The sequence below is a fragment of the Mastigoproctus giganteus genome, chromosome 5, assembly GCF_048544385.1.
Source record: "Mastigoproctus giganteus isolate SK-2022 chromosome 5, ASM4854438v1, whole genome shotgun sequence".
Classification (NCBI taxonomy): Eukaryota; Metazoa; Arthropoda; class Arachnida; order Uropygi; family Thelyphonidae; genus Mastigoproctus; species Mastigoproctus giganteus.
In genome coordinates, this window is record NC_143579.1 from 134,747,055 (window position 1) to 134,891,233 (window position 144,179).

At 39.1% G+C, this 144,179-nt stretch overlaps 1 protein-coding gene across 1 annotated transcript; it reads right to left on the minus strand.

Annotated features, from left to right (window-relative positions):
* Positions 1-29,048: 29,048 nt before the first annotated feature.
* Positions 29,049-107,176, minus strand: LOC150085717 (uncharacterized). Its single transcript, XM_090373463.1, has 5 exons — positions 107,043-107,176; positions 60,002-60,128; positions 46,066-46,211; positions 29,539-29,674; positions 29,049-29,400 (listed from the first exon to the last, which is right to left on the minus strand). Exons 1-5 carry the CDS (start codon positions 107,080-107,082, stop codon positions 29,154-29,156), a joined length of 696 nt encoding a protein of 231 aa, XP_090229589.1. The 5' UTR covers positions 107,083-107,176; the 3' UTR covers positions 29,049-29,153.
* Between the last annotated feature and the right edge of the window lie 37,003 nt (positions 107,177-144,179).

Below are 144,179 nucleotides of genomic sequence, written 5' to 3' on the forward strand. Positions count from 1 at the left end.
TGGAATCCAGGAAGTGTAAAGTGTAAAGTGTGTTTAGGGTCAAACGGCACCAGGGGTTTCTCCCATTCCGCGTAGTTTACATTGTGCGTGAACCAGTTGACTGGAAATGCCAGAGATTTGAAAGTGTATGGACTTTGTATATGTGTAATGCCTTGTACCGTTGTTCATCTGGTCATTTAGCTGCTGGGCCCCTACTGAGGCCCAACGTTGCCCCACTTACGCCCCGTGGAGGCAGACCAGGAACTCAGTTTCACTCTTTTCACTCTGACAGGTCCTGCCGCTTAATTTCCTGAGATTTCGGCGGCTAGGACCTTTAAAAAAAAAAAAAAAAAAGAGAAAGAAGAAAGAAACGCTTCGACGTAGGGGTAGAATCACTTAGTTTTGCTACGCCAAGTTATGGGCTTAAGGTAATTTAGACATGCTAAGTTTTTGGTGTGTAGGGCTTTCGCTAGAGTATAGGTAGAGACGGGGGTAGGCAGAAGGCTGGAGGGAGAAAGACAGAAATATGGGGCCAATAGAGCAATAGAGTAGGTAGTCCCAGTTTTCAGTGGGGGCATGCCCCTGCCCCACCAGAGTAGAAGCTATAGGGTGGAGAGGAGGGGAGTACGAAAACGTCCTCTCCCCCCCCAAGGAAGTAGGTATAAAGGTGAAGGGGGCTAGAGTGCCCTCTTCAGATCGCCATATGGCTATTGGCAGCTACTGTTGCATTTCTGTTTTCAAGTTTCTTCACTCATGAGGCAAGCTCCGTCCTTGTGATTTAGTTTCAGCCCTTACATTGTCCTGGCTAGTGTCTAAATAGTGGTACTTGATGTCAGTCATTGTAGATGGTGATTAATGTCCTTCGCCTGACAAAGAGGTCTTGAGCGAACTGGGATAATGCTCTATATTCATCTGGACAGTACTCTGTCAAGACCAGAGATTTAAAAGTGTGTGGATCATGTGTTGTGTAGTATGTTGTGCCCATTGTTCTTCTGGCCTATTGGCAGTCGAGCCCCTGATGGGACCCGACGTTGTCCGTACAATGCCAGCGAGGAGGCTGGCCAGGTGTACCTTGAAATTTATTATACTCTGGCAGGTCCCGCCGCCTAATTTCCTGGGATTTCAGCTGCTGAGTCCTATAAAAAAAAAAAAAAAAAAAAAAAAAAAAAAGATAATCGCGGTGGTATAATTGCAAAATCGCTATTACGAGATAGTATGTGGGGTTGTACGCTAAATTGACAAGTTCTAGAGGCCTAATGGGGCGGGCAATAATTTTGGTGCTAATTTAAATTTGAATGCGTGAGGCTTTCGCGGTGTATAGTCAAAGAGAAGGGTAGGGAGACTGAAGGCTGGGGGGAAGAAAGAGAAGTAAGGGGCCGATAGGGTAGATGGCCCCTGCAGTCAGTGGGGCATGCCCATGCCCCACCAGAGGGAAAGGGGGATGGCAGGAGGAGCAGAAGACAGCGAGCATCTCCCCCCCCCCCCGCCAAGGAATAGGAGTGAAAGCAGGCTGGTCAGGGTTACCAGCCCAGATCACCATGTGGCTAGGTGGCAGCAATGTGCTGCAGTCATTTCTCTGAGACCTTGCATGGTAGTCTTGTTGTCTTGATCAGGTTGTCAAATGCCTGTGCTGGATGAGGTTGTCTAATCGGGTTGTCACTGTGATTTCTTTTTTATTATTTTTATTTATTTATTTTATTTATTTATTTTTTTTAGTTGGTCACTTCCAGGTCAGGTCAGGTCCAGTTACCTTATTCATGTCATGTTCATGTATTGAATGAGATTGTCACGTCAGGTGGATACATCTGTCGGTAGTCATAGAGATTGTGACTTCAGGTAGACTCAGTTGTGAGGTTTAATTCCTTGGTTGTCTCACCCTGGTGTCAGTTCATCATCTGGGAAGGTTTCCGTGGTTGTGTAGACATTCTGCTGGTCTGCACGGCATGGTTGTTTACTGCAATGGTTGAGGCTGTGGGAGCGTCCTTCTCCTTGTGAAGAGGTCCTGGGCCAGCTGCGCGAATGCCTTGTATGTGTCAACTTCAGTTATGGCGAGGTCTTCTTGATTACGGAGGTTAAGCTGTGTTCTAGTAATGAACCTGCAATAGAGGTCCTCATATAGTGGGCAATTGTACATTAGGTGCTCCCACATTTCACGTTCACCACAGAGCCAAAACGGTGTATCACTCAGTCCAAATCCTTGTAGTTTGTCTCTAATATCCCCGTGTCCCGTCAGCAGGTAGGAGGTCTAGAGTCCTGGTGAGAGCCACGGTGGATAATTCGGGTATACCAGCCGTATGTTGGCTAGAAATTTTCTAGTTATTGCACCTTTGCTGGAGGTCTTCCAGAGGGCCTGCCAAGTTTGTTGGAGGTAAGCGGAGAGACGGTTCCTTTCTACTTTGGGATCATTTGACAGATCTATGGTGTAGTCGAGGCACGTTGCCGTTCTGCCTTTGGTCAGTTGATAGAGTAGCCCATGCTTAACAATCTCCAGGTCCAGAGAGAGAGAGAGAGAGGGATCCCGTTAGGGCCTGGAGTGCGTGGGTACTTACAGTGTTACATGATCTCGTAGCTACGCATGTATCGCTGCGTAGTCTCCAATTTTTTCCGGTTCACTGCAGTGGTAGCCTTGCGATACCATATTCCAGCAGCATATGTAATTGCTAGCAGGAAAATAGCTTTATAGTAGAGGCTGAGGGTTTTCTTCCTCAAACCCTATTCCTTGCGTGTGATTCGCTCAAAAAGTGTGGAGTATCCTCTAATTTTCGTACTCGAACAACTAACTCCCATTTTCTTTCGCACGAACACATTTCGTCTCCCTATGAATTTGGACCCTACTGGTGCTAGGCAGCGCCAGAATTTTTTTTTTTTTTTTTTTTTTTGTGGGATTCCATCTGAAATTTCTATACTCTTTGACTATACAGTACTCAAATTACCTTCCATTGGAAGGTAATTGACTTGATTTTTTTTAAATATCAGGAGAAATAAACGTGTTTTTAATAAGTTGGAGAAAATATAAAGTTCCTGACTATGCAAGTCTGAAAATATTAATTTATTTTTCTAAATTCGCAATATTCTGATATTCTGTAAACTTGAATTCTAAGAAGAAAATAAAATTTTAGTTTCCTAATTGTGAAAATTTGAAAATATTAATTTTCTTTTCGCTTCCCCATATTTTATAAATATTCATTCTTTTAACTTCTTAACTTTTTAACTTCTTTTAACTTTTGAACATGCTTTCTCTCTGCAATGGATAAATTATAATAATTGAAGTTTAATTTTCAAAATTATTACATTTCAATTTTCTAAAATGGTAATGGTAATTATAATTATCTAAAATTTCAATTTTCTAAAATTTTCTAAAATTAATGTAGGTGAGAAAAATCGCCAACAATATTTTTTTTTTTTTTTTTTTACCAAAGGCACATAATTTAACGAAAAGTCTTTTATTGAATATTCTTTACAAAGGAGACATTATAAATAAAAACAGCAAAATTCTCAATTCCGATAACATACTATTACGACTCACTCAATCACGCATACACACGTACACACTATTGTTTGTACTGTACTGTATTTGTGCTGATTCTACTGTATTTGTTAATTCTGGAAGTTTTCTGTAATCGGATCCACTAGTACCGAGCTCAATTTGAAATTTAACAAAACTATTACGTTCAATTGCTTACAACTAAAGTTAACACTTTCCTTTAATTTCAGAGACAATAAGAAATAAACAGTAATAAATAACACTAAATAGGATGCAAATCTTGAATACTAAAGAGACATTATCAATCATAATCATAATAATAATAATAAACTGAGTACACTCATAGACACGACCAGGTAGCCAGGATCAGAAGATCATCAGACGCTAGCAAAGAAATACCAGTTGGTCAAAGAAAGTGTACCATACTACAAGTACGAACCCCAGGCAGTACTAGAGACTCCAACCCACAAGCTGCACTGGGACCGCGCCATATTAAGGACAAGACAATCCCGCACAACAGATCGGACATAACCCTTGTGGACAAGAAGGAAAAGGCTACCTATCTGATTGACACAGCGGTACTCAACACTGGCAACCTGCAGAAAACCCATGGGGAAAAAATCAGGAAGTACACGAACCCTAAGCCAGGAGATCAAAGAGATGTGGCATATGCAACAAGTAACGATCATCGTGTCAACCACTGGTATGGTGCCAAAGACCCTACATAACAGCCTGGCAGCAATAGGTCAGCCAGCGAACACCTACAAGGAACTCCGGAAAGTAGCAATCCTGAACACCTGTAGGATAGTCAGAGAGTTCCTCGACCAACAGTAACACCTGACATAACAACAAAACTACCCTGTGTATTGGTAGCAATACCCGTCACGAGGTGGAACCCCTAGTCAGGAAGAAATAATATAAGATCAATAATAATAATAACACTGATAACCATACCATTAACAACCCTCGCTCCTTGTTAACAGTTTTTCACCGATTGTCGTTGTTATTTCTGGAAGTTGTTCCTGTAATCGGATCCACGAGTATTGGACCCCATTTGAAATTTCCCCAGATTAGTACTTATTTGTCCATAAGAATTAATTTTCTTCAAGAATTAATTTTCTTGAAATGGAAAAGTCAAAGGCTCTCCGAAGATTGGAAATTGATGTTTAAATGTTACTCAGGCCGGGAAGTCTAAAACGGCACTGTACTTTATAAAATGAATAGCACCGAAGAAATTGCGGTTTTTCATGTTTTCTCATAATATTTGCACGTTAGCTTTTCAGAGTCTCAGAAATCATCTACAAATCGAACTTTTTTTAAGCAAAGTTTCAATTTCTCTGGCTGGTCTTTTTGCGTCGCGTGTAAGTTGCATTTTTCAGATGTGAATGAAAATGCAAGCTTAATTTTGTGAAATGTCAGAGATGCTAAGTTTACTTGTGATGATGAGTTTAAAGAAAGCAGCCTTTCAAATGTATGGCATTGACTAGTATTTCTTGGTGAAGAGGTGTAAGAACGTTTTCTCCCTCTGCTGAAACTGCAGACTACTCGCCTATCTACCACTGATACTTCGAAAAAATAATACATATGATTACCATCTTTATTTTGGCATTGGTAATGGTGGCTTAGGATAGATTTGATTCTAATATTATTATTGGATATGCACGCTGTCGCAGTTCTTTTGTGATTACATTGTTTGAAAATTATATAGTGATCGTTGATTTATGTGGCGCTCGAGCTCTCAGATTTAGTTAAAAATAAAATCGAAAAGATTTTATTTTGTCACATTTATTACAATTACTCTTATTTTATTCTAGCAAAATCATAAAAATATAGTTTTTGCTGCTCTATTTAAAAATACACTTAGATAATCAAAAAGAGGTATTACTGTTTGTGAAAATGTGAACATTGCTTTGTGAGAATGTGAATGATCGGGGTTCAAGCCCGCGACTGATAAATACGGTGGTGTTTCTTGTATTCTCTCTACCTTGTAAATTCCTCTGATATTGTAGTCGTCCCGGAGTATAAACAGAAAATTTAAATTTTAAAAGTGATTATTTTTATTGGAATAAATCTGTATATCTTCTTTCTGTTTGTCGCCATAAAAGAACATTCATATTACTGCAAGGGAGATGGGATAAAAGTCATCGGATATAAGGATTTCAACTCGGTTTTTCACATTCCAAAGAAATATTGGATCAATAAGGAAAAGTGAATACCAGTTCGGCTGCTACTGATACAGTTACTGTGATCGAAATTAACACCAAAAGCAGTTTAATATTTCATTGGGAGATTAACATATTGTGGAACCGGAAACAGTCAGGGATACATAGGTATGGGAATGTATTCGTTGCTTAAAAATATCTGTTACCTTATCTTAAAATATCTTAAAAATATCTGTTAAAAATATATGGTAATGGAATCATGTGCTCCTTTGCTGGAGAAGCGCTGGTGATGATTTTCAGAATTTTGGAATTAAAACGACCCGTTCGGGCTTTGTTTCAGATAAAGGGTTTGGAGTGTTTCGTAAGGGTTTTTTTTTTTTTTACACAGTTTTTACGTTGCTTGCAGTAGCAGTAGACTTCCAGTTAGTGAAGGGCCTTGGACGTAATCTCCTAGTGAAGGAGAAAAGTGTATGTTCCGTGGAGAAGAGACCGAAAGTTCCTTTATACTATAAATCTTCTACGGTATAAGGAGGAGACACTTTCCTCAGAACGAGAGCCAGGAATGTTTTCCCTAGAAAACTAGTACATGGGTAATCTTACAAGTCCGGTACGCTCGTTTAGCCTGAAGTGCACGACTCTTCCAAATGCAGTGTGATAAGTAATAGTGTTGTTTTTACAAAGGGCCTGGAGAAACGTAACTTCCTGTTGGCCATCTATAAAGTCTGTATACAACCTGAAAGATCTAGAATGTAGGAAAAACACAGAGTTATCACTTCTATGAATTGATACTTCAATGAACACACGAACACAGAGGATTACAATGTAGCTACTTCAATCCCTATAGTATGCTCGCTGGCTGTGGACAGAATTGACTTTTTCCAGACGTAAATTTTGTAATTGAGACTTTTTTTTTATTATTATTATGTCGCTTTTTTTATAGATGCTGAAAAGTGAACAATGAGCTTTTCCATTTAGCTATCGTTTTCTCTGACTGTGTGAATTTTGCATTCTCCCTGTGTTTTTTTGAGAAAAAAAGCGGTTCAGTAAGAATTCGGACGATCAATGCATTGCGAGTTCTTTTGAATATTCTGTTAATAATAATTTTAAATGTATGAATCGGGAACTTAAAGATTTCCCGATTTTATTTAAGACCATCTAACAGCTGAAAAGTGATGAACAATACAAGTTTTACAACGTATTACTCTCAGAAATTGTAGCAATGCGTACTCATTACGACCGGAAAACTTGAATTTTCCAGCATAGCTCCTTTCTGAACAGTTTTATTTCTCCATATTGTCACATCCAAAAGATACACAGCACACCCCACATGATTACGGTTGAGTAAATTTGGATATCAAGCCATGCATTACTCTTAGCAACAACACCCAGACTGTAATGTTTCTCGTCTGCCTTCCATCCGAATGCGTCTTCCGATTAGGAGTGTTGATTCAAAATTTTGGAAATTGAAATTTACCTATCTGTCAATTCAAAACCATCCGACCTCTGAAAACTGATGTGTAATAAATAAATAAATAAATATCTTTATTGCAGGCAGTGATTGGTTACATGATTGCCTGATGCAATAAAACCCACAACAGCGACAATGCTAGGGATTTAACATGAAATAACTAATACAAGAAAAATTACATAAAATATATATTAGGGCATAAAACGTATAATTACATATTTTACATATAAAATTCATATAATCATAAAATACATATAATCATTCTTCAACGCCTTATTTTTATATGATATCACGAGAATGTGCACCAATTACGATCTGAAAACTTGAAAATTTTCTGTATTTTACTAAAAGAATATCTACAACTACCGAAAACCTGTTTATAAACTAAAACCTCGATCACAACATTAAACTTTAACCCCAAAGAGTAGAAAAATTTGGTTGCTGTGATTTTCGGACGAGCGCCACCCGGAGGTGGGGGTTCGTCGGCGGAGATTGGCATCAATTTTTTGCTTCGGTATGTTTTCGGCCGTGCAAAGTCATTCTTACTTTACATCAGAACGAGAGCCATGAATGTTTTTCCTAGAAAAACAGAACATGGGTAATCGTACAACTACGGTCGTCTCCTGTATTCTGAAGTTCACGACTCTTTCAAGCACAACTGATAAGTGACAGTGTTGTTTTCGCAAAAGGCCTGGAAAATAGTAAATTCCTGTCGAACCAAGGATGTAGGAAAAGCACAGAATTGCCAGTCGCCCCAATTCGGTGTACATAAGAACACATAGGAACTACAATGTATCTACATTCAATTCCTATAGTATGCTCGCTGGCTGTGGAGAGAAGTAATAAGGAATTTACTTTTTCCGGACGTACATTTTGTGATTGCGGATTTTTTTTTTTTAAATTATCTTGCTTTTTTATAGATGCTGAAAGTGAAGAGTGAATTAACTCCTTCATATGTCATTTTTCTGTGACTGTGTGAATTTTGTATGCTCCCTGTGTTTTTTGAAAAATAAAGCGTGTCGAGAAATGCTTTGGTGAGTTGTTTTGAATATTCTGTTAATAATAATTTTAAGTGTATGGGTTTAAGTCGTTAGGCTTGAATTCCTATCCAAATACAAAATCTCAAGTTTTAAACCAATCAACCTAAGTGCACAAGTAAGAAAACCTATTCAGCTTTTTTCAGGGCTACATGTTAAGAAAATTAAAAAAAAAAAAAAAAAAAAGACAAGATTCATTTAGTATTTAAGTCATTGACCTCAGTTTTTTTCAGTTATGATAGACTTTAAAGACTTCGCCTTCGAATTCATCATAGCTGCAAGATAAGTATTAGTTTTTCAAAATGTGAAAAAAATATTTTTTCGACACTTCAAATTCTGATCATCAGCAATTACATCGAAAACGGTGTTCTCCGAAGGGGTAACGAAACAATTGGCTTTCATAATTACTGCACTATTAATGATTAAGAAATTTCAGAAGGAAGCTGTAGTTAATGATACGACTGCTTTACAGAAAACGTTCACGGTCATTTTCCATAATAATAGAAAATTCCGGGGGAAAGGGGAAAGACGATTTCATGAAGCCAACCTCCTTCGATATGATAAAAATAATTCCAAGGATATCTGCTTACTTCCTGAGCTGAATGGCCTCAGTATCTTGTAAAGATTTCTTGAAAGCAATCTGATTTCATTGGGTAAACACCACCAGCAAAAAAAAAAAAAACAACTGCCGTCTACATCCTTAGTTATGCTTGGCTAGCAAACATGCGAAACCTGCAATTTATCTTCATAGAAACCATTAAAGTCCCATTGTACGAACGGTAAATTGTCACTGTGCAAACTCGTGGCTTTCTCTCTGTCCTTGCCCTTATTCACTAATATTACCACATCTTTCATCTCCCCCTCCAAAATACGCAGGCGTCTTACTTATTACAGTATTATTTGCGTTTCATGCATTGTCCCTCTTTATAACTATGGTATTTCAGAGCTAAAGGACACATCCCTTATTCCTTTGTCATTAAGAGATGCAAGCTATGCATGGAAAGAACGCTGTTATCCGGAAAATGACTTCGTCATCTAGACAGAAATAAGAGAAATAACATAATAAATAAATAAATAAATTTTCTGTTTATACTCCGGGACGACCAAATGATCAGAGGAGTTCACAAGATAGACAGAATACAAGAAACAGCACCGTATTCAAGTTGTTGCGGTAATCATTCCCATTGCGCACACCCTTGTACAGATGCAATGAATTATATGACAATTAAACGATCTAAGTGAATTAAAATCCAAAAGAACAAGTATGTATACCATAACCTGAATAGCCAAATCGGATGGAAACACTACTCTGCATTAAAAAAAAAAAAAAAAAAATCACTGACGTTTTCTCAGAAGAGAGGTGTTTCTGGATCATTTTCTAATGCTGATTTCAAAAATGACTTCCGTTCCTTTTAATCAAGTCAGGTTTCTTCAAAAATCACGAAAGAAAATTAAATATTTCATAATATTTTTATTAATTTTGGCAAATAACAAAATGCTACTTTTACCAGATTTTTCTATTTAAATACATGTTGAAAACACTATTGAAAATTGCAGTGTGGTAACCGTCTGCACTGCTCAGAGAACTTCATATCTGCCTGCACAATTACCCTCAGGTCCACGATGGGTAAAATTTTCGTTTCCTTGATTTTTTTGCAGATCTTTTTACGTTGCAGTATGTCTTCAGCATTCAGCAATAGTCAACCATTATGTTGACATTTCATCACCTCAGTACCTCTTCGCCATGTCTTTAATGTCCTGATGAAACTAATCATCCTTCACCCTGTTCTTCACTAATACTTCCTATATTTTTCGGGAGGTAGTCTGTAGGAAGGGGCGGGGGTTTCTCTCTGTTTTACTATTTATTATATTTATTTCCCCCTGTACTATTGTAGTATTGCAGTCAGTGGCAATTGTTATTATTTTAGTACAACAGCACTAAGCCGTTGTACTTACTCAAGCACTGAGGTCCACAAGCAACCTGACTGCGTTAAAATATCAGAATTTCCAGGAGCTGAGGGATTTCCCATATAATATATGTGTTAGCATGTCAGTTTCTCATGAGCAAGAACACAAATATTATAAAGCAAAGTCATTTATTATACAAAACTACTTATAAGTATGTACATAACTGGTAAGCATTTACAATTAATCTGATAATATCAACTCTACAGCTACAAACACTATGTGGAGGTCTTTTTGTTTTTTACTATTGATTTGTTTACTCAAATCAGTAATAAAGAGAACTAATTAGTAATAAAGAGAAGTGCCCTCAAACCTTTGATATCCACTTACGCTACCTGACTGCTAAGTATCTAAATCAAAATTTTCTCTGTCCAGATGGCGTTGTGAATTTCCCCGGTCCTGATAGAACCTAATTATGTCGGCAAGCCAGTGTTTAAGTCTATGAATAATTACAAACAATTATATCTTTGAAACAACTTTAATACATGTCATAACTATACAAGTACACTATAATACATGTTATAAATTTCATCTATAATTTCTTCTTCTCAAATTAAAAACAGTTTCAAACACTATACCAGCAGATTCTAATCTGGTCATAACATTGGGTTTACCTTCTCTTGGTCAACAACATAGACATCTTTAACAATTCCACTATTTATTATTGCCCTATAACAGGTCAGGGATACCTTACCTAATATACATATAATTTATTCTAACATTATGGGCATCTTTTACTCTTGAAGCCATTCTAATTCAGTTTAATACAAAAACCACTTAGCCTATTTCTAAACACCCTTAAGATATTGGCTAGATGTATATTACAAGTTTCTTTCCTTCTCGTCATCTACTTTAATTTCTACCTTCTGTACGGAAATACATTCTATAAGTGTATGGTTTCCTAATTTACATAAAATTTCCCTCCTACAAACATTAACTGTTGTAAGATGTAGGTCTTACAAATTAAAATATAAATATTTTCTTTGCTAAATAAATCCAGGTAGGGCAATGGAAAGTGAGAATTAGCATTAATGCCCGAGTATTAATTTAAAGATAGTAAATATTAAGATTGGATATTTAGTTTAAATGCAAATAAGGTTAAAGTTTGAAGAACACTGGATTTAGTAAAGGACAGTTTTAGGCGGGGGGGAATTAAAATAGTGGCTAACAAGTAATTTAAATAATACAGGAAGAACAAACAGACACTGCTCAATGACCAGAGAGAAGGGATGCCATTTGAGAACAGCCGTGAAAGGGTTGCTGAGGAGAAAGAACAATAGGACGTGAAACGGGATTTACGAAGCGTCTCTTTTGATCTAAGCCACTGTTAGAAACTAAACAGGAAATGAGTGGACGTCCAGTGTCCGCGTCAAAAGAAAACGGCGTCAGGCTGACTGATATTTAGGTGTTCGGATATATTTAGAGCGAAAAGTAAGAAAACGAAAATGAGTGTTTTTGGAGGTTACTCGCAAACATGAAAAGATCATACTGCCTTGTGAAAAAAATAAGAAATTTCTAGAGAAGGGTTGGTTTGTGCGCTAGGGAGACAGCTGGGGAGAATTTTTTTGGCAAATAGAAAGGAATGGAAAATTAAACAGAGTATGGGGATTGGTTGGAGTCCTTGGGGGAGGCGTTCCAAACTTGAGGGAAAGAGTCAAGTTCAGGGGGGAAAAATTGAGAAAATGTCCATTTTTCTGTATCTGATTTCGGTGTGGTGTGGTGTGGTCTAAGGGGAGAAGATTGTGAGTTGCAGGTTGAAGTAGAGGTAAGCGAGTTGGGTAATGTAGGACTTGTAGAAAAAGTCTGAAGAGTAGCTCGCGAAGGAACCGCTCATGGGTTCCAGCTCCCACCCGTAGAGAATGAGCCAAGAGTGTACACATGTGCCTATATAGCCTATCTGAGATGGTGCGTCCTGTCCACCACTAAGGAAAGCAGAGTGCCCAAGAAAAGGGAGAAACCCAGAGAGTCACATAACTGAAGTAAGCCTATCCGCCACTAAGAAAAGCAGAGTGCCCAAGAAATGGGAGAAACCCAGAGTGCCACATAACTGAAGTAAGCCTGTCAGCCAGAACGCAAGGAATGTGGGATCAGTGGCCATATCGAAACATAAGTCTGTTCTTTGTTTTTATTGAACCCCGAACTTTTGGACTCATAATCTGAACTCCTGTGAGAAATTGATTGACAGTTCTTTCTAATGAAGTTAAATTTGAAATAGGCAAGTTAGTACTAAGTTTGAGATAGTTTGTTATGAATGTAGATGATTATGAATTAACGTAAGGATGGTAAAGAGGATGACTAAGCTGATAACTAAAGCGTAATTAAGGTAGAATGAGGGATTAATAGTGATTATTACTGATGTAAGAGGATACCAGTTGTAAAATCATTTCATATGTTAAAGGTTAGAAACAAATATTCTAAAAGAGTAATAAGAGCTGAAGTAAATATTACTGATGAAAGAGATAAAAAAAAAATTGGTAATGTAAGAGAATGATTGAGTAATCATCGAGGATTCAAATTAAGTAAAATACAACTGATACAAACTGATGTTAATAATAGTAAATTGAGAATAGTTGATGAGAGAGAGATAGTGTAGTGTACTGTACTATGGTTTACATATGTATAGGGAAATTGGTAAGCTTGTATGTAATTATTTGTTTCTTTTATGTAGATTGTATTTATGTAAATGTTGTCTTTAATGCTCATTAGAGGTTTGTAAATTTTTGTAAATAAATGTGTCTTTAATGTTCTGCTAACACACAGCTTTACATACCCTAGAATTGGGAATTTTTTGTAAATTGCAAATTGCAGAACTTTTCACTACATAGCGGGACTCTCCCATAACTGAACCCTGAATTACAACAGCAAATTCTCTGAACTGCAACAACAACCACCACTTAACTTTTGGCGCGAAAATCTTATTTATTTTATTCTCACTTCGTCAATGTAATGACCCAATCATGGTGCTATTTTGTACACTCACTATTCTCAAAAGTCAGTAACACACAGTTTTTTTCACACAACGGAACTCTTTCATCTTTTACCTCTATATCACCTGCTGACTATACCTTTGGCGATCACCTGAAAAACCTGCCCAGTGTCCGTCTACACAACGGGGATGTAGGCCGCAACTACGCATGTACCATGGCCAACCTCAACCTCAACGCACTAAATGTGTTGAAAGAGAGTTTGGAGCCATTCAAAAGAACCCCGTGCCAGCAAGCCGGCAACAGCACACACACACACACACACACACACACACACACACACACACACACACACACACACACACACACACACACACACACACACACACACACAGTCATTCCCAAGAGACAGACAGCAGAAAACGAAGAAATAAAGAAGGAACAGCATAAAGTAAAAAAATAAAAAATAAAATAATAAAATTAATTTAAATTAAATGAGAAATAAAATAAAATAAAAAATATAAATAAATAAATAAAATCTTTGTCTATGTCTTTGCCCACGTCTTTATGCAGTGCTGTCCAAAGTAGGCCAAAAGGTATACTGTCAAACAGTAGTAATATAATTCAAACAAGATCAGCAGGAACAAGTTCTAGATATAATTCTGTTAATCTGGAGTAGTATCAGGTGTTACTGGTATCACTGTGTAGAGGAAGGATATAGTTGAGGAGAGCCTTGATAAAATGAATAACCAGAAAGAATGAATGAATGACGTCATCATGAAGACAAACGGGGCAACAGGTTGCATTTTCATTTCAGTTTGATTATTGCTTGCATTAACATTGAGGTTGAAAGTCTTCCTACGATTAAAAGCAGCATTGCAGAAGGTTTCAAGGGCCAGGAAATTATTGACAGATATGAGTGTCTTCTCACATCCGGGAGACAAGTTTGGTACTGTTGCCTTAAGAGCCAAACTTAGGTCCTCGTAAATGGAGCATTCAAAAAGTACGTGAGAAGTGTTCTTTGATTTGGAGCTAAATTTAAATCGGAAAGTGATCTCTTGTGAGATTTTTTCAAGCGTGAAATTAAATTTTTTCAGGTTTTTGAAGTAGAAATCATCGAGTATTTCCTCTTTGGTTAAATCATTATCAATATTGTATACCAATAGGGTTGGATTCAATTTCTTAGGTATCTCAGGAGTGATCCAACATCAGACAGGATTTTTGAGGCCGAGATGGTATCCAAATCTTTACTGGAATTAGTTTCTAAAATTACGCCTTTGGTTTTAATGAGACGGAGAGCTTTAACTCTGACTTCTTTCAAGTGTTGCTTTAAGGTTTTGACTACACGTTCTTTAACATTAGTGCTCGTAGTAAGAGTAGAACTCTCAGATGCCCTTAGGAGTAATAAATGTGGTTCCCTGGTTGAAGTAGTTTTAACATTAGCGAATTGCAGGCTGTCTGTTTTGTTAATTAATAGAAATTTTTGCAAGGGATTGTGCGGTAGCCTCAGATACATTTACAGGAGAAACTACGTTCAAAGAAGCATCAATTAATTCTCTAGAAGTTGAAGATTTTGCCACAGAAGCATATGAGAGAGAAAGCGTGGACATAGTTTTTGGGTCATCACTTCTTATCTGCCGCATCTTAATTTTCATCTTAAGAGCTTCGTTTTCTGTAAATAAGCCATTCACAACTAGTTCAAGGCCGCTCCAAGAATGAAGAATAGCTTTGATGGCAGTTTTTGTGACCTTACTATTGTCGTTTAATAGGTAAGTTTCAATTTCTTCTCGCAGGAAAGTAAGTGCATCGACAGACAGGGGAAAGATCTGCAAGTAAGACAGTCCCGACATTTGGTATTTTTATTTTCCTGGCAATTGAAGTAGCAAATGAAGAATGATTACATATCATTCTGGCAATTGAAGAATGATTACATATCATTCTGGCAACTGAAGAATGATTACACGTCATCAGAGGTCGGATGGTTTTGAACTGAGAGATAGGTAAATTTCAATTTCCAAAATTTTGAATGGACACTCCTAATCGGAAGACGCATTCGGATGGAAGGCAGACGAGAAACATTACAGTCTGGGTGTTGTTGCTAAGAGTAATGCATGGCTTGTTATCCAAATTTACTCAACCGTAATCATGTGGGGTGTGCTGTGCATCTTTTGAATGTGACAATATGGAGAAATAAAACTGTTCAGAAAGGAGCTATGCTGGAAAATTCAAGTTTTCCGGTCGTAATGAGTACGCATTGCTACAATTTCTGAGAGTAATACGTTGTAAAACTTGTATTGTTCATCACTTTTCAGCTGTTATATGGTCTTAAAGTACTGAAAGAAAATTAAATTTAAACTTCTGGCAATACAAAATTAAGTAAATTTCGGTAAGATTTCAAGCCTTTTCCTTTTAAAATCGGGAAATCTGTAAGTTCCCGATTCATACACTTAAAATTATTATTAACAGAATATTCAAAAGAACTCGCCAATGCATTGATCGTCCGAATTCTTACTGAACCGCTTTATTTCTCAAAAAAACACAGGGAAAATACAAAATTCACACAGTCAGAGAAAAACGATAGCTGAATGGAAAAGCTCATTGTTCACTTTTCAGGATCTATAAAAAAAGCGACATAATAATAATAAAAAAAAGTCTCAATTACAAAATTTACGTCTGGAAAAAGTCAATTCTGTCCACAGCCAGCGAGCATACTGTAGGGATTGATGTAGCTACATTGCAATCCTCTGTGTTCGTGTGTTCATTGAAGTATCAATTCATAGAAGTGATAACTCTGTGTTTTTCCTACATTCTAGATCTTTCAGGTTGTATACAGACTTTATAGATGGCCAACAGGAAGTTACGTTTCTCCAGGCCCTTTGTGAAAACAACACTATTACTTACCAGACTGCGTTTGGAAGAGTCATGCACTTCAGGGTAAACGAGCGTACTGGACTTGTACGATTACACATGTACTGGTTTTCTAGGGAAATCATTCCTGGCTCTCGTTCTGAGGAAAGTGTCTCCTCCTTATACCGTAGAAGATTTATAGTATAAAGGAACTTTTGGTCTCTTCTCCACGGAACACACACTTTTCTCCTTCACTAGGAGATTACGTCCAAGACCCTTCACTAACTGGAAGTCTAACTGCTACTGCAAGCAACATAAAAACTGCGTAAAAAAAAAACCGTACGAAACACTCCAAACCCTTTATCTGAAACAAAGCCCGAACGGGTCGTTTTAATTCAAAAATTCTGTCAGGACTAAAAGGTTTTACTTGGGAAGAATCAGTAACGACATTTGTCGTCGTAGAAATTGGTACCTTTCTTGATAATTCAAGGTGTTTTACTTTAGCCCTAGGAGCGGTTACACTTCTAGTTTCCCTTATCGTACTTTGTTCCTGTGAAGAAACCAAAGGTGGAAACTCATCGGTGTTTACCGACAAATTAGTGGCGCTTGTATTTTCTTCCACGTTGGGGATCTGTTCTTGGGAGGAATCCAGTATGGAGAAGTTTCCTTTATCACGGGACAAGTTAACAATTTCACTAATAGCCTCTGTCATCCTGAAACTTTACAATTTTTAGCGACAAAAGGCAATTCTGTGGAATCAAGGGTTTTTACCCTTGAGGTTATTTAAGTCAAATGGTTAAATAAGCATAAGGCAAGGAGCAACAGGGAGGAAGCAATAAAATTATCGCTCCAATATGTGTGCTAACTTGACCATGGGGCAGCTTAATTGGCCTTTCTTGTACGAGCTGAACTACTTGTGTCGGAAAATCTTTTGTCAGTAAGGTTGCTTATGCAGATCTAAAACTAATAAAATAACTTTACCTGATAAATTCTTTCAGAAGCGGTTACACTTATTTTGGAGACTAAATTTTCCTCTTCCCATGATACCAAATACCACTGTTATTAACTGTTCAGGCAATTAAAATAAGACCAAAATAGTAGAGCACTTTTTCACTCAACTGACGTGCTGCGTGAACCAGTCCGTACCATGACACTCGTGTCAAGTTAGCTTGTTGAAGTTTGTGAACGCCATAGCTGAGTAGTCATGTGCCAGGGTGTACAGTATTAATGTATGTGCTTTTAGTAACCGCGGTTCAAGCCAGTGGCTGCTGCATACATTGTTTTCTTTCTATCTTAAGAACTCTTCTGACCTTGTGGCCATCCCGAAGTGTAAACAGATTTTTTCCCCTATTTTCAACTACTGTATATTCGTGTAGTCCTTGTTGGATTGGATTGTGTGTGGGGGTGGGGAAAATGAATGATTTCTATATATATTATTTATTTATATTATATATCTTTGTATCCTTTAGTTTATATACCTTTATCTATCCCCTTCGATTAGTTCCCCTTTAGAATACAACTCCCCTTTAGAATACAACTCCCCTTTAAAATAACTCCCCACTTGCGCATCTGACTATTGACGTCACAGAAAATTCTAAGTTCAAGGGGAAAATCCCTTCGGTGTATTTAATTCCCTTGGATAGGCTTGTGCTCAGAACAACAAAAAACATACACAAATGTTGTATAAAAAATCAGTTTATTATACATATTTACATGAGTATATTAAAACCAAAATAATTATATCATACATAAGACAACATGATTTAGTCTCACCTACATGTGTGTATATATATCATAATCATACATTAGTTAAAATCAATACTAGCTGATATCAATTCTTTCCTTTCTAGATATATTTAATCCTGCATCATTTAATTACCATTAATAAGACACATCAATTCCATTCTATTCCTTTCTACATATATTAAAACCAAAATAATTAAATCATACATAAGACAACATGATTTAGTCTCACCTACATGTGTATATATATATATATATATATATATATATATCATAATCATACATCAGTTAAAATCAATACTAGCTGATATCAATCCTTTCCTTTCTAGATATATTTAATCCTGCATCATTTAAATACCATTAATAAGAAACATCAATTCCATTCTATTCTCTCCTACATACTACATATATTTAATACTGCATCATTTAAATACCATTAATAAAAAAAAAAAGTAAAAGGAAAGTGCAGCCATTATCAACCCACTGCAGGATGGAAGCCTCCTCCACAATTCATGTTGAGGGAAATGGACCATAAATCTGCCACCCTGGTCCAGTGGGGGTTGGCAAATCGAGCGTATTCAGTAGTCAGGGGCTTGAACCCCGGTCTACTCAAACAGTGTATACTACTGCACTCCCGCTCCTGCCCACTCGGCTAGGAGGCATACCATTAATAAGAAACATCAATTCCATCCTATTCCTTCCTACATATATTTAGTACTGCATCATTTAAATACCATTAGTAAGAAACATCAATTCCATTCTATTCCCTTCTACATATATCTAATACTGCATCATTTAAATTCCCTTAATAAGAAACATCAATTCCATCCTATTCCTTTCTACATATGTTTAATACTGCTTCATTTAAATACATTAATAAGAAATATCAGTTCCATCCTATTCCTTTCTACATATCATATATCCAACATTCCAAATATCTTATATCTAATAAATTTCCCCATTTTTAATGTCTTTTCTTCCTGATTATTCTCTAAACTATCTTTATCATTAGGTATTTCTAAAGTCCTGCTCACTTACTTGTAGAATTCGGCGGGGCGTCATCTTTCGTCTTTCCAGTTAGGTACTGCTTATCTTCACTGTCTAGGTTGGCGTCTTACTATTTTCGAAGAATTTGGCGTAGCAGGGCTGCCAGGTAGGTTTCGGCTTCATTTATTCAGCCCGCTTGATGCACTTCTCCTGTTCCTGAATGGCTACTCTCATGTCGGTCGGGGTTCCAATTCCATCCGATCCAGCACTTTGCTTTCCAAGATTTCAGGAATCTTGGCCTTTAACAGCAGATTTGATTCTACCTTTTTCTTGTGAGAGATTCGTTTTATCTTTCATTCTTTCTTGCCAACTCCTAGACTTTCCAAAGAGCCAACATTGACTATGTTCCCCTTTCTCCTCGTCCACTTACTTGTCACAGGCACTTGCTATCGACACTTCCTTTCCCCTTCATTTTTCTTTTACTGCTCGATTCCCAGCTACAGTACTACACTGTCCTATATTTTTGTACACTTCCTTACATATCTGGGCTGTCCGACTTACTTTCTAAAAAAAATCATCTCTCTTCCTCTCTACCCACTTCTTCACTCAAAGAAAAACTCAGTCTTCTCGACGCCTAACCCATTCTTACTAGCACCGACCAAAAAACTCAACTAAGTGTGTTCCTAAACCATTTTCACTCACACCCACAAAAATCTCAAATTTGTTCCTCTTTCCAATCCTTTCACTGCCTTTTTCCTTCATCTTACTCCCGATTTTGCCACGCCTCTTCCCAGTGATTTCTTCTAATGTTATATGTCCTTTCTGATTTTTTTTCATTCCATTTGTTGGAAAACTCTTATTCCACTGGCCCAGTGGCACGTGATCAATACACCCCTTTTTACAACCTGCTGGATCTGCGGCCATCCAGTGTGTCCTTTGATGTTGCCGATTGTCCAAAAACAACTCTATCCCTCACATATAACGGCTTGTCTCCATAGCATTCTAAAACCACAAAAAATGACATTAGTGACCACAGCTCCTATCTTTGAAAACTTGTGTGCTGCTTAAGACTTCCTGTTGCAGTAAATTTCCCCTACTATTTCGACCCTGCGTAAACATTAACTTGTTTGTCGCTCAAAACCCCATGCTGTTTTGCCCTAGTATTCTCCGTCTATTCCCCGCTTACAACGGGAGTTAATGCTAATGGCTCTGTTTTCATTTCTACTACCCACTAATTTTATAATTCCTACTGAATAATTCTTGTTATTGAAACTGCGGATATTACCATTTTATCCTACTAACGGCAAGAATCCAAAAGGAAACTAACTTTCAAAGTCTTAAAAAAATTTTTATTTTTGTAAGATTTTTTAATCTTACAATTGGTTTCGGTTTTATTGATGCATTAGCAACTAAGGCTATAATGCGCGAAAACCAGGTTATATATAAAAATTAAGCATCCAGTGATCTAATTAGTTAGGCCACCGTGTCAAGATATGTCTGAATGAAAGCACTTTCCCTGTAATCTTTCCCTGCTCTTCTTAAACTAATTCTTAAACCTTCAAACACCACGAGTGGCAAGTCCTTTCGTCCTATTGCAATGTTATAACATTTGGCCAAAACACTAGAAAGATTGATTGCTATAAGACTCGCTTCTCTTTTCACTAACACTCTCTTGTATCAGATGATCAATATAGTTTCCGAACTAGACAAGGAACTGCAGAAGCAGTCGTTCAATTCCTTTCTCGAGTTAACTCTGCAAGCTCTAAATACGTTCTTGCTATTTTTGTTGATTTCTCTGTGGCTGTTTGATCTCTTATGGTGGTCTAGTTTGTTTGCTCGCTTACGTGCTGCCGATTGTCCTCTTCCTCTCTACAACCTTCTAAGAAGTTATTTTGAAAATCGTACAGTTTCTGTTATTTCTGGATCTCCGTCTCCCGCTCTGTAACTATGGGCTGCCCCCAGGGTTCTGTTCTTGGACCACTCGTCTGGAACATCGTTCTTGACGAATGGCTCCTTAAAACTATTCCTTATACAGTACTTCCAAATTGGCTTATGCAGACGATCTCACCCTGCTGATCCAGAGCAATTCCCGTGCCGCTCTTGAAAGTACTGCCAATTTAGTCATGTCAGATCTCTCCCAATGGTCCACCATAAATAAATTATCCATATCCTCCACGAAAACTAAAATGATGCTGGTTAAGGGTTCACTTAACGGCTGTCTGTCCCTCGATCTCTTTCTTCTGTACCGAGACCTGTGCTTCTACATTAGGCTCGCTGTCCCTGTTACCTGCCTTGGTATTACTACCGATGGCACTGTAGATCCTAAAGCAGAGAAAAGACGCTGTTGGAATATTTTGATGCAGAGTTGGCAAGACAGATGGTCCACTACCTGTAAGGGTCTTGTTACTTTAAAACTCATCCCTAACGTCACCTTTGCCACGTTAAAGTCCACTCAGAAATGGTTTCACCCTGGTCTGTACACTCTCTACTTAATGCCAAACTAACAACTTTCAACCTTACTGAATCATCTCTCAGTTTTTGTGGCGCCGCAGAAGACTGGGAAGATATTTCATACCACTGGCATCAATACCTAGATCTTCGACAGAGCCTTCTTTCCTCCACTAATAAATCTGTCCCCGGAAATGAGCCGGACTTTCTGAGCACCAGAGAATATTTCCAGTACCTGCAAGAATTTGTTCGTCATGCTTTTGATCGCCGGAGACGCCTTCTCACACGACTACGGAATATCTCCTAACCTCCCTTGTGGAGACTCCTGCTAACACTGGCCTTTGGCCAGTGCGGGATCAGATATATATATATATATATATATTACCCCAGGGGCTCACATCTGGTGGGTATGGGCTTGGCATAACCAGGGTCCTGAACTGGATATCATCATTCTTCTCTTTCTTGGTGATTCCCTTCTCTCTCTCTCTCAGGGTAACTTGGGAATTTTTTTTGGCTGGTGCAGCATAAGCCTCAGGCTTCCTTGCACCATATGGCTAATAATAATAATAATAATAATAATAATAATAATATATATTTTTTTCTTTTTTATTTTCTCTCTCTTTCCTTACTTTTTCTCTTCCTTTTTTTTTCACTTTTTTTTAAATTTACATTTACTTATTTATTTTTGCTGTTACCCTGGGTTTGGACTGCCTGAGGGACGTGATTTTATTATTTATCTTTTATTATTTACTTACATTTTTTATTTTATTTTGTTCTTTATTTTTATTTTTATTTATTCATTTAATTTTTATTTATATATATATATATTTTTAATATATATTTTTTCTTTTTTCTTTTTATTTATTTATTTATTATTATTTTTTGCTCTGATATTAGGGCAGTAAGAGCTCGTAAACCAGCGGGTTCGGAGGGCGACTGCGAAACATGCGTAGTTGTGGCCTACCTCCCCATGGTGTAGACGGATATTCGGCAGGCTTTCCAAGTGCTCGCCTGCCTTGTGACAAAACAACTAAACAACTGAACAATAGAAACAACACAACAACACACACACACACACACACACACTGTACGAACATAATATTACACACATTTCTGGCCTTCTACAGTGCTCTGTAATCATCACAGTTTACAAAGGCGGAGTTGAATTGACGTTCAGGTGCCATCCTACATAAGATACTATTCATGTCTAAATGTCAAGATATATAATAACATAGGTGGGGCCTTGTTGTTTCCTAAGAAATTCTCAAAAACAACCTGAAGGTAATATATGCCTAATTTTCTCTTTTATTTCGTTCCCTAAAAATCTCGATCCCTCATCATTTTGCGAATTTGGGGTCCAACAAAAGTACCTTGTTTTTGCTTTTCTTGGGTGACCTATGATAATTTAGAACAGAGGTAGTGTAAGGACCTTCCTCAGGTAAAGTTTTCGCAAACTGTTTGATCAAACCCAGTTTTATGTGCAAGGGTGACAAGGGTGAAGGAGGACAGATCTACCAGTGGTTTGTGGACTGTGTTCTTTGATTCAGCCAACAAACTGCCTCTCTTAGCCATACATTGACATCCCAGTGCTTATTCCTTGCCCGACTGTCCCACTCACACAAAAAGCAAGGCATTTTTGTGTTTCACATTTCTGTCCGAGTAACATGCCTGTCACTCTAAAGTCAGCACAGACCAACCAACAATGTTCTTCATACTTAATATTTATCAACAACTTCATGTTCTCATATGTTTCAAATGCACAGATTGAGCTACTCGAAGTGACTCATATTTATTTTCATTTTGGATCAACACACCTTTGGGACTGCTCTTTGATGAATCAACATAAGGTCTCCATTGTGTAGGATTGTAACTAATTCCTAAACAGTTAATTATATTAATTTATAGTATATTACTATAAAAAAAACCATAGAATCGTTCTCAGTAAACTATGGGACTAGTTTTTGTTTTCTGTGCGTGTACCATGAGAAAAACATTTCATGTTCTAGAAGATTTTTTGACTTAAGTCTAGAACCAAGAAGTTTTGCATATTCCTTTGGTAAATTTAAGTCTCTTACCCGATTATTGAGTTCATGCTGTGAAAACAGTTGAGGGCTGGACTCGATGTCTCCAGAAGCTCGACTTGCAGCACTCTCGGCTGCTATATTCTCCTATATAAGTAGGTTGTCTCTATGTGGGACTGGTCTAATGGCAGATGGAATACAATCGGACCTCTCTTTAACGAATTTCCATATAGCAAATTTTTCTATGTAGCGAGCTTTTTTGATTTCTTCTTGGTCATTACATTGAAAATAGTTTCTGAGTAATGAAGAATCCCATGCAATCCCATGCCTTGTAATTTGCAAGACCTAAGCCTTTCTTCGTAAGAGCAACCCTTTGTTCCAATCACTAATCTTGTTGCCGTTCTCTGTACTCGTTCCAGCAGCTCTACATCCTTCTTGAAATGAGGCCTCCAAATCTGTATACAGTACTCAAGGTGTGTACTGACCATTGCCTTATACAAGGGAATAATCACCTCCTTATCCCTGCTACAAAAATTCCTGTATATCATTGACAAAACACTATGAGCTACTCTTGCAGCCCGTCTGCACTGCTCAGAGAACTTCATATCTACCTACACAATTACCCCCAGGTCCTTTTCATTCTCTACCACTGTCAGTGTAGTACCGCAGAGTTGACACGTTGCTCTGGGGTTGCTATTTCCCATATGTAATACTTTACATTTGTGAATGTTAAACTTCATTTGGCACTTCTCAGCCCATCTGCTCAACCTTTCCAGATCCTGTTGCAGCAGTATAGCTTCAGTAGTGTCTTTAACAACCCTGCCAACATTTGTATCGTCTGCAAACTTGGACATTAAGCTTGATATACCATCATCAATATCATTTATAAATACAGAAAACAATAATGGACCCAACACTGAACCCTGAGGGACTCCACTAATAACATTAGTCCATGATGAGCAGTGTCCATTGATCCATAGCAGCAATTTGCTTCCAATGCCACACTGCTCCAATTTGTGCAGCAGTCTTCCATGTGCAACACTATAAAAAGCCTTTCTAAGATCCAAATATATAATATGAAAGTTATTCCCTGCATCCAGTTCTTTTGTGACTGCATCATAGTATCCAATCAAATTGGTCAGGCAAGACTTTCCCTTAACAAAACCATGCTGTGTCCGAGCAATAACTGAAGTCTTGTCTAGATGATCCTGCAGTGCTTCTTTAACCAGTGCCTCCATTAATTTTCCTGGAACAGAAGTTAAACTCACAGGTTTATAATTACTTGTGTCAGCCTTCGTAGCCGAGTGGTCAGAGCGGGAGTGCAGTAGCACACGCTCTTTGAGTAGACCGGGGTTCAAGCCCCTGACTGCTGAATACGGTCGATCTGCCAACCTGCACTGGACCAGCGTGGCAGATTATGGTCAATTTCCCTGAGCATGAATTGATGATGAGGCGTCCATCCTGCAGTGGGTTGATAATGGCTGCACTTTATACTTTTTTTTTTTTACCTTAATCCTCCTTTCTGAATTGGGGTCACATTTGCACAACTCCAGTCTATGGGTACCTCCCATGAGTCCAAAGAAGCTCTCATAATTATGGCTAAGGGTTTGTTTACTTGCTGCCTCCTTTAATATAACTGGATAGATCCCATCCACCCCAGGTGCCTTTTTTATGTTTATCCTCAACAATTTCTCCTCCATTTTCCTCTCAGTTCCCTGTTTACTTCACCTCTGGCATTTCCCTTCCTGAATAACTCCTCATGTGTGTATGTAAATACAAAACACTCGTTTAGTTTGTTAGCCACCTGAGCAGGATCCTCAACTGTTGAACCATCAATATCCAGTAGACCAATCTGATTCATCCATTTCCTTCTAGAGTTTACATAGGTAAAGAACTGATTTCTGTTTTTCTTTGCATCCTTTGCCAAGGATTTCTCATAATCTGTCTTTACCTGTCTAATCTCCTTTGTGACTTGTTTACAGACCAGCTTATATCTATGATAGGCTTCCATGTCACCCATTAATTTATATGTATCCCATGCATTTTTCTTCTCTGCCATATGTCACATTAGTTCATCTGACATCCACTTAAACCTTGAACAATATTTCTTAATTGGTATGTGAAGCCTAGTAGCTTCCAAGATAAATTCTTTGAATGCTTCCCAATTTGAATTTGCTGTTGGTAACATTATCAGTTGGTCCCACTGTATAGAATTTAAATACTATCTCAGACCATCGTAGTCGCCTTTACGAAAGCAAAAACCCTTCCCTTTACCCCTGATGGTACTTACCTCTTTGAGTAAATCCCACTTCAGCACACTGTGATCACTGCCACCTAGTGGTTCCTTTATTTGCAGCTTCTTAATGCATGAAGAATCACTACTGATAATCAGATCAAAAGTATTACTCCCTCTAGTTACCTCCCGAACATGCTGATGTAGAAAACAATCATCCAATAAATCCACAAAAGCCTTGCTAGTGTGTGAGTGACCAATCCACAAATTCCTCTCAATATCTGGGAAATTAAAATCCCCCATTATAAGACTCTCTGATTTACTGGCCCACTCTATTTCCCTGTACGGTTTCTTAATATACTCATCAGAGTCATTAGGCCTATAGCACACTGCTACTCTCAATTTTGATCTCCCAATGCTTATGTGACACCAAACTGACTCGACACTGCACTCTCCAGCGATGTCGACTGGCTTCACTTCCTTGGATTTTATGTGTTTCTTAACTAATAGCATAACCCCTCCTCCCTTCCTATCCTGTCTATCCTTTTTGTACACATTGTACTCCCCAAATTCCAGTTCTGCATTCCTTATATCTGTGTGACACCACGTCTCTGATATCCCAACAATATCTGCCTTTGATGTTTAGAGCAATACCTCAAATTCATCAAATCTATTTACCAAACTCCTAGCATTGGTGTACATGCACCTGTTCCTATTATTAGCTACCCTAACACAACCCATGTGTTTATTTTACCGCAATGACTCCCAGCAGTCTCTGAAATATCCCGCATCTTGTTTTCCAGGCTGCTACTCATTCCAATAGAAGCAGTGCAAGAATCACTTCCACCTCTGCCAGTGGCTACTGTTAATCTAATAGTCCTTGTATCCCCACAAGCTAACAGTTTTCCGACCCACCTAACACTGCATCGATAGCATCAGTAAATATTCTTGCACCCATTTTATTTAAGTGTATCCCCTCCCTGTAGAAGCAGTCTCTCCTGTTAACAAGTACAGACCAGGCTGAAAAAAATTCTACCCCTTGAGCCTTGCACAATCTTTCCAGGGCTGAATTGATCGACAAGGCTCTCGTCATGTACTCCCTCCTATCGTGTCTGGGCAGAATTGCAGACACTAATAATGCCCAAGCCAAGATCTACACAGCCCTGTGCAAGAGTGCAATAACTTTCAAGGAGATTTTTAAAACAGATTATGAGACTTGGATCTTCCCATTATAACCCTTATTCTAAATGGCAGCCTTTGGAATGAGTATATCCGCGGTCTTACCAGTGAAGAAAAAACTTCGAATTGGCAGATCACTGAAAATTACTGCCACGGTGTTTTGAGGGTAAAGAGAATGCCCAATTTTTTTTTTTTTTTTAAAGACAGGTCAGACTATAAATAAGGAACGATTGATGAACCTGATGAGCTTAATAGGACTATATATATATACATATAAAAAAAAGGCTTTAACAGGATACCGAAACAAATCACATCACGCTATGGGTCAGGCCATACACTGAATACACACTCTTCAAAATTCGTCTCCGTAAGTCTCTGAAATTTCTCTCGCATTCTCAGTAGCACTCGTACGAACTCGTCCGAGTGCTACAGAGAACACAACAATGAATAACAAGATGTTGCTCAGTCTTTAGATTTTACATTATGCAGCTCACAAAATGGTTCACCCTAGCAGCCCATAAATTAAGGTCAATTTGGAACTACCAAACAACATATCAGAACTTACGACTGTGTCAGCGTATTCTTGGACATCGACTCTCCTCCTATCCATTGGCAGTTCGCCGAAACAGCAGTGGCTGCATCGTAGCGCTGCCATTCCGCGAATTAAATAATCAGCCTGTGTAGATATGGGTATTTGATATTCGCACGTACTTTGTTATAAATGCTTATTACTACTTTTAGATATAAGCATCTAGGAAGAAAATCCATCAGATGAGGGATTTCCTCCTCATTTATTTACTCTGGTGGCTGGCTGTAGTCGTGTGGCAGCGTACTGGAATTCGCACAATATCACGGAAAAATGCACGGCTAACCGAGCACGAAAGTGTGGTTGTATAAGGGTCGCGCAGTCGTGGGAAACCACCGGTGGCGACTCATCTCCAAATATTATGTTACGCTATGTAGAGGCAAAGTGGTTGAGTCCTGTATAATGACTGGACAAGTGTGTCTGGTTGCTGTAGACCAATAGAAATTGGTCCACTTTTGAAATGGTGTTAATTAATGTAATGGAGTGTTATTTATAGTTTTGGATTTTCTGATTAAGTTCCCAAGGAGTGGTGATCCTACTCACTTAGCTAATAGTAAACATTGTATATAGGTACAGTACTGTTATATTTTTATTTTATTTTATTTTATTACTTTTTTATTTTTATTTATTTGTTTTCATTTTTTTTTTAATTTTTAAATTTTTTTTTCTTACTCTATAAACTATTGTAAACTTTTCTCTTCTATTTCATAGGTCTATCTCTTCCCCTTATCTTCTCCAACCTCCCCATCCCTTCCAATCCCTAAGGCCATAAGAGTTTACAACTTCATTGTAACTGGCAACAGTTTTTTTGCAGTAGATATACCAACATAATATTAATAATGGGCCATGCACCTTTCGTAGCAGTGTACGGTCTCCGTCTCATAAGGTGCCCACACAGGTTTTTCCCAACTACAACAGAATCAATGCATTGTCAAAATGGAGAGGCAGCGCAGGTCACTGAGGAAAGTAGCACGGAATAGAATACTGTGCGAAGGAAAACATCTGGGCCATCCAAGAAGCCACTTTGACAACTCAGCTATAGTACTCGGCATAAAGGCGGCTATGTCAGTTCAATGGATATTGGAATTATTTTTATTCTGCCTTATATAATTTTTATCGCAGGAAATGGTCAGGTTTTTGAAATTTTACAATAGAGATTGAAAGCTTCAGACTAAAGAAGCTGTTACGATAAAATCGGACTCTATCGGTGTTTTACAATGAGAATTAAGTAATTTTCTGGGAAGTTAGATATTTTGATCGAAAAACAGAAACAAACATAGGGAAAGTTTATTTCTTACAGCCCCTACCACAGCAGAAAAAAATGTATAGGATATATTTTGCTGAGAGCTTCAGAATAAAGAAGCTGCTACTATAAAATCTGATGCTTTTTAATATAAATTCATTAGTAAAATTCAATAAAGTTGTAAAAAAAAAAGTACACTATCGCTGACTTTTCACAACTTTATTTCGCAACAGTTTTATTTCCCGTCTTATATCGGGCTTTTTTGCACAAGCACCCCCCCCCCCGACCATGGTAAAAACATAGAAAATGATACAGCCATTACGGAAGAAATCCCTAAGTTACATCATCTCTTCGGTTCGAAATTTTGATTTTGATTGGACCAAGTTTGCTTCCTTTCCTTGTTGTCTAGAATTTTGAGATGGGAGACGCCTACTCCAAAACTCCTTGTTGACAACAGTCGTACAAATGAATCGATTATGAACTCCACTAACGGACATCACACAGACTAGAATGCTCTCACTGATAGGAGATCCAGAACACACATCCCCTAGAAGTTGAACCCCTGTGCTGCAGTTTTTGGTTTAGTTTCAGTGCGAACCCCTGTGCTGCGATTTTTTGCTTTGTTTCAGTGCGAATCCCACATTTTACATCATGACACTAAAAACAAAACAAAACAAAAATGTGCAGTTTATTTCTGAATGTGTGTGAAAAAAATACTCCGTTTATGCATGCAATATATCTTTATATACTAATCTACAATAAAGAATGCAGCTGCTTCAGTTCAGTCGAATGTTTTCAGAAATACATGCACTGCTTATTTAGCATTCATTTTGTCCGCTTTCTCACTTTACGTATTTATGACAGCTGACAATAAACGCGAAAAAGGATTATCGGACTCTGATCCTTTTGGTTCTGTTCCTGGAGGTGGAAGCACTCCTTGACATTCGTCATCTTCAGGGCCATATCCTCTGCACACCACATTGACCATGTTTACTCCACTTAACTTCATCAGAACGTTCCCAAACTCCACGGCATCAGCACTGCACTTCGCTTCTATAAGGTCATGAAAACAACCAACCATCCTCGTGAATCCACTGAAAACAACAAAATAATTTTATAAATTCGTTCACGATATCACTATTGTGTCACAGTAAAAATTGTTCAAAATTCTGACACTGTAATTTTAAAACTGTTATTTTTATATTATTAAAAATATATCTCATATCACCTACCAACATCCAATAGTTATACGGTGATCAGGATCGGCGTCCGATAGACCTTCAATAACAGCTTGCATGTCTTTCAGACACGTTTTAGGTTCGCTACTTTCAGTTACTTCCTTCAGGCAAGAGGCAATGCTGAGGTAGTCTAATGACGAAAAGAAAAAAAAAAAAAAAATGTGACAAGAATCGCCAATTAAAATAACCAACTTATACATACAGAAGGAAATATAGCGCAAAAATGACTTCTGAATAGTTAAATAAATAAATAAATCTGTTGAGGGTCAAATGTATGCACATATGAATTCACGATAAAATTGTTCATCCACTGTACTGGGAGTAAATTGCATTTTCTTATAAATATTCTAAAGTTCATTAGACCATAATTTAGGACTTCTTACTCTCTGCACACTTTGAATAAATCTATAGTTGCATGTTTTTACTAATGATTTACAAAGTTTCTCAAAACTAGCATATCGAGAGGCGGAAACATCGTATTCAAATAAAAGTATATAATTATGCATCGAAATTGTACTCAAATTTAAAAATTAAAAAAATAATAATAAAAAAAATTAAAGACCAATATTTTTTAACCTGCAGACTTTAAGTTTTAAGATTAAAAATATTTTCATGATTAAAATTTACCTTACAATTTTGATAGTTATTTTAATGATTATGTTTTGCAATGTTTGACTTAACACTTACTTTATTTAAATAGGTTTGTAGGCGCCTCCGTAACCAGGTGGGAAGGAGCAGCAGTGCGTAGCACACGCTTCTTGATTAAACCGGGGTACGAGCCCGTCACCACCAAATACGGAGGATGCGGAAAGGTCAGGGAATGACCACCGTATATCCCGGAGCAATATGGCCTTAGTTGCTAATGCTCCTTAAAAAATCAAACAGCAACAACAACAATAGGTTTGTAAACTTGTTTAACTTGTTTACAAACCACTTCAAATAAAGTAAGTAAAGTAAACTTGTTTACAAAGTAGAATAATACGTTTTATCAGGTTTAGATTACAAATGGCTATTTTTTCCTTGCACTTCCGAAGGGAATCGGTCCGATAAGTGCTGTCTGGGGATGCTCGCACAATAGGAAATTGAGCTACAATTTCCTATTCATAATAACTGCACAATCATACACCGACCGTTATTATAAATAGTGTTATGTTATATTAATATAATGATATAGATAAATGAGATAAATAGAATGATATAATTCCACCGGATAAAACTGATAAAAAGGTAACTGTCTGTACAATAAAATATGAAATTTTAAACTGCAAAAGAATTATTTACAATAAAACAACGTAGATAAAACACAAGATGATAAAAGCGCTAAAACAACGTAGCGTTTTCACTGTTGTAGTTTTTCAATTGTAGCTTCTTTTTCAAAAAAGAATCTACAATTTCCTATTTGTGGCTATTGTCCACTGCGACACTGGGGATTACATGGTCTGGCTAATTTTTGTAGAGGTTTGAGTGATCCGGAGAGGAATTAGATCCTTGCGGATGCTGGCTGACCTTGAAGGTATCGTGTTAATTAGGGGTTCAACCAGACCAGATCAAATTACATAAGACTAAAACTTCATCCAGCAGGAAACAAAAATATACTATGGCATATCACGCCAGAACTTTCCTGTGATTCTTGGTACATGATGCAAATGGTGCAGAAAGCCTCATTAATGCACTCATTCCATCAGTTAAATTATAAAATGAATATTATGTCTTTTAAACCATATGTACCACTACGGAAGCAAATACAGTGCTTAACATAAGTGATCTCAGGCACAAATGATTGATTTATTAAAGGTTAATGTATTTTCCCTTTTAATGTCTGGCCTGATTGGACCTGCTTGCAGAAATTGTTTACAAAAATTCATATGTCACCGTTTGTTAAATAACAAAATCCATAGAGATTGAATGAGCTTAAAGACATAGTGACTATTTTTTTATTAAAACCCCAAGTACGAGAGGTATTAGAACTTAGAATACTTAGTTCTAAGTTTTAAGTGCAATGGTTGAGAAGATGAAAGTTGATAAGTGTTGACTTGAATTTCTTTAGATTGTAATTTTCAGGAAATACAAATGAAGGGAGGTTGTTCCAGAAAACAGAAGTTGAATAAATAAACGAGGAAGAAGAAAAGTTGGTTGTTCTGTGAGTTTGAAGTTGGACCGTAAAGGGATGTTGAATGGTTGTGGCACGTGTTCGGACTGCTTTGGAAGAGAGTGCGAGAATTATAAAAGTAATTTAAAGGAACAGTTTCCAAAGAGGGATCAAGAGAAAAGGCATGCAGCAAAAGCAGAACGCCTATGAGAAAGAGTGCAGAGACTCTGTTAGAGATGAGTCATTAATTAACCTAACTGCCCTCTTTTGAATGAAATCTAGAAGCCTAAGAGAGGTTTTGAGGGCACCGCCCCAGATGTGGAAACAATATTCCGTAATAGAGTAGGGTGTATTTGCGATTTGTACAGTGTGAATAGCTGTTTCGAAGAAAAGTAACGCCGAAAGTGAAAGAGAAAAGAGGTTTTTAGATGAAGGAACCAATATTTGTAACATGCTTATGCCAAGCGGGATTAGAAGTCTGGTTAATCCGGAATAGAGATATGTGATCTTGTGTAGAAATCTGAGTGTCATCGAAATACGCACAGGAGCAGAATAATCCTTTTTATGAGATATAAGACTACTTGGAGATCAGCATTTAAGGAAGTGGATATTCAAGACATTGAATCTGTTTGACTAAGGAAAGATTTCCCAAACTGGAAGGTGGAATGCAATATGCTATATTGCATTCCACAATATACAGAGAACAATCACTCGCAGTGAGCGGTCAGAAAGAAAACTGGATACCCAATTATATATATATATATATATATATATATAAAAACAGTTGGCAAACCGAGAGATGGATTCTTGTTTAGACGCATTCATGCCAAACACCAACAAAAGCCTTTAAAAGGTGAAGAGCGGTTGCTTGTGTTTCACCAAGCATTTCCATTGAATATGGTCACTGGTGGCAAACTAACATAAACAAGTATATCACTAGTTAGTTAATATTAGTAATGGCCATATGCGCAAGGAAACATAACGCTTATGCAGCACCAGCCAAAAAAAAAAAATAAATAAATAGAGTAAGATCATAACAATAACAAAAAATTAAATTAGATAAATAATTAATAAATAATAAAAGAAATGAAAATGGACACCTTATGCGTTTCCCTCCTCCCTTATGTAACTATCCAGCTGACCTTTGAATTTCCCCAAGCTGTCAGCCTCTATGACCCATGTAGGTAACTTATTCCAGTAATATAAAACTCACTGGCTAAAATAAAACTTCCTGCAATCCAGCCTAAACGTTTCCTCCCGTAACTTGAATTCATGGTCCCTGATTCTAGAATCATTTATAACCGAAATTTTCGTGGTCGTTCCTTTTACTTTTGTCTCTCGGAGCCTTAAACACTTCAATCATCAAGTCTCCTCTAAGGTTCCTAGTTTCCAAGCTGTGCAGCCCACATATTCGAAGTCTTTCCGCATATGGACGCCCTTTGCCGATTTCACCAGACGAGTTACCGTTTTTGGACCCTCCTTTCTAGCTCGATGTCATTTTTTGTTGCGGTCTCTATACTTGAACAGAGTGTTCGAAGTGTGGTCTAATAATAGCCTTGTGTAATGTGATTATGACATTCTTATCTCTACTAGCGAATTTTCGATAAATCAACGATAGGACATCATGGGCCTTCCTTGAAACCTGTGTACAATGATCGGAAAACTTCATGTCTGACCGTATCATAACTCCCAAGTCCCTTTCTTCCATAAATGACTTTAGTTCAACTCCACCATGTGTATAAGCTATTTTGGGATTACTGTTCCCGAGGCGTAAGACCGTTGTTGGATTAAAGTAAAGCTGCCACTTCTAGAATACTGTATATTAAACAAAAGATAAGATACGCGGCTCTTGTTTCTAGAGTCACTCGCAGGGACTGGGGACTCAGCCGTACTGCCCTGTCTCTCTACTACAAAGCTCTCTTCATCCCTGCCATCACATATGGCTCCCCTGTCTGGTACGTCAGGGTCGGACTAGAAGTGAATAAACGGAACCTGAAAACCATTCAGAGGACCATTCGCCTTACCATGATGAAAGCAACTAGAACAACTAGCATGGCTGCCCTCCAAGTCCTGGCAGGGGTTCTTCCCCTGAACGTCGAGGTTAGCCGCTGTGGTCTGCTCTACCATTTTGCTAGAAACACATCGGCTACAATATATGACCTAGCCACTGACATCAGTAATGACCGAAACTGTGAGAAGAGAAGAATAACCGACCACCTCATCCAGATTTGGCAGAGGAGATGAAGCAACACAGAAAAAGGCGCAGTGACTAGAAGATTCCTCCCTACTGTCACCAAGCTGTACCATAAGGCACCAGCATGGTTTCACCCCGGTCGGAATACAACTTTCCTCCTTACAGGACACAGAACGTTTAAACTAAGCTTTACCAACTTGGCATCACAGATAACGCAGACTGTCCCTGTGGCAACCCGGAGTCCTGGAGACATTTAATGTTTGACTCTAATCTGTATGACGACCTACATCTATGTCTAATAATAGCATAGTCGTAGGGAAATCCAATATATTCCAGACAACCCAATATATACCTACGGCATCCAATTTTTTTTACGGCATTCATTGTATGGTCCTTTTTTTCCTATTTCCCGGGAAGGGGGGAGGTGAGTATTTACTCATCTCCCCTCCTTGAGTATTCACTCATCTCCCCATATTTTCACTCTGGTGGGGCATGGGCATGCCCACTGAAAATGGGGGATCACCTTCCTATTGGACCCCTCTTCTTCCTATTTCACCCCTCCAGTATTCACCCTCCCCTCCCAACACTTTCTCTTGAACAGTGACTGACCCACATGCCCAAATTTCTATTACATCAAATTTTGCCCGACCTTTTAGGCTCTCTAGAAATAGTTCTCTCAGCGTAAAACCCCATGCAGCTTTCTAAATGCAATTTTACCTAAATCAACCGCAATCGCTCCAACCTTTATTTTAGGTCCTAGCCACCGAAATCCCAGAAAGTAAGTGGCAGGGCCTGCCAGATTATAATTAGTCTCTTGGTACACCTGGCCGGCATACTCGTCGCTAGGTATGGTAATGACGTGTCCCACTAGGGGCCGGCGGCAAACAGGCCGAATGAACAATGGGCACAACAAACTACATACCACATGACCCATACATTATTTTAAACCTCTGGCATAGTCAGGGTACTGTCACTCGATACACAAAACATACATGTAGATGGAGAAATCCTCGGAGCCGTCTGACCCTCAACATACCTAAACCTATACCGTCCCTGCCCAGAAGAGGTGGATATCCACTATCTAGAGCTCAATTAAACTTTAAACTTCAAAGGCAAACTTCTATAAATTGTGATTCTTGTTCCAGCCAAATTAAAACTCTAAATATTTAAAATGCATCAATATATTTTGTATTTTATAGCTTTTTACATTTTATTTTATACAACTATAAACTCCAAAATTAATATAAAACTCTAAACAATAAAATTCATAAATATATTTTTGCATTGTGTATTTTATACTTTTTTTCAACATTTCCTTTTTATACAACTATAAACTATAAGATCAATAAATTCCAATTACAACTGAATCTCAATTTCATAAAAATACTATTTACATAAATATATAAATTTTTACAATTGTCTAATGCTGCATACTTTTCTAGTGAACTCAGCAAAAGCTTCATTCCATTCTCTGTTGTTAAACAAGTCATTCCAGGTGTATGAGTTGGATGCCAATCTACCTAATTAACATATTCCTTGGTATATCATATCTTACACACTGCCGTAAAATATGCTCTCTATCCTATACCATCCCACAAACACGCATTGAATTTTCTTCTGCACCAAGCTCTACCGGTGTTTTCTTTAACCCATGGCCAATTATTAACATTATTTGGAACATTCTTAGACCAGACTAAGATGAAATCTCTTTCATAGTTTTCACTCCAGGCAGAAAGGCAAACGTAACACGCCCCTTAGCAGAACCGCTGCATCTTTCCTGCCATATACAATCTATATCTTGCTGAAACCTTTTCGTTTCTACTTTCAAATCGTGTCTTCCATACTCTCTTCCCTCTTCTCTACAAGATTTTATTCCCATAAGTTCTATTCTCTTGTTATTCTTAATTGCATATTCCATTGTCCTTTTAAGTATAATCAGATCCACTGATTCCTTTCCTGTAATAATTTGCAGAGCATCATTTGAAACAGTTCTGCAGGACTGTGTCATCGCTGGAAGGGCAAATCTCTGTGCTGATATAAGACTTCTTTTAACGTGGCTATTAGTCACTCTATGACCCCAAGTTCCACATGTGGGGAGTGAAAGCAAGTCTAAGGACTTGCTTTCACTCCCCGTTCTGCCCTTGTCACTTTCCTAAATTTTAAATAAATCATCCTCATTTTATCTCTTAATTTCTGCACGTGAGGCAAAAAAAAAAGAGATCCTCTCATCCACATAAACTCCTAGGTACTTGACCAAGGGGACATATGCTATCGACGTACCAAACATTTTTGTAGTCGGCTTTCTTCTTTCACTGAGCTTCCCTTTGAGCAGAACCATGTGAGTTTTTTTCATCGATATCTCCATTTTATGGACCTCAGCCCATTTCTCCACTTGTCCCATAGCCTTCTTAATTCTCTCCTCCAATTCTTTTCTAGACTCTCTCACCACCATTTTATTAACAAATCATCAGCATATGCTACCGGTTCATATCCTACCCACTCCTGAACTAGTAGCTCATCCAATACACCAATACAATATCAGAATAAAGTTTGCATGATAGCTTGGTTGCTATAATTTCCTGCTCTTTGTGGGTAATGCATTAATTCTATCCCTATTGGAGTTTGCAATGGTGGTGGAACGGTCCGGTCAAGCCTGTCATGGGTGTGATAAACCCATCTGGTGGTAACAACTACCCGTGCAAATCGTGTGAAGGCTGCATAAGATGTTTCATCGTTTATGAGGATGTGCTCCTGTTGGATTGTATATGAAGCGTCGTAGGGTCTGATCATCATATGAGGGGCACTCGTACATGATGTCGGTCTAGGACTCCTCATCTCCACAATTGTCATTAAGGATTGTTCTCGATACCGAGCGCTGTTAACTTTTGCTAGAATCGGTCGTGCTCAATAAGTAGAAAGGTTGCCTTGCAGCCCAAGTGAATACCAGGGAGGAGACTTGGAATAAGTAAGGGCGATTGTGGGGAAGGAGTTATTAGTTATTTCTCCTTTATTTGTATTGACGGTGGCGTTGGCCTTTCTGCTTTTATCTAACAGGATGTCATTTGCCTAAGTAGCGTGTCTTGAAGTAAATGACAACTTTTACAAATGTGCAGCGCCGTTTTCCCCAGGTAGCGAAAATTTTAACTAATTTTTTTTCTTCTACAAATCGCTTCCCCCATACCCTAAATGACATACCCACCGATTTTCACGGCGCTAACTCTAACCGTTTTGACACTAGGGTCTACTGAATAGGGAAATTTATTTTATAACCACCCAGTATATACACTGTTGTTCAAAGAAAGCGCATCACCTAGGAATTTCACATTTCTAACCCTTTTTCGCGATGGTATGTTACATTAATGACTAGCATCACAAATAGAAATATAAACAAAATATGTTAAGGCTAAGTAACTAGTAACATTTGACAGGTTCTCTCAAAATATTCCTAAGCTTCAGTTTATCATTTTAAATGGAAAACAAAATGAAAGGTTTACCAGGTGCAACTAATATTTAGTTGAACCGACTCTGGCTTTGATGAGAACAGCACATCGTCGAGGCATTGACAAGATCAATTTCTGAAGATAATCAACTGATAGTTCATGGTTCCAAACACGAATTATGGTTTCTTTCTGGCAACTGAAGATTCCACACGATGCCAAAAATTCTCTATAGGATTTAGGTCTGGGCTGTTTCCTGGCCAGCTAACAGTTGTAATGGACCGTTCTTCCAATCATTTTTTCACCTGTAACAAATGCAAACACATTACTGTCGAATCTTTAATACAGAAATGAACTAAACTACAGAAGTGCCTACTTACACTTTCGCCCGATGACCAGGAGCAGAGTCGTCCTGAAAGATGCAGTTACTTGGCAGGTTGAAATTGTCTCTAATGGTTGGCAGAAATTTGCCTTCCAATAAAGCCAGGTATCCATTGGCATTTACGGAACCTTTTAGAAACTGCAGGTGACTTATTCCACGATACGAAATGCACCCCCCCTTATCATTTGCTGGTAGGGAATTTCACTGTAGACAACGTACAGTCTGGATGGTATTCTTCACCACGTCTACGGCGAATCATTTTTCTGCCATCAGAGCCATGCAGGTTGAATTTCTTCTCATCCGAGAAAATAACTGACTTCCACTGCTCGGGGGGTTCCATTTGACATGCTCCTTACACCAAATTAATAGGGCCTTTTTCATTTTTTTGTGTGAGGAGGTGCTTCTTCTTAGGACGACTGGCTACAAGTCCATTTACTGACTGTTACTGCACTTGCTACCACTCCTCTATGTTCTTCCCATTCTCTTTTCAGCTCAGCAGAAGAAGCGTTACAGTTTTTAAGGCATAAGCGCTTCAAAACATGGTCCTGTATGGGCGTAAAGACTTGTTTGCGTTCGGTTCCTTTTTTCGAATCAGCAGAACCAGTATTCTTGAGTTTGAAAAGAAATCTACTCACTGTCAACTGATTACATGCACTCTATAAGCAATATGCCGGGAAGAACATCCTTGCTCACGTGAAGCAACAATAGCACTCTTTCTTCGTGACGTCAACTGCACGTACCTCGCTATCCTGACACAAGCAAGGAATGACTGCAACTCTTGCAGAGCGTGTTTCTATAGCTGAAAGTAACAGCTGATGCAGTATTGCGTCTTCACCTAGACGTGTCAATCTTATGCGCGCGGGTGCCTAGGTACATGTGCCTTGAGTGACCGGGGTTCAAGCCCGTGACTACTGAATACGGTGCTGTTTGTTGTATTCAATCTATCATGCAAACTCCTCTGACCGTTTGGTCGTCCCGGAGTATAAACAGAAAATTTATTTATTTTAAGGCCGCCGTAGCCTAGTGGTCAGGCGCGCGGGTGCATAAGTACACGTGCCTTGAGTGACCAGGGTTCAAGCCCGTGACTGCTGAATATGGTGATGTTTCTTGTATTCAGTCTATCTTGTGAACTCCTCTGACCGTTTGGTCGTCCCGGAGCATAAACAGAAAATTTATTTATTTATTTTATCTGATGCAACCTGTAAGAAATATTGCCATATACTTTATTCGTTACGTTATTCGGACAACAATTACAATTTTAATGGGTGATGCACTTTCTTTGAACACCAGTGTATCTAATATTAAAAAAATGTTTTATGGTTGTTATTACAATAATATAACTATAAACAAAATTACAATTCATAATACAAATTATATATCGGTACATATATAATGATTTAATTTTTTTATATAGAGGTACTAAAGAAATATCAATTATAGATCATCACAAAATGAAAAAGATACCGTACACATTTTTATAATGAAATAAATATATAAATTTAAAAAAAATAAGTTTAAGTAAGTTAAACCCAAATTACATGCCACCCCTGGAATGTTGTTGCAGCACCCCGGTTGAAACTATACCTGGACTTCCAGCAGTTGCTAACGTACTGGGAGAGACATTTGCCAAAATCTCAGCACAAAACACCTACCCCTCAAAATTCCTCCAAATTAAAGAACAGAACGAAAAGAAACATTTAATTTTACTTTAAAAAGATCAGAATCATCAACAATATACCATTCACAAGTGAAGAATTCGTTAACATTTTAACTCTTTCAAATGCGAGCGTGCAGGACCAAGCCAAATTCATTGTGATATGCTGAACGGTCTGCAGAAATCGTCCATAGATAATCTGCTTCTTTTGTATAACAGAATATTCTTAGTAGAAAACTTTCCGAATTTTTGAGAGAAAACAATAATTTTAGCCTTTCCGAAATCAGGCAATGACCCAAATAACTATTGCCCAAGCTGGCTTGTAAAGTCCTATTAAGAATAATTAATTCAAAGTTGATATGGTACTCAGAAGAAAACGATACATTTAGTAATACACAGCGTGGATGTCGGCATAACAGGTCCACACCAGATCATTTACTTTGAACGTAAACCATCATCAGAAACGCATTCATAACGTCAGACTACCTAGTGGTTGTTTTGTGGGGGGGTGGTTATTGGATGGATGTTGATGTTAATACTTTTTTTTTTTTTTTTATTATTATTATTTATTTCTTTAATAATAAATCAGGTTACCTTCCGTACCCACCTCTTTTAACTTTGTATTTCTCAATTAAATTTCCCCCTTAATTTACCTCCCCTCCACGTTAACACCTGACTTGTATACTGCACAGAAGATCACAGATTCTGGGGGAATAATAGTTCGTGTATGTCTCCTCTGGACTGGCTGAGTATTCAGAATGACTCAATACTACACATGATAAACATATACAAATTTGTCTATTTCACAGTATATACATTAAAGAATTGTATCATACAACATCAATTGGTATAATGTTAATAACTGGCATTATATGTGTGTTAAGGTGTAAAATTAATAGCAAATGATATAATATGTCTCTTCGTGTCTTTCTGCTTTTTCTCCTTCTGGTTTAGGTTACATTTCATAACATTACTTTACTTTCTAACAGTTAAACTTCCCAACTGGAATTACAGCAGTGAGCTTAACACCTCTATGGATATTGTCCTAGATTTATAAATCCACGCTATAATCTTTCATTAATTTATCCCTTCCAAAATAATTCAATCTTAATATCTTGTAACGTTTCTAGTACATAGAACACCTTTACATCTTAACTTAGAACATACCAGTCTCAAGTACATGTATCTAAATCTTCCTTGCTTTAACTTATCCTTGAGATGAAGTACATACATCTATGAACCCTTTTCTTCCTTTTATACTAATCAATACCAAATCTACTATCAACTAAATAAACATTTTTCTAAAGTCCTTCTCTTCAAATCTAGCTTAAAATTATTATCTCTTACTTACATATTAACTTAGGGAATCACTCTTTACACTACCTTTTCTCAGTTCAGGGGCGACTCATCATCAACAGCATAGGGCATCATCAGGCTCCAACTGGAATTTTTCATCGGCAAAGTACTGCTGTTCATCTACAGGGATTCTCCTACGTTCAGGAACTCGCTCTTCTTTACATACGGCTATTAAATAAGTTGCTCCGGCCTGCTTTTTGGGCGTCTGATCAGTTCGACGAAACTGGGAAACATAATAGAATTATCGGGACTCTTCTTACTACTTTATTAAGAAGCCTGGCTACGTAGCTCTTCCTTATCTTGCTATACCGAGGCTTTTCGATCCTTTTTTCTCAGCTCCAGCATAGGTGTTTCCATCCTTCAACGGTTATCTCCTTCCTATTCCAACAACTCTTAAACAGCAACTCCCACAACTCATTTCTCTGTCCGCTACTTTCTGGCGATTCTCCCGGCACTTCTCGGGATTTCTTTCCAGCCGCACATCACTCAGGCATCTCCGCGGGAACTCTCTAAACTTCCACACTGCCAAAACTCACAACTCTCCCACAAAAACCTCCTTACTCCTCTTTCCTGTCTTGCATCTCCTTTTTGTTTCAGCCGCTCATTCTAATTTTTATCCAATCGTCGTTCGTTCTTCATCATCTCATTATTCTCATTCGCTCTCTCCCACTTCTTCCGTTTTTCTTGGCCCTTCCCTCTCCTGGGGTAACTTCCTGTTTACGGAATTTCCAGCAACTTCGATGAACTACTGGGCGTCTAGAAATTTCTAGATATTTCCTTGTGATCATTCCCGATTCACTTACCGCTATTAGTCCACTCTGTTTTTTCTCTACCGCTCCTTGAAATTAATAAGTGCTCAAGGAGTCGGTCTGTTTCATCTAGCGGCTAGCCATTACCACATAGTGTATATCGCATCCAGGGTTTCCTTCACCCTCTTAGTTCTTAAAATCTTCCTCTCCACAAGGGGGAGTCGGTTCCCTTGTTCTTTTCTTCCAAAGAGTTGCTCACGTTCTGTTTATGCGATCATGAACTGGCCTTACGGTGCTCCCTTTGTACTAGTGTTCCAGTGCTCCCATTGTCTTGTGTACCGTCCTGCTACCCCCCGTTGTTACGTTAATCCTCCCCTTCTTGACTGTATGGTACAGAGCGATCGCAATCTAAGCTGAAAATCATCCTATGTAAATAATATTATTTAATATATACATATTTTTTCTTGTTATGTTATAATATTTATAACATAACATTCGCTAGGATAAGTGTAAGAATTTTGTTCTTACAGTTTCTTTCGACATAGAAAAGGCATATGCTACTTCATAAAAATGGAACTTTGCAAGATCTCTGCAGTTTAAGACTTGAGACATATTCCACTCTTTATCAAAAATTTGCTATCGAAGAGAAGTTTCTAAATCAGATTATGATCCGTCTTTCAAAGATCATCAGGAAGAAGGAGGGACACAGGGATCGGTCCTTAGTGCTAGGTTGTTTGCCATCAGAATAAATACAACAAACTACTTCGGCTATATCAAATACATAAATTATGTAGATGATTTCAGTATTTTCCATAAGTCTATGAGGACATTTGAATTCAACTAAAAAATGCCACAAATAATGCCAGTTAATGGACTTCAAATAATAGTTTCAGATTGTCCACTCATAAAACAGTGCATATTTATCTTTGCTGGAAAAGTAGTTTGCATCCAGACCCCGATCTAAAACTTAATGGGAAATTATTCCCGTTAAATACCAAATTCTAAGAAATTACGTTACATACTGTTTCATGATGATCTTACCAACAAATTGTCAGATTTTAAGGGAGGTAAAGAGAGAATTATTATTCATGTGGGGACTAACGATAGTTATTAACGAATATATTTTAGGAAATACATACGCGACCTGACCATCTGCTGGAGAAATATATTACTATGCTGAAAAAATTCCGCAAGTTAGGTCTGAATGCGTATGTATTCTGCCCACGACAGGAGGGACTATTGGCTGAAAGCCTTGTGGATTATCTCGAGACTTGAGAGAATCTGCAACTCTCTAGTGTGGAAATTTTTATCAGCGTGACCCGCATTTGTAGGTAGTAGTAATCTATTTTGTAGAGACGATATTCATTTTAACTGAAAGCCTTGTGGATTATTTCGAAACTTGAGGGAATTTGCAACCCTCTAGGGTGGAAATTTTGTTCAGCGTGGCCTGCATTTGTAGATAATAGTAAAAAATGGGGACACAGATATTCATTTGAACAAAGGTGGTGCAAGGATTTATGCCAGTATCATTGAGGATACCCTCAATTGAGGGTATACTTTTGCCAGTATCATTGAGGATACGCTCAATGATACTGGCAAAACTCCTCCCCTATCAGTGTAACTGATAGTTAGGGAAGAAGAAGTGTAATTTGGATCCACGTTTATCTGATTATATGGGTCAAAATAATGTGTGCACTCACCTCATAAATTCTTGTTTGTTTCCTATAGCTTGGGATATAAACCTAAATAACTTCAAGGGGTGTGTCAGGGTAGTAAACTAAAGAAGATTACTTAGTCTCACCTGTGTTTACAGTAATGTCAATAAAATGGATGAATTCGAACTCCTGCTAACATGAATTTGAACTACGGCTAACAGAAACGTGGTGCCACCAGGAAATTGGTGATGATGACGAGTTCCACCACGGTATGTATAATGTATTTTAGGAAGGATAAGAAAGGTCATGCTACTTATCAAAAGCAGCCTAAACGTGAAAAGAGCTTTTGTTGAGTCTGAAGTTATCTGCCGGAATAGAATCTGTGTGGTGTGGTGTAAGTTAGTCAGTAGCAACGGAACTATGGGAGGGAGTAATCTACCGATCAGAAAATTATGAAGAGAATGACGAGAGTCCTTACATGTGCAGATGGAACGGGCAAGAAAGCGTGAATATTTTATTATGAGTGACTTTGGTCTGCCCTAGATTCATTGGAATAAAAGTGAGGGAAACTCACGATGGGGAAAACCTTTTTTAAATAAACTAGATGATTATTATTTGCACCAACATGTTAAAGAAATTACTACGGCCGAGAATATTCTTGACATCATCATTACTAACGAATCAGATGATATCACAGTACGTAAGGTACAGGAACTATTGTCATGAAGTGATAATGCAACTGTCAGTTGGAAGATGAAGAAAGATGTTGCAGTAGGTAAAGGCACGGGTTTTAACTTCAGAAGAGACTTTAACAGTTTAAGGCGCAATGTGGCATCTGTGTGAACGGGGCGGATTCTCGAAGGATGGCGAATACATTTGAATTATGGAATAATTTTAAAACAAATATCACAGACGCAATGAACACATACATATCTTTAAGAAAATATTGTAGGAGGAGGATGCCGAATTGGATAACTGCGGAGCTGGCTGGTCAAATAAGCCAGAAATAGATAGCATGGTACAGTTACGTAGCGATAGAAAGTACTAAAACCAGGTACAAGTTGATCTGTAATAGCACCACAAATAACATCAGGAGTCCAAGGCTGCGTACATTGGCTGAGAGAGCAAAGAATGGGGACAAGGAATTTTTCAAGTATGTGAGTGCAAGGAAGAAAAAAGCAAATTAGATTGGATCCTTGTGCACTGGGTGCGGGAAAGTCTTAGAAACCCAGCTGATGTTGCATTTGAATTGAACAGGTAATTTGCATCTGTCTTTACTAACGAAAAATCTTTCATACTGAGAAGAGGCTGTGCGAGTGAAGCTGAGCCATATGAAATTAGTGACGTCGTAATTGCTTATTAGAAAAACTTTTGAGCATAAAGGCAATTAAGGCTCACGCAGTTCATTTCATATACCCTGTAGTTTTGAAGGAGAGCGTAAGGGAGTGTATTGAACCATTAAGGCTTATTATGAGGACATCCTTGGACTTAGGGTAGATTCTTTTGGTATGCAGAATTGCCAATGTATCGATAGTCAATGCATAAAAGCAGTTCTAAGAGATAAGTTGATAACTACAGACCGGTTAATCTGAGTTCACTGGTAGGAAAAATGTTGGAGACAATGATCGAATGTGAAATCCAGGGAACATTTAGATATTAGATATTTAGATATTTTAATTCTGGAGAACACACAGCATAACTTTATTAAGGGAAAATCATGATTAACTAACTTAGTAGGCTAATTTTACACACTTACTCATGAGCTGGATTCAGGAAACAATTTCGACATTTTATTTGCATTTGACTCGGTCCCTCATGAGAAGTTACTGTATGAACTTGAACAGCTTGGGATTACTGGTACGATTGCTGGGTGGCTGCAGAGCAGAAGAGCAAAAGGTTGTGATAAATGGATATTCTCCAGACTGGTGTAACGTTATGAGTAGGTCCCTCAAGGATCGATTCTTGGACCACTGTTGTTTCTTATTTTCATAAATGATGTTGAAGAAGGGATGGAAGGCGTGTTGTCAAAATTTGCAGATGACGTAAAGATTGGCAGGGTCGTTATTGATCGGTGCCAAGCAGCGCTACTTCAGGATGACTTGAACAGACATAGATGGTCAGAGAAGTGGCAGCTATGTTTTAATGCTACTAAATGCTAGGTCTTAAACTTGGGGAACAGCAACCCACAAGTAAATTATATACTTGGTGGGGTTCAATTAAAAACAGTGGAGGAAAAGGAGATCTGGGAGTTACATAAAGTTTTCACAGGCAGGCATGAAGTTTTCTGAGCAGTGTAAATTAGGCAGGCAGACTGGTCCATGGTACTCTATCGATTGTTTATGTAACGCTACCCTGTAGAGATAGGAGTTCATAATCCCACCGTATAAGGCAATTGTAAGACCACATTTGGAATATTGTGCTGAAGTATGGAGACCTCATCTGAAAAAAGACATTGAACTTCTTGAAAGGGTACAAAGACTGGCAACTTGAATGTTGAGATTGGCAGAAGGACAACCGTATGAGGAAAGACTCCGATTATGAAAAAAACTCCGATTACTACAAAGCGTGGCAACCAGGCACCTCATAGTCGACCAGATTGAGGTTTATAAGACTCTTCGTTCATTAGTAAAATGAATGAAGATGGAATTCTCACTGTTCTAAAAATTCCAGAACTAGGGGTCATAATTTGAAATTACAGCACAGGGCTTAAGGTTTAGGTTATAGATGGTAGGAAGTTTTCTTTTAGACAACGAGTCTTTGATAGCTGGAACAAGTTGCCCTCGCAAGTAGTTGAGGTTGACAGCTTAAATAAATTCAGAGATCAACTGGATACTTACCTGTGTGAGGAGGGAAGCATATAATTTGTGTTTTCTTATCTACTTGTTTTTTTTTTCTTTTTCTTTTTGCCAGTGCAATAAAAGCGTGTGGATTCCTTACACTACATGGAGAATGCTATTACTGTTATAATAACACAAGTAGTAATACAAAGATTCGAATGTACTTACTCGTTCTTGTTTCATCACCAGGAGTGCAGAACTTCATCCTAAGGTTCTGTGACCCTTGCGTAATATAATCAAGTAGCGTTCTATGCATCTCTGTCATGCAATGAGTACTGTAATTTTTGAAACAGTCCGCTGTCTCCGATATAACTCTAGAAATTAAACCAATTTTAAGTCAAACATGGAAAAATCAGAAATTCTGAAAATGTTATTGTATTTCTTTCCTTTAGACAAGGAAATGCTGAAAATTTTTAACTTTCGTTTAAGCATAGTTATGTTCAAACTCATTTGTTGTTTAGTTCAGCCGGGGTACATACCGCTATAACAAATTTTTAAACCTCACTACTTTAATTGTTATTTATTGAATTAATCTAAATTATCTTTAAATGAGGCTTCATGGTTCACATTTGATATAATCACCGCCTTCTCCACACCAGATGGAATGGAAAGGACGCGAGGAATTTTTATGGGCCATTTTTTAGTCGTTCTGAGGCGAGGGTTGCATGGTTTTTCTTCCCGTAATGGGGGTATTATTATTATTATTATTATTATTATTATTATTATTAGTTTATTTAACAAACGCCCTTGTGCAAAAATTATCTAGGAGGGTGGCTCATACATAAATTCCAACAACACTTATTAGAGAATCACATAGAATAAAATATCACAAAATACATAAAATAAATAAATAAAGAGAAAAAGTTACATAGATACAGAAATCAATACATACATAGAAAAATTACAATATTACATAGTCATTTACACTAAGAATTGAATCTGAGAGTCATTCTGTTGAGGGAAAAGGAATATCATCAGTCCTATAAGTCTTTTAAAGATCTATTAAAGCGTTCAGCCAAGATTTTTATGAGTTCATGGGCACTTGAAGGCTTTTGCTGCTATGAGTACTCATCTTTCTTGAATTACGTTATTCACTATATTTGTAGTTTAGTAAAGAGATCCGCTGCAAGGAGCTTCCTGTAAATTCTGTCATTACAGTGCCTGTCCGGGTCTACTTCGAAGTTTCTAAAGAGCTCCAGAGTATTGGTAGGAAACATTGGTCTTAATCCGTCCATGTTATGGAGAGCGCTACGGAGACAACGAGGGTAGTGGAGGAGGGATCCAGGGCGAGGCCTGACCACACGATTTTCAATTTGAGGGGCATATAAACTCCCAGTCAGAAGTTGTGCTAGAGTGCAGATGTTACTTGAGGTAGGGAAAAGGAATATCATCAATCCTACCAGACGGTGACAGTGGTATCGTCACCGTCCTCCCTACACCGGGTGGAAAAGGCCCAGGTTCGAATCCCGTCGATGACGCGAGGAACTTTAATGGGCTTTTTTCACTCCATGGCTGAGTTACTCGGTCTCAGGCGTAGATATCAAGGTTTTTCTCCCAAGAAACTGGGGTTTCTTAGTCCATCAAAACAGGCAAATCGCCCAGAGAACACACGCAATTTACAGACACAAATACGGGTTAATGTGACAATTCTCAATTATGGGAAACCCTAAAATAATAATAATAATAATAATGTACAGTGTATGTGCGGGTTGTATTGAATGTAGAGTGCTGGCACCTGGCATTTCGCAGCCAGGGGGCAGAGGACACCTGGTCCCCCGCACCCTGACCAGGATCAACCACCAAAAAATAGACTCTTAATGGGGCTATCAGGCAAGCCTGGGAGCCCCAAGGTATTCAAAGAAAGGAAATAGGATTTAGGCGGAATAGTATCGGATATGGAAGGCAAGGAAAGTGGACAGAAAGCAAGGGGAAGAAAGAAAAGACATTCCCTGAGTAATAAGAAAGAAATGTGAAAACATTTACAGTAAAAGAAACATATAGTGGATCAATTTTAACACAGCCTTAAACTCATAAAAACCTTAAAACTAAAACTACAATGTTTTATGGTGCAGAGCTAGCAACATAGCTATTTACGTATATGCAATTATTCTAGTCTGCCAACTGCAGACAGAATCAAAAATAAACTTTTACCTCAATTTTAGACCACAAGAATAACAACACAACCTCTTGTCAACTTAAAACATGGTTCACAATCAACACATAACTTAGAAGAAAGAATCCAAGCAAACTCAATACGCATGGGCATTCCGTCCACACAGTTCCCGATCAGTTGAACAAACCAAAAGCGTCCATACATTTGATATAATTTGCCAACCACCAAAACAAACTATTATATTAGGCCACAAGTTATACTTTACAGATGACCAATTGTCTAAAAGCTCCATAGACCAACAAAACCTCAACATCGATTACAAAAGCCATTCTTTTCCGGCAAACAATCCAGGTGCGGCCGAAGCTCCCAGAAAGACGCAGAAGACATTGACAATTTATTTACAAGTCTAAATAGACACCATCAACGTTTCTATCATTATCCAACAATCCATCAGATGAAGATGTCCAACCATCAAAATATTCATTAAGAACTGTACTTTGTCTCAGGTCGCAATTCCCTAAGTTTTTTTTTTTAAACGTCCTCAACTCGAACGACCATCAACCATTCTAACAGTCACAATACCTCAATTCAGCACTCATGACAAAACTGCTGTCACATCATTATCCAACTGCAAACAATTTACCTGTATTCAAAATCAATTTCGCTCAGTTGATAGAATAATTAGACTTCAATACAACCTATTTCTATTGTCCCATAAAATATCCAGTTCTTGCCACTTTATCAAATCACTGCTACATTAATAATCAGTACAACAGTCTCACTGGAAGCCTTTGACCCTACAGTCTCCAACTCGGATACAAACATAAAGATCTGCAATTTAACAGTTCAATAATTTAAAGAACATAATTTATGCCCAATCCAACACCAATGGTATTTTAATTGAGAAAAAAACACTGGCTCAAAAAGTCGCATTCTGACTCAATTTGTCAGGTAAACCAGAAAAACTCCAATCTCCAAGACATCCTCACAAAAATTTTCCTTGCAATTTTCAACAAGTATAATGCCTTGGCTTATAAGGACCTCCGTACATATTTACATTTACTACATCTTTTGATGTAGTAAAACATAAAACTGAACACTATTCAGCATTTAATTTACTTACTATGAGCTAACCATTTGCATATAATTCATTATCATAAATTCGCTTTCGTCGCTAAACAATTACATATCTGTGATATCTGTCATATCTGTGAAATCTGAAAAAGCATAAAAATTTTCCTTGCAACTAAGATATTGAGGAAAATCATCCTCGTTGTACACATTTGTGAGGAGTTGGAGACTATTTGGTAAATCTAAATACAAATAACATTAAAATATTAAATGGACATCAGTCTCCTCATCCCCACATTTACATAATGGCGTAGCAGCCAACCCAAACTTGTATAGCTTAGAGTTAAGGCTACCATGAGTCCATGACCAGCCAATAAAAAAGACACATTCATACTTGGGTTAAACCAAGCAATTTGCTGTTTAGTGTACTCCATCACATTTGGAATAAATTTATTGGTTACTCTACCTTGCTCAGCAGTTACCCAGACCATTTTCCAGTCATTTATAAACTCTGATCTTATTCTAAGATCGTCCTCCTTCACTGGTGTGTCCAAATCAATAGAGAAATTCCCGACTCTAGCCGGCGAGGCTTTCCGCCTGAAATACTGAAGATAGTGATACATTATTTCATAATTTGTTGGTCGCTTTTCATTTACAACTTGCAGGGCAAAAGTGGAGACGGTTCCATAATTTCTAGATATAGCAAGTAGAAAAAAGCGTTGTGCTTGTGTTATATATTTTTTGACTTGACAATTTGTGATACGATAACCCCACGCACCTGCAGCACAACATATTATCGGAATAAAGATACATTTGTAATAAAGCTTTAAAGTAGTAGACTTAATACCCCAGACACATTTCGAAATTCTAATTATTTTCCCTGTAAGTGCCATAATTTTTTGAAGCAAATATTTAGAATGAGTAATGAAACTGAAGCGGTCATCCATCATAACCCCTAAATATTTATAAGATCTTACAATTTGAAGAGCATTGTCATTGAGTCTAATATTTGGTGGTCTGTTCAAGTTTAAATAGCCCTTCAGAGGCATGTTTTGTCTTAAATGTCGAAATTTGTATCTTATGAGTTTTGGACCAAGAATTTAAATCACTTAGTATGTCATTTGCTCTCGTTTCTAACTCAGGTCTAGATTCTCCAAATACTAAGACCACAATGTCATCAGCATGCGCTATTTTCAGGACCTTCGCATTCTCAACAGGGAGCCACCCATCAAGGACCGGGTTCCAACAAATTGGAACAATTCCTTGAGGGCAGCCCCTAGTAACAGATCTACATACAAAGCAATAGCTCGAGGAGACCAAAAGATGTCTATCATTAAAGTAGTCATATGTAAGTCTATATATAGGAGCAGAGACCCCGGCCTCCCGGAACTTCGCCAGGACACTCTGCCACCATTAGGTGTCAAAGGCCCCTTTGAAGTCCACGAAGAGGCCGATGACATATTTTGATTCCGTAGATGAAACAGAATCGATCATGTGTCTGATAGCATCAACCGTGTATTTACCCTTGTTAAAACCATGCTAGGAGTGTACCTGCAAATTTTCTCTTCATAATACACCAAAAATCTGCCTATGATTAACTTCTCTAACACCTTGCCCAACATAGGCAAGAGGGCAATTGGCCGATAGGACGATGCATCATTGGAAGATCTGTTCGATTGCTTAAGCAATTTTCAGATTGGCTCTTTTCCAAATACTGGGGAAAGAACCATTCCTTAGACAAGAATTAAGTAGGTTTGAAATGAGCTGTGAATAGACGTGCCAAATTCTTTTTAAAATCACGACCTCCATAAGAGGGGCATTTCCCATCCCGCATTGAATCAATAGCCCCTGTAATTTCCTCATAAGTAAAAGACTCTTCAAGTGCTAGACCTGAATAAGTCAAGTGTTCAATCTTCATATTTGTGTAGTTTCCGGAACAGTGCTGTCTTGATAGATGATATTATCCAATACAGTGTTAATCGAATCTGCCCAGGAAAGGGTCTCCCTTCTAACAATCGTTAACATTGATGAAAAAACCTCACTGGTGTGAATTTTCTCAGCTACTATTTTGTAAGCCATGGCCCAGGTTCGCTGTTTAACGTAGGCTCAACCATTCGCCCCCCCCCCCCCCAGCCGATTTGTTGTCTCTATATATTGTGTTAAAATACGGATGTCTGGCAGACTTGTAGAGTTCGGCCGAACGGTCCACTTCGTCGGCAGGTCTATTACTTCACTTAGCCCTTTGGAAGTTTCTCCTGGAATAAGAAGTCTTTCTCCTTAAGACTTCTTCTCAAGTTTGAAAGGTTTTAGGGCCACCACAGCACATAGTTCCTGTTTCTTTTCTTCTTTTTAAACGATTGTTTGTTTGTTTGTTATTTGGTTTTTAGGAGCATTAGCAACTAAGGCCATATTGCTCCGGGATATGCAGTGGCCATTCCTTGACCTTTCCGCATCCTCTGTATTTGGTGGTGACGGGCTCGAACCCCGGTCTAATCAAGAAGCGTGTGCTACGCACTGCTGCTCCTTCCCACCTGGCTACGGAGGCGCCATTTTTAAACGATGCATCGCATACTTCCCTTATAAGATTTTGGACTTCTTCCGCCTGGGACTGTGCCGGCAACAGGGCGAGACATTTTAAATCTCAGGTGTTATTTTCTCTCTCAGGTTCCTATCAAATTTTTCCCATGTTGTGCCCCTGTGTATTATACCTGGGGAAATCATGTAATGATCTAAAAACAGGGGAATTAGTATCAGTATTGACGTTAAAAGTTATAACATTATGGTCGCTTGATAGCCAGGAGGTATGTATCCTCCAATCACTAATGTGTCTACCAAAGGCACTGCTCGAAACTGTGATATCGATGTATGATTGCCCATTAGCCACCCACCAACACGGGTTGGTGGGTGTCCTGTCTTATTCCAGAGGGTAAGATTCGTGGTCAGAATAAATTCCTCTAACAGATCACCTTTCGGGTTAGAAACTGGCTGTTCTACATTATGGAAGAAGCGTTAGCGTCCATGCACACTATCGCCCTCCTTCCAGCAAGCTTATGAAGAGCATTCTCCAAATAGTTTATGAAAGGTTCGATGGGTTGCTGATACTGGCTCCATTGAAAGTAAGTTGAAATAAAATAAATCTGCCCGAAAGACCTTTCAAGGCAAGCACATGCCGAATGAGTTGAACAAAGTCCCATAGTTTTAGTTACAGTGATGGTAGGATCCAGAACAGCCAAGGCCACCCAGACCCTAGCCACCGCATTTGCTTCTACCCCGGTTATCTGAGTATTAGATTGAACAATTTTAGATCTTAAAGGCAAACCTTTCATAAATCCTTTGTACGAGTAGGGTTCTTGTAAAATTAGGACCGAAATGTAATGTTTATTATTTTTTGGTTCTTCTTTTTTAGCACCGGCCTCACAAAGTAGTGATTCCATCTCTGGGATGGGGGGGGGGAGGATAATTCGGAACATGTGCAACAACACATCGACAATATAGGCACTGCATATTTTAAATATAAATATAGAAACCCGTCGGGGGCGATCGTAGATTTGTTAAGCATGGAGTTAATCGAATTGGTGAGATATACAGACACCGCCTCTCGCTCAAATATGTTGTGCCAGGACTCCGGGTTGCCACACGGACACTCCGCGTTATTTATGATGCTAAGTTGGTGAAGTTTGGCTTTAAATGGGCCGTGCCCTGTAAGGAGGAAGGTGGTATTTCGACCAGCATATCCTCCAGCTGACACTCTTGGACATTTTTTGCTTTACCTTCAACTGGCCGCCTTTCAAAGCACTCCTTTCAAAGCGTCTGAATGTGGTTTCTTCCATTTCAAATTTAGTAGCCTTTTCACACACGATTCTCTTTGAATGTCGAAGTTTTCTAATAACCTCTTCGTAGCATGTATATTGTTTCTTTTTCAAGAAAATTACTCCTTTTTTTCCTTGTAGTCCGTTAGGCCTTCATTAAATACTGATTTTTTTTTCATTTCCTATAAGCCTTTTGCTTGGCTACAAACGCCTGTTTTAAATACTTGTCGAACCACGGTCTTGTCGGTGACCCTTACCTCTTTTGAGGCACCCATGTCAATAAATAATAGCTCTTCTCGATCAAGTTGGTAGCTTCTTCCACCGGTTTTTTGTATAGAGCATTCCAATTGTAGGTCTTGAGATGTTTTAAAGTAATCTCAGGTCTAATAAAATTAAGAGAGTGTATATCTTCTTGGTTTGACGAGATTGCTGATCGTTGCGTTGCTCACCTGCACTATTGGATAGGGAAATTTCATAACAAATGTGATTAGACTAAAATAAATAAAATAAATAAATTCGGTTGTGATCCGACTGGAATTTATTTTGTTCAGTAAACGAGCAAATCGACGACAGGACACATGCAATTTTTAAAGACACGTCATACACGGCGCAACAATATGGTCTCTGCGTAGCTAATGTGCCTAAAACCCCTCCTACAACAGCCTCGTTCTTTAAACCCAGTCTGAACACGTGCCATAACTATTCATTATTCGTTCATTGTCCAACTCCACTCTGACGGAATTAAGTTTTGCTCAGTTATCCCTTCCATTTCTGTTATTTGGCACAATAATCAAGTGCATTTTCTAAAAATTACAACCCACAGACAAGTCTAATATTAACAGGTGTCTCTGAGTTCTTAACTTTCAGCCATTCACTGCACTATAGGTTCCAATCCCTGTTGTGACAAATACACATTTGCGACAGGTTCCAATACTTGTCTTATTTGCGACCATCCTCAAAATAATAATAATAAATGGCGTCCTAGTACTCGGAACTTTCATTGAAATTGTACCAACCTGCAATTTTGACAGTGACTGCTTTAAGTGCACAAAGTTGAAGCTGCATCGAGCTGTCGGAATACGGTCAGCAACATCTTTCATCCGGTGGTTTATTTACGAACCACCTCACTCATAAATCCTTCACGAGGTATGATGTGCAAGTAAAATGGAGGAAGAATCCTTTAATTTAGTCGCCGCGACAACAAGGGGGTTCTCTTCTATACTGTTATTTTAAGCTGTTTTGGTTCATATCTCGTAGTACAGTGGAGGAATGGCCTCTTCAAACTGTTGTGAGCCGATCTCAGGCAGAAGAAGAAGGCTTCGTCCATGTGAAATATTCTATGCTTTCTGTGTACATGGCCATGAAAATCCACTTCCACAGATATAATAGGCCATTAACCACATGAACTGGAATGCTAGGCCTAAATGGTTGTCAGATGAACTAATGAGACATATGGCAGCGATGAAACATGCATGGGATACATACAAATTAATGGATGACATGGAAGCCTATGATAGATATAAGTTGGTCTATAACCAAGTCACAAAGGAGATTAGGCAGGCAAAGGCAGATTATGAGAAATCCTTGGCAAAGGATGCAAAGAAAAACAGAAAAGAGTTCTTTACCTATTTAAACTCAAGAAGGAAAGGGATGAATCAGATTGGTCCACTGGATGTTGATGGTTCAACAGTTGAGGATCCAGCTCAGGTGGCTAACAATCTAAACGAGTATTTTGCATCTACATTCACACATGAGGAGTTATTCAGGAAGGGGAATGTCGTAGGTGAAGTAAACATTGGCAGTGAGCTAGATGATTTTCTAATAACTGAGAGGAAAGTGGAGGAGAAATTGTTGAGGATAAACATAAAAAAGGCACCCGGGGTGGATGGGATCTATCCAGTTATATTAAAGGAGGCCGCAAAGGAAGTAAGCAAACCCCCATAATTATGAGAGCTTCTTTGGACTCAGGGGAGGTACCCATGGACTGGAGATGTGCAAATGTAACCCCAATTCACAAAGGAGGATCAAAGGCTGACACAAGTAATTATAGACCTGTTAGTTTAACTTCTGTTCCAGGAAAATTAATGGAGGCACTGGTTAAAGAAGCACTGCAGGATCATCTGGACAAGAATTCAGTTATAGCTCAGACACAGCATGGGTTTGTTAAGGGCAAGTCTTGTCTGACCAATTTGATTGGATACTATGATGTAGTCACAAAAGAACTGGATGCAGGGAATAACTTTGATATTATATATTTGGATCCTAGAAAGGCTTTTGATACTGTTGCGCATGGAAGACTGCTGCACAAATTGGAGAAATGTGGCATTGAAGGCAAATTGCTGCTATGGATAAAGGGATGGTTGAGTGGCAGAAGACAGAGAGTGGTAATCAATGGACACTGCTCAACGTGGACTAATGTTATTAGTGGAGTTCCTCAGGGTTCAGTGTTGGGTCCATTGTTGTTTTCTGTATTTATAAATGATATTGATGATGGTGTATCAGGCTTAATGTCCAAGTTTGCAGACGATACAAAGGTTGGCAGGGTTGTTAAGGACACTACTGATACTACGCTGCTGCAACAGGATCTGGAAAGGTTGAGGAGATGGGCTGAGAGGTGGCAAATGAAGTTTAACATTGACAAATGTAAAGTACTATATATGGGAAACAGTAACCCCAGATCAACGTATCAACTCTGTGGTACTACACTGACAGTGGTAGAGAATGAAAAGGACCTGGGGGTAATTGTGCAGGCAGATATGAAGTTCTCTGAGCAGTGCAGACGAGCTGCAAGAGTAGATCATGGTGTCTTGTCAATGATATACAGGACATTTTCTAGCAGGGACAGGGATGTGATTATTCCCTTGTATAAGGCATTGGTCAGGCCACACCTTGAGTACTGTATACAGGTCTGGAGGCCTCATTTCAAGAAGGATGTAGAGCTTCTGGAACGAGTACAGAGAAGGGCAACAAGATTAGTGAATGGAACAAAGGGTTGCTCTTACGAAGAAAGGCTTAAGTTTTGCAAATTACAGAGCCTGGAGACTAGGCATCGGCGAGGTGATCTGATAGAGGTGTATAAGGCTTTGAATGGCTTGAGCATGCTCAATGCCGATGGGATTCTTCCTCTTGCTCAGAATAATCACCTGAGAGGGCATAAATTCAAATTGAGGAAGGACGGATGTCGGATAGATGTGCGGAAATTTGCCTTTAGCCAGCGGGCAGTTGGTTTGTGGAATAGACTTCCATCGCTTGTTGTTGAAGTTGATAGCCTAAACAAATTTAAGGTTCAGCTGGACAGGTATTTCGAACGAATGGAGGGGTAAAATGGGAGTAGTGGTTGTTTTTTTTTTTTTTTTTTTTTTGGCTGATGCTGAATAAGCTTGCTTTCTTGCATCATATGCCTATGCTAATGCTAATGCTATAAGAACTGTTTCACTACGAATCAAGTACATGTAGTCGATCACGAGAAATTCTCCACGTAAGAAGTATAACATAATTAGGGTGTTGTAAAAAATAAATGTTATGCCTTCTTTTAATAGTTAATTGTTATTTTTTATTTTAATTACAGAGAGCTAAAATAACTTAATAAACTTGATAGACATTTCGCTGATACAAACCTTCTGCTTTCACAATGCGAATGCGAAAGTTCTCTCTTCCATGTTAATTCTCATTACTCATTTTACGCTGAAAAACAAGATTTTTTCCACGAAATGTCTGTTACAGTTGATAAAATTACTTCAACTGTGTCTATCCTGAAGTATAAAAAAATAAATAAATTATTTATTTTCCCATTCTATGAAAGTTAGCTCTTTGCATCGGTCATATAGCATCTCAACTTCTTGTAAAAGGTAAGACCACTCATACCGTCCTTAACTTCAATTGTTTTATTCATTTAATTTAAAATTGTATAAACGTTCGAGGCCCATGATATCCAGGATAACTAGATGAAACAGTGTTCTGGAACTTTGTTCTGGTATTTGTGTAATAATAGTAGTAGCAATGGTAAATGATGCAAGAAAGCAAGGTTATATAGCACCAGCCAAAAAAAACCCCTACCACGAAAAAAAAAAAAAAACCCATCCGTACCGTGAAAGCATTTATTTAGTTCTTCTTGAATTTATTCAACCCATCCACTTCACAACAATAGATGTATGCCTGTTCCAACATTCAGCCACCCGCTGGCTGACGGAAATTTACATACATCTATCCTCCAACCATCCTTTCTCAACTGAAATTTATGTCCCCTGATTTGTGTAGTGTTATTAGCAAGTGGAAGAATGCTATTAACATTTAGCTTACTCAATCCATTGTAAGCAATGGATTGAGTCCATTGTAAGCTTACTCAATCCATTGTAAGCTTACAATTGCAGACAATGCATTGTAAGCATTGTCTGCAACCTGAGCAGGATCATCATGGGTTAATCCAAAGACGTCAAGTGGCCCAAGTGGATCCTACCTTCTACTGTTAATATAAGCATAGAATTCTTTGCTGTTTTTCTTTGAATTCTTTGCAAGTGGCTTCCCATAATCTGCCTTAGCCTGCCTAACCTCCTTTGTGATTTTTGATTACAGACTAATTTTTATCACCTCCTTATCGCTGCTAGCAAAATTTTTGTATATCATTGACAAAACTCCAGAACATCTTCCACGTGTCTGCACAGTTCAGAGAATTTCATATCTGACTGCACAATTATCAGTAGGTCTCTTTCATTCTTCACTACTCTGAGTGTAGTACCACACAGTTGATAAGGTACTCTGGCCCATAAGCAGTACTTTGCATTTGTCAATGTTAAACTTCAACTGCCATTTCTCAGCCCATTGACCTAATTTTCGTAGATCTTGCTGCAGTAGCTCACCCTAATGGGTGTCCAAAATCAACTTTCATATCATCTGTAAACTTACACATTAAGCGTGATATGATCATCAATAACATTGATAAATATTGAAAACACAACACCGAATTGGAGTTCCTCAGAGTTCGGGCACAGGACCGAACTCTGCGGAACTCCAATAATCACATTAGTCCACGAAGAGCAGTGCCCCTTGGTAACCACTCCCTGTCCTCTTCCACTTAAACGTTCCGTTATCCATAGCAATAAATTGCCCTTAATGCCATATAGCTCCAATTTGTGCAGCACACTTTTATGTGTAAGAGTATTAAAGCCTTCCTGAAATCCCAGTATATGATGTCAAAATTATTTTTTGCATCCAGTTTCTTGGTCAGTGAATCATACTAACCTATCACATTGGTTAGAAAACACCATCCTTTAACATACTGTGATAGCACTGTAATTGCATGCCTGTCCAGATGATCCTGCAAACTTCTTAAACAGGTCTGTAATTATACATGTCGCTCTTTGATTCCCCTTTATGAATTGGTGACACATACGCACATCTACAGTCCCGATGGACTGAATCTAGTCCCGCGAGACCTCCCCCTGAATCCAAAGATACTCTCATAATTGTGGCTAAGGGCTTGCTTCCTCCTTTGCTGCGTCCTTAATATAATTGGGTGGATTCCATCCACGCCACGTGCCTTTTTTATGTGCATCTTCAACAATTTCTCCTCCACTTTCCTTTCAGTTATCACAAAATCATTTAGCTGCTCTTTAAAGTTTTTAAAACGCCTGGAATCCTAAATAATTCCTCATGTGTGAGGCATTCTTTGGGGAAGGAGATGCCAAAATATCTATTCAGTTTGTCTGCGCCCTGAGCAGGACCATCATGGGTTAACCCATAGACATCAAGTGGCCCAAGTGGCTCCTACCTTCTACTGTTAATATAAGCATAGAATTCTTTGCTGTTTTTCTTTGAATTCTTTCCAAGAGGCTTCCCATAATCTGCCTTAGCCTGCCTAACCTCCTTTGATTTGATTACAGACTAATTTGTATCTACCATAGGCTTCTGTATCACTTGATAATTTATATCCATTCCATGCACTTTTATTCTCTGCCACGTGTCTCAATAGTTCATCTACCATCCATTTACGTCGAATCCTCGAACAGTATTTCTTCTTTGGTATGAAAAGCCTGGTAGGTCCTTTGATTACTTCCCTGAATACTTCCCATTTAGGTTTAGCCGTTGGTAACATCATCAGTTGGTGCCACTGCACTAGATTTAAAAATTGTCTGAGACCACCGCAGTGACCACTGTGATCACTATTGATATATGGTTAGGTTAGGCTGCACAATATTAACCGTATGGGGCCTGGCATTGTCTTGATGAAGAAACTTCACACCGGAATATGTCCGTCCTACCAAGACACTCATTACCATACGCCCTTCATTCTCTCTAACTGCTTCCGATGCATTTGAGCCTCGTCTGACACAATAACAAATCACATATCGCTGTCCATGTGTATGTCCGAAATGATACTTGCTTTAAAACGATTGTCAATGACACGCGGTTAAAATAATATCTTTACGCAACACGAGCTCAACAATTACTGACATGTGCACACAGAGATCCTGCTCAGTAGCGATCCGGCAGAGCGCCTCTAGCGGCAGCTATGGAAAGTTCGCGCGGTAAACATGCATTTATTTGTTTCATGATGATCCAATGCAGGGCCTGAGGTCCCAGACAGCTTGCTTTCCAGGCTGCTGCGCTGCATATACCAATAGTAGCCGTGCAAGAATCACTTTCATTTCATCTCTGTCGCTGCTCTAGTTAAGCTATTAATCGTGTATTCCCCCCCACCAAGCTAGCAGTTTTCCGACCACCTATCACTGCCTCAATAGCATCAGCAAATATTCTTGCATCCCTTCTCTTCAGGTATATCCCAAATCCTGTAAAAATAGTCTCTCCTGTTAACGAGTACAAACCAGGCTGTGAAAAATTCTACCCCATGAGCCTTCCACATTCTCTCTATGGCCGAATTGATTGACAAAGCGCTGAACATGCACTCCCTCTTATCCTGTCACGGCAAAATTGTAGACACTTTAAAATTCAATCCTAACTCGTGGCTTTTTTCCCAACATTGCTCTGTACTTGTCAAGTAAGTGTAATATATCCATTTCGCGGAGATTTTTCAGAATTATTTTATTTCTTGCAAAACTTGCACCAAATCAACACTTACGAAAATTAAAAAAAAAAATAAAGGCGGAGGACTTACCCGCAAAGGGTGGAAACATCAGCTTCAGTCGTTGGAATTCCATTTCCTGACTGGGCTACGACGAGCATAGCAGCGCAAAGGTCAAGTTCCCTCAAATGACAACCGTCAGTTGAAAGTTGTAGAGCCGCTGCAAAATAATGAAACAGAACCATTATACTTAAGGTTACAAGTTCTGAAACAATGATTTGCTGAAGTCCTTTTGTCGACAGTTACCGATTTTGCTAATATATACTGAACAATAATCATCTACAGTCTGTTAAAAATAGTACAAGTTATATTTGTATGTTCATTATTTGTTTTATTTATTATTATTTTTTTCCTTTTCAAATAATAAAATGTTGAGAAAAAGAAATAAGAAACATGGAAAGAGAACACAGGAGCCGTGTTTTAATAAACATAGTCAGTTTCCGCTTAACCGTTGAAAAGGATTCGGTGCAAATTCAGAAAGGAATCCAAAAGAAGTTCTCTTGTTGTTCATTGCGCAAAGAGTGGCAATAATATGGTACCAATAATAGTGTGCGTATCGTATGCTCTATGTTAGAACAGAGGCTGAATTAGAAAATTTTACAAACTTGAACCAAGCAAGGGATACTCGAAACTATCACCTGGCTGAGTACCATGAACAAAATCCTTGATGAACTAGTCATTCAGGACCAACTATATCGCAATAAGGACATCCAATCCAAAGTAATAGAACAAAACAATCTCCACACTCCCACTGGATGGGAAGAGGATTTCACTGTCCCATCGATATCTATGCTGAAGCCATCGATAAAATCAATCAAGTCTGGCAAGGATCCAGGCCTTGACCTGATTAAGTGGTGATGCGTGTCTGGTCGATAGCCCAAGAATTTCCGATGGAACTTTTCAACTCCTGTCTCCGTGAGGGCTGCTTCCCAGACATCTGGAAGCACACGAATCTCCGGCTGATTCCTAAAGAGCCCACCCTTTCAAATCAAACAGCTGCCTACCGCCCCATTGTGTTTTTACCGATTCTAGGGAAGTTTCAGGAGCGACTACTTTTATTCAGACTGTTTGTTGTCAAGGTACAGGACAAGGTACTCCCCCCCCCCGGCTCTTAACCAGTATGGCTTCAAGCCTGGCACACCACAACAAATGCACTACTACGGCTCAGCAGGAAGAGAGAATATTCGGAATCTAAATACGTACTATCAATCTTCATTGATTTCAAGGCAACGTTTGACTCAGTCTGGCGGCCCAGCATCATCACACGGGTCGGACAAAAAGGTTTCACACCAAAAATTTATAATAGCCTTATTAGCTACTTTACAGAAAGGAAAATTACTATCAAAACCCTGCTCCACAGTATAACTAGGCCAACGTCGAGGCTACCCTCCAGGTTCCATCCTGGGCCCGGCTGTATGGAACATGGTGCTGGACGAATAACTTTGCAACTCCTTCCAGCAAAACCACCATGTTTGCTTATGCAGATTATCTCGTCATTCTCCTTGAGGGATCCTTCCTGGGCTGCCCTTGAGTTGTGTGCCAATCATATCCTGACTTCACTCTCAAATTGGGTTGAAACACACGAGCTGATTGTCTCCCCTGCCAAAACCAAGATGCCACTAATTAAGAGTACTCTGTCTGCGCGTGTAGCACAATGGTGTCATTACCGTCCTCCCCTCACCTGGTGGAAATGGCCCGGGTTCGAATCCTGTCAATGACGCGAGGAACTTTAGTGGGCTTTTTTCACTCCGTGGCTGAGTTAGTCGGTCTCAGGCGTAGATAACAAGGTTTTTTCTCCAGAAACTGGGGTTTTTTCCGTCCAGCAAAACAGGCAAATCGACCACAGAACACACTCAATTTACAGTCATAATACATATATGAGTATACATAAGAGATTACGCGTGGCTCTAATATAATAATTTGAATTTGAATTAAGAGTACTCTCGACATCAGAAGATCTGTAATCCGCGTTCAGGTTAAGTCGCTGAAACTTAGCACCACTGTGAAAAATCTAGGAATCCTATTTACCACAAAGGGACTTTTACGCCACACCTGGACCTCTCAAGGGCAAAGTCAAGAAATACATTGCTATGCTTGCACGGGAGATCGGGTCAGACTCGAGGCTCAAATGACGGACCTTCAACCACACGTGCGCAGCTGTATTCCTTCCGATAACTCTACACGGAGTTATCGGAAGGAAACAAAACGAGTGTATGGTTCCACAGGGCGGAAAGGATAACTTTGGCAAATAAATTCAACCAGATCCAGCAACTCTTCTTACTTCTAATGACCAGAGCTTGCAGGAGCACCTCTAGTCCAGCTCTCCACATGATCTCTGAAAACCTCCCTCTAGATCTTTACACTGCCTTTCGGTGCCTCCTCTACGTAACTAGGATAAATGTACCAACCAACTTCCCTCGGAATTTTCACTCTCGCTGAAGACAATCATATCATGGATAAAAGGTGGTTGTGGTGCAAAATTACCAAATTATGGTAATTCTGCTGGTCCTCTAGAAGCAAAAGGGAAGCCACCAGAAAAATCATATCTGACATCTATTTCTTATCCAAACACGCCTTGGCCTGGTTTTCTCCGAACCTGGAAACTAAATTCTTGCTGACCAGTCACGGCTCCATCAAGACCCGCCTAAAACAGTTTTGATTTAGTTGAGGATTACACCTGCATCATCTCTTGTAGGACTGCTTGGCTTACATTGACCTCAGGCAACAGCTCCTGCTTCAGACCAACTTTCCAGACATTAATTCGCTACATTCCCTGATTGTAAGCAAGGAAGCTTTCAGTGCCTTCCAACAATTTTGTACAGCTTTCTTCAAGAGAAGAAGACACCTCCTAGTTGCTACATCCACGTCTGCAATCCCACTGGCTCCCGACTAGTCTGCTCATCTGGGCTACGGCTGAACCCACTCTTTTCCACAATCAGCCATGAAACCTCGAGATCATTTGCAAACCGTTTTGGGTAGGATTTCATCGCAGACCGCTATATCGGTGTGGATGTCTCTGTGCCTCCACTCTCCCTCTTTTGGGAAGGTGTGCCTTCCCTGTCGATCTCTCGGCGCTCACTTCTTTTTCTGTCTCTGTCATCAACTTGCACTCTTGCTTTTATTCATCCTTCTCAAGGGAATTTCTCCCACTATCGGCTTCTGATCTCCTGCTCACTTCAGGGACCCTCACCGCATGGCTTCCATTATTTCTCAACACTTTCTATTCTCCCTTCCCTCTGTCCTCATTTCATTACAGTTGAGTCGTCTCCCCCCCCCGTCTTTTGACAGGAGTGGTATACCCTGACAGGCGTCCCTCTATTGATATGACCCGGTTCCTCGTGCCGTGGACGGATGCCCCGTCCTGGTGAGGGGTTACCACACTACTCATACCTTCATCTGGTCTTGGCAAATTTTGCTACTTCACAGTGACACTTTTACGAGGTTTTTTGGGGAACCGCTGGTACGCCTGACAGATACACACTATGTTCACTAAACCGAAACGCTCGTTAATAACATTCTTAATTTTAATATTCATTCAGTGTGCTCCGGTCCATTCCAAACCGTCTAATTCACTTTTTTTTTTTTTGTAAACTTTTTAACTCTGTGAATTCAAATTTAATAGAATGCTCGTAGGCCTGTATGGTACATAATAAATAAATTTTCTATTTATACTCCGGGACGACCAAACAGTCAGAGGAGTTAACAAGATAGACAGAATACAAGAAACAGCACCGTATTCAGCAGTCACGGGCTTGAACCCCGGTCACTCAAGACACGTGTACTTATGCACCCGCGTGCCTGACCACTAGGCTACGGCGGTCCTTGAATTATTAACCTGATATACAGTATCTGTATTTATGATATACCTGAGTAGTGTGAGCTTTTTGATCTCACTGTGTGTGATGTTAAACTAGCGTGTTAATACTATTATTTATTATTAGTCTAATTGGGCATTATCCAATCGGGATTCTCGAGAATCAATATGCGATTCTCTTTGCACTACTGTCCTGAAGGGAATTTGTCTCTTACTATTGTATTATATTTATTCAACCTAGTAGGATAAATAACATTTTATTTAATTTTGTTTCGGATAATCAGAAAGTGAAAACTATTGATATTATTTTATTTTTCGGGACAAGAGTGATGTTTTTATTGGCTGACTAAAGATACGCTTTGATATAATACGGAAACCTAGCTGAAGGCAAAATTTTGCGGACGTGAGCCAATTCCTTCCCCTTTTTGAATTAATAAAAAATTGAATAGCATATGAGTACTACTGCTTGAATACTGAATGAATGAAATTTCATGCAGTAGAAATGTAACAATAGCTACCGATAAAAATTCTAAAGGCAAACCCAATATGCCAAAGGATAAAAAAGAAAAAAAAAAAAAAAAAAAAAAATGTGTGTATGTGCCGAGCATGCATAGAGGAAGTCTTTAGGCGAACGTTTCATCGAGGATCCCGTATTAACCGCATATGTGCCGCAGGCGACGAATCTGCATGGATAGGTGCCTCGGAGATATGAGATGTTCCGTAACCAAATCTAATTTCGGCAAGTGCTGTGGCATCGGATGATATTTAAAACCATTTGTCTTCGATAAAGCCGGAATCACTTTGTTCTTGAGAGAGCCACCACAGCTGTTACAGGCCGACATTTCAATTACATCCTCATTCGGAAATATTGTTTAAAAAAGAGCGTGATCTCGAGCTTCACATCGTTCTTGAACCAAAGCCGATCACGCACGGAACTGGCTAAACAGAAATGTTTATCCAGGAATGTACATTTAAATTGTGCTTGGATGCTTCAGTGTTTCTTAAAATAATGTTGCTGCTCGTGCTGTGTATTACGCTCGCTACGTGTTGAACGATTTGATAGAGTACTTCTGATAGTCGGTTTTAGCTTCTTTGCTTTTCGTTTATGACTGGGCTTCGAGGACCCTTCATCGTTTTCCTTTGCAGTTTCATGACTCCTTCTTCCAGATTCACTTCTAACATTTCTGTGTAAATGTAAGGTTCTGAATATGTGGATGGGTTCTCCGGCTTTTTTGTTCAGCTCCATCGGGCGCTGTAATTGCCTCAACTGTCGAAATAGCTTAGATCTTTGTACTCAATGGAGGTGATTTCGGTGGTCGCATTGCAAGTATACGTGCTCTGTACGCCTTACAACGCTCACTACAGTGGATCACCGCTTTACGCTTTACTGTACGATCACTTTGCGATGGAATCTCCATAACAAAATACCGTTCACTATACGATATGAAGTAAGCGCCGGTCATTTTGGTCACGTTTACGAACTGAATTTTAATTCTATTAACGGCGATTCGAATATGAGAAAATAGGAGGAATATTATCCACAGGCTATAAAAGTAAAAATATAAAACAGAGATTTACATTTTATTACCTTACCAATCAGAAAGAAAGGAAGTTATTTACACCATTTATTCCCAGGTGGTCACCCGCCCAATTATTAATCAAGCCAAACACTCCGTAGCTTGTTTCACACAAGTGCTGGTGTATTTTACCTAGTACAAAAGTTGACTGTTTGGTGTGCCTGTATTGCGTTTATTATTATTATTGTTATTGTTATTATTATTTCTCCTAGGAGACACCCGGTGAGAACCATTGACTAGGGGATGTAGCTTCTATTATGTAACAGAGAATAATATTATATACAATTTTACATTATATGTAACACTCGTTACTAAATTATACAATACATGTAGTACTTATTATCAGAATTATACAATACATTAATAACTTGTAATTTGCTTAAGACTTAATAAATAAACGAGAAAAATTTAATACTTCTGCGTTTAAAGCATAACATCACCATATTTATTAGCACGGATATTCACAGCAGAACAGTTCACAGAATACAATATAATACAAAATAAAAAAGAGTAAAAGTTCATTTTTACTGTTTTCAGCAGTCTGTTTCTTCTGTGGGAGTAGAGTGGAGTAGGTATGACATATCCAGGAGAGTGTTTCCAGATGAGGTCGGGATTCTTGTCAGCTACTGTATGGTAATGCTATTTATTTTTTCTTACATCTGTATCTACAGGTAGCAGTTTTCGAGAACTTCTATTCTGTATGTTTTGCTTGTGCAGAGTTTTACAGGGTTCATTTTTAGAGTATTAAACAGCTTTAGAGTGTTTGCTGGAAAGAATCTTCCCAGACTATCCAATTGCGTAAATGCAGGCTTGAGTTGCCGTTCCTTACCTGCAACTTTTCTTTGTTTTTCTCCGGGTGTTACTATCCACTCTCGTGCTTTCGGAGAATGCAGCCGTCCCGATAAGACCTGAGCAAGTGTCATTATATTCTTTGTAGTGATCGTTTGTCTCCAGGACGTGACTTCTAAATTGGAGTATAGTATACCTCTTGAGATGGTAAAAGGCTTAGCTGAAATTCTGTTCAGCCATCTCAAGAGCCTGTATTCTATTCCTAGTAAAACTTTGATAGTGTTTCGGGAACTGAAGACCAGATTTGTGACGCATATAGAGGAATAGGGATAACACATATATTCATATACTGAATCATTAAATTGGGGTTTCTAATACCGGTGAGCTCCTGCCTGTTTGTCCAGAGCGGCACGTATGTTTTCCTACGGATGCAAGCATAGTGCGGAAGGAAGTTGAGTCCAAGATCAACGTGTGACTGAACCTTTTCGACAAGGATGTCGTTCACGTATATTGTTATTTTGTTTGGATTTATTTTATTTGTGATGGTCATTTGCGCAGTCTTGTCTTCATTTAGGTATAGATCAATAGAGTCTTGTTGTTGCTCTTATATTATTTCTCCCTGATTGGGGGATTCCACTCCGTGACGGGTACTGCTACCAAGTACACAGGGTGGATGTAATTTCTGGTGTTACTGTTGGTCGAGGAAATCTCTGACTATTCTACAGGTGTTCAGGATTGCGACTTTCTGGAGTTCCTAGTAGGTGTTTTCTGGGAGACCTATTGCTGCTATGTAGAGTCTTTGGCACCATAACTTTGGTTGACACGATGATCGGGATGGTCGATACTTCTTGCATATGCCACTTCTCCTTGACCTCATGGCTCAGGTTTGTGTACTTCCTAATTTTTTCCTCATGGGTTTTCTGGACGTTGCTAGAGTTGGGCACCGCTATGTCAATCAGGTAGATAGCCTTTTCCATCTTGTCCACAAGGGTTATGACCGGTCTGTTGAGCGGGATAGTCTTATCCGTTATTATGGCGCGATCCCAGTACAGCTTGTGGGTTCGGATCTCTAGTACTGCCTGTGGTTCGTACGTGTAGTATGGTAAACTTTCTTTCATCAACTGGTATTTCCTCGCTAGCTTCTGATGTATTATCCTCGCTACCTGGTTATGTCTATGAGTGTAGTCAGTCGGATCCAACACATCACCTTGCAACCTGCGGTGATGTGTTGGATCGTTTCTGAGGCCATGTGGCATCGTCGACCTGTGTCATCTGACATTCCGGGCTCCTTTGCGATGTATTTTCTATAGTTTCTGGTGTTGATTACCTGATCTTGGATGGCCAGCATGAATCCTTCAGTCTCGGGGAAGATCGTCCCGCTTGTGAGCCATCCATTAGAAGCAATTTCATCATTATGATCTTGATGGAAGTCTCTGCTATAGGAGTGTCTTCTTTGCCCATCTTTCTTGATGGTAGTGTCTGCTATAGGAGTGTCTTCTTTGCCCATCTTTCTAACTTTATTTCCTGTGCCGTCTGGGTGGGTGAAGGTTCCTCGCTTAGTTGAGTGGGTATAGCACTTATCTACCTTCCTGGTGGATTGGTGCTGTATTATGCTCGAAGTAATCCTTCAGGTTAACTGTTACTGTTTTCTGTTGCTCTATCAGGTCTATCAGACACATTCTTCCCTCTTTCCGAGCTATTGTTGGACTCTCCACTGCTGACTTCAGGTGGTGGTGGCGGCTCTTGGTCATCACTGTCCTTGTATTTCGCATGATATCTTCTAGATCAGTGTTAGTCCAATCTATGACCCCGAAGGTGTACGTTAGTACTGGAGCTGCATAGGTGTTTATCGCTTTAACTGTGTTCCCTCCTTTCAATTTTGCTTTCAGCAGACTTCTGAGTCTCTGGTGATATTTTTCGGTCAGGCACTTCTAGATTTCTTTGTGCTCTAACTGCTGAGCCTGCATCATCCCTAGGTATTTGCAGGGCTCTCTCCTTCTGTCATAGTTTCGATCTCTTTACCAGTCAGCAGCTAGTAGTTCGGTCAACTAAATTTCCCTCGTGCAGTGTGTGGGTCTTGCATTCCTTCCTGATGTCCTTGCTGAATTCTTCGGTGATCCGGAGTAGTTGCTGGAGTTGCTTCTCGGTTGCCGCATAAAGCTTGATGTCATCCATGGACATCAGGTGGGTGAGGCTGTACAGGTTCTTACTTCCTTCCTTGAGATTATATCCATACTTGCTGCCGTTAAGCATGGTGGATAGCGGGTTGAGTGCTAGACAGAACCACTGTGAGCTCAGAGCATCTCCCTGAAAGATTCCTCTTCTAATGGGGATTGGCCTGGTTGTGATATTCTCGGCCTTAATGGTGGTACTCCATTTCGCCATTGTTGTTCCTAGGAAGTTTGTCACTATCGGATTGACCTTGTATACTTTCAGTTTCTCTATTAGCCAGCTATGATTTACGGAGTCGAAGGCCTTGCGATAATCGATGTAGGCCGTGTATAGGTTCCGGTGCTTCTTGCTGGCTTGCTCCATAACTGCGGCATCTATGGTTAATTGCTCCTTGCATCCTTTGCTCCTGCGCTTGCATCCTTTCTGCTCTTCGGCCATTATGTTCTGACTCTCTAAGTGGTCTGATATCTTCTTGGTTATGCAGTTGGTCAGGATCTTGTACATCGTTGGGAGGCAGGTGATTGGCCTGTATTTCGCCAGGTTTCATGTATCTTCGTCTTTAGGCTTCAGATATGTGACTCCTTCGGTGAGAAACTTCGCGATTGTCTCCGGGTGCCTTATCATTCTAGTGAACTGCTCTGCTAGGTGCTTGTGTGTGCAGGTGAGCTTCTTGTACCAGTAGTTGAGAATGTTATCAATTCCTGGGATTCGCCAGTTCTGAGTGTTCCTGATCGACTGTTTTACTTTTTCCTTCTGGCCAGTGTCAGAATCCCACACCATGCTAGGTAGGAAAAAGGTACAGCATGGTGTCAGCTTGCCTAACCATGAGGCCCCTGAGGGCTTGCATAGCCATCAGTCTGTCCGGTGAAGAGGCTAAGATAGAACATGCAATCAATAACTTCCATTCACTCCACATTCACACAATTTTACTTTTTATAGTTTTTTCTTATACTTTCTATTTTCTTTTATATATGAGATTGGATATCGATTAGTGCGTTTCGACAGGCGTGTCTTTTACGTCGAAAAGATTTGACTTACTCCGTCATACCTCTACATATTACGTAGAAAAGTGTGGGCGGGAGTTGACGAGCAAAGCGAGCACGGGCGGACCTCCCTAGTTATTATTAATAATGATTCAGTAGATTAGAATTGCTATGCAGATAAATTACTTTGTTTGCTGTGTGGAATGTACTATGTGTTGTAATTTCATTATCTTTTCTGTTAAATAAAAAATTGTATGGAAAAACTGTTGTATGTGAAGAAATACAACTTGTTGTCAAGAAATTTACTTTTCTTAACATGTTCATTACCGGCCAGACTAGCCGGGTGGGTAAAGTGCTTGCCTGGTAATCCAAAGGTCGCGGATTCGAATGTCATCTCATGCTTGGATCAGAATACAAAATGCAAAAATTTTGGAGGTGCAATATGGGCACAGAAGCGATACACTAACAAAAAAAAAAAAAAAAACAATTTCATTTACTGTAGACCAGTAACAATACAGTCAGTTATAAATAAGATAATAGAAAATTATATTTTTTTCTCATATTAGCAAATACCAATATCATATTAGCAAATACAATTATCAATATGGACTGCTAAACAACTCTCTATTTTCATATCAGAAGGGAAAGAGAACACACACCTTATTACAAAACTTAGTGGATTAGCAGTCCATATTGATAATTGTATTTGCTAATATGATATTGGTATTTGCTAATATGAAGTTATTGTTGAATTTTTAGTTTTATAGAATATTGAATTTATAGATTTGACCAAAGCATATGACTTAATTGATATCCCAATATTGCAACAAAAATTACTGAAATATGGTATTACTGGAAGAATCAATCAACTTTTAGCATGTTATCTAACTAAAATAAAAATACAAAAGGAAAATCGTATAATGTAAAGAGAGGAGTACTGCGGGGCACACATGTCGGGCCAACGATTATTTGAAGTAATTAAGAAATCTTTTATAAAAATTCATGTGGAAGTATATTGTCTTTTATAAAGACAATATAATTTTATATATAGTTGGAAGGACCTTAACAAATATGACTAATGATTTATCTTTAGTCATATGATTTATAGCAGGATGTAATACATTTCATATAACAATTTTTTAGCAAAAATGGGATTTTATGTGTACCTTTTTTACTACATTAAAAATAAGTTAAATCGTAGAACAAAAGTTACCGTACATTATGCATTAGCGGACTTCCAACTTAATTACTGTAAATGTATTAATTACTGAAATTACTTAATTACTTAATAATTACTTAATTATTACTTATTAAGTAATTATTTATTACTTAATTATTACTTAATTACTGTAAATGTATGGGCACGAGCAAATATAACTGAAATAAGGGTAATAAACAACTTAATTAACAGAACTTTGAGACTTTTAATGGGAATAAACATTTGGAATGACCTGAATAAGAGAAGGCAATTTTTGTTGAAATACAAAATACTTTATTCAGTTCAAAACTGAAGTTTAATTTAATCTTGAAAAATCCGAACATTCTTTTTTGAAGAGTTGAATTTTGAACAGTTGAAAAGGAATTTCTCACATAATTTAAGGAATCCAAAAGCAATTGTTTTGCCTCACTCTAGGGTACTAAATAAATTTGGAGACAGGCATACAATGAATATAATAAACAATTTGTTGGCTAGTGTTGATTTCGGGATCAGGAGAAGTTATCCTATCTCCAAATTAAAATTCCTATTAAGAAAATTTTTAATACTTAATGATTCAGTAGATTAGAATTGCTATACAGATAAATTACTATCTCTATTTGCAGTGTGGAATGTACTGTGTTGTAATTTCGTTATCTTTTCTGTTAAAAAAATAAATTTGTATGGAAAAACTGTTGTTATGTGAAGAATTACAACTTTTTGTTGTCAAGAAATTTAATTTTCTTAACAAGTTTATTTATTGTAAACAAATACTTTTGATGAAAATAAATTGTATTATATTGTATTATTATTATTATTATTATTATTATTGTTGATCTTATTTTATTTCTCCCTGATGGGGGTTCCACCTCGTGACGGGTATTGTTACCAAGTACACAAGGTGGTTGTCGTTATGTCTGGTGGTACTGTTGGTCGAGGAACTCTCTGACTATCCTACAGGTGTTCAGGATTGCGACTTTCTGAAGTTCCTTGTAGGTGTTCGCTGGGAGACCTATTGCTGCTAGGCTGTTATGTATGGTCATTGGCACCATACCGGTGATTGACACGATGATTGGGATGGTGGCGCCTCCGTAGCCAGGTGGGCAGGAGCAGCAGTGCGTAGCACACGCTTCTTGATTAGACCGAGGTTTGAGCCCGTGACCACCAAATACGGAGGATGCGGAAATGTCAGGGAATGACCATCGCATATCCCCAGAGCAATAAGGCCTTAGTTGCTAATGCTCCAAAACAAAAGAAACAGACAAACAAAACAAATTGGGATGGTCGTAACTTTTGTTGCACATGCCACATCTCTTTGATCTCAGTCTTAGTTTCATGTACTCCCTGAATTGTCCCATGGGTTTTCTGGACGATGCTAGTGTTGGGTACCGCTATGTCAATCAGATAGGGAGCGTTTTCCTTCTTGTCTACAAGGGTTATGTCCGGTTTGTTGTGCGGGATGGACTTGTCCGTTGTTATGGCGTGGTCCCAGTACAGTTTCTGGGTTGGAGTCTCTAGTACTTCCTAGGGTTCGTACTTGTAGTATGGTACACTTTCTTTGGTCAACTGGTATTTCCTCGCAGGTTTCTGATGTATTATCCTGGCGACCTGGTCATGTCGATCAATGTACGCAGGCTAGGTGATTATCTTGCAACCCGCGATGATGTGTTGGATCGTTTCTGAGACCGCGTGGCATCGTCAACATGTGTCATTTGACATTCCGGGATCCTTTGCGATGTATTTTCTATAGTTTCTGCTGTTGATTACCTGGTCTTGGATGGCCAGCATGAATCCTTCAGTCTCGGGGAAGAGCGTCCCGCTTGTGAGCAATGCATTAGAAGCAATGTTATCCATATGATCTTGATGAAGGGCATTGTAAGTCTGCCATGGAGTGTGTCTTCTTTGCCCATCTTTCCAACTTCGTTTCTTGTGCCGTCTGGGTGGGTGGGGATTCCACGCTTAGGTTGAGTGGGTATACCACTTATCTATCTTCCTTATGGGCTGGTGGAGTGGGGCTGTATTGTTCTCGAAGTAATCCTTCAGGTTAACTATCGCTGCTTTCTATTGCTCTATCAGGTCTATCAGGCCCCTTCCTCCCTCTTTCCGAGTTGTTGTTAGCCTCTCCACTGCTGACTTTGGGTGGTGTTGGCGGCTCTTGGTCATCATTGTCCTTGTCTTTGGCATGCTATCTTCTAGCTCGATGTTAGTCCAATCTATGACACCGAAGGTTTAAGTTAGTACTGGAGTTGCATAGGTGTTTATGGCTTTAACTGTGTTCCCTCCGTTCAATTTTGCTTTCAGAAGGCTTCTGAGTCTTTGATATTTTTGGATCAGGCACTTCTTGATTTCCTTGTGCTGTAACTGCTGAGCCTGCATCATCCCTATGTATTTGTAGGTCTCTCGTTCTGTCATAGCTTCGATCTCTTTACCAGTCAGCAGCTGGTAGTTACAGCCAACTAATTTTCCCTGGTACAGTGTGTGGGTCTTGCATTTGTCTAGACCAAATTCCATCTTGATGTCCTTGCTGAATTCTTCGGAGATCCGGAGTAGTTGCTGGAGTTGCTTCTCGGTTGCCGCATAGAGTTTGATGTCATCCATGTACATCAGGTGGGTGGGGTGTACAGGTTCTTTCTTCCTTCTTTGAGATTATATCCATACTTCCTGCCGTTGAGTGCTAGACATCTGCAGGTTGAGTGCTAGACAGAACATCTCCCGGAAAGATTCCTATTCTAATGGGGATTGGCCTGGTTATGATGTTCGCGACCGTAATGGCGGTACTCAATTTCGCCGTTGTTGTTCCTATTAAGTTTGTCACTATCGGATTGACCTTGTAGAGCTTCAGGGTCTCTATTAGCCAGCTATGAGGTACGGAATCGAAAGCCTTGCGGTAATCAATATAGGCCGTGTATAGGTTGCGGTGCTTCTTGTAGACTTTCTCCATTATTATTATTATTATTTTCTGTTAGTTAACAAATCTGTATGCAAAAACTGTTGTAAATGATGAATTACAACTTGTCAAGAAATTCACTTTTCTTAACAAGTTAATATTAGTATTAGTATTAGTAATGGCCACATGGTGCAAGAAAGCCTATGGCTTATGCTGCACCAGCCAAAAAAAAAAAAAAAAAAAAAAATATCCGAACAAAACAATGATAAAAAAATAATAATAAATAATAATAATTAATAAAAAAAGGAAATTAAACCTATCATCCCATGCGCCCCCCCTACCCGAAGGCACCATCCAGATGACCCTTGAATTTCCCCAAACTGTCTGCCTCTACCGCCCATGAAGGCAACTTATTCCAGTAATTTATAACTCGCTGGCTAAAATAAAACTTCCTGCAGTCCAATCTAAACATTTCCCCCCGTAACTTGAATTTATGTCCCCTAGTTCTAGCATCATTTATAATCTTGAAAATTTCGCCCTCATTCATTTTACTGATGCCTCAAAGCCTTAAACACCTCAATCAAATCTCCTCTAAGGTGTCTAGTTTCCAAACTCTGTAACCCACATATTCGAAGTCTTTCTTCATAAGGACGCCCTTTTGCAGATCTAACCAGGCGAGTTACCCGTCTTTGCACCCTTTCAAGAAGCTCGATGTCTTTCTTTAGGTGTGGTCTCCATACTTGAACACAGTATTCCATTCTAACATAAGCCTTATATAATGGGATTATCACGTCCCTATCTCTACTTGCAAAAGTTCGATAGATCATCGATAGGACACCATGGGCCTTCCTTGCAACCTGTTTACAAAGTTCTTTTATTGTAAACAAATTCTCTTGATAAAATTGTATTGTATTGTATTGTATTATTATTATTATTATTATTATTATTAAATAAACCCTCCTGTATTGAAGTTAGCTAGGAGGGTGGCCCATACACACATCGAACCTAAATTATTAGATAGTAACATATATAGTTACATAGAATAAAACATCAGAAAATATATAAATTAATAAATAAATAAAGAGGAATAACTACAGTTATTTTACACATGAATTGTATGTCCTAGTCATTCTGCTGAACGGAATATCCTCAGTTCTGTAAGAGTCTTTTGACACTATAAAGCGTTTATTAGAGGGTCACATTTTCGTTGCACTTTTTGTCAATGCACGAACGCAAGTTACTCCCATCTGAAAACTGCCTGGAACACGCCTAAAGAAGTTCCACTTTATAAAAAAAAAGAAGTATAATGACTTTGCTGCGCCTAGATTCGATCACACATACCCGAAATAACAAAAGCATATGAAATGCTTTTATCTGTAATATTACGAGTCCAACTGTTATTGCTCTTCTTTAAACATCCTATTTACAAGACCAGATAGGCATTTGCCCAAACATTATTACTTTCGTGGATCTCCGTAATTAGAAGATATATAATTATTTACTCCTCCTCACAGATAATTAGGAAGTATATAAGCTCTAATTTCTATTCTGGTAGTGTGGGTCAGACAGCTGCAAAAACCAAAAATCCAATCTATTCCTAAAATGGGCAGACTGAAAAGCTTGGTTTCCACCCAACTCCACAACCATCCTGGCTAATTCCATAGTAATACAGAGCCTACTTCACCCTCTCTCTCGATAAACGATAAACTAAACTCATAGCCATAACTTAACATTGTGCAACTTTCTTAGAGAATCAACTATGACCCCTGTTCGCCTTCATACCGAGACCATGTAAGAATGACATAAAAAGACTGAGAAATCAATTCATTAGTGATTGGCAAAATGAATGGGAAAATGCCATTACTGGCAGAATAACATATGGATTTTTGTTTAGGGTACCTGAATTTGATGAGTATTCTCTTTGGTTTAATTCAGGGTTAAATTTAACCTTTTTTGCTTTCTGGACACGGTAGTCTAAATTCTGCGTAATGTGGGTTTGGCTGCCTCTCCGATGTGTAAATGTGGTTGTCCGGAGACTGTCCAACATTTAATGTTTGAATGTAATTACTACGTTGATTATAGATATGAATTACAGACTAATGATGAATTTGATCTCCCTAAACTTGTTGAAAATAAAGAAAATTCTGAGGCATGGCAAATTTTGCTGATAAGGTATTCCATAGAAGAAGGAGAATAATAAATGTTATCTGATTGCTATTTCTGGATTCAATAATTGGTTGAATAATTTTCTCATTTTAGTCGAAAACTTGGTGTTGACTGCCTACTTTGGTTTTCTTATTTGACAACATTATTAAATTGCTGTTTGTACTTATGTTTAATAGTTATTTTTATCTGGAGGTTTTTCAGATCTTATCTTAACTGTAAATATTGTAAACTATTTAAAATTGTACTCTTTACTGTAAATATTGTGAATAGGTTGAACTTGCCTTTGGGATGCATAAAAATTCTGTGTTACTGCTCCTTCTGAGTCTTGAACAAATTAATGTATTATGTTAAAGTACTAATTTTTTTTACTCCCGAACTTGTTCTTGTTGAGTTTGTCGTGTCCTAAAAGACTTTAGGCAGGAGTATTGCATTGTGCTAACATAAATTGGAATATTAACAGCACTCTTTTGATCGTCTTCATGTGTTAGATCCTCTCTTTGGAATTTGTATGATTAGTATTCCGCGTTGAAGACTCTAGCATCACAGTTATATATTACGTGTGAGGTTGAATAGTAAATGGGTTGAATAGTCTCTTTCAGCTTCTAAGTTTGGGAACTGACGCCGACTGTTTGGCAGTTTGGCTATGTTTAAAACCATGAGTATAAACCTCTCTCAGCACCTGTTTTCTTTATACTCAGTTGTTGAGGATTGTAACTTATGAATTATAAGATACATACAAGGTTGAATCTTTAGTAGACATCCCTGTCACAGAATTTGGACTCTATTAGTTTGGAACTGACACTGTTGTCTTGCCTAAAATATTGCGATTTTTCTCCCTTCACAGCAGTGTTGATGTTTTAGCTTGATGCGTATCTTTGTAATTTCTGTATATTGTATTATAAGTTTGAAATTATTCTTTAAAGGCTTATATTACGAGGGTTTCTGGTTGCAAGGGATGATTCTCCTGTACAGCTGTTAAATTATTTTTACCATGGTATTGGTACAGGCAACCACTGTATATTTGTAATTCAAGTTTTGATTTAGTAATGTTAATAGCATATGGTAACCTTTGTATAATTGTATTATAAGTTTAGATTATGTAAACGACTTGCACTATGAAGTACTTTGGCTTTGTTAACGATTTAGTTCATGAGCTTTGGACTTCTGCTAAGTGGGCAGTGGTAATAACTTATTCAGTTATGTAGCCTAGTGGTCAGGCGCGCGGGTGCATGAGTACACGTGCCTTGAGTGACCGGGGTTCAAGCCCGTGACTGCTAAATACGGTGCTGTTTCTTGTATTCTGTCTATCTTGTGAACTCCTCTAACCGTTTGGTCGTCCCGGAGTATAAACAGAAAATTTATTTTAAATAATTATTTTGATGGCTTCTCTGTCTTGCACTTTAAACTTTCTTTTCTAACTTCTTCATTTTCGGTGATGTATACTTCTTCTTCCTCTTCTTTTTTCTGTTTTCCGTCCCCTCCCATCTCACTAACTAAACCTTTTATTTCCTATCTTCCTTTCAGTTGAAAACTCGGGGCTTCTAGGCTTGCCTGATAGCCCCAGTAAATGTCTATGTTTGAAAGTGGATCCTGGCGCGCCTTCTCGTGGCCAAGGTTAGGAGTCAGGGGGGCGGGGGAATGGAACCTGGTGTCCCCCCTCCCCCCGACTGTGAAGTCGCCAGGTGCCGGCACTCGACATAACATCACGGATACTGTACTTACACACCTACATACACTGGTGTGCAAAACTGAAGGACCAGTCAGGTTTTCGCCTGTAGCTTCTCACGGGAGTGGTCTGAATATGGGAAAAGCATACCAAAGGAACCTCGTGAGATACAGAAATGATGAAGGAAACAACACCGACACAACAACGGAAAAAAAAAAAACGGTACAGAGGGACTTTATTCAAAAATGGCAACATAGCACTGGCTGCCATGATACAGATGCATCACTGCCAAAGATGGAACAAAGGGAAGTGGTGGTCCTCAGTAGGAGATATGGCCATCCCTAATGTCAATGCAGGCTTTGCACCCCCTGTCCATACTTAGAACAATGTTGTTGATAAGTTCTTGCGGTAACATCGTCCATTCCCCTGTCAGCGCCATCTTCAGCTGGTGAACATTTTCTGATGGGTGAGAACGTGCCCCTAGGCATCTCCCCAGAGCGTCCCATATGTGTTCGATGGGATTTAGCTTGAGGGGAACGGGCAAGCCAATCCATTCGAACAATGTCCTCACTTTCCAAAAGCATATCAACAGCTGCAGTGCGATGGGTTGTGGCGTTATCATCCATAAACACGAACTCGGGCGAATGGCACCACGGAACAGACGCACATGGGGAAGAATTACCTCAATACCGTAGCGTGCACCGGCTGGAGTACCGCTTTACAATATCTGGAGTTGTGTACATCCATCCAAGATAACGCCTTCCCAAACGAGAACACATCGACCGCCATATCGATCCCTTTTAGTGATGTTTGCGGGTTGATACCGTGTGCCAACCTCTCGCCAGATTAGCTGATATCCAGAATCGCTGCTGAGACTGAATCTGCTCTCATCAGTAAAGAGTACCTTACCCCATTGCGCTGCTGTTCAGTCTTTGTGTTCAATGCACCACTGTAAACGGTGTCTCCGATGGGCAAGTGTTAAAGGGACACAGTGTACTGGCCGTCGGGCAAACAGTCCACCTTTGTGGAGTCACATGCACAGTAAACCGCGATATCCTGCGTCCTGTGTAGCTGATTTGCAATGGATCCCGCTGTCTGGTGTCGGTCCCTCTTGGCTGGTAGGAACATAGTGGTCATCACTGGGCGTTGTTTTTCGTGGACGACCACCACTGGTCCTTCGAACAGCTGTACCTGTCGTTCTGAAGGCCGACCACGCACGTGAGACGATGCTATGGGCAATACCGAACTCTGCAGCCACACTCCTCGCACTTCGACCTTCCTCGAGTTTCCCAATTATTCGACCCCGGGTAAAGTCATCCAGATGGTGTCTACTGCCTATTTCGTTGTCTATAGCACTGTATGAAACCAATCGAACATCTGTAACAATCGTGCTCACCATTCGGTAATTTGCACATAACTGCTGAACTACTGCTTTTATCCATTTATGTGAGCCTTCTCATCAGATTCAAATTTTTGCAAGTGCACCAGCTTTCTACTGAACGGCCACAGTTATGCAAATCGCCACAGGCTGTTTCGTTTGATTTTGTTGTTTTAACCTTTAGAAATAGTGTTGGTCCTTAAATTTTGCACACCAGTGTACATACACTTGCCAGCAATGGCCTTCTGCCTTTTCAGAAGCTACAGCGGTATATAGGAGAAACCCTGGAGACCGCAATTAAACAAATACACCTTGACCTTAAGTCTCATTGCTCTACATTTGTCTGTAGCTTTTCACAAGCGGTACCACGTGCACGAGTCTTACATAACAGTACGCGCGAAACCTTGAACACTCGATATAATTACGGACTGTCTGTCTAAAACCACATTTTATTTATGAATTTTTTTTTACATACAAATTGTATGGACAAGAAATAATAATTGCTGGAGTTATATTTGTCCTACTTTAAAGAAATTTGGGATGTCTCTACAAATCATTCTCTCTGAAACAAATATAAAATTTCATGAAAATCCCTCCACTGAGAATCTTCTGTTACATGAGGAGGACAAAAGTGAAGAAAATGGGGTTCATATGCTTAAAATAAGCGACGTTTGTATACATGGACATCGTCAAATGGATTACATCGCAATCAAATTGACTACATCATGTGCAGTCAAAGATGAAAAAACGCTGTTTTCTCAGTGAAAACGTTACCTGGTGCAGGCTGCGATTCGGACCATCAACTCTTAGTAGCCCAAGTCAGGCTCAAACTCTTAACATCAAAACGACTGCTGCAGCACGAAAATATGATGTAAAATTTCACCATTGTATGCGGTCAAGATAAAAAAAAACAGATTCGACTCGTATAATTGCGCGGAAAAGAAACCAGACTTGCGTTGGGAGGAAATAAGAAACATCGTCACTGAAACAGCACAGCAATACATCCCATACAAAAAACGTACAAAATCGAATAAGTGGCTGTCAGAAGAAACCATAAAAATTACTTGAAAAAAAGAAGAAAAGCTAAAACTGCTGAAGATAGAGATGAGACAAGAAGGCTTAGTGCAGAATTCTAAAGGGCAGCAAAAAAAAAAAAAAGCAAAGAAAAATACTGGAACAAACCTTTGTAAAGAAATGGAAGATTGTAACAAAAAGGACACACGAGAGACCTCTTCGCGCAAATAAAGAAGATCCGGACACTTTTCACTATTTGTAAGGGATCAATAAAAGATCAAGATGGAAATGAAATGAATGATCAACAAGGAATTAGAAAAATAGGGCAGGAATACACAGAAGAACTATATGCAACTGAAAACAAACATCAACAGGCGAAAGGGCAAGATGAACTAGAACCAGAAATTTAGAGGAAGAGGTAGTATGGGCGCTACAACAACTACCAAGGAGAAAAGCACCTGGAATTGATGGAATACCATCAGAATTGTTAACACTTTTGCCAATTACAGTTATCGCAGCTTTGTACCGGGGTACAAAGCTGCGATAACTGTAATAATTGGAAAAGCAATACAGTATGTGGCCAAAAGACTTGAAGAGATCAGTGTTTATTCCAATCCCGAAGAAGGGAGACGCCCGAAATTGCTTGAACTACGGTACAATAGCCTTGATATCACACGCCAGCAAGATTCTATTTAAAATCATTCAAGCACGCTTGTATAGAATCATGGAAACAGAACTGCCTGATGTTGAAGCTGGTTTCCACAAAGGAAACTCGTGATCACATCTCAAACATCCGTTGGATCATGGAAAAAGCCCATGAATTTCGGAAAGATGTATACATGTGTTTCATCGACTATACCAAAGCATTGATTGTGTCGAACACGAAAATTTGTTGAATTCTTTGATACAAGTGGGGGTAGCGGCACACTTGGTTGAGCTAAGTAGATTATTGTACACCAATCAAGAAGCAACTCTCAGAAAAACATTTGGAGATACAGACTAGCTTGTGAAATCGGAAAAGGTGTGCCACAGGGCTGTACTTATCCCCGTTTCTATTTAATTAATGAATCAGTTATGAGAATATGTATTTGGATTTGTCAGAAATTGGAGTGAAAATTGGCGGCAGAAGCATCAATAATTTAAGATATGCAGATGACACAATTTTGCTTGCAGAAAATGAGGAAGATCCAATACAATTGATTTTAATGATTAAAGATGAGAGCAAAAAAAAAAAAAAAGGCGGGACTGCAGCTTAACATCAAGAAAACAAAAATTTGACAACATCTGGGACAGGAAAAGTAAAAATTAACAATGAAGAGGTCGAATCTATCCGGTATTTTATCTTTCTTGGATCTAAGATCGACCGAGGCGGTGAATCTGGCTCTGAAATTAAAAGAAGAATTGCATTTGGACGGAGCGCAATGTTGAGCATGAAAAAGATATGGAAAGACAAAGATAACTTACAATGAAGTTCAGAATGGTTAATACTATAGTGTTTTCCATAACAACTTACGGGTGTGAAAGCTGGATAATGAAAAAACCAGACAGAAAAATAAAATTGACGTTTTTGAACTCTGGTGCTGGAAAAAACTGCTTCCATACCATGGACACTGAAGGTTTTGGATCGCATGAACAGAGATCGCTATGAACAGAGAGGTTTTGGATTGCATCAAGCCAGAAAGATCAATGGAAGCCAAGATCACCAAGGTACGATTGACCTATTTCGGTCACGTAAGTAGGAGTGATGGCACTTTGAACCAAACTGACCAGGGGGGGCGGTCTGTCAATCCTCCCTTCCCCCACCCCGCCAACCCTCCCCTCTCCGAGCTCGCGGTCTGCCTCCCCCCTCCCTCCCCTCGAAACACTTTGAACAGAATTGCACAGCGGGTGGTCTGGAGATTTCCCCCTCCCTCCCCCACCCCAAAACACTTTGAACAGATTTTGTCAGCGGGTGGTCCGTCGACCCAACCCCGCCACTAGGTGGCGCTGTCATCGAAGCACTTTGAACAGAATTTCACAGCGGGTGGTCTGTCGACCCACCCCCGAAACACTTTGAACCGATTTTGGTTGCGACGGTCGCCGCTAGGTGGCACTGAGATAGAAACACTTTTAAGCTAGCTGACCAAGGGCAGTATTCCACCCTCCCCACCCCCACATGTTGAATCTTTGATTGTGATGACATCACCAATCACGTGAATCCTTCCCATGATAATGTTATTTTTAGGCAATAAATTAATTAATGCTATTTTGAATTGTTTTTACTTTAAAGTATTCATGACCAATATTTTTAACCAATGGTATTTTTTAAAGTATTCATGAACAAATCAATGGTATTATTTGAACATAATTAAAGTATTCATGAAGAAATCAATGGTATTTTGTGATTTGAAAGTGATTTTCAATATAATTTTTAATGAAGACAGATTTTAACGGATGACCTTTTTTGTTTGGAATACTGAACTACAGTTGTTTTCGAATAGATTTGAATAAATTTGTACATGAACATCCTCATGAATTGTTGTTTGCCGTATAACGAACAGTCAAACTCATTCATGGCAAGATTTCACTGGTTCTCTTTATTTCGAACACAGTTATAATTTGATTAGTGTTATTACTTGAATGCAATTAATTTGTTTTTTCATAATTATAAAGTTCGAAATTAATTTAAAATGGTTGAAGTTTAAGGGGAAATTTAAAAAGTTAAAATAAATTAAGGGGAAATTAATTTAAAATGGTTGAAGTTTAAGGGGAAATTTAAAAAGTTAAAATAAATTTACCACAAGTTGTGTGAAAATTACAAGGTAAACATCGTAACTCCCAAGCTGTATAACATTCTTACTATGCTGGTTAAAATTCTAAAATCTTCATTGCAGACACGGTTTAAACGAGCTTTTATCGGAATTCTAAAGAGACCGCACAGGTCTTTACTAATAATAAAATCTCAATTCAGATTGCATACTGTTATGAGACCAATCCATTTTTTGTTTTCCCGTATGAAGTTTTCAAGCATAGTTCCAGAAAGTGTTCAGCATTTACAGTATGGAAAAATTTTCGAGCTTCACAAAAATAGACCGGTGATGCTAAGTTTAAGTACTTAGCAATTAAGTTTAACTTATTTACATAGTTTTCCACTCACCTAGTTTTATTAGAGTTCACATTTTGTCCTTTCAGTTAGCGAAATTTTTACACACACACACACACATAGCTGAACGAGAATGGTTTGAATTTGAAATTGTACGTTACCCAGAGCCACAATCCTTGACACGTTGTCTTCCTTTTGCTGAGAATATTTTATCAATTCTGGTTGTAGTTATTTTATCAATAACTACAACACAAGAATCTGAATGGAGGGTTGAAAAATTCACAAAACCAACACGAGCAATCCATTTGAAGATACAGAAATTGTAATGACACCAACCCCACGGCTAAAGGCAACTGAAATGCTATGATTATCACGTGGGAATTTAACCAATCATAAACCAGCTTTGTACGATAACAAGCAAAAAATTAAGTGATATCCACAATATTTTTTCAAAAAATGTTTCCAACATTTGTGCGAAACGTAATCTGTATACTGATGTGTCCATAAGCCTGGAAAACGCAAAATAGGTAGAACTCTGAGAAAAAACCCCCAAAACAGCAGTGCCATAAACCTCCGTTTACGTCATAATCCTTTGGTTTAATTCCAGGAACACAATTCCCAATTAAACAACATAGTTTTACATAATTGTAGCCAATAGAAAATAATTGCATGTCTATATGAACTCAATAATATTGATTGTGATCCTGCGATTGTGTTTTTCCCAAAACACTAAGACGTTAGTATCTATTATCAACAGTTTAACAATTAAAACTTATTTTCTCTCTCAATAATAGTACTAAGACACAGATAAAATTCGCAAAAGAATAAAAACTTATTTCTCTATCAATAATAATGTTAAGGAACCACAAAGACACAGATAAAGGTTACAAAAGAATATTGTATTTTGTTCTTAAAAACTAAAGATACATACAAAATACTTACAACTAAAGATTCACTAATCTAAATAAGTTAAGCTGCTGTAACCACCATCTGTTGTTAAAGCGTCGTTACTCCGATCGTGCCACATGATGGGCACGGTGGAAAAACCGCTCTCGTCAACGGCATAGCGATTCCAAGGACCACTAACATTTACATCGTCTTCTTCTTCATACTCCCTGTCAATAATGATGTCCGGTGAGTGAACCTCACGATCAACGTATACCGATCCTATTGACACTTCCGATGCCGATCGGGAGGAGGTGGATGTGAATATATCACCATCGTATGAAAGATGCAAACTTGCAGAGGTTGAAAATTTCATAGACACTTCCCATGAACAGCGGCTATCATCCAGCGATAGAGATGAATTGGTGGAATTCATCTCAAATGGGAGTTGAGCTCCGTGTTTTTGGAAAATATGTCGAGGCATTCCAGTCAAAGACCTCAATAACGACCAGCAACGTCCGAAAGGTCTATGTCGTCGCAGGAATCCACGGGTTACAACACTCTGAACTTTTATCATAACGGGCACCTGACCCTGAACACATGTACAAACTGTAGCTACACAACGTTGTAAGGATGGAAAAACGTGCGAGTAGCATGAAGAAACCACCACAAAACTAGCTCATTTAAACTCAAACAGATTCAAATGTTAACCCAATACAACCAATCAGACTGGTAGGGAAAGCTGAAAATTTAACTAATGAGATGCGTTCATGAACGTGTGTGCGCGCGTGCGTGCGTGCGTGTATTTTCTAATTTTCACAACCTATTTGTAGGTGTCAAATGTATATTTTAGCCGTTAGGGGATAGCACAGCTTGGAACTTCACAAGGTTTACGAAAGATAGCCTTTGTTTGTCCATAAGATCTTCACTGAAAATGGGGAAGTTTGAGAAAATCACATGTCACCTTTAGATATTTTGCGTATCCAACAGGAAAATTTGTCCCGTTATATTCTTTTCAATTGCTAGAATTTGTACGAAATCGAATTTTTTTGTGGCAGTTTCGCTTTCGAGATAGAGAAATTGTCCTTAAACGATTTCGCCCACCTTTCAATCCAACCCTCAGGTTTTTTTATGCATCCCAACTCAAAAAATTACGCAAAACGACTGTAAAACGGTCCGCAACAGACTCGTTGGAATTATTGAAATTATGAAAAATAAATATCGTAAAGATACATTGACTAGTAGTTTAAAATCAACACTTGTTGACAAGCTGATGGAGGGGAAAAAATAACATTCAATCTCAGCAACTGCGAATGGATCCAAAACAGTTAAAAGCTGAGATTATTAATAAATTTTCAGTTATCCATCAACACTTTGTAACCTTTTCAAAAGGTTGAAACGTGAAAAAAATCAACTTAAAATTCTTAATTTTAAGCATTTTCCGTGTACTATAAGATAAATTTGAACCTGGGCAGCTCATTCAAATCATAAAAAACATCCCCGAATAGCGTAAAACTCAAACAAATACACCCAAACCTCGGAAAATCTAAGAAAAATTATGTAAAAAATCTTAATAAAATGTTTTTCAACATTTATTTAAGATTGAGACCTCCCACCCACACAAGACGATTACGGTGTCACAGCAGATTAAAGCCTCATGATTCAAAAATATATAGAGCGTCATCACCAACTCAAGGGATTAATAATGATTATAACGTTCTTGGGTTTTTTCTCAGAATTCCAATAAGTTTACACATTAACATGAAAAAACAACGGAAACTGCGTACAAGTAATTAATGGACCCTTTAAAATTAGAGAAAATGATCAGAATGAGAGAAAATAATGTGCTTTTTCCAATGTACCCAAGGGATGTGTTTGTGAGATTTTTAATTAAAAATTTGTTTACACATTACCACATTTTTGTTCTGTCAAAACATGAAATTCATTCATCACAGTAAAATCAGGGTGGAAACACACAAAACACTGTCAAGAGACAGAAATATAAGAAAATTAAGTAAAAACATCTTAAATAATACAGCTTCAACATTTATTCAACCCTCAGACCCCAGCCACAACTTCACAGGTTCTTAACAACCCCCCTCAAAACGATTATGGTGTTAAGACACGCCTAAGGTTAAAAAAATATTAACCGTTATCATTGAAATAATCACATTTTAGATCCTTTGTGTTTCCAGGAATTCCATCATCACTCAAAATTTCAGAAAATACACATTTGGAATCAAGGGAACATATTAGAATTAGTGAAAAATAATAGGGTTTTTTCAAATAAAAATGCGTTTTTTGTCTTATTTACAATCAAAAGTTGAAAATTTGCATGTGTGCGACGTATAGACAAATAACTTTGCTGGTTACCTAGCGAAACAGTAAAAAGATTATATTTTTAATAATAAAAAAGACTTTTCAAAGTACTCTGAACAGTTGAAATGTTAACAATTTTTTGATCTGTTGTTGCAGCAGAAACATGAAAATACACACACCAACACTGTAAAATTAACAATGACAACAGAAACTATACTTTTATGAATCTATCGGTTTAACAACTGATGAATTTTCATATGCACACACTCATACAAAAGATGAGCAACGGTAATTTGAGACAAAAACCTTGATTTAACAAAGCCAGACAAAAACAACATACTAGATGAGGGCAAAACACCATACATGTGTTCAAACATAAATTCTAACAATGCTCCTTTGCGACAAGCTTAAGAATTTTCATTTAACCCTGATCACTGTGGGGCCACAAAATAGCTCTTTTATTAAATAAAATAAAATAGCTCGTTTGCTACGAGCTATTTTGTGGTCCCACAGTGATCAGGGTTAAATGAAAATTCTTAAGCTTGTCGCAAAGGAGCATTGTTAGAATTTATGTTTGAACACATGTATGGTGTTTTGCCCTCATCTAGTATGTTGTTTTTGTCTGGCTTTGTTAAATCAAGGTTTTTGTCTCAAATTACCGTTGCTCATCTTTTGTATGAGTGTGTGCATATGAAAATTCATCAGTTGTTAAACCGATAGATTCATAAAAGTATAGTTTCTGTTGTCATTGTTAATTTTACAGTGTTGGTGTGTGTATTTTCATGTTTCTGCTGCAACAACAGATCAAAAAATTGTTAACATTTCAACTGTTCAGAGTACTTTGAAAAGTCTTTTTTATTATTAAAAATATAATCTTTTTACTGTTTCGCTAGGTAACCAGCAAAGTTATTTGTCTATACGTCGCACACATGCAAATTTTCAACTTTTGATTGTAAATAAGACAAAAAACGCATTTTTATTTGAAAAAACCCTATTATTTTTCACTAATTCTAATATGTTCCCTTGATTCCAAATGTGTATTTTCTGAAATTTTGAGTGATGATGGAATTCCTGGAAACACAAAGGATCTAAAATGTGATTATTTCAATGATAACGGTTAATATTTTTTTAACCTTAGGCGTGTCTTAACACCATAATCGTTTTGAGGGGGGTTGTTAAGAACCTGTGAAGTTGTGGCTGGGGTCTGAGGGTTGAATAAATGTTGAAGCTGTATTATTTAAGATGTTTTTACTTAATTTTCTTATATTTCTGTCTCTTGACAGTGTTTTGTGTGTTTCCACCCTGATTTTACTGTGATGAATGAATTTCATGTTTTGACAGAACAAAAATGTGGTAATGTGTAAACAAATTTTTAATTAAAAATCTCACAAACACATCCCTTGGGTACATTGGAAAAAGCACATTATTTTCTCTCATTCTGATCATTTTCTCTAATTTTAAAGGGTCCATTAATTACTTGTACGCAGTTTCCGTTGTTTTTTCATGTTAATGTGTAAACTTATTGGAATTCTGAGAAAAAACCCAAGAACGTTATAATCATTATTAATCCCTTGAGTTGGTGATGACGCTCTATATATTTTTGAATCATGAGGCTTTAATCTGCTGTGACACCGTAATCGTCTTGTGTGGGTGGGAGGTCTCAATCTTAAATAAATGTTGAAAAACATTTTATTAAGATTTTTTACATAATTTTTCTTAGATTTTCCGAGGTTTGGGTGTATTTGTTTGAGTTTTACGCTATTCGGGGATGTTTTTTATGATTTGAATGAGCTGCCCAGGTTCAAATTTATCTTATAGTACACGGAAAATGCTTAAAATTAAGAATTTTAAGTTGATTTTTTTCACGTTTCAACCTTTTGAAAAGGTTACAAAGTGTTGATGGATAACTGAAAATTTATTAATAATCTCAGCTTTTAACTGTTTTGGATCCATTCGCAGTTGCTGAGATTGAATGTTATTTTTTCCCCTCCATCAGCTTGTCAACAAGTGTTGATTTTAAACTACTAGTCAATGTATCTTTACGATATTTATTTTTCATAATTTCAATAATTCCAACGAGTCTGTTGCGGACCGTTTTACAGTCGTTTTGCGTAATTTTTTGAGTTGGGATGCATAAAAAAACCTGAGGGTTGGATTGAAAGGTGGGCGAAATCGTTTAAGGACAATTTCTCTATCTCGAAAGCGAAACTGCCACAAAAAAATTCGATTTCGTACAAATTCTAGCAATTGAAAAGAATATAACGGGACAAATTTTCCTGTTGGATACGCAAAATATCTAAAGGTGACATGTGATTTTCTCAAACTTCCCCATTTTCAGTGAAGATCTTATGGACAAACAAAGGCTATCTTTCGTAAACCTTGTGAAGTTCCAAGCTGTGCTATCCCCTAACGGCTAAAATATACATTTGACACCTACAAATAGGTTGTGAAAATTAGAAAATACACGCACGCACGCACGCGCGCACACACGTTCATGAACGCATCTCATTAGTTAAATTTTCAGCTTTCCCTACCAGTCTGATTGGTTGTATTGGGTTAACATTTGAATCTGTTTGAGTTTAAATGAGCTAGTTTTGTGGTGGTTTCTTCATGCTACTCGCACGTTTTTCCATCCTTACAACGTTGTGTAGCTACAGTTTGTACATGTGTTCAGGGTCAGGTGCCCGTTATGATAAAAGTTCAGAGTGTTGTAACCCGTGGATTCCTGCGACGACATAGACCTTTCGGACGTTGCTGGTCGTTATTGAGGTCTTTGACTGGAATGCCTCGACATATTTTCCAAAAACACGGAGCTCAACTCCCATTTGAGATGAATTCCACCAATTCATCTCTATCGCTGGATGATAGCCGCTGTTCATGGGAAGTGTCTATGAAATTTTCAACCTCTGCAAGTTTGCATCTTTCATACGATGGTGATATATTCACATCCACCTCCTCCCGATCGGCATCGGAAGTGTCAATAGGATCGGTATACGTTGATCGTGAGGTTCACTCACCGGACATCATTATTGACAGGGAGTATGAAGAAGAAGACGATGTAAATGTTAGTGGTCCTTGGAATCGCTATGCCGTTGACGAGAGCGGTTTTTCCACCGTGCCCATCATGTGGCACGATCGGAGTAACGACGCTTTAACAACAGATGGTGGTTACAGCAGCTTAACTTATTTAGATTAGTGAATCTTTAGTTGTAAGTATTTTGTATGTATCTTTAGTTTTTAAGAACAAAATACAATATTCTTTTGTAACCTTTATCTGTGTCTTTGTGGTTCCTTAACATTATTATTGATAGAGAAATAAGTTTTTATTCTTTTGCGAATTTTATCTGTGTCTTAGTACTGTCTTTTATCGAATTTTATCTGTGTCTATTATTGAGAGAGAAAATAAGTTTTAATTGTTAAACTGTTGATAATAGATACTAACGTCTTAGTGTTTTGGGAAAAACACAATCGCAGGATCACAATCAATATTATTGAGTTCATATAGACATGCAATTATTTTCTATTGGCTACAATTATGTAAAACTATGTTGTTTAATTGGGAATTGTGTTCCTGGAATTAAACCAAAGGATTATGACGTAAACGGAGGTTTATGGCACTGCTGTTTTGGGGGTTTTTTCTCAGAGTTCTACCTATTTTGCGTTTTCCAGGCTTATGGACACATCAGTATACAGATTACGTTTCGCACAAATGTTGGAAACATTTTTTGAAAAAATATTGTGGATATCACTTAATTTTTTGCTTGTTATCGTACAAAGCTGGTTTATGATTGGTTAAATTCCCACGTGATAATCATAGCATTTCAGTTGCCTTTAGCCGTGGGGTTGGTGTCATTACAATTTCTGTATCTTCAAATGGATTGCTCGTGTTGGTTTTGTGAATTTTTCAACCCTCCATTCAGATTCTTGTGTTGTAGTTATTGATAAAATAACTACAACCAGAATTGATAAAATATTCTCAGCAAAAGGAAGACAACGTGTCAAGGATTGTGGCTCTGGGTAACGTACAATTTCAAATTCAAACCATTCTCGTTCAGCTATGTGTGTGTGTGTGTGTAAAAATTTCGCTAACTGAAAGGACAAAATGTGAACTCTAATAAAACTAGGTGAGTGGAAAACTATGTAAATAAGTTAAACTTAATTGCTAAGTACTTAAACTTAGCATCACCGGTCTATTTTTGTGAAGCTCGAAAATTTTTCCATACTGTAAATGCTGAACACTTTCTGGAACTATGCTTGAAAACTTCATACGGGAAAACAAAAAATGGATTGGTCTCATAACAGTATGCAATCTGAATTGAGATTTTATTATTAGTAAAGACCTGTGCGGTCTCTTTAGAATTCCGATAAAAGCTCGTTTAAACCGTGTCTGCAATGAAGATTTTAGAATTTTAACCAGCATAGTAAGAATGTTATACAGCTTGGGAGTTACGATGTTTACCTTGTAATTTTCACACAACTTGTGGTAAATTTATTTTAACTTTTTAAATTTCCCCTTAAACTTCAACCATTTTAAATTAATTTCCCCTTAATTTATTTTAACTTTTTAAATTTCCCCTTAAACTTCAACCATTTTAAATTAATTTCGAACTTTATAATTATGAAAAAACACATTAATTGCATTCAAGTAATAACACTAATCAAATTATAACTGTGTTCGAAATAAAGAGAACCAGTGAAATCTTGCCATGAATGAGTTTGACTGTTCGTTATACGGCAAACAACAATTCATGAGGATGTTCATGTACAAATTTATTCAAATCTATTCGAAAACAACTGTAGTTCAGTATTCCAAACAAAAAAGGTCATCCGTTAAAATCTGTCTTCATTAAAAATTATATTGAAAATCACTTTCAAATCACAAAATACCATTGATTTCTTCATGAATACTTTAATTATGTTCAAATAATACCATTGATTTGTTCATGAATACTTTAAAAAATACCATTGGTTAAAAATATTGGTCATGAATACTTTAAAGTAAAAACAATTCAAAATAGCATTAATTAATTTATTGCCTAAAAATAACATTATCATGGGAAGGATTCACGTGATTGGTGATGTCATCACAATCAAAGATTCAACATGTGGGGGTGGGGAGGGTGGAATACTGCCCTTGGTCAGCTAGCTTAAAAGTGTTTCTATCTCAGTGCCACCTAGCGGCGACCGTCGCAACCAAAATCGGTTCAAAGTGTTTCGGGGGTGGGTCGACAGACCACCCGCTGTGAAATTCTGTTCAAAGTGCTTCGATGACAGCGCCACCTAGTGGCGGGGTTGGGTCGACGGACCACCCGCTGACAAAATCTGTTCAAAGTGTTTTGGGGTGGGGGAGGGAGGGGGAAATCTCCAGACCACCCGCTGTGCAATTCTGTTCAAAGTGTTTCGAGGGGAGGGAGGGGGGAGGCAGACCGCGAGCTCGGAGAGGGGAGGGTTGGCGGGGTGGGGGAAGGGAGGATTGACAGACCGCCCCCCCTGGTCAGTTTGGTTCAAAGTGCCATCACTCCTACTTACGTGACCGAAATAGGTCAATCGTACCTTGGTGATCTTGGCTTCCATTGATCTTTCTGGCTTGATGCAATCCAAAACCTCTCTGTTCATAGCGATCTCTGTTCATGCGATCCAAAACCTTCAGTGTCCATGGTATGGAAGCAGTTTTTTCCAGCACCAGAGTTCAAAAACGTCAATTTTATTTTTCTGTCTGGTTTTTTCATTATCCAGCTTTCACACCCGTAAGTTGTTATGGAAAACACTATAGTATTAACCATTCTGAACTTCATTGTAAGTTATCTTTGTCTTTCCATATCTTTTTCATGCTCAACATTGCGCTCCGTCCAAGTGCAATTCTTCTTTTAATTTCAGAGCCAGATTCACCGCCTCGGTCGATCTTAGATCCAAGAAAGATAAAATACCGGATAGATTCGACCTCTTCATTGTTAATTTTTACTTTTCCTGTCCCAGATGTTGTCAAATTTTTGTTTTCTTGATGTTAAGCTGCAGTCCCGCCTTTTTTTTTTTTTTTGCTCTCATCTTTAATCATTAAAATCAATTGTATTGGATCTTCCTCATTTTCTGCAAGCAAAATTGTGTCATCTGCATATCTTAAATTATTGATGCTTCTGCCGCCAATTTTCACTCCAATTTCTGACAAATCCAAATACATATTCTCATAACTGATTCATTAATTAAATAGAAACGGGGATAAGTACAGCCCTGTGGCACACCTTTTCCGATTTCACAAGCCAGTCTGTATCTCCAAATGTTTTTCTGAGAGTTGCTTCTTGATTGGTGTACAATAATCTACTTAGCTCAACCAAGTGTGCCGCTACCCCCACTTGTATCAAAGAATTCAACAAATTTTCGTGTTCGACACAATCAATGCTTTGGTATAGTCGATGAAACACATGTATACATCTTTCCGAAATTCATGGGCTTTTTCCATGATCCAACGGATGTTTGAGATGTGATCACGAGTTTCCTTTGTGGAAACCAGCTTCAACATCAGGCAGTTCTGTTTCCATGATTCTATACAAGCGTGCTTGAATGATTTTAAATAGAATCTTGCTGGCGTGTGATATCAAGGCTATTGTACCGTAGTTCAAGCAATTTCGGGCGTCTCCCTTCTTCGGGATTGGAATAAACACTGATCTCTTCAAGTCTTTTGGCCACATACTGTATTGCTTTTCCAATTATTACAGTTATCGCAGCTTTGTACCCCGGTACAAAGCTGCGATAACTGTAATTGGCAAAAGTGTTAACAATTCTGATGGTATTCCATCAATTCCAGGTGCTTTTCTCCTTGGTAGTTGTTGTAGCGCCCATACTACCTCTTCCTCTAAATTTCTGGTTCTAGTTCATCTTGCCCTTTCGCCTGTTGATGTTTGTTTTCAGTTGCATATAGTTCTTCTGTGTATTCCTGCCCTATTTTTCTAATTCCTTGTTGATCATTCATTTCATTTCCATCTTGATCTTTTATTGATCCCTTACAAATAGTGAAAAGTGTCCGGATCTTCTTTATTTGCGCGAAGAGGTCTCTCGTGTGTCCTTTTTGTTACAATCTTCCATTTCTTTACAAAGGTTTGTTCCAGTATTTTTCTTTGCTTTTTTTTTTTTTTTTGCTGCCCTTTAGAATTCTGCACTAAGCCTTCTTGTCTCATCTCTATCTTCAGCAGTTTTAGCTTTTCTTCTTTTTTTCAAGTAATTTTTATGGTTTCTTCTGACAGCCACTTATTCGATTTTGTACGTTTTTTGTATGGGATGTATTGCTGTGCTGTTTCAGTGACGATGTTTCTTATTTCCTCCCAACGCAAGTCTGGTTTCTTTTCCGCGCAATTATACGAGTCGAATCTGTTTTTTTTTATCTTGACCGCATACAATGGTGAAATTTTACATCATATTTTCGTGCTGCAGCAGTCGTTTTGATGTTAAGAGTTTGAGCCTGACTTGGGCTACTAAGAGTTGATGGTCCGAATCGCAGCCTGCACCAGGTAACGTTTTCACTGAGAAAACAGCGTTTTTTCATCTTTGACTGCACATGATGTAGTCAATTTGATCGATGTAATCCATTTGACGATGTCCATGTATACAAACGTCGCTTATTTTAAGCATATGAACCCCATTTTCTTCACTTTTGTCCTCCTCATGTAACAGAAGATTCTCAGTGGAGGGATTTTCATGAAATTTTATATTTGTTTCAGAGAGAATGATTTGTAGAGACATCCCAAATTTCTTTAAAGTAGGACAAATATAACTCCAGCAATTATTATTTCTTGTCCATACAATTTGTATGTAAAAAAAAATTCATAAATAAAATGTGGTTTTAGACAGACAGTCCGTAAGACAGACAGGCGGAGGTGGCATGTCGGCTCAATGTGTCTCGCTGTGTCATCTCTGCACTATGGAAGCAGTTTCAAGAGACAGGAACCATCACAAAAAGAGCTGGCAAAGGGCATCCGAGGGCTACGTAAATAAGAGCAGACCGCTATCAGCAAGACGAAACTCTACGATGTCCTGTCATCAATTGTCTCATGAGGTGGCTGCGACCACAGATTAAAACATTTCAAACCAGACTGTGAACTCAAGAAGGCTCAATTCAAGTGGACTCTATGCAAAGAAGCCAGTGGTTTGTATCCCATTAACCCCCAAACCACCGCATGGCTGTTCCAAAATGGTGCCATGAACATGTGACTTGGAGCCCTGATAAATGTGGTACAGTTCTGTTCTCTGATGAGTCCCGTTTTTGCTTACAAACAGATTCTAGACCTTATTTCATCTTGAGACAAGGAAGAAAAAAAGTGTAAAGTGTTTTTAGTATCTAACGGCACCAGGGGTTTCCCCCATCTCTGCGTTGCTTTCATTGTGGGTGTACCAGTTCGCTGGGAAGGCCAGAGATTTAAAAGAGTATGGATATTGTACATGTGTAGTGTTGTGTTCTGTTGTTCATCTGGCCGTTTAGCCGCTGAGGCCCAACGTTGCCCACACTTGGCCCCGTGGAGGCAGACCAGGTACACCAGTATTTTTAGATAAGTACTCTGCCAGGTCCTACCACCTAATTTCCTGAGATTTCCTATATAAAAGGGGGAGCGGGAGATAAACGCTAGAATCTAGTTAGGCCGAGAGAGGTTGCAAGTGTGTCGAGTTTGGCATTTAAAATTTTTCGTTGTGTGGGGCATTCGCTTTTCGCTGGCGATATAGGTAGAGTATCGGGGAAGAGACGGAAGGCTGGGGGGAAAAGACAGAAATATGGGGTCAATAGGGGAGGCGACCCCACCAGGTATATCAGTGAGGCATGCCCATGCCCAGAGAGAAAAGAAGGGGTGGCGGAGAGGGGAGGGGGCAGACAGACCGTCCTCTCACCCCACCAGAGATGGGGAAAGAAAGTGGGCTGGGCAAGGGAGCCCCGCCCAGTTCGCTATAGCGGCAATTTGCAATGCCCGCCAGCAAGTGCAGTCCGATGCTGACTCGTTGGTGGGGCCTAGTCTTCTTCTAGGTGTGTGGGTTCTATCTGGTGTGGGTTCATCCTGGGAACGACGACATCCTGGCTGGTGCCAGTCCCATTAGTTACTAGATCGATGCTATTTCAGTGATAGTATTGGTACTCAATTTATTCTGCTGCATATTACGCTGTTTTTCCTTAGTATTTTGCCATCATTTCCTGTATGTTGATGTTCATTATCAGTTTGCCTTTATTTATTATTTGTGGTTATCTATTCGTTATGGATGACTATTTCTGTTCGTCGTCTGTTGAAGACGTCGATTGCAAATCGGCTCAGGGCTTTGTATTTATCTTCTGAATCCAGTAGGTGGTACTCTTGATTTTTCGCCAAGTATTGAATCTCAGTTATAAGTCTACTTCTGTGTTCTTCGTAGCATTCACAGTTCTGCATAATATGCTGCCAGGTTTCAGGTTCTCCACAGGTGCATGTGAACTCTTCTATGAGACAAGGAAGAGTGCGATACCATCCCTCCCACTTCAGAGAAAGGGACAATGAAGGCGGTGTTCTCGTGTGGAACGGAATAATCATCAACGGCCGCGCCCCTCTTCATGCTTTTGATAGGGCTACCGTAACTGGGCAGTGGTACTGAAACAGATACTCGAACGTTATGTGCGACTTTTTAGGGGTGCGGTTGGTGCAGATTTTCTTTTCATGCACCGCAATGCTACTGCACACAGAGCTGAAGCGGTGGAGGAATATCTTGAAACTGAAGATATCCAACGACTGCCGTGGCCAGCACGATCACAGAGTTAAATCCGATCGGACGTATGGGGGACGACACCCTTGAGCGTCGCATTGTACGCTGACAGCCAACTCCTCGGTTGCTTGGTGAGCTAAGGTCTGTGCTGGTGGAAGAATCGGATTTGTTGCCCCAGAATCCTATAGACACCCTTATATCGAGCATTCAGGCCTGTCTAGCCATTGGAGGGAATCATACGCCATACTGATGTCATGTTACCATATTTCGGTAATTCTTATACAACCCCTATAAATGTCCCTTATTCCTGTCCGAAGTTTCTATCTGTCTCCTTATTCCATCGTTATTCTTTGGTACATCACCATACCAAATTTTTTCTGCTTCGTCGCAAGCTGCACGAGTTACACCACGTTTTCTACGTGTTCTGGTTATTTTTTCGAGACGCGTATATACAGTGGATCTCCACTTTACGTTTGGTGCACTGTACGATCAAATCACTTTACAATAGACACTCCATAACAAAATACCGTTCACTATACGATATGGAGTAAGCGCTGGTCATTGTGATTATGGTTAAAGACCTATTTCGGCCGCGAATTGAATTTTGATTCTATTGTTGGCGATTTATTCTAATAAGCGAAAATATGAGGATTTTGATCCACAGGCTATAAAAGTAAAGATATAAAGCAAAGATTTACACTTTATTACTTTACTAAATAACAAAATTAAATGATACGTGAAAATCAGAATATTTTCCACAGGTTAACAAAAGGGGGAAAAAACTCTCAAATCATCAACGTCACGTGTTCCTCTGGTGGTTACCCTCGCAATTACTAATCGGGTTTATCTTCGTTGATTAACATGAAAACCGAAGAATTCCGCTTCGAACGATAGCTGGCCGTTTAGGAAGCCTGTAATGCGTTTACTTATGGGTACTGTCAGATTTTCGTTGCGTTTTCTTTCAATCCCCGAACGCAAGTTACTCCCATCTGAAAATGGCCTGTAGCGCACCTAAAGAATTTTTTCTTCAAAAAAAGTAATATTGGCAGCTAAAAGTGAAATTACCCTAAAAAGCTAATGAAATTTTAACGTTCTTAATAATACAGTACCTTGCAATCAATAATTTAATACTTAATTTTCGGGTTCATCCTGCGAACGATCGCAGATGCACGCTTCTTTAGATATAATGCACAAAGAGGAAAGGGTCCTGGGGTTAAACGGTGATCGCCTCTTGGGCCAATAGCCTTCTATGACCGCTACAGAAAAAGAAAAATAAAAGGCCAAAATTGTTGCGAGCTGTCGGGGACAACTCGCAGTTACAATTACTTATTCCAATAATTATTACTTATTGCAATTACAGAATACAGAAATGCCAAAAATTGCAAAATTACTCTTCTCTGATTTAAGGCCAGTGGTTCACGTCCTCTGACACTGGAGGAGTCATAATAAATAAAATAATAAACGTAAAAAATAAATAAATAAAACGGAATAAATTTAATAATACATTGCTTTAAAAAATAAAAACCATGAACAAAAAGTTAACAATAAATAAGAAAAAAATCCTCACAAAGGCAACTTTTGATTGAGATGGCTTAACAGCGAGATAGAGTACATCCTCAATCAGAGAGAAGCAAAGTTGAAGGAGCAGTTGAACTATGAAACCGCTATGGGAGGTGAGACCTGCTCTTCAGAATTTCTTTTCTGCACCTCCGATCAACAGCTAATTTGTTCAGATCAGCATCAAAATTCTTTGTCTGAGAATCTGATGAGACAGAAACCTGTTTGAAGTTGGGGACTCTTTGAACGAGGGCAGTGCTCTGGATTGTCTCTTATAGTAGCGGGAAGAATCCTCCAACCATAAATCTCTCGAAAAATAAAGGTTCTACGATTATGCTCATTTTTGCCTGGAAGACACCTCCGCAGTACCTCCTTTTTGTGCTCAAGGCTCCAGAGGTTATAGAATTTCAATAGACACTTCCCAAAGGTGACATTGGACATTCTCAACTCGATCAACATCGACATTGACCTGTGGTCTATTGACAAGTCATTTCGCGATGCCATTTTGGCCTACCTTACAAGAATAAGAAGAACTATTTATTGTATACAGAAGGTACATTGCTGAATACAACTCCCTTCATGGCTATGAGCCAGGGAAAATTACACAACATAATAAACAAAGATGAAAAAAAAAAAAAAAAAAAAGCAGCATTATGACTCCAGAAAGGTTTGAACACTCGAGTGATGGATCCATGGCAGTGATGGACAGGGCCTCGGGAGCAGTTTCTAATATCCTGTGACGTGGTCCTAAGAAAGAAGTCAATTGATTACGTTCTGCCTATATTTCTTGTCGACTGCGAACTTGTATTGTAGAGGTCGCCGTTCAAGGAGTGTATTGTCCTGCAGCATTTGCACGGGTAAGAGCCGATCAGATAACTTTAACCGGTTTGGAATGGTCTGAAGGATTGGCTGCAGTTATCCCAGAAACCTGGTACTGAAATAATGCCAACTATCATTTTGACAGCAAAGACCAGGAAGACGTCTGATGCTGAGAACTGCCGCCATCTGGGTGGTCCTTGCTGCATGGGGAACCGAAATTTCCATATGGCCCACTTCAATAGCCAGAATTTGTCCACGAAACTCAGTCTAAGATGCATCGTAGCAGTTAAAGTACAGACTTCGGTGCCATTGAGTATGACCGGATATACGCATGTCTTAATGTATCTACACCAAAGGCATCCTTTCATGTTGACAGTTTATCCTCAGTTAGATGGTTACTTCCAGCAGGATAATGCGCCTGTGCACAAAGCCCGAATCACTATGTAATGGTTCCAGGAACATCACAATGACTTTCCTTTGCTGAAGTGGCCCGCTCATTCCGCGGATCTCTAACCTATTGAACATCTTTGGGATGAGCTGTAAAGGGCTGTTCGCTGCAGGCCTACACCTCCTGCGAATCTCAAGGAACTGCGTGACACACTCAGGTCTGCTTGGTACTCCATTCCTGCACAACATTTTGAGCATCTCGTTCAATCCATGTCTAGACGAATTCAGGCTGTTTTGAAGGCTAAACACGCTACTAGGTAGGTGTACCTGATAAAGTGGCAGCAAAATGTATTTGTTAATGATGAAATTTTTCCCTATTAATAGTTTGATGGGATGAAATTTGGTCCATGATATTTGGACTCTTTCCTCAACGAAGAAAAGAATGTCTTGAGGAGGAGCTTTCTCTGTTTGCTGAACCTGATACCAGAATGGGACTTTTGATAAGATGCTAGGCGCCCGTCATGGTTACAGCAGAGCAGAGCACAAAATTTCCACACAAAACACTACATACCATTGACCGGTTATGGAGCAAACCTCACCACAAGAAGTATAAAAGCGACTAATGGGGGGAACCCTAGGGTCGGCAACAACTACATTTAAATACTTAATACTTATTTAAGGTAGCATCTGCGCGGGTAGCAGAGATATCCTCACCACCTTCTGACACCGGGTGGAAATGGCGCGGGTTTGAATCCCGTCGATGACGCCAAGAACGTCAATGGGCTTTTTCCCCTCTGTGACTGATTTAGTCAGTCTCAGGCGTAGATAGCAAGGTTTTTCCCCCAGAAACTGGGGTTTCCGTCCAGCAACCAGGCAAATCGATCAGAGAACACACGCAATTTACAGACAAAATAAATATATGGGGAGCGTAATCATTTACAGGGGACCCTAAAATCGTATTTCTTTTTTATTTTTTTTTATCATATATGGTAGTCTCTAGGTGAAGTTTAATCGGCTCACTCTTGTTCCAAATAAAAAGCTCCCTAACTCGGGAGAAGGCAGTTCTGTCCGATGGTGGGCATCGGACAGAACTGCCTTCTGTACACGTTCTGTTTAACGTGGAAGCTTTCAGAGACTTTTCGATTCCACCAGGCCTTTGAACGCTCTGTGATGCTTAGTTTCTTCGTTGAAGCATAGAGAGAAACAGTGGCTATCCATCTTGTCATCAGGTCAATCTCAATTTCGGGGTTGTATTCCCCAAGGGCATCCCATAGGATTGCTTGAGCCGCATAAACACACTTTTCAGGATTGAGGTATTTGGGCGCTGTAATTGTTTTGGTTGTGACTTTCCTTCTACCAGAAGTGATGGGCAAATTTCTCTCTGTGCAAATAGAAATTTGCACAAAGAGATTGATGGGGTTATGATCAGACTGTATGTTGTTTAGATTTGTTGATTTTGATTAGCCGCACAATTGGCTGACACGAACGCGAGGTCTAATGTGCTTTCGCCCCTCATGGGTGGTGTGCTAGCCAGTTTAAGACCTAATATATCTAGACGCTGACTCATTCTCCTCTTGAGATTCCCCAGAGTATTCGGGAGATTGAAATCCCCACACACGACTTGTTTCAGTAATGAATGGAGATGGTTAAGCTGCCAATTGAGGAGTTCATCTACTACTTGTACGTCTGGAACTGGTGGGATATACACTGCGGCAATGTCGAGAGAATTGTTCTGGCTGTTGTTGTTTTTAGGTTTTAGTGTGACTAGAACTGCCACGAAAAAGTCAGGCTGGCTCTATATTGGAGTGGAGGATAGAAAATACCTGCTCCTTCCCTCCGGTTTCCTCTAGACGTGCACACCCTCTGATACCTTGCAGGCCAAGTAGAGGAAAGTGTTTCTTCATTGGGGTCAAGCCAGTTTTCTGCGAAGCAAATCATGTCTATTTAAATTAGCATTAGCATTAGCATTAGTAGAGGCATTTGATGCAAGAAAGCAAGCTTATGCAGCATCAGCCAAAAAAAAAAAAAAAAAAAAAAAAAAAAAAAGTAACATAAATAAATAAAAATAACCACTTCCACTTCACCCCTCTGTTCGTTCGAAATACCTGTCCAGCTGAGCCTTAAACTTATTTAGGCTATCAACTTCCACGACAAGGGATGGAAGTCTGTTCCACCCACCAACCACCCGCTGGCTAAAGGCAAATTTCCGCACATCTATCCTACATCTGTCTTTCCTCAATTTGAACTTATGCCCTCTCAGGTGATTTTTCTGAGCTAGAGGAAGAATCCCATCAGCATTGAGCATGCTCAAACCATTCAAGGCTTTGTACACCTCTATCAGATCACCCCGCTGGTGCCTAGTTTCCAGACACTGTAATTTGCAAAACTTAAGCCTTTCTTCGTAAGAGAACCCCTTTGTCCCATTCACCAATCTAGTTGCCCTTCTCTGTACTCGTTCCAGCAGCTCTACATCCTTCCTGAAATGAGGCCTCCAGGCCTCATTTCAGGAATGATATGGTTTGCTTCACAGAATAAATTTAGGGCTAACTTACTGGACAGCAAGAGCTCCTCAATTTCATTCAATTTATTCCTCATGAATAGCACATTTGGAACAGTAGTTAGAATGAAGCTGTTCTCTTTACAATGACTTGGGATGTACGCGTCTGTGTTGCGTCGCTGGTCTTCGATATGTTGAAACCATGACAGGAGAGAGACGACGAAGATTTTGGGTAATTTTCAACTCATCATTTTCAATCACTGTTCGGAGCCACCTTTCGTATGTTAAGGGAGAATGAGGGAATTGCCTTGTTTTTTCTACGGCCATTCTCATCTAGAGCAGTTGGGTTTTTATTGGGGAATAGAGATAAAACGTCCGGTCAGTCTGGATTGTTGTGGACACATCTCAGGGGCATTTAAGCATATCACTTCTTTTCTGCTTCGTGCTTCATAAAATGGCCTGATGATGGTGACGAGGGGCCATTTGGTGTAGGTTCCAATCCTTTCAAACTGACTTCTATCACAATAGATGCGAAAAGAAGCATATAATGTGCTTCGAGTGTTGAATCTCTGAATTTTTAAATGTAACTAAAGTTCCTCAATCATCTGATTGAGGAACCAACAAACTGCTGGGGGGCGGGAAGTCTGGGTGATGAACCAACCCGTTTGAAAGGCCGAAGCTTCGAGACAAGTGCGATGCCCGGCCAAATGGTTTTCTTCCTGTTCAACCTGTTTCGACTAGCCGTATTACACTTACTAGTCTGGATATTTCCCGATTCGGCACCCAACACGAAGTTGATTGCAGGCCTGGCAGTGGTTTGGTCTTGTTTAGGGCTAACTGAAGAGTGGCTTCCTAGGTGCAGTTCAAGGAAGTTTGATGTGGCTTTTTTATTTATGTACTGGTCAGGACTAACTTCGTCGGGTGGCACATGGCCATCATTTGTTTCCTTCGGCAGGTTTAACTTAAGCACGTTTAAATATGATTTATCTCTGGGTGTTCAAAGAAATCTCCTGTTTCTCTCTTACGTTCATAGACAGTAATGGGTGGCGTGCTCACGACTGCGTCTTTTGGTCGGTTATCCACTTTAACGCCAGAGCTAGTCATCGATAAGAATACACGGTCTACACAATATTTTTCAAATTGAGAAAGTACGGTGTCATGATCTCTTCTAGCTGGTTTTGAGGTCTGAAGACCCTGCAGAAACGATTGATATGCGGATCTCTCTGATAGCATAATATTGATCTTCAGGTCTATCATCTGCGTTTTCAACAAGCTCATTTCCTTTCTAATTTCCTCATTCTGTGCACGAAGTTCTTGGTTTATACTGAGTAGAGCAGAAAAACATTCATAAAGTTTTGGAAAATTTTCCTCTAAATTATGTATATACTCTTCAGCCTGCATATCAACAGGGTAAAGAAATTGTGTAACTGCTTCCCCTATTACGCTGCTAAGTCAGTTTGCAGAGACGTGGGGTGTATGACTGTTCACTCACTACATCATGGGGATCTGCGTGTACGGAGCTGCGACGACTGGCATTTTGGCAGTTGTCAGGAGAGATACATCAACACGATTTGTTTCCAGCGATTGTATTGAGCTGCGTTTGTGAACTCCCGGCGTTTCGCTAAACACCATTTGGTTTTACTGTGTGTAAAGGACAAGGGTACGAGTGCCGGTCCTAGTATGCGATGTCATTTTGTGTTTTGCCTAATTTTGTAGTCTTGTTTGTTTTAATTATGATTAATTCTCTATTCTAATATTTTGTTTTTGTCTTTAATGGTTATTCTGTAGCTTAACTTTGTATTTCTGTGCTTGATCACTTGTATAGTGAATGTTTTGAAAGGTTCCTGTGGTTATCTTTGCATAGAATCACGAATGTATACGATTTAACTTTTGTTATTATTATTATCTCTCTATACATTAAAAAGTTTTCTTCCTAGTGATATTTAATCGAGCCAATGGGAGAAGAGGGTGGAGCAGTTGCGTCACTTATTCGAGCCAATGGGAGAGAATAGGGGGGGACAGTTAAAAAGCCCTGCGCATTTTTAGTGAAGTAAATATGTAAATAATTAAAGGATCATTTCCTGATTAGATTTCGATCAGTGAGTTACAATGTTAGTGTATTAGTACAATATTATTATACAAATAATAACAAAAATATAAGATATTTACAAAATACTAAACTATTTTACAATCATACCTCAGCTATATCTGGTTAATGGGTCCCTTCATCAGCTGACATTAATATACAAAAAATGTTACAATGGAACATCAAATGATGCCGGGCGTGGTCATGTATTAGATAGTGAAGCATGTACACGAAGTTGGTGAATATTAAATGAAAGACACACAAATGGGTTACTGTGCAGAATCAGACACTTGCTTGTTGGCAATGTAGAGCATGTACATTGGACTCGTGCCAAAGTTCATCACATTGCAAGAAAATTTCCTCCATAACGTTCACCAACCTCGTGCACATGCTAATATCTGAGCACACCCAGAATCATTTAATATTCCACTGTAAGGTTTTTTGTACATATATTAATATCATCTGATGAAGGTACCCATAGTCCCGATATAGTTTGCATATTTGTAAATAGTTTACTATTTTGTAAATATTTTAAATATTTCTATAGTTTTTAAATATTTTAATTATTTGTATAGTTTGTAAATATTTTAAATATTTCTATAGTTTTTAAATATTTTAATTATTTGTATAGTTTATAAATATTTTAGTCCTGCTCTTTTGGATGCAACAAAATTCCTCTTGCATTTTGGAACCTACAGCAAAAGGCCTTTTCCTAAGTGACCTATGTACGCACAGGTCACTTAGGAAATAATTACGTAGTGATATTTTATTCGACCTTGAGGCGCCTCCGTAGCCAGGTGGGAAGGAGCAGCAGTGCGTAGCACACGCTTCTTGATTAGACCGGGGTTCGAGCCCGTCACCACCAAATACGGATGATGCGGAAAGGTCAGGAAATGGCCACCGCATATCCCGGAGCAATATGGCCTAAGCTGCTAATGCTCCTAAAAAAAAAAAAAAAAAAAAAAAAAATTCGACCTTGAAAATGCCGTGCGGTGGGGAGTAGGATAGCCAATGGGAGAAGAGGGATGCGGGTTACGTGGTAGAAGTGGGCGAGGTAATTACGTCACTACAAATGCACAGGTAAATAATAGCATAGGTCATTTCCTGATTAGATTTCGATTAGTGTGTTTCGACAGGCGTGTCTTTTACATAGAAAAGATTTGACTTACTTCGTCAAAGCTTTACGTAGAAAAGTGTGCATGGGGGTGGGCGAGTAGAGGGAGCAAGGGGACGAAGCCCCATAGTTATTATTATTATTATTATTATTATTATTATCATCAACATCTTCATTGCTAGGATGCGTTGGGCGTCAAATAAGGTGGAGAGCTGTGGAATTCCCCACGTGTTGGCCAGCTCAGTGGCGTGAATCTGAGCTGGACGGTTGTATTTCTTGTTGGCCCACTTCAGGAGCCAGAAATCTGCCGCAAAGAACAGTTTAATTGTTGTTGAGGCCTCTGAAGTCCAGATTTGAGCTGCACAGAGCAAAGGGAGAAAGATGACTGTTCTAATAAACTTGACTGTTTTCATTTTATTATTACTATATACACTGTGCTGCCACTTTATTAGGTACACCTACCTAGTAGCGTGTTGAGCCTCCTTTAGCATTCAAAACAGCCTGAATTTGTCTAGACATGGATTGAACAAGACGCTGAAAACGGTGTGCAGGAATGGAGTACCATGCAGACATGAGTGTGTTACGCAGTTCCTTGAGATTCGATGGAGATGTAGGCTTGCAGCGAACAGCCCTTTCTAGCTCATCCCAAAGATGTTCAATAGGAGTGAGATTCGAAGAATTGAGCGAGCCACTGCAGCAAAGAAAAGTCATTGTCATGTTCCTGGAACCATTCCATGGTGATTCGGGCTTTGTGCACTGGCGCATTGTCCTGCTGAAAGTAACCATCTGACTGAGGATAAACTGTCAACATGAACGGATGCACTTGGTCAGCAACGATGTTTACGTACGATGTGGCATTCAGCCGTGAATCTGTGGGTATCAATAGACCCAACGTATGCCAAGAAAACATTACCCAGACCATAACACTGCCCCCACCACCTTGCACAGTAGTCGTCAGACATGATGGGTCCGTGGATACACGTTGTTTTCGCCAAATTCTGAGCCTCCCATCAACATTATGCACCAGGAACTTCGACTCGTCAGACCAAGCAACTATTTTTCGATTATCGATAGTCCAGTGCTGGTGTTGCTGTGCCCACAGGAGGCGTGCTCTCTTGTTCTTCATTGATAAGAAAGGTACGCGATGTGGCCGTCGGCTGTTGTAGCCCATTCGCGACAAAGTGCGACTAGTGGTCCTTTGCGATATTTTGTTCTGCGCACCAAGGTTGTATTCTGACGTGATGTGCGACATTGTGGCCTGTCTTTTTGCTTGCACAACTCTAGCCGTCCTCCTCTGACCTCTCTCATCAACAAGCGATTTTCTTCCACAGGAGTGCCGTTGAGAAAATGTTTTCTGTTCGTTGCACCATTCTCGACTCACCCCTAAAACTATGGTGCCGGAAAAGTTCAGGAGAACTGCCGTTTCGAGATGCTTTGTCCAGCACGTCTTGCACCTACTACCATGCCACATTCGAAGTCCGTTAGTCACTCTTTTTCCCCATTCTTGCTACGGTTTGTACGCTTAACTGATACTAGAAAGGTTGTTTTGCTGCATTTATATCCACAACTGTGGTCATGTGACTTGCAACGTTGTGGGACAAACCACTTGTATGCACAGCAGGGGTTTACCTAATAAATTGGCAGCAGTGTAGATTCAATCGGTGTCAATCGGAATCTTGAAGTACGTTTGAGTTGCATCACTAAGTGGGCATTAAAACGGAGTTTGAAGTCGAACGCAACCCCGAGCTCTCTATGACTGGATACAATTGGGATGAGGGTACTGCCGACCGATGGCTAGAGTGATGATGATGCAAGGATTTTGCTTCAGTGAACGTATTATAAAATCGAAATTGGCGGAGTAGATTTTTGCCATGAACTGGCAGAGTTGTACTGGATTATATATCTCTTTTTTCTGGAGGTGAAATAAATAATTTCGCAAACGATTTTGATGTCGTTATACACATATCCGGGAAAAAAATACAAGCAACCTCTTACCACCATAAGTCTGTCGTATTGCTAGTGCAAGCTGAAATCATTTCTACTGATACCGTTTAGCAATTCTGCCTGATGAAAATTTATGACTTAGAAAAGAACAGCATTGAATAACAGCCAAAAATATGGGATGGCAGTAGAAATAATGTTCTGCCTCTTGAGAAACCAGCAGTTTTCGTGCTGCAGCTTTACAATACCTCTTTCTGGTGAATGGTATTTAGAAAGCTAAGCGAGCCGTCAAGAAAAAAAAAAAGGGAAAGAGAAATTGCTATATTTTCTTGGAATTTCATATAAAATAGTGGCCATGGAATGCACGAAATGTTCAAGCACAGTGCACACAAATAATGTAGTAAACAATAGTAAAATACAGGGTGATTCAAAATTCTCCATACGTAGGGATTAACGTTTTTTTTTTTTTTTTTTTCTAATTTGAAGTACCCTTCTAAAATGCCTTTGTCTAAAGAAGAGAGTATAAAAATCATTCTCATGGCTGAATCAGGAAGCTGTCACAAGGTTGCAATGGAATTTAACAGGAGACATGGCAATCATATCACACACGACACTGTTGCCAAACTTACAGCGTTTGCAAAGGATCCCCAAAAAAGCACACGATAGTTGTCTGCAGAAAGCAGCGTGAATAAAGTGACAGTAAATAAAAAAATAATAAAAAAGTGACCATTTTCGGTTAATTGAGCTGAAGCATAAAATATCTATTTAGGAAAGACAGGACAGAACAGAACAGAACAGAACAGTGACTCTTAACACAAAATATATCGTAGATGGCAAAATTTTCTAATTTTCTACAAGGAACGGGTAAAATAATTTAATAATAAATAAAATAAGTAAATAGGTAATATAAGTAAATAAAATTGTTGTAGTAATGACAAAAATTTGACGAATCAGAGAAGTTTGCGCGGAGCAGTTTTTGTCCGAGGAGAAGAAACTCTGAGCTAGAAGATTCTGTAATAAAAGTACAAAAAAACTTACCAAACACTAGTACAATAGCGAAAGAATAAACAGCTTTCATTTCGAAATCACCTCTCGGAATGTTGTCGACAAAACGATAGTCAGAATTTGAAAGAGGAAGAAAGTATCAGACAGACTTTATTACGGCTTACATATATATACATACTGTATATGTACTCTCCATATGACTAAAGCATGTAAATGTGATTTGAAGCACTGGATACCACTTTCCCCCTCAGGAAAATCACAGTTATTTTAAACTACAAATTGAAAAGAAGATATACCACGTCAGCATGCTTACTCTGTTATTCTGTCGTCCGTGGAGATCTCTCAGAAATGTAATCAGTGTGCAATTATAGACATTAAATTAGAACTTGCTTTGTGCTCTATATTAATATGCTTACTATTTTCCTTCAAAACTCTTTGACAATGTCGTGGCTATTCGTGCGATTCCATACACTAGGAACCAATTACGAAATAACGTGAATCACATGTTTACAGAGATTCTTTCGCCCAGAGTTTAAATAATAATTGGAAAACGAAAGAAGTTGGGGAAAAACAAGCAGAAGAAACAAACGTCATTCATACCCACCAACTAAATTTAAGTGAAGATGTACCTTATTTACGTGAAGCATATGGGGAACTCCTTATTTTAATGTATATGTGCGCGTAGAATATCATTGGTGAATAACGATGGTATTGAAAGGGCAGAATATTGAAAGGCCAAGGAAAGGAAGAAAAGAAAAACCAGTCGAAACAAAAGAACACACGAAAAGCAAACTATGAGGAAGTTTCCGTGGCAATGATAAGAAGTAATATAAAATTCTGATTGCCTGTTTAAGGTTTACAGTATGCAAGTTGGAATACAACAATAACAGCTTATAATAACTAGGGGGATAAGGGACAACATTAGAGTTTGAGCTGTAAGACTAATCGAGATAATTACCACCTTTCATTTAGCTAGTTCCCAGTAATCCCAGCATGCTAGAGTTTCTACAGTAGCTCCTCACGGGAACCGAATCAGAAGCATTGCTAAAATCTTTTACTTCATCTAGTTCCGTCAGGCAAGGCTTTCCTTTCACAAAACCATGCTGTGATCCCTTAGGTATTTATTTTTATTCACATATTTATGTATTACATTCTTCATCATTGATTCCATTATCTTACTCACTGGAGAATTCAAATGTACCGGTCTGTAATTATTTATTTCCAACTGAATCGCCCCTCCCCCACCTTATGAATGGATCAGACACACATCTCCAATCCAAAGGAATCTAGAGTCTAGTGACAATCTGAGTAGCAATCCTAATGGTTATGATGTGATGGATCTTTTAACCTTGTGATGGATCCTTTAACCCTGATGTTCATTTCAAATTTACTATAGCTTGTCCTGGGAGTAATTGTGCAGTCAGATATGAAGTTTTCTGAGCAGTGCAGACAGGCTGCTAGGGCGGGTCATGGGGTTTTGTCAATGATATATAGGAATTTTGCTAGCAGGGAAAAGGAGGTGATTGTCCCTCTGTATAAGGCAATGGTCAGGCCACGCCTTGAGTACTGCGTACAGGTCTGGAGGCCTCATTTTAGGAAGGATGTAGATTTGCTTGAGCGTGTACAGAGAAGAGCAACACGATTGGTGAGGGGAATGAAGGGATTCTCTTACCAAGAGAGGCTTAAGTTCTGCAAATTGCAGTGGCTGGAGACTAGGCACCTGCGCGGTGATCTGATTGAGGTCTATAAGGCCTTGAATGGGTTGAGCACGCTGAATTCTGATGGGATCCTTCCACTTGTTCAGATTACGAACCTACGGGGACATAAGTTCAAATTAAGAAAGGACAGATGTAGAATAGATGTGCGGAAATTTGCCTTTAGCCAGCGGGTGGTTAATTGCTGGAACAAACTTCCATCTATCGTTGTGGAAGTTGATAGGTTAAATAAATTTAAGGAGGAACTGGACAGGCATTTGGAGGGAATGGTGTGATTTTTTTTTTTTTTTTTTTGGGTGATGCTGCATAAGCTCCTACACTTGCTTTCTTGCATCATGTGCCACTGCTACTATTACTATTACTATATAACCCACCGAATATTTAAAAGTAGTTTATAACAATAAATTGAAATAAATAAACTGAAATAAATCAACAGATTTGTTAAATCGTCATGTATCTGAAAGAACTCAATCTAACTATAAATGCAAGCAAATCTGCTCAAATTACTTATTCAGAAATTACCCAACCACATAGATAAAAAATATGCAGATATCCCAATCCCAAAGACCTTGGAGTTCTTTTTTATAAAAAATCTCTCCTTTAATTAATTCTCACTCTTTATAAATAAATCTTTATGAAGTACAGAGTTACAGCACAATGTTCCACCATCACGTCGACGAAGGCCAGGGGTTCATATGTAGCAGTTTGAGAAAAAAAGAATAAAATACGGCATACAAATACAAAACAGGTTACAAAATACGAAAATGAATATAAATACAGCATTCAAATACAGAACTGAATACAAATACAGCAAAACAGACTACAACTTGGCAATATTCAGCAGGGCTCCATTAATCACAGATTCGGACATGGGGATGGGAGCATCGTGATCCTCTTTTCGTAGGTCAGGGTTCAAGGACCTTGATAAAGTTGTATCTGTCCTTGTTACTTATTAGAATGTCAAAGTCGGCGTCCACACAGTTCATGGCGGCGAGCACCTGCTCGCCTCCCTGAACCAGCCACAAGTGCAGGTAACGATCTTAAGCTTGGCTGTGTGATCTTCTGGTGGCGCTGCCGTCCCGGAGATAAGCGTACGCATCATCAAGAAGTTCCGCTTGATGTAAACGGCGGACACTACCCGACGGCGGCAGTGAGGATTTCTTGGATTTTCCGGCTTCAAAAACTATGGATCTTAGGTTCTTCATGTTGTGTATAGATAAAAACAACTAGTATTATTCAGGTAAGCTTGTTAGTTATAGTTGTTTTTAGCTACTGTTGGTTTTTTGAACGCGTTTACATGCAGTACGATTGTTACAGCGTTAGCGGAAGCGATCCTACTATTGCAGATATTATGATATTGAAACACCTCAAAATTCCAAAAATTGGGATAAATTTGTTGATCAAAATAGCTGGATACATGTTATTTGTTGGGGGGAATGTGAATTTCAGCTTAGATTAAACATATACTTACATATGAGTACCTTCTTTTGTGTGTGACCGTTTTCCCGCCAAAACGGGAAAACATTGCATCTTCGGTTTTAATAGGCATACGACTAAAAATATATACCTTAAATTGTTCACTTGGATATAAGGAACATTGTAATACTAGGAAATTGACTGGCAAAGACCAAAACTCAAGGGAAAAAACTGAAAAATCAAAAAATATAAATCGCGATCCTGCCTTGAAGGACCTGCCTGATTCTGGGACAGAGAATTCTAAACAATGAAGAAACTACAAACGACGACTTAGAAGTTTGCCACCTTAGTGTAAAAAGGGCTAGAAAAGGCAAAATGACATCAAACATGGCCTTGATAATAACAACCAACCTACAAAAAACCTTTGATTCGGTACCATACAATTTGCTTTTCCTCAAATTAAATCTCATGGGAATATTAAATAATGTCCTATCACTAATATTAAACTTCTTTTACAACAGGAACCCAACTTTTACAACAGGAACCCAACCAAGAGGAACCTATCCAAAGGCGAGTCCCACAGGGACTCACACACCTTTGGATAAGTTCCTCTTGGTCCTCTATTATTTGCAATATACATTAATGACATACATGATTGTATACAACATGTAGACATCAAAATGCTCATCATATGCAGATGATCTCAAAATATATAAAACCATAAAATCAATACAAGACTGTGAAATACTGGAAAAAGGATTAGCCAATATCACCCTATGTATCAGAAAGACTGGAAGGTGTGCTGATCGAATGAGTCACATTATTTACTCCACACCATGGATGGTTGTGTACGGATTTGGCTTCAACAACATGAGTCTCTTGATCCATAATGCATGGTATCAAAAGTGAAGGCCGTTGGAGGCGGTTGTATGGTATGTGGCACGTTTCGCTGGCAGGAACTTGGATCCCTGGTCCCTGTGGAACAACGTATCAGTGGTCTCCGCTATCGTCAACTTCTTTCTGACTGTGTACACCCGGCTATGTTACAATTTATCCCGAATGGCGATGGTGTTTTCCAAGATGACAATGCGCCGAGCTATCGGGCACTTGTTGTGCAGGAATGGTTTGAAGAACACAGTTCTGACTTCCAACATATCGATTGGCCTCCGAACTCCACCGATATCAATCCCATAGAGCACTTGTGGGATTTTATAGAAAGGCATATCTGGCGTCTGGATACACCAATCACCTCCATACCTGCATTGCTGACCGCATTACACACAGCTTGGTTGGCCATACCTCCAGAACGCTTCCGACATCTTGTTGAATCAATGCCACGTTGAATAGCTGCTGTACTGAGGTCAATAGGAGGACCTACAAAGTATTAGGTAGGTGGTCATAATTCGGTGATCACTCAGTGTATAATAACTGTATGACAGAAGGTATATTCCCAAAAATATGGAAAAATCTCAGTTATGATTAATTCTCAAAAACCCTGGGAAATCATGTAGACCAATAGCCCTACTCCCTGTACTAGGGAAAATATACGAAAGATTAATATACAGAAGATTTCAATACTAGGCAGAAGCAGGATTTCATTCCAACAATCGGCATAGTTTTAAGCAGGGCAACTCTGCAGAGGATACACCACCCACTGGCAACAGTTAAAAACTCAGAGGAGAAATATATGCTGGCAAACTATTGACTTTGCTGGGGCATATGACTCACTCTGGTGGCCTAGCGTCCTTAGGAGACTCTGCAATTACCAGAGCATGCCCCAGAAAAACCGATATAAGGTAATAAAATAAAACAGCTACTTTAGAAACAGAAGTGTCTCAGTGCGCACAAGGTTTCAGGAATTGACACGCCCTGTGAATAATGGTTGCCCACAGGATTCAATCCTTGGCCCTTTTTTCTGGAGCATTGTTCTGGAAGAATTTCTGGCCTTGGATCTACACCCTGTGGAAAGCTTACCTTTGCAGATGACATGATTTTCTCTTTAAAAGGTAACATGAGAGTGGTTGTAGAACAAAGATCAAATGCCGCCCTCTTGCAGCTGCAGAAGTGGGCACAAATGCACATGTCAAAATATCGCTGAAAAAAACCAAACAAATACTTCTGAAAAGCAATTTGGACATAAGAAGACTTCCACAAATTAAAATTAACACAACTACTATAAAAATTGTAACAGCACTACAATATCTTGGAGTGGTCTTTGTTTCAAAATGAATTTTTTATCCCCATTTGAAACTGGTGAGAAATTATGCAGGAATGATTTCCAGGATCAGTTGATCAGTCCGGGGGCTCAAAAGAAAGATCCTGGCAATCATATACCATGCAATGTTCTTACCCGTTATCCCGTATGGAGCCGGTGTGTGATTCACCCGCTCGGCCATAGTAAGAAACAGGATAAATTAGAATCGATACAAAGGCCAATATTTCTCACCATTACCAGAGCATGTCGCACGGTGAGCACACCTACACTACGTTTGCTGGCCGGAGCTCTCCCACTTTACCTGGAAGTAGCCAAAAGGGGCTTGTATTATAGAGTTAAAAAGGGCATACCCACAGAATTTCTGGAGATAGCCCTTGATACAGCCAACACCTTCAATGCTGAAAGAAAAAGAATAGCCACAAAGCTCCATGAGCTATGGCAAACAAAGTGGGACCAGGAAATCAGAGGTCTAGTTACTAAAAGGTTTCTGCCATGGGTGGCAATTGTCAGCCCAAAGCCGCCTAAGTGGTCTTCCCCTGGACTTTTTACAACATTCATATTGACAGGTCACGGCTCCTTAAAGGCAAAATTAACCCCCATAGGGTTGACCGATGACCCAAATTGCTCCTGTGGCGAGAGTGAAGACTGAGCACACATTCTATACGCCACTGCCAGCTATCATATCCCACTCCCGGAGCGGGATGGGCAGTTTGACCTTCCTGGCGTGTATGGGCGTGTAATTTGGTGCTCCGTTTCTATGCGTTTTTAAAAGTAGTGTAATTCACCTATATTGGATTTATTTCGTGATATCCAAGATCCCTAGGTGACGGTGAGTCCGCAGATATTATTTTGTGCCGAACTTCTAAGGTGTTTTGGAGATATAGCAGTTTTTAATTTTTGTCATGTGCTGTCAACTCCAACGGAGGACAGTAAGCCAGTGCCATATAGGTTCGGCCGTTGTTTTGCATTGGAATTTTTAACTTGATGATATATAAGTTTTGACTAGCTTTAGGTAGTTTGAATTTTGCCTAGTAACTCTTTAGCATTTCCGATTTTGCGTCATATGTTTTTTAAAATGATGTGTCTAAAAATTTTTCAGTTTTGTTGGGAAATGTTTTTGTCTTCAATAATTATGTTACCTGGAGGTGGCCATTGCTTCTTCCTCATTTGTTGAGAACAAAGGCCGTTGTCTGGAACTGAAGATCACGTGATCACAAGATCAGGTCTGCATTGGCTGGCTTAGCCTATCCGAAGCTAGTCACTTATTCCATGCTTGGGTTTATAATTGTTTGTAATTAATTAATTAACTTCGTTAGGAGATCCATTGAAGATGTCATAGTTAATGATTATTAATAGAGATCATTGATAAAAGATTTAGCTTTGAACATTTTATGATGACTTTGATTAATATCGAAATTAAGGGTAAGTGCTACGTGGGCCGCTAAAGAATATGCTTCATCCGGGTTCTTTATGCAAATCAAGTAATTTGGCAGCGCACCCAGTGACAATAGTTTCAACTTAGGTTTTTCAGGAAAAGCCAAGTGCTTTCAACAGAAATCAGGAGAACCCAATAATTATCAGACAGCTCACTGTAAGTTCAAAGTTTCAACCCAACTTGGATAAATGCTTAGTAATAAGCTCCCAGGATGAATCAAGCTGTAATTTGGAAGGGCCCTATCACCCTGAGCACCTCCTCTCACCTAAGTTAGGAGGAAAACCAAGGAGGAGGAAGAAGAAGAAGACCAAGAGAAGGTCCCGGGCCCATCCCCTCTCCCCCTCAAACAACCTGTCTCCAGAAGATAAAAACAGCAGGATCCTTACTGCTGATCTACCCCCCAGTCCCATACAGCTGAGCTAAACTTTAGCATTTCAACCCCTGTTGCTGCCTCCATCTTGGAATCTCTTGCCTCAGCGGCCCCTGTTCCCCATCTTCAAGCTCTCTATCCAGCTTCCCCACCCAATCATCCAATCAAGCAGCCCTCAGACCCCAATCAGAGCACTCTAACTCTGACAGCTCCAACTGCCACTATGGCCAAAAATTCATCACTAGCTGAAACAGGGATGCCCTCCCAAGTTTAGTCCTCACTTTAGAACCTGGCCTCGCCAGTTGATCACATTCTCGCTCCATCTTCTGCTCCAGCAACTGTCAGTCAGCAACCACAAGCAGTCCTCTAGCAGACATAAGCCACTAAAAGGACCAGCACATCGTCCTGCTGCATCCATCTGAAGGCTCCCAACTTAAGACAAGCGAGGAGGTCAAAGATTTGGTAAAATCCACCCTAAAGAAAGACTTGAAAACACTAAAAGTTAAATCGCTACATGTCATTCGCAACCGAGGAGTCCTCCTGGAAGCCACCAACAAGGAAAATCTGACCTCAATCTCCACAGCACCTGCACTGCAGGCAGCTAGCCTGTCCAGCAACCCGCCTAAACGCACTGATCCATCAATCCTTGTTTATGATGTGCTCAATACCATCAATGATACAGAACTACTGGAGGATTTGTTTAAAAGCCTTGACATGTTTGACCTCTCTTTTGAAGAGATTAAAGAAGAGATGGTGTTCAGGTTCTCTATGAAGGCTCGCTCATCTGCGGCATCACACCGCGTCATTACAGTGTCCCCCAGGCTCTTCAAGTACATCATGTCGCATGACAGAATCTTCCTGGGCTGTAGTGCTCACCGATTCAGACCCTTTACAGTGCTAACAAAGTGTTTCTTGGCTTTGGGCATACAGCACAGCATTGCACCCACTCCTCTCCTACATGTGGACACTGTGCCTGCAGTGGACATGTGCTTGCTGAATGCCCACACAGGGATGAAAGTCCTTGCTCTGCTAATGGCAAAAGAAGAAAGAAAGAGCATGGCCACTCGGTCAGAGATGCAGCCTTCCCAGAATAACAAAGAGCCATCGACCTGGCAAGACTAAGGACCGCTGATGGATAAACCTGTTCTAACCCTCGTACAGAAAGTCAGATGATGATAGGCCACCACAACCACTGCTAATATATTCAGCCTCAGCAAACTCTAGGAACAAGAATCCCTTTACAAACTTAGAATTATGCAAATAAATGGTCAACAGTCTCGGGCAATTGCTGACGAAATTAGAAGAGCAGCAGAAGAGCACACAATTGATATAATCTCCATCCAAGAGCCCTATGCCTCCAGAACTCTGATGTACAACAGTGATAAGATTATGGGATACTACATACATGCAAAAGTCATCCACTCTACCACAAATGACCCAAAATCATGTATTGTGGCGTTTAATGGAAACCTTGATGTACTGGTGATCCATGGATTATGCATAAAATTTGCAACCTGTATTCAGATAACATTCTATCACACACATTCTATCTAATATCTCTATACAGCCCACCATCTATGGATATTGAAGAGTCACTCCACTATATTGAGCACGCATTGGACCTTCTTGGCTTTAAAGCTATCATCATCACCTCAGATGTTAATGCAAAATCCCCACTCTGGCACTCCCCGGCTTAGAACCCTCAAAGACGTCTCCTGGAAGACTTTGTAAGAACCCATTCTTACATCTATCAATCATAATATAGCAAGGCCTCGTATAACTTTGCTATGGATAAAGGGGTGGTTGAGGGGGAGAAGACAGAGAGTGGTGATCAATGGACACTGCTCATCGTGGACTAATGTTATTAGTGGAGTCCCTCAGGGTTCAGTATTGGGTCCATTATTTTTTTCTGTATTTATAAATGATATTGATGATGGTATATCAAGCTTAATGTCCAAGTTTGCAGACGATACGAAGGTTGGCAGGGTTGTCAAGGACACTACTGACACTATGCTACTGCAACAGGATCTGGAAAGGTTGAGCAGATGGGCTGAGAGGTGGCAAATGAAGTTTAACATTGACAAATGTAAAGTACTACACATGGGAAACAGCAACCCCAGAGCAACGTATCAAATCTGTGGTACTACACTGACAGTGGTAGAAAATGAACTGAACGGGACCTGGGGGTGGTTGTACAGGCAGATATGAAGTTTTCTGAGCAGTGCAGATGGGCTGCAAGAGTAGCTCATGGTGTGTTGTCGATGATATATAGGAATTTTTCTAGCAGGGATAAGGAGGTGATTATTCCCTTGTATAAGGCAATGGTCAGGCCACACCTAGAGTACTGTATACAGGTCTGGAGGCCTCATTTCAAGAAGGATGTAGAGATGCTGGAACGAGTACAGAGAAGGACAACAAGATTAGTGAATGGAACAAAGGGGTGCTCTTACGAAGAAAGGCTTAAGTTTTGCAAATTACAGTGTCTGGAGACTAGGCACCGGCGAGGTGATCTGATAGAGGTGTATAAAGCATTGAATGGTTTGAGCATGCTCAATGCTGATGGGATTCTTCCTCTTGCTCAGAATAATCACCTGAGAGGGCATAAATTCAAATTGAGAAAAGACAGATGTAGGATAGACGTGAGGAAATTTGCCTTTAGCCAGCAGGTGGTTGGTTGGTGGAATAGACTTCCATCCCTTGTCGTGGAAGTTGATAGCCTAAATAAGTTTAGGGCTCAGCTGGACAGGTATTTCGAACAAACAGAGGGTGAAGTGGAAGTGGTTATTATTTATTTATTTATTTATTATTTATTTATTTTTTTTTTTTGGCTGATGCTGCATAAGCTTGCTTTCTTGCATCAAATGCCTCTACTAATGCTAATGGTAATGCTAATAACGCGAGTTCGATTAACGCGATTTTCAGTTAACGCTATTTGAAAAATTATACCACTTTTCACTTTACACAATGCAAATTTCCAGTTAACGCGGCCTCTTTTTTTTTTATGCGATAGTTGAAAAAGATTTGAATCGTGCGTTAAGCTTACCGCGAGTTATACGGTCAATAAACAAATGTTTGCCTGCTGCCCGCCTCAGTGTGTTCCATCAATCATCGGAAGCAGACGTGTTACTAGTTTGTCTCCTGCTAATAAAGTCAATGCACACTTGCATAAAAATTCAAATTTTTAAATGAGCCAGATGAAAATATTACCGCGAAGGAGATAACGGTAAAAGAATTAGATGAAATCTTTCATATCACAGAGAACCCCAAACAAAAGGTTTGAGGTCTCTGCGTTATTTATTTAAACAGGGCCCATAGAAGATTGTTGTCGGCTATCGGAAATTAATTGATGAAAAGAGAAAGTCAACACTGTTCAAATATTTCCACAACAGTCATTTCTTCATTGTGTATTTTATGTCAGAGGTTCCCAAACTTTCTCGGTTCACAGTGCCCTTAGTGTCTCAGTAATTTTTTCAAGGCGCACCCAGACCAAAAGAAATACCAAACAGTTCCATTTAGTAGTTAGGTCCAAACAACTTAATAAGAAATGCTGAAACTGTGAACTAGCTCGAGCTAGTAGTTTGCGCGGCGTCCGACAGATGTCGAGTATTGCTGTGTTTATGCAATAAACATTTAATTCCATAATTATTTTCATTATCTTTTACATTGTATACAGTTAAAAAGTTATTTAAAAGATATTTTTAAAATTCTTTATGGACATTCCAGAAGGTCAAGGACCAATTATAATATTTTCTATTGTTTATTATATTCGTTTAACGCGTTTCCGTTTTGCGCAATGCGCTCGCAGGACCAATTAATCGCGTTAATCGAGGCCAACCTGTAAATTTTTTTATCTCTGGGAAAATTGTAAATATTAAAACCGACGGCTTTCAGCAAATTTCTTGTGCTCACATTGTAGTCTTTTGGTAGAGAGTGGATTAGCGTAGCCGCAGGGGGGCTGCTCAAAACGAAACCATACAATAGGAGTACCAGTTGGAAGCAGTTCTTGTTTACAATAAACAGAGCGGGGGCGGCACTATGATAGTACGGATAAAGGATCGCCCTTCCCCCCAAGAAAGGGTTTGGACTGCAAAGGGGGGGAAAGCGAGAACCGAAGATTTTCGAGTACGTCGCTTTCTGATAGCATCCGCAGTGTAAACGGGATGACAAAAGTGCGCTTTTAAAAATTTCATAGAGGGGACAACTTAAATTAGAGTATGACGAAAGAAGTAAATGGACCCGAATGGCTGACGGACGTTCTGGAAAGTTCTAGCAGCCGGATGTTCCGTCGAAGGTTCTAGAAATTTCCAGACGCTGGAAGTCCTCGATACAAAGGGAATGGGAAAATGAGCGAATGGCGATGAAGATGAAGAGGATGAAATAGCAAATTATTGGTCGGAGAGAGGGAAGAAAAAAGGGGGAGAGGGAAGAACAAAAGGTGATGCAGGAGGGAAAAGTATTCGTGTTCTGGTGATGCAGGAGGGAAAAGTATTCATGTTCTGGAGTTGTGTCCACAGCACCTGCAGTGCAGGTGCTGTGGACACAACTACCCCCCCAGTCCCATACAGCTGAGCTAAACTTTAGCATTTCAAATTTCGACTTTAGCATTTCAATTTCGACTTCTCTCCGCCACCAAATAGAATTGGTGGTGGAGAGAAGTCGAACGGAAGGATCGATTAAGGGAAGTGATGGTTAAGCTTAAGAAAAGTTAAGTAAAAATATATAAATATATAGTGAGGTAATGGCAAAGCGAGTCTCCAGAGAAGGCACGGAGAAGTTGAACGTTTTTGTATAGAAGTATAGGTGGGCGGTATCCAATAAGAAATAGCGCCTGATAAGAGCACAAAAACATCAGGCAAATTACATAGAACAGTGAAATAAAGGAAGACGAGCCCGACGAACATTCAGGTGTCGCGACAAGGGAACGACGCTCAGGAAAGACCAAGGAAAAAAATAAAAGAGGTCAGCAGTTCCAGTAACCAATGGTGCATTTCGGACCAATTGCAGATTCCTAAAACTAAGCAGCCGTCCACTGACAAGGTGATAAATTCCAGAGAGAGAAATGGATGATGCCCAATATAGATGCGAAAGCAGCCCCGAGTAAAGAGATGGAAAGCCCTAGCAGAGATCCAGTCCATCACGATAAGTAAGTGGTAGGAAATATGCATATTACTTTATAGACTAAAGGACTCTAGGGAATGGGTAACAAAGTTAAGGGGGACATTAGCACATATACAGTATATATAATAAGAAATATGCAAGGAAAGCAGACTAATAGAATAAGGTTCTAAGATAAAGGGACAGGATACATAAATATATATAGGTATGGTATACTGCCTTCCATAAGAAATGGAAGCTTACGAATGGCAGTCAAGACAGAATTGCCTTTTTTCGCCAGGTACTCAAATGCAACCATAGTCCCATCTACAGCTGTCCAGCCTGACTATGAAATTCCTTCAGATGTCATAGATCCAGATAACGAAACAGGCGCTCATATGTGCCATTAGTTCCAACATGAGCCACTGCTGGGGAGCATGGAATTCCGCAATTAATGGTCAAATGCTTGAGCATGTTTATCATAGACCCTCTTCTCTCAATCTACACCAGTTGCTTCACTGAACACTACTTTTTACCCCAATGTAATAAGTACAGAGTGTATCCCATCCCTAAAAACCAATTTGCCACAAACGTCAGCCAGTTTAAACCCATCTCAGTTACATCCAGTCTTTAAAAACTCTCGAAAAGGCTTTGCTACCCACGGTTTTTTTTTTCATTAACCCACAACTATACATATATATGTTTTAAAGATATATATTAATTTATATACAATATTTATATAAAAATTTTATATGTATACTCTTATATATGCTGTAGTCCTTGTGTACCTACTATTTGCTACCCACAATTATTCACCAAATCCTCCAGAAGAAATCGTTTGATATCCACTATGCCATTCCAAGAAAATCATCAATCACTAAATTGGCGGCCGCCACAGAATACATCCTCTCTGCATTCAAACAAAGAGCTGAACTGGCAACCATATATCTCGACATAAGTGCAGCCTTTGATGCCCTGTCGATCCCGGCTTTGATTCTTCTACTTAAGGAGAAAATCCATATTTGAGGTGATATGCTGTGCTTTTTCGAATTTCTGCTCTGTCACATAGCACTTATTCTCCATCGCGAAAAACACACCCTATCCTCTGACATTACTGCTGGAGTACCATGGGGGGTTTCCTATGTGGTGTCCTGTTCATGGCTATCATTGTACAAGTTATTGCCTCCATGAACGGTCTCTTATACTACATTGATGACCTCAATCGCTGGTTCAAGTAAATCCTGGTGACAAACCAATTCAGCTCAGCAAAAGGATCAATTTCCAACTTAAGGAATTTGAATTGTACCTGGCAAACTTCAATCTAAAAATCAACACACCAAAGTCTGCTCAGGTTATATTCCTCCTTAAATCCATCAGTGCTAACACTCCTCAATGTATCACTCGGTGGGGTACCAATACCAAACGTGCCCTTGCACACAGACCTCGGCATTCTGTTTCATCAAAAGATGTCCTTTGTCGACTAGATCGAAAAAACCAGCACCAAATTTTCTCATATACGGTAGATCTCGCTGCAGCTACTAACACGTCCAACATCCCTTCACTGTTAAAAAGTTCATCACCTCCACGATCTTCCCCGCCTTCACTATGGTGCAGAAATCTGGGCTTCAGCCACACCTACAAACCTTAAACAGGTGTACACCGCTGTATACTGCTTATTGAAATGGGCCAATAACAAACTTTGTCTGCTACCACAAGCACCATGATGGCACAAGCACTCAAAATCCCCAGGGTGAAGTTCCTGATCGTGGAAAAGAGGCTAGTCTTCGCAGCCAAACTCATCACAGGTCAAATATCATCTCCCAATATTTGGAACGCTGGTCCTTGGAATCCACAAGTGTGTTAGTTGTCAGACGGCACCAGGGATTTCCCCCATCTCCACGTTGTGTACTCCGTTTGTACGACTTAGAACTGTGTAGAGGGCAGAGATTTAAAAAGTGTGTGGAGAGTGGTTTGTTGTGTAGTGTTATGTTCTGTTGTTTCTCTGACCCTTTAGCCATTGGGTCCCTATTGGGACCGACCGTTGCCAATATTTTGCCATGAGGAGGCAGGTGATGCACCCAGTAGATTATTTAAGTACCCTGGGAGGCCACGCCACCTATTTTCCGAGGTTTTCAGTGGCAAGGCCTATAAGGGGGGGGGGGGGTAAGGTCGAAAGAGGTTTTCGACCTTTCCAAATTTTAGTTGTTGTTGTTATTTGGTTTTTAGGAGCATTAGCAACTAAGGCCATATTGCTCCGGGGATGTGCGGTGGTCATTCCCTGACCTTTCCGCATCCTCCGTATTTGGTGGTGACGGGCTCGAACCCCGGTCTAATCAAGAAGCGTGTGCTACGCACTGCTGCTCCTTCCCACCTGGCTACGGAGGCGCCATTCCAAATTTTAGACTTTGATTAGAATTTGGCAGCATTGTTAGGAGTGTACTCGGTCAGTTAAGTTAGAGTGGGGGGAGACTGGAGACTGGTAGAAGGATGGAGACGATAGAGTAGGCATCCCCAAAGAGGTCAGTGGGGATGAGCCCGCCAGGTGAAGTATGAGGGGGGACAGCGAGGGGAGGAGACAGAAATCCATCTGCTCCCTCTCTTGCCTGAGGATGTCGTTTTAAAGGGAACCGGGTTTCAGACCCAGTTCAGATCGCCAAATGGCATATCGGCAGCAAAGCCGAAGCACATCCTCACTGGCGACGGCCACCAGGAGCATGCAGTGTCAAACTCGCCGGGAAGGTCATTTTTTTATTTTTGTGTTTTTGTCAGGGTGGCTCCTAGAACAGAAGTTCATCTCCGCCTCGTTGCTCTGTTCAGTTTTAACAGACTCTGTCAAGGTAAGGCCAGTGTGTATTGTGTAAAAAAAAAAAAAAAAAAAAAAAAATTTTTGAAAAGGAGGGTGAGAAAAAAAAAAGTTTTTCATCCCGCACGGAAGAATGATAGGAAAGAAAAACTGCGAGCTTATGTGTGTGTTCTGTAGTGTGATATTGTGTTTTGGCCTTTTGGCTACCTGGAAGCAGTGATCATGTGGACGACTTCCTCCAGGTACTCGTCCCTAACAGAAGGAGGGCAAGGCTTCCCCTACTATCTGCACGCCCTCCTCCCTGGGGAAATCATTCCCCAGGGAGGAGGGCGTGCAGATAGTAGGGGCGTCCAGAGAAAAGAAAAACTTGTATAAGATGAAGAGAGGGAAGGAGTAAAGAGGAGAAGGACTATCACAGCCCAGGGAAGTCCCAACCCAGGATGGATTGCTAGAACAACAACGCAAACAAACAAAAAAAATAATAATAAAAAATAAAAAATAATAATAAATCAATAATAAAAAATAATAAAAATAAAAAATAATAATAAATCAAGAATGAAAAAATAAATAATAAATAAATAATAAAAAATAATAAAAATAAAAAAATAATAATAAATAAAAATAATAAAAAATAAAATAAAAAAATAAAATAAACGTATAGTGTGAGAGAGGAGCTTTCGTGGTCTGGGGAGCCCCAGCCCAAGTCAGAACGCAAAAAAAAAAAGAAAAGTTTAAATCTCACAACCTGGAAAGGAGTAGAACGTCGGCCAGGATGTCAGCAAGCAGAATGATGGGGAGAAAAAAAAAATAATAAGAAAGAAAGAAAGAGGGATTTAGTAACGAATGGGCCTGGAGTACTGGGGTCCATAGTTTATAATATACACGTAAGTTAGTTATAACTAACTTACGTGTATATTATAAACGTAAGTTAGTTATAACTAACTTACGTGTATATTATAAACGTAAGTTAGTTATAACTAACTTACGTTTATAATATACACGTAAGTTAGTTATAACTAACTTACGTTTATAATATACACGTAAGTTAGTTATAACTAACTTACGTGTATATTATAAACGTAAGTTAGTTATAACTAACTTACGTGTATATTATAAACGTAAGTTAGTTATAACTAACTTACGTGTATATTATAAAGAGGGATTTTTTTTTTAATTATTAATTGTCCCACACGGGATGGATAGGAAAAGGCTAGCGGGAGAGTGCTAGGGCTAATAGTGCTAGCAGATCAGGAGAAGATGAGATAGAAAAAGTGAGAGAACTAATTTCTTCCCGTGCAAGACAAAAGAAGTGGTGAGTACAGAGTATTTTTTGGGTCTAACGGCACCAGGGATTTACCCCATCTCCGCCTATGTTCTTTGTATCGAGGACAGTACACTGTCAAGGCCAGAGGTTTAAAAGTGTGTGGATCATGTATTGTGTGATATGTTGTGCCCCTTGTTCCTCTGGCTTGTTAGCCGCCAGGCCCCATATGGGACCTGTCGTTTACGTACTCCGTCACGTGGAGGCCAGCCAGATGTTCCCTTATAGTTTGCTCTGGCAGGTCCTACCACCTATTTTCCTGAGATTTCAATGGCTAGGACCTAAAAAAAAAAAAAAAAAAAAGAATAGAAAATAAAATAATAATAAAAAAATAATTAAAAAAAATAGAAAATAAAATAATAATAAAAAATAATTAAAAAAAAAATAGAAAATAAAATAATAATAAAAAAATATATAAATAAAATAGAAAATAAAATAATAATAATAAAAAAATCATTCAAATAATAATAATTCTTTTCTTTTGGGCACAGATGGTACATTATATGCAACTTAGAGGGGCTATACGGGATAAGCGCTGGAGGTAATCATATTTCCTAATGGGTCGGGCATGAATTTTGGTGTTTTAAATTTGTACATGTGGGGCAAGCGCTGTTGTAAAGAGAAAGAGATGGGAGGGGAGGTGGAAGACTGGGGGGTTGGAAATTGGAAGTAAGGGGTCTATAGGGAAGATGACCCCTGTTGAAATAGTGGGGCATGCCCATGCCCCACCAGAGGAGAAAGAGTGGTGGCAGGAGGGGGAGGAGACAGCAGGCCGTCCCCCTCCTTGCTAGGAAAAGAGGAGTAAAAAGCAGGCTAGACAGAGCCAGGGCACTATATGGCTGTATGGCATCATAAGATGTAATCTTCAAGGTCCAAGTCCAAGTTGCAATCTTCGTCTTTGCATTGGTTCAGTGGTGGTCCAAGTCCAGAAGTCAGGTCCAGTTCGTCACGCTCATGTGTTGTATCTGCCTCAGGTGGTCACTAGTTCAGAGTTTCGCAGTCTTTCATAGGTTAGTGATATGTGGCAGGGATCTTTGTCTTTCAAAGAGTTCGCGGGCAAAGACGGTGAAAGCCCGGTAATTATCTTCTTCTTGCAATATTATTTCTTCTCGGTTTTTTAGCAAGGGGTTGATGCGTGTATATAGCTGACATCTGAGGTCCTCGTAGTTGTCACAGTCATGGATAAGATGTTCCCATGTTTCCTCCTGACCGCAGTTACAGCTCGGGTTGTCAGTGATTCCCAGCTCGTGGAGTTTTCCTCTGAAGGAGCCATGTCCTGTAAGAAGGAAGGTGGTGTGCAAGCCAGGGGAAAACCAGGACGGGGAAATAGGATATACCCTGCTGACATCGGGTATAAATTTTTTGGTGACTTGCCCTTTTGTGGTAAGATTCCATCTATTTTGCCAGATAGATTGCAGGTGTTCCGTTAACCTCTTATTTTCTGAGGATTTGCTTTTTTGTGGATCTGTTGTGTAACCTAGATAAGTTGTGGTTCTTCCTTTCGAATGTTGGTGTAGCAGCCCACAGCGCACAATCTCCAGGTCCAAGGGAAGGAAGCCCGCCAGGACCTGGTGCGCATGGGTACTCACCGTGCAGCAGGCTCTAGCTGAAGTGGTGAGTCGGTGGTGAGTCGGTGTGGAAGTGGTGAGTCGGCATTAAGCCAAGCGGCCATTAGTTATTGATTTGCAGAAGCTGCTAGGATGATCCTCCTTCTACGCTTGAATACCTCTGCCGCAAAGTGCTGTAGCGCACCTAAGTTCTTTTGGGACTGTACCAGGAGTTCTGCTTGGTCAGAAGAAAATCCCAAAATTACTGCCTGGAGTTGTTGTCTATGGTCCTCGTAGATAGTACATTCAAAGAGTAGATGTTCCCAACCCTCGACATATCCACAGAAACAGAGATCGGTATTTAGTAGACCTAGTTGGTGGAGTTTCTGGTTGAGGGATCCATGTCCAGTGACCAGAAAGGAGGTTTCCATGCTGATTGAGAACCACTTGTTGACCGCTTTGCTGGTTGCGAATGTGACATCCGGTATAAATGTTTTCGTAACAACACCTTTTGTGGTCGTGTCCCATCTTGTCTGCCATAAATTGATTAGCTCATTATAGTAATGAGCTCTTTCTTGTTTGGTATCACTGTCCAGGTTGAGTTCAATATCCAGTATTCAGTTGGGATTCTTTTCTTCAAGCGGTAGGCAAGTCCTCTATAGATGAGAAATAGATCCAGGGGGATGTTTCCAGATATTACTTGCAATGCTGCAGTTGACACAGTTCTGCAAGCACGATGGGTAGCAAGAATAATGCTTCTCTGGATGGAGTTAAGCTTCTGTTTGATTTTGCAATTGGTCATTCGGTGAAACCATGCTCCTGCAGCCTAGGTGGCGATAGGTAAGAAAACAGCTTTATAGTATAACTGTAAGGTACGCTTAGAGAGACCACAGTCGCTTCTGGAGATTCTGACAATTGAGGCAGAGAATTTTCTGATTTTGGCATATAAATGTTGCAAGTGTGGTAAGAAGGATAAAAAAAAAAAAAAATCAAATTATTATTTTATGGTTTCCCGTAATTAAATACATTAACCCGTATTTGTGTCTGTAAATTGCGCATGTTCTATGATTGATTTGCCTGTTTTGCTGGACGAAAAAAACCCAGTTACTGGGGAGAAAAACCTTGCTATCTACGCCTGAGACCAACTAACTCAGCCACGGAGTGAAAAAAGCCTATTAAAGTTCGTGGTAAGAAGGATAGCTGGTGATCAATAACGACCCCAAGGATCCTGGTCTGTGTCACCAAGGGGAGCCGTATTCCGTCTATCTTGACCTGAGGGAGCCGCCGAAGTTTAGTTTTAAAAATCATCATATTTGTCTTGTGAGGATTGATGTGCAGTTTGTTAGGCTTAGCCCAGTTGGTAAGGTTAGTTAGTACAAGGTCAGCAGTATCTTCCAGAGCAAGTCTTGAGTGTCCGGAGACAATTGTAAGGTCAATCAGCAAATGCAATGACCTTGGTGCGTTCAAATGAACTGCTCAGCCAATCTTGTAAAACTACATTCCAGATCAGGGGCCCTAGGATAGATCCTTGGGGGCAGCCCCGAAAGACTGGTCTGGTGACGTGTCGATGCTTTGTTTTCACCATAACTGACCTTTCAGAAAAGTAGTTTCTGGTCAGCCAGTAGAGTTGTGGGGAGCAGTTGGCTAATCGGAGACGCTCCAGTGCACTCTCCCACCAAACTTTGTCAAATCCCCCTCAAAGTCAACACAAACAGCAAGCTCATACTTTGACTTAGATGTTTCTAGATGAAGAACCAGGTCAAAGAGGGCATCTTTGCAGGAGCGGCAAGGTGTGAAACCGTTTTGTGCTGGAGAAATAAGATCCTGTGATTGCAATAAGTTGACAATCCTCATGGCCATGAGGCATTCCAGGATTTTGCCTAGGTTGGCCAAAAGTGAAATTGGCCTAAGGGATCTTGGCTCCATTGGTGGCTTGTTTGGTTTAGGTATAAGGCGGAGGAGCGCTTCCTTCCAGTACTTCGGAAATTTTGACTCCAGGAGGCATTTGTTAAACAGGAGTAATAATAGGTTGGGTTTTAATTTATAAAATCTTTGTATAAACATATATTCAATCAAGTCAGGGCCAGAACATTTTTTTGGATTAATTTTCATCACAGCTGTGTCAAGTGATCCTATTCAACCTCTGCCTGAACTTGAAAGACGCAACATCCATGAACCGGATCCCGGATGTTTGTTAGGTTCTCCACTAAAACAGTTCACTGGACCGCTTTTGATGACACCATCCAGAATGACTTCCCTGATTCAAACATCCGTGCACATCCCAGCAGTTGAACTAGGACATAAGATTCAGAATTCTTTGTCAAAAGCAGCGTGCAAGTCTGCTAGGAAAAGGCTATCGTGCTAAGACCCTGTGCTTGGTGGACAGCTGAACTAAACAAACTCAGGAAAGACACCCACAGTGCCAGGAGAGAATACCAACGCCATCGAGACTGGCCTCCCTCTGATATCGAACGTCTTCACGCTGCCTACCTGACAAATAAGAATGAATACACCAAGGCAATTGTTGTTCGCAAAAGAGAAACCTGGACTGGATTTGTCAGAGACTCAGGTAATACTAACCCATGAGGCCTCCTGTACAAAATCATGAGGGATAAAACCTTTGTCCCAGAAATCTATGGATCGATTACCACTGATTTGAGGGAACTCACCAACTGGGAAGACTCAAAAAGCTTATCTAGTATCTTGTTGATTGAGTCTTCCCAGTTGGTGAGTTCCCTCAAATCAGTGGTAATCGATCCATAGATTTCTGGGACAAAGGTTTTATCCCTCATGATTTTGTACAGGAGGCCTCATGGGTTAGTATTACCTGAGTCTCTGACAAATCCAGTCCAGGTTTCTCTTTTGCGAACAACAATTGCCTTGGTGTATTCATTCTTATTTGTCAGGTAGGCAGCGTGAAGACGTTCGATATCAGAGGGAGGCCAGTCTCGATGGCGTTGGTATTCTCTCCTGGCACTGTGGGTGTCTTTCCTGAGTTTGTTTAGTTCAGCTGTCCACCAAGCACAGGGTCTTAGCACGATAGCCTTTTCCTAGCAGACTTGCACGCTGCTTTTGACAAAGAATTCTGAATCTTATGTCCTAGTTCAACTGCTGGGATGTGCACGGATGTTTGAATCAGGGAAGTCATTCTGGATGGTGTCATCAAAAGCGGTCCAGTGAACTGTTTTAGTGGAGAACCTAACAAACATCCGGGATCCGGTTCATGGATGTTGCATCTTTCAAGTTCAGGCAGAGGTTGAATAGGATCACTCTATGGTCACTGAGGGTCCAGTCTGGAATGACAGTCCATTCACTGACTGCTGTCCTAAGATCCTTGGTCGAGACTGTAATGTCAATGTTGGACTGACCTGATGGGCTGCAGAAGGTTGTTAGCTGGCTAGGCAGATAAGATTCCTAGACAGGATCAAGTTGTGGGGGGAAAGGTTTTAATAACTTTTATTTTATGCTAATATCCCTATTCTTCAAAAATTTTATTTAATTAACTTTTTCTGTCCCATACTATACCCCCCTTCTATCTCCTCCCACTTTGCACCTGACTTGTTTATCTCCCAGAAGATTTCAAATTCTAGGGTTTTTTTTTTTTTTTTTTTGTAATAATATATTACTCTCACGTATTCTTGGCTATGCGTTCAAAAGACAAACACAAACACATAAAACACATATATATATATATTATATACAATGTTTATTACAATTTTATTTACATGAAAGAAATGGTCGATATTTGTGTACATAATTCAGTTTGATAATATTATCAAAAGGTACATGGTATGAAATATGGTTTTGGTAACTATATTCCTATACATCTCCCTTATTTACATCACTTGAGTATTAACACTTCTTTACTTTACTTGATGCTAATTTCTCTTAAGCAACACACTTCGTCTCTATTGGATCATCTTAGCTTCTGCATACAGATCCCCATTAATACAATCAGGCTAAGAATTTACCTCCCTCTTATTCCAAATTTAACATAATACAGCTGAAGTCTTCCCTTAAACTAACACTTATCTTGGTTATCCTGCTTATGCGGATAACAATGACTTCAGGCCAGCTATTGCCCAGTTTATCCTTCAAGTAACTTTGCAACAAATTTTCCCACCCCAAGCGAAAACAGAACAGATACTGTACATATAAAGCGGTTATAAAATGTATTAAAAGCGACAAAGTCCAGTCTTGCTGGCTGTATAGAACGAAAGCAATAGACATGACTGCCAACGTTGTTGTGAAAATAGCAAATGAACTCAAAACCATAAATTTAATGAACCTGCATGCGCTTTGGGGTGACACGTTTGGACAAACAACTTGTTTGATCGAAATCCGCTAATTTTGGGGTGACTGAAGTAGACATTTTACTCTTTCTTGTCATTCTTTAATTCGCTCTTTGAACACCAGGAGATAAACGCTAATTACACGAAGAGTTCCTCCCACTGCATCGGTCAATTACAGAACGTCATCGACATCGCTTATGATCAAAGGATCTGGAAATTTAGATGTCTCTGGTTAGCATAGTAATAACTCATTCCTAGTCCTGTAGTTTTTCATTCAGATAAACATAAAAAAGGAAAGAAAAAAAAAAACAAATCCAGGGTACTAAAACTACAACACTGGCCATAGTTAGACTGTTATGTGACAAATTTGTGTATTGTTATGTGTTAGACTGTTATGTGACAAATTTGTGTATTGTTATGTGTTAGACTGTTATATGACAAATCAGTGTACCCACACAAAAAAAAAATGTAAAATAAATTCAACACTAGAATAAAATCAGATGTGATGTACACATTGTGTATATGTATATTTGGCGCTGGTTTTGCTGAATATTTCAGCACTATCTTTTATTTGATACTATTTCTATAAGCGTAGCACAGTCAAAACAATACGCGGATGGCCAGTCGCTGTGCTGATAAGAATGTATTACATTTAATTTTTTAAAAAAAATTCTCGTTTATTAATGAAATTCGTTAATTGTCTTGAGAAATGAATCTGTCTTCTAAATTTAACGGTCCACTTTCAAGGTCGGGCCAAAATGCAGCTGCACTGGAATAGTTACGTTACTGAACAAAATCATTCGTTTTTCTGGAGATTGTCTTTCAGTTAATTGTTCGTACACTGAAAACTAAGGTTATAATGATTTATGCACCAACATGCTCATGAGCCATGATGATGAAGAGGTTGAAAAAAAGTATACACCGAAATTGAGTCTTCTAGATGAGCAGAAAACCCACTACACTATTATTATGGGGGACTTCAATGCTAAGGTTGGAAAAAGACAAAACAGCGCAGAAAGGGGAACTATGGAAATTTCGTAATTGGTGAAAGAAATGAAAGAGGCGAAAGACTTGTGGAATTTGCAGAATCTCAAGGAATGTCAGTAATGAACACTTTTTTCAAGAAAAGGGTGAACAGAAAGTGGACATGGAAGAGTCCAAATGGATTAACAACTAATGAAATCGACTTCATCCTCACTAACAGAAGATATATTTTGAATGTTGTTACCATCCTGAATAAGGTAAACGTTGGAAGTGATCACAGAATGGTAAGATGTACATTTGATATAGATGTAGGAAAGGAAAGGAAAAAACTGACTCGAGTAAATTATACAAAGATCTTTGAGATAACAGAAGAGGAGAAAAAGCAGTATGTACTGGAACTTAAGAACAAGTTTCAGCTTCTGCAGACTGCTCAGGACCAAGATATCGACGAGGAATATTACAACTTTCTGAAAGCCCAAGAAACTTACACGGGAAAAGAAATCCAAAGAAGAAAAATTTAGTCAAGAAACACTTGTTATGATGAACCGAATGCGAAAAATGAAGAGCAAGATAAACACTGACAGGGAGAAATATGAGTATACCGAGTTATGCAAAGCCATTAGAAAGAGACTCAGAGAGGACATAAGAAGATTTAACACAAGAAAAGTAGAACAAGCATTAAGGGAAAACAAAGGATTTAAATCAGCAGCCATGAGCAGTAATACAGAAAGACAAATGATACTGAAACTGAAGAATAGCGATGGTGTACTTATAAACAGCAGAGAAGGCATAATTCAAATAGCAGAAGACTACTATAGAGAATTATACAAGAAGCGAGGGAATGATGCCAGTAGTGGGGAAGATGGATTGCAAATTATCAACACATGCGACATACCCAATATTCTTCCTGATGAGGTAGAACATGCATTGAAGAAAATGAAGAATCAGAAAGCCCCGGGGGAAGATGAAGTTATTGTAGAGTTGTTAAAATTGGGAGGAAGAGACATAACACAAAAACTGGCAAGGCTCTTCACAAAGTGCGTTAGAACAGGTGTGACGCCTATGCAGTGGAATAATGCAATCATAGTTTTGCTGCATAAGAAAGGAGATAAATCAGAAATTGGAAATTATAGACCAATTAGCTTGTTATCCCACATCTACAAGTTATTTATTATTATTTTATTTAATTATTTTTTTTTTTCTGTTTATACTGCTCAAAGCACTGGCCATCCTTCAGTGGACTGAAAATGGCTGATGATGACACTGAAAACCCCTTGAGAAAATATAGTAAGAAGCGAAACGCCTCCTGCGTTCTTTTCTTTTTTTTTTTTTTTTTTTTAATTTCGAATTTCTTGTTAACGGAGGGCATATGCCCCCAATCGAATACGCCCCTGAACTCAGCAGAAAGTTGAGATTGCGGTCTGAATTGGTTAATAGAATCAATTAGCCGAATAAAATCACGGCGGGATATGCACTCCGGGTAAATTTGTTAATTAGGTGAAGTGTCATCGACATTCCCCGAATTATTTCCTGCTTGTTTGCAAAGCTCACCAAGAAACACGAGGACATAGTCAACTTGGATGAAACAACCTGTGCAAGTCGTAGGTTCGCTCATGGCTGCAGGAAACCGTATTTGCGATATCAGCGTCCTTGAAGACAACGAAAGGCTCAACGGCGAATACAGAACGCATAGAAAGTGGCTGAAGGCACCGTGAGTGAGCGAATAGTGGGTAAATGAGCCCTGAGGCATAAATTCCAGAAATCTTACAGACAAGCAGCTATTGCAGGCGGGGAGTTCCGATGTTGTCATACCGTATGGGAAAGCAACGGACAAATTGCCTTTATTAGGAACAAAGTAATATTAAAAAATTTACCTGAATTGAATTAAGAGCTGCTTTGATTATTTGACCAGCTGGTGCACTGTGCGATGAGGAGTCGGTAGTAACAAAATCACTTCATAACGGATTGTTTAAATAACCTAAAAACTGAAAAACTGAGGCGCACAAACCAGCATATGTTAACTAATTGTGCAAATGTGCAAGTCTATTTATATATTGCTCAAAAAACTCAAAAAGCAAAATGGTTAATCAAACAAGAAACAGCAGCGATTCAAGACAAAAAAAAAAAAAAAAAAAAGTCAGTTTAGTATGTTCAAAGATTCATCTTTCTCCATCAGTGTTATGCTTCCGAAATCTAGTCTGCTGCTCCTCAAGTAACCGTGAAGAAATTCCTTGCCCCAAAATATTGGGTTCATAGAAGGCTGAATAGTAAGCTTCGTTTTCCTCTTACAATATCCAGGCAATAGCTTTATGAAAACTTATAAACAAAGCATCTGCAACAGTTCATCAACGAGTCTTGAGTCATGCTTCTTGCAAAGTTAATTACTTCTGCATTCGATTCACCAAACTTAGCCAATATAATACTGCTCCCAACAGAGAAAATTCAAGAAACCATCATTTTAAATCCAACCTCTCCAGACTCAAACAAATGGACAGAATGTTCCCCAATGCATAAATCATCACAAAATTGGATGTAAACGGTTACTCAACTTTGAAGCCCACAGCAGTCAGATATCCAATAAAATTAAGTGAAAAATAAAAACAGCAGGTTGCCTTCAACCCTGCCTTCAGAAACTGAAAGCCAAATGTTCAATGTTTTGAACTTCAATTTTTTTTATTAATTCATAAGTATAATTCGTGTTCATTGTAAATGTTTATATGAAATCTGCTATGTATTCGATTATTTTATTTTGTTTCCTTTGTACCGTATTATCTGTTCCTAGCCATGTGTTGCGATCGGCTTGTGCTTGCTATATTTGCAAGAAATGAATATTTATTTATTTATTTATTTATTTATTACCGTTATCCAAGGTTCTGCGTGAATTGCTATTATCTTTTTAAATCACATGGCCTCACCGGATAGGCGAATTCGCTATGAATCTAAAAAAAAGCTGAGCACCGCCATGACAGCTGTTTCGAAACATTGGCTTCTCAGCAGCTCAAGAGTAGCCTCTATTTGCGAACTTATGCCAAACAAGTAGCCAATTGTTTTTGATTATTCTAACTGGGCTTCCCTTCGTGGGAAGCCCAGTTAGAATAATCACCATCCTCCCCACAACAGGTGAAAAAGACCTGAGTTGGAATCCCGTCATTGATGTGAAGAATTGTTATTGGCCTGACGTAGCCGAGTGGTCAGGGGCGAGACTGCATAGTACGCGTTCCTTGACTGGACCGGGGCTCAAGCCAGTGACTACTAAATACAATAAATATTTGTATTGGCGATTTATTGTAAACTCTACTGACTTGGTTGTCGTGCCGGAGTATAAACAGAAAAATTTATTTATTTTTCACAACGTGAGTGAGTTAGTCGGTCTTAGGCGAAGGTAGCATGGTATTTCGTCCAGCAAACACAAATATACCATAGAACGAACGCAATTTACAGACAGATGTTATATACGACGCAATGTTTCCTAAGTTGCCGATGTGCCAAAAACCATAGAACAACAACGTACCCAATTCACACCCTTATCTTTTGTATTAATATCACCGTCACCATATATAATTACAGTGAATATTATAGTATATAAATGGACCTTTCATATGGAAAGGTAGCGACAAATGAATACAGTATGTCATGAGCAGGGACGGTATTTTCTTCTTTGCATCCGGGTGCTAAATCTTTTCTTGGACTTGGCTATCTCAAGTTAGGATAATCGAATAAACTAGGATAATTGAATGCGGTATTCATATAACAAAATAGCTTACGCTCGGAATGTTCCTGTATAACTTCATTGCCCTCTAGAGGCCTTCATCCTACTGAAAATAGTAATATTCCTTGAATCCTTGGTATGAAAGACATTGAGTAGATATCTGCTAATTACTTCATAACAAGTGTACTTCTCCTACTGCAATCGACCAAGCCTTAAATGCAGTAAAGCAGAGCAAGAAGAAGAATTTCTCGTTTGCCTTCAGAGAGCATGCAGGAAATAAATTAGTCGCTGCCCGCCAGTCTGAGCTGAATAGATTGAAGTCCACACAGCTGTGCCAGATGCTGGTAAATAAAATAAGGAAGTAGGACGTTGATATTTGTAATCAAATGTATAGAAAAGTGATTTTATCGCCCCCGCCGCATGACGGCATTAAAAGGCCTTAATGCCCCCCGCCAGTCGCTTTCAGTTGATCACATCCTTTTCCTTTAGAGAAACTGAGAGTTATTGCAGTTAGCAGTGGAAATTTCTTAGAAAGAAACTTAAGGCGATCCTTGAAAAGAGGTCTCGCATCGCAGATGACACGCTGTTGACATCCTCCACGTGTAGAGATTCACAGCAGCACACTTGTATCTAAGAGCCGTTTAATTGAATTTCTACAACCAGTTTACACGAGTTTACACATTTAAAGAACAATAAATGTGCATGTGTTCAGATCGCTTTCTATTATTGCAAATAGGAGCTGATCCCTTCCTGATTTGTATCACGTGATTCTGTTCTTATTGCGTTAAGTTGGCACGCAACAACATCGCCAACCATTTTTTTTTTTTTTTTTGAAACACATGAGGGAGCTGCTTATTGTTTAATAATCTATTGAACAATTTATTCAAATGAATGTATTCAATAGAATAAATTGAAATATACCCACGAAGAAGCGAGGGAATCGACAAAAAGTTTAGAAAATGGTAAACACACGTTGTATAAAGCATATGGTAGATGAATATGTGTGAGAATTGGGTATGCGGACAGTTGTTATTTGAAAGCTATTGGCGCAAGAGCAGTTTGGCTATAATGCGCCTAGCCTAGGTAGGAGAGTTTCGTATATCAGCATTTTTTCACTTTCCTTGTCGTTTATGGCAGAACCAAGATTCTGCTATATATATTTGTGTAGCGTCTCTATAAATGGTATACTATTAATTTTGCGTTTTTTGAAAGTATCCAGTTAACTTAAGGAAGGAGAAAACTTCGGTAATATTTGGCCTATCATCTAAAATTGTTTTAAGCATTAAGTTGTTTTGTTTATTCATTATTGATTGAAAGACTCTTTGACGTTATCTATTAAATTTTGGAAAGTTCACCATGAAGTGATGTATAGTCAGCGGAACTTCAGAGTTTTGGCATTGAGGGGGGGGTCCTCACCTCTGAGTAGGTAAGAGTGAGTCATATGTGTATGCCCGATTCGCAATCCAGCGAGGATCACTTCTTCCTGTTTATTCGATCGGAAGTTAGTAGGCCACGGTCGAAGTGTTTCTTTAATTAGACGAAGTTTGTTGTTAGTCTGATCTAGCCAGTGTTGTCCCCATTGTTTTATACTGCTTTGGTGGATCAAGGACTTGTAAACTGTATATGGCATTGTGTGAAAGGCATAATCAGAGGTGGAAGCTTCTTTTGCTGCTTTGTCTGCTCTTTCGTTTCCAGTTATTCCTGTGTGTCCTGGGATCCAGCAGAATCTGATATTGTGATTTCTTTGCAATAGTTTTGATACTGAAAATTGGATATGTTGTAGGATTGGATGTCCTTTGGCATTTGCGTTCTGCAAGGCAGTAACAGAGCTAAGCGAGTCCGTGAAAATAATGCTGTTTGCCATCTGTTTATGCTTGATTTGGTTTATAGCCATTGAAATGGCTTGTAATTCGGCAGTAAAAATATTGCATTCTTTTGGGAGTTGTTGGATGAAGGTACGATCCTCAAAATGAATTGCAGCTCCTAATACACAAGTCGCTGATTTAGACCCATCTGTATATATGAAAGTGTGATATAGATATTGTTCTTTGTATGCTGCATATAACTGCTGGTAGTTATATGCAGCATAGACTTGATAGAGTGTTTTTCCCCCAGGTTTGAAAATATATATCATATATGGGTTGAACTATGCACCATGGTGGAATGGTCTGTGCAATTGCAGTAGCTACGTTGTAATAATCAAGCTCTCGGCTTAGTAGTAAATCTATCAGACGGATGTTGGCAGGTCGATTCATCCGTGGATGGGCTTGGTATATTTTTTCCCAGTTATATGAAAACAGAAAATCTCTATTTGGATGATCACTGATAGATTTTATCTTGATAGCATAGTGTAATAACAAGTTCTGTCGTCTAAGCTCTAATGAAGGTTCATGGGCTTCTGCATAAAGGCTTTGTATAGGTGAAGTTCGAAAAGTTCCGAGTGCTATACGGAGCGCACTGTGGTATTTGGGGTCTAACCATCTCAAAGCGCTTGGTTTCGCCGAGTCGTAAACAGCTGCTCCATAATCTAGTTTGGCACGAACTATAGATCGATAAAGTTTGAGAAGTATATATCGATCTATATGCGGACAGTTAAATCAGCAAATAGTTAACCATATTGAGACGTGTTTTCAGTTGACTCCGGAAGATTAACTGAAGGAATTAAGACCAGCGGTGTGGTAATCAAAATTTTCAATTTAAAATTTGTTTAAATTTATATTGTCTAATTTTTAAATCTTATTTTAGTAATTGTGTGAAATTAATTTCATCTAGGTTAAAATCTTTCCGACACACGCTCTTTGAGTAGACCGGGGTTCAAGCCCCTGACTGCTGAATACGGTCGATCTGCCAACCCGCACTGGACCAGCGTGGCAGATTATGGTCCATTTCCCTCAGCATGAATTGTTGAGGAAGCTTCCATCCTGCAGTGGGTTGATAATGGCTGCACTTTACTTTTTAGTGGTTTTAGTAACAACTTAATTTCTGCAAACCTTTGTTAATTTAAGGTCTGTACTATATTGTAATTGAAAAGTTTGTAATCTTTCTTAAGTTCAAATTTTGCTATAAAGCGTTTAGGGCTGAAGCCTCAAGCTATGGAAAAGTCTAGACTATGTATAAGTATAGTGCGAAAGCATCAAAATACATAGCCAAATCTGAATTAACAGAATGTTAGCAAAACGGCATCGTTTTAAGTTATATCTCATATTGTGAATACCTTCACAACGAGTTGCCATGATATTGCACTACTTCAAATAAGTAATGCTTCACCTGAGGAGAAGAATAATGTTACTTATTCTCAGATGGATTTCAAATTTTACCTAAATAAATATCTTAAATTAGCACTAGATCTACTTTCAATACATCGTGCAAGGTCAGACTCAGACAGAAATGCCTAGGGGCTTTTCAGGTGGAAGTCATGAGTTCGTCGCGTGTATAGCCTGTGGCATGTTTTCGAAGGTCGATCTAGCAGATCAGTTAGTGCAGCGGTTTTCCAGCCTTTTTTGCTAATGTCGCAAAAAAGGTTGAATAAAATTCAACCTTTTTTGCACCCTTTAGCAATTTATTTTATTTTGTAGCACCCCTACTCAAATTTCTGCTGTTAGATCCGATTGTGTATGTTTGTGTGTGTGTGTGTACACATATATATAGACAAAAATATTATTATCAGTGTATTAGGTAGGGGAGCTGAACTGTGAGGTGTAAATACCATGGAAGAGTTGAGAGCACCTGTTAATAATTATTAATTACAGAAAGATGGAGAAGTAAATAACACAAGGTGCCGAGCTTAATAGGGGGAAAGAGAAGGGAATGAGAAATTAAAAGAAAAAGAATGTTAAGAACCCAAAAAAAAATAATAAATAAATAAAATTTTGAAATTATATAGAATTAAAGGCTGAATTAATAAGCCAATCATATGTACATGAGTTGAAAGGGAAAGAAGAAATTAATCAATGTTAAATAATACAGAGCATCAAAATGAGGGTGGTAGGAAAGGTAAATACATGTAGTTGAAAAAAAAAAAAAAAAAAAAAACTTTTGATGCAAACTAAATAAAATTTCTTCAGGGGACTACATCTGATCATGTACCAAAACACTGCGTTTCTATGCAAACTTATATTGATGGAGGAAAGATTAAAATATAAAAACAAAAAAGGGGAGGTGAAAGATAAAACCTCCAAAACCATAAAATATCAAGAATGAGAAAAGTAGGAATATCCGAATCGCCCTCGTATTGCACTAATAAGGTATAAGGTATAAGGTATATACCTTATTAGTGCAATACGAGGGCGATTCGGATATATTGCACTAATAGTTCAACGGACGGAAGAAAGAAGAATAGAAAGTAAAAAGATACGAGGGCGATTCGGACATTCCTACTGAGTTCTTGCTATTTTCGCTTCCCTTATTTTTATTACCTTTTTCCCTCCCTTATTATTTCCCCTTTGTATACCACTGCCTCTCACTTTTATCATAATACTGTATATAAAATCACCTTTTCGTCTTTTTAAAACTTTTCAAATATTTTTTTCAAAACTTTAAGTCCTTAGACTTTTTATAATTTACATTACATTTCATACTTTTAAGACATGTACATGAAAATATGGCTTTTACACTTTAATTTAATCTGCTTTAATTTAATTACATACACTGCGTTGGGGCTACCTTGCTTATGTTTTTGGAGGTTTTATCTTTCACCCATTCCCCTTTTTTTTTTTTTGTTATATTTTAATCTTTCCTCCGTCAACATAAGTTTGCATAGAAACGCAGTGTTATGATTCATGATTAGATGTAGTCTCCTGAAGAAATACTTGATCTATGTACCAATTTTATTTAGTTTGCATCAAAAGTTTTTTTTTCCCTATTTACCTTTCCTACCACCCTCGTTTTGATGCTCTCTATTATTTAACATTGATTAATTTCTTCTTTCCCTTTCAGCTCATATACATATGATTGGCTTATTAATTCAGCATTTAATTCTATATAATTTCATATTTTTTTTTTTTTTTTTAGGTTCTTAGCATTCTTTTTCTTTTAATTTCTCATTCTCTTCTCTTTCCCCATATTAGGCTCGGCACCTTGTGTTATTTACTTCTCCATCTTTTTGTAATTTTTATTTTTATTAATTACTGCTAATTTTATCATTATATCTTTTGTATCCTGTCTTTGCGCATTCAAGTTCAATTCCTGTTTCTCTCTCTTTCTCTGTCTCTCTCTTTTTCTGCATCTTGCAATATATATATATATATATATATATATATATATATATATTATAAATATGACAAATAAAAATAAAGAAGATGGCAGTTCGAAACACACGAAAGCCAGAGACAAAAAAAAAAAAAAAAACATTCATCAAAGGACTTCATTTCCATAGTTGTGCAAGAGAAAATTTATAAATGTAAATAAACGTATTCGAAACGGAAAGGTATCTCTTACAAAGTATGGACAAGGTAGTCCCTACACAGTTTTTATAATGAAAATACAAATAAGATAAAATTTAAACTAGTATAAAAAGGTGGAAGATTAAAAATACTATACCTGAAAATGACGACGCGAAAATACATTAAGTCAATACGATACCTGCAAGCAAAGCAGTACCAAATAGGGACAAATCTGTAATATAATAGAGCAACTAACGTGACAGAGAGCTACAAAAAATTAGATGACTATAGTGAACTCTAAAATCAATTTTAAGACAGTAATTTTAGATACACAGAATAAACTAAATTTTAGACAGAAAAGAAGAAATGTGGCAACAATGCACCAGACAAGACTATACAAAAAAATAAAAAATAAAAATAAACATAGAAATAAATCAGGAGAGGCTGTAGTTTTAAGCTTACATCGGTGTATGTGTGTATATATATACACTGATGAGCCAAAACATTATGACCACCTACCTAATATGATGTTGGTCCTCCACGTTCAGCCAAACCAGCTCGTACCCGGCGAGGCGTTGACACTACAAGATTTCTCAATGTGTTTTGTGGTATCTGGTAACAACATGTAACCAGCAAATCTTTTAACTCCTGTAAGGCCGACCGGGCTAGCCGGGTGGGTAAAATGCCTGCCTGTGGCAACCCAAAGGTAGCGGGTTTGGATCCCGCCTCGGGCTTGGATCAGTGTAAATGCAAAACCTTTGGGAGGTGCATTATGGCCACAGAAGCCCATGCGCCAACAACTTACAAAAAAAAAAAAAAAAAAACTCCTGTAAGGTTCGTGGTTCAGACGCTGCAGATCAGAGTTTCTGTTCCAACACAAACCACAGATGTTCGATGGGACTGATGTCTGATGAATTTTGAGGCCACGGCAATACCTGGAAGTCTTCCTCATGTTCCACAAACCAGTCTTGAACAATCCGGGTGGTGTGGCATGGCGCATTATCCTGCTGCTGAAAGGTGGCACCGCCAGAGGGGAAGACCGTTGATATGAAAGGGTGTACTTGCTCAGCAATGATGTTTAGTCGTGTAAAGTGTGTTTAGGGTCAATGGCAACAGGGGTTTTCCCCATCTCCACATAGTTAATATTGTCGTGTGATACAGTACGCTGTAAAGGCCAGAGATTTAAAAGTGTGTGGATTATGTGGTGCGTGATGTCATGTACCATTGTTCCTCTGGCCATTTAGCCACCACATCTGCTGAGGCCCGACGTTGCTACACACTTTGTCCTGTGGAAGGAGACCGGGTACTCAGTAGTTAAAATTTATTATGGCAGGTTCTGCCACCTAATTCCTGAGATTTCATGGCTAGGACCAAAAAAAAAAAAAAAATGATTTAACGTTCGGCTGCGAGGGGTTAGCGCTTGAGGTATGAGAGGCCATAAATGGGCGAAAGTGTTTTTTTTTTTTTTTTTTTTTTTTTGAAAAATTAAATTTTGGCGTATGGAGCATAATGCTTTGTTGCAGAAAGAGAGGAGGGAGACTGAAGGCTGTGGGGAAAAAGTAGGAAGAGCTGGGGTCAATAGAGAAGGTCTATTAATGACACAGGTACATCAATGATTATAATATTTGGGTTTTTCCTTTTTGGTTTTTCAGGGAGCAAGCCCAGTTTTTTCACCTCAGGATGGTTTTCTATTTTTCTTACATATTCTTTGCTTGCTACCTTAATCAGGACTCCATTATTCCTCATTTTTCGCATGTTGTTTATCTTTATTTCTCTCTTAGATGAGGCCTCAACTTTGTTACCTTAACTGCCTTACTGGTTTTATGGGTCGCTTTTGCTTTCAGAATAATAATGTTTCTTTCCATGTTTATATTACGTTGCTTAATAGCTATTTGTTTAGCTCATTTGTTTATGTCCAGTTTGTCATTAACCTTTGAGGCTTGGGTATAGGTTAATGTGTTCATTGTTTTATAGTTGTTCTTCTCCTCAGTTGTAATCGCCTTGTGGTTTTGTGGTTGCAGGGGTGACTTCGCCTCTCGGTAGTTTATTCGTGGTTACTCAGTAAAGCACTCCCCAAGGGTCGTCGTTTCCCGTTGTGGTGACCAGGTGTTCCCATGTACACTGTTCCCATTCCTGGATCTTAGCCGTGTATCTGTTTCTGGCTGCGCGATAATGTCCACTCATTTCTTCCACTTCAGCTGCAGGCCAGTCTCACCTGGCACATTGGAAATTTTTTTTCTTGAGGTGTTTGCCTCCCATTTTTTAGTTGTTGGAGCTCCGTGAAACACCAGGAGACAGCTCTCGGAGATGGATTTTTCTTTTTGATTGATTTATTAACTGCTTCTGTGATTAGTTTTGTTATTTCCATTTGATGTTGATCCAGGTTTAATATTTCTGTCTCCAGCGCAAATGCAATGTTTGCCTTTGCGCTGTGCGCAATGTTTCTTGGAAAAGGGACCAGTCCGCCCTTCCAATAGCGTATCTGTTCTGTTTTTGCTTGGGTATTGTTGTTCTAGTTATTGTGCGATTTAGCTGGAACGTCATTGTTCTATGGTCTGAAGTTGTCCAGTTTTAGGTGACAGTTCAGTTTATAGTATGGTCTGCAATGGATCTGGAGGCTAGGCTGTTAGGTAGGTTTAGGATTGAATAAAAACTGTTTGCGAGGAACTCTTCGAGGCGTTTCCCATTGTGTACACCACGTCGCTCTCGAGTTTCACTGTGCCAAGCTAGTGAGTGGCAGTTAACATCTGCACCTATGGTTATTCTTGCATTTGAGAGGTTCGTGTGTATGCTCTGCAGGTAGGTTATGGCTGGTTGGATGTCTTCTCCCGGCCTGCTGTAGAGTGAGATCGCCTAGAGTTCCCCTAGGGCTGTGATTATGTGAGCACACGTGGCACAGGAGAGGCAGTAGTTTGTCAGATTGGTTACGGTGTAGTTGGGGTTTCTGATTAAAATTGCTGCCAAGGGGGTTTCTCCATCTGTTTGAACAACTGTAATTCGGTGGATATCCCCTGACCTCCTTACTGAGCGTATAGGGCTCCTGTATGAGCATAATATCAGCATTTTCCTCATCAGCTGTCTTTGACCTTCGAGCATTCAGTTGTGCGAATTGTACCCTATTATTGTTATATTGCTTATGGCAGTGGTCTCAAACTGGCGGCCCGCGGGCCGCATCCGGCCGCCGAAGCAATTTTACACGGCCCGCGAACACATTTCAATTATGTATTTGTTGTATATACGGTGCTTATAGTTTTAGAGACAGAGATATGGACTGAGCTTATGTGCGCGACTGCTATTGAAGGAACTATCCTCTACTCGGAAACTTGTACATAAAGCCAGAAGAAATTTTCAGCGTAAACGGCGTACTTGGCCTCAAGAAGAAGTCAACAGATTACATGAAGAATACAAAACTCTCAAAAGAAAATACGTAAAATTGATTTATGAAAGCAAATTGCAATCCTGGCACAATTTTGTCCGTACGTCTGGGAATAATAATCCTTGGGGCGTCATCTATAAAATTGCTAAAAATAAAATGATCTTGGGTGACATTTTTAACTCCATTACCTCCAACAGTATGGAATCTATTACACTAACAGACTCCATAAATGCCATCTTGGACCAACTGCTGCCTAACGATGATCTCACTATTGACACTTCACACCATCTATCTATTCGTGATTTAAACCAAAAATACCTTCCTTTAGAAGAAACAAGTCCATTCACTGCAGACGAACTTACTTCAATCTTGAATAAAATTCAGTCAAACAAATGTCCTGGCGATGACCTGATTGGCAACATATTTATCAAACACTTTTATGACCTAAGGCCCAAAGTTCTACTTAAATTATTGAACAACTGCTTAAATACCGGAACGTTTCCCAAACCGTGGAAACACGCCATTCTTAAGATTTTACATAAACCTGGTAAGCCACTAGATAATGCGAGATCCTACCGCCCCATAGCCTTGCTCTCTCACCTGGGAAAAGTGTTAGAGAGATTAATTGCCAATAAAATAACCACACTGCAGGGAGCCACAAGCTCCACATCCTCTCTTCAATACGGATTTAGGCAAGGGCTTGGATGCGAAGACGCCTTATTAGAACTCCACCACCTCATTGACTGCTCCACTTCCAAGTACGTTATGGCAATCTTTATCGATTTTGAGGGCGCTTTTGATAATTTATGGTGGGAAAGTGCCCTCAGCAGACTCCGTTCCAATCACTGCTCTCTTCAGCTTTATAAACTTGTTAGAAACTATTTTGCTGATCGCACCGTCACCGTCATCACTAAAAGCACGAAGATTAACAGATCTGTCTCCCGTGGTTGCCCCCAAGGATCTATTTTAGGTCCCTTGATTTGGAACCTAGTTCTCGATGATTGGCTGCTTAGGACTCCTGAATTTCAAAATGTGCAACAACTTGCGTATGCAGATGACATTATCATTTTAGTGAATGGAAACTCAAGATCTGAATTAGAACTCTATGCCAATAAAGTACTCTTTGAACTATCGTCCTGGTCCTCTAAGAACAAATTAAAATTATCCCCAACAAAATCGAAGATCATGATTTTTAAACAAAAATTAGACTATCGCAGACCACCAGTTGTAAAACTTGACAAGAAATCACTTCCACTTGTCCGAAGCACCAAATTTTTAGGAGTCATCATCGACGACCGCTTTTCATTTACTGAGCATATTCAACATCTGTCTGTCAAAGTTAAGAGTTTTACCGCGATGCTGCTCCAAATTACCAGACAAGACTGGGGACTGAACACTAAAACCCTACATCTATTTTATAATGCTGCCATAATCCCAATTACAACCTACGCTGCCAGCCTTTGATTTAGACGTACTGCACTCAAAACAGTACAAACCAAGTTATCCACTATT

Coding starts and splice junctions, on each gene's coding strand:
- LOC150085717 (XM_090373463.1), bottom strand. CDS start 107,082: ATGAAAGCTGTTTATTCTTTCGCTATTGTACTAGTGTTTG. Junction 46,212..60,001: donor GATGTTTCCACCCTTTGCGG/GTAAGTCCTCCG, acceptor TTTAATTTCTAG/AGTTATATCGGAGACAGCGG. Junction 29,675..46,065: donor TGGTGATGAAACAAGAACGA/GTAAGTACATTC, acceptor TTTCGTCATTAG/ACTACCTCAGCATTGCCTCT.